General features: G+C 40.2%; 1 protein-coding gene across 5 annotated transcripts; it reads left to right on the forward strand.

Moving 5' to 3' along the window:
- The first annotated feature begins 1,684 nt into the window (after positions 1-1,684).
- Positions 1,685-89,187, forward strand: Uba1 (ubiquitin-like activating enzyme 1). Of its 5 annotated transcripts, none has more exons than XM_067147128.2 (4): positions 1,685-1,815; positions 2,226-2,404; positions 49,162-49,231; positions 85,554-89,187. In XM_067147128.2, the coding sequence occupies exon 4, from the start codon at positions 85,645-85,647 to the stop codon at positions 88,792-88,794; it is 3,150 nt and encodes a 1,049-aa protein (XP_067003229.2). In that variant the 5' UTR covers positions 1,685-1,815; positions 2,226-2,404; positions 49,162-49,231; positions 85,554-85,644; the 3' UTR covers positions 88,795-89,187. The 5 variants fall into 5 exon arrangements, with proteins under 5 accessions (XP_067003229.2, XP_067003227.2, XP_067003228.2 ...); XM_067147126.2 differs by lacking the exon at positions 1,685-1,815 and adding an exon at positions 1,933-2,002; XM_067147127.2 differs by lacking the exon at positions 1,685-1,815 and adding an exon at positions 1,933-2,002 and having other exon boundaries at positions 49,162-49,227.
- Positions 89,188-144,179: the final 54,992 nt, after the last annotated feature.

The following is a 144,179-nucleotide window of genomic DNA, read 5'->3' on the forward strand; positions in this document are numbered from 1 at the left end:
TTTTGTTTCAGATTTCATTTAAAGAACAAGGAATTAACTGAACAATGCGTTGTGAGGGCGAAAAGAGATAAATGGTATCCCACTCAATTCAGTTGCTTAGGCTCCGTACATTTCCAGCCCTATGTAATTTTCATTCACATTTACAAATAAAGGAAATGGAACGCCCACCACCAAGAAAACGTAACCACAAAAAATCACTTATTTCGTTCAAACGTACACCAAGTATGATAAATACAGCATTTAACTGCTATTTTTGAAATGTATACAGCCTTTATTGTAGATGTCTGTTGCCTTGGTTTTTAAAACTACGCCACACTTCATAATGGACAACTTTCAAGCTAGTAATCCCAGTATGATATGGTAATGGGAGAAACATGATATCCCTCCTATATTATAATAAATAATTACACTAAACGATTATTGTGGTAAAGTATTCATGGACCGCCTCTGTGGTGCACTGGTTAGCGTGAGCAGCTGCCACCCCTGGAAGCCCGGGTTCGATTCCCAGCTCCGCCACGAAATTTGAAAAGGGGCACGAGGGCTGTAACGGCATCTATCAGCCTGGGGAGGTCAACTGAGTAGAAGTGGGTTCGACTCCCACCTCAGCCATCCTCAAAGTGATTTTCCGTGGTTTCCCACTTCTCCTCCAGGCAAATGCCGGTATGGTACCTAACTTAAGGCCACGGGCGCTTCCTTCTCCCCCCCCCCCCACAAGGCCCTTGTTCAGCATAGCAGGTGCAGCCCTCCCTCACAGTTGTATCCCCCGACCCAATGTCTCACGCTTCAGAACACTGTCCTTGAGGTGGTAGAGGTGGGATCCGTCGCTGAGTCCGTGGGAAAAACCAACCCGGGAGGGTAAACAGATTAAGAAAGGAACACAGTACTCATGAGGATGCAATAATTTTATAAATATTAACAGAATGAGGTTCTAATTTACGCTTAACCACAACAGCCAAGCAAGGTAACGCTCTTGTTCCGATTTCGTCACTGTCACTGTGCGATGATTTCGAACTACCCTATAATCAACTGATCGTGATGTTGGCCTCGTGCTGCAATATGATGCTTCAAGCTTTCGGCAACGGACTTTAATTCTCCCCCAGCGATTCTAAAATGCGCATTTTCTACACTTTTCGTCATTTAAAGGCCATCCCCCCTTGCTTGTGTGACAACAGGAAACATGGCGGACGTTCGTTCTATTAGGTTCACCCAGGCAGCGCTTCCGCCTCTCTGTTATTCTAGCTCGTTGCGTGCAGCCGTTTACCAAGTTACCAACAAGAAAGTTCCTCTTTCCTTTCTAGCTCGTTGCCAGTACCTTCTTGCACTCTTTGCTTCGATTAGTGTTTCTCTTTGGTTTTTGCCTAATGATAATCTAATTTTCCTGGTAGGGAAAAAAAACTCCTTCGTCATGACTGTGATCAAAGAAAAAAATGATGATACTACAAACTTCTTAGAAAGTAACTGATCGTTTTATTTAGGGACTTAGTTTGAGGCGCGAAGTCGCTAAACGCAATATTCCTTGAAAACAAAACAAAAAAAACAAAACAAAAAAAAAGGAATTGAACATGAAAAGCAGAAAATTCAGTGGGCATGCATCTACCTTCTTGACTGCGAGTTCTGTATTCCATAAATCTGTATTTCGTTACGACTGTCAACAGAGCTATTACAGTAAAGTCGGTACATTGCTAACCTACTATCTAGGGATATTTTGTTCGTGAGCCCTTTGTTCGGCCTAGCCAATAGTCAATGGAAGTTCCTGTATATCGTTGTGTCTAATGATTAAATCGTTAGCTCATATACCTTCTACATACTTTCTAGGTATACTTTAATTAAATATATATCATATAATTGTACCATCATATAATATCTTTATTTACTAGCTGCTCTGTAATAATTATTGCGATTTCATGATATTGTTTTGCCTGTTGGCAATCATGTGAATTCAATGAAATAGCGTTCTCGGAGATTATTAGTTGCCTTTTATATTTGACATCGAAGCCTAAGAGTATGTGATAAGTTACATTAGTTTATAGTGAAGTAGTTTTATGTGACGTATAAGTGTAGTTGCTAAATATTGCGTCGTTTTATACTCATGTTTTGGGGAAGGAAGCTCGCATGAGCCCTTCTCGTGTTGCGTACGTCAAATCGCATTAGAGAGGTTAAGCCTTCGAGGTAATATACAAGCTAACGTCAGCCCTTAATTGAGACATCTATTTTTCTTTTTAAAGGCATCGAGATTGAAGATAACGGGAGTCTAACCAGTACACCTTTTACAAATGGGCAGAAGAATGATTCTTCAAGTATGCTGATCACTTTGAAGAGCCAATGTTGATCGAGTTGAGAAAAGGTGCATTTGATAAAGCCATTCCAAAAGCTTCTCCAGGAACTGTTCATAATAACCTCTCAGGTAACTTAAGTTATTCGCATGTGCATTTCCGTTCCTTGTTTGATATCTGCGTTTGTATTCTGATGTTTACAATGTAACATTCACGAAATAGTGCTGTGTTACGGATTTCTTACGATGATTATAAGAAGGTTGTTAACATCTGTATCATGATAATCCAAATTATATTGGTACGATGTTTTCGTTTCTCGTAAATTATTTAATTCCTGTTGCTAGAAATTATTTTTAATTTTTCCAGTGTCAAATTTGGTTTCCTTATCTACAAAATCATTGCGATTTTGTATTTGCTTCTACTCTCTATATGAAGCAGTGACCATATATGTATCGATAGTCTTGCTTCCAGACTCATTTTTAGGTTATATATCCAGTATTGTATGAACCGTGTACATATGGTTTCCATTTTGGAGTTTACAGATATGATTTACATCCCTGGGAGTAGGCCTACTCATATTCTGAGGAATGTTGTAGGAGTTGTGGACTTGTAGTTTTTCTGGTGAAAAAGACTGCAGTAAAGATATCTTATTGTAGGAATGAGTAAACTGAAGTGTAGATGTGTTGCTGCTTTTATTTAGGCCTACTAGTTATTTTGTATTGAATGTTCCATAATATATAAGTTTTTTTGATACCTTCTTTTAGATAGTCTTTCATAGACTTACTCCATATGACATTAATGTACAAAGTTCTGTACCTGTTGTTTAATTGATTGAGATGATTTGCAAGAAGGAGCAACTTTATTTAACAGCAGCAGTTTTACAATGTAAACAAGTATGAAAATTTTGGATTGGGACAACCACACACTGTATCATCAAATTGGCAACATTATTTTGTTGCCAGACCAGACCTCATAACTGACTGAGTTGGCTGTGTGCTTGGGGACGTGCAGCTGTAAGGTTGTGTTTGGGAGGTAATGGGTTTGAACCCCACTGACGGCAGCCCTGAAGATGTCTTTGCGTTGTTTCCCTTTTTCACACCAGTCAAATGCTAGGTCTGCACCTTCATTAAGGCCATGGCCACTTATTACCACTCTTAGCCCTTTCCTCTTCCATTATCGCTATAAGACCTATCTGTGTTGGTGCGACATAAAACCAATTTAAAAAAATTTACATCATGGTTTACCTTTCAGAATTGTAGTGAAGTGAATAAAGTTATAGTTCAGTTCTTATGAGTTTCGACTTGACTTTTGAGTGCTGTCTTTTGGCAGAGGCTACGTGAATTAATAAACAGCCAATCAAAGGCAGCTGATTGCTCCGATAGAGCGCGTTAGACTCTAGTTCCGGTTACCATTGTTGTCGATGTGTTGTGTATTATAACCACATGCTATCAGCTGTGTGTTGTATTCTTTTGCGCTCTTTGTCGGTTCACTCAGTCATTCTTGACAAAGCACAAACAATGACGGCTAGAAATAGTGTTGATTGAGTGGTTGAAGGAGCACGCGATGACATGTATCTGTGAAACAAAACAAGCCCTAGTACCCAGTTTATGTGGTGGATGAAATAAAGTTGTTCGCCTTCCACCATATCAGTGCCATTTTAACGTCATAGAACCTATTTGGGTCCAAGTGAAGGAATAAGATTCTTCACAGCTTTGGAAGATGAAAGACTTCTTTGGGAAGCCGTAGGCCGTATAAGTCCGGAAGACTGGAGCAAGGTTGTGAGACACTGTCGGAGATAAGTGAAGTTCGGGAGAGGGGAAAGCATCACAGACGATTATGTTGAAGACGTTATTTCGTTTGGATCAAGCGAGAGCGAAACCTCAATAGACAATGACAATGCCGATAGTGACTCAGAAATGAGTGATGTATTCCCTTTGTAGGATTTTTTCTTCCTTAGGATAAACTATCATCAATGAGAGCTCTTCTAGGTGGTCAGTAGAAATTTAATTTCCTTTTCTTGAGTTTTATCTGTTAGATCATTGATCTATTTTTATCTTACCATAGCCTTATCCTAAATATGTTGTGTTATTGTTAATCTTAAGTGAGTTATGCATGTTGCTACAAAGAATAATTGATTCTGGTCTTATACATACATTTCCATTTGTGAATCAGCTGTTTGTACCTGTAACAATTTGGCACCAATGTCTGATTTCTGGTTAACTGTCAAGTCAAAACTCATATTGTCACTATGAAATAGATCAACTTCATGGCTTATTGGTTGTCCGGCCCCGCAGTGTAGGGGGCAACGCGTCCGCCTGTCACCCGGCGGCCCTGGGTTCGATTCCCGGCTGGGTTAGGGTTTCTGATTGTAAATGATTAATATCCCTGGCCTGGGGACTGGTGTTTGTGTCGTCCTTAACACTCCTTTCCTTACATTCAACAGTTACACGCAGGTTCATATCACATGGTGCAAGTAGGGGCAAAAGATCTCAATAGGTCGACACCCCAAACAAATAGCATTAAAAGAAAAAAAAAAAAAATGGCTTATTGGTTAGTATGCTGGGGTTTGGCCTAGGTTTTAATTGCTGGCTGGGCCGGAGATTTTAACCATGATCGATTTTATCCTCTTGCTCAGGGTCTGGGTGTTTGTTGTCTTCAACATTAGAAATCTACCCTAGATTTAGTCCCCATCCTCACAGATGTGCAGGTCGCCCATGATTATCAACACAAAGGACCTACATTACACCCCTCTAGAGGAAAGACACCATTAGGTGGTAGAAATTCAATAACTGGACGAGTTGGCCATGCGGTTAGGTGCGCGCAGCTGTGAGCTTGCGTCCGGGAGATAGTGGGTTCGAACCCCACTGTCGGCAGCCCTGAAGATGGTTTTCCGTGGTTTCCCATTTTCACACCAGGCAAATGCTGGGGCTGTACCTTAAGGCCATGGCTGCTTCCTTCCCACTCCTAGCCCTTTCCTCTCCCATTGTCGCCATAAGACCTATCTGTGTCGGTGCGACATAAAGCAAGTAGCAAAAAAAAAAAAATAAATTGGAATACCCTGTAGATGCGAGATGTGTTCACTGCGACAGCCAGGGACCCACCCGCCAGCCCACAAAAATACATTTACCGGGCGAGTTGGCCGTGCGCGTAGAGGCGCGCGGCTGTGAGCTTGCATCCGGGAGATAGTAGGTTCGAATCCCACTATCGGCAGCCCTGAAGATGGTTTTCCGTGGTTTCCCATTTTCACACCAGGCAAATGCTGGGGCTGTACCTTAATTAAGGCCACGGCCGCTGCCTTCCAACTCCTAGGCCTTTCCTATCCCATCGTCGCCATAAGACCTATCTGTGTCGGTGCGACGTAAAGCTCCTAGCAAAAAAAAAAAAAAATACATTTACTTTTATAACCTAATATAATTTATCACACGTCATTATTCATTGCTCAAGCATGCTGTAGTATTTCCATTGAATGAGATACAATCAGATAAGATGTCATTCCCAGCAATAAAGTGAAATGCATTCTGTTACCAACCCGTGCCTAAATGCAATGAAACAATGGATGATACAGAACAGCAATAATTTTCTATTGAACTTACCTTAATGGAGGGTAGGATAGTGCACGCCTGCAGCCTTAAAAAATTTGTACACCCTCTTGTCAGCGGTAAAGTTGGTCTTGGAACAGGAATTCCACAAAATAGTTGGCAAAGTGACCTTTAAAAAAAAAAAAAAGCTATTTATTCGGGGTGTTGATCTAAGTTCTTTTGCCCCTATTTTGCACCATATGTTGTGAACCTGCATGTATTTTGAAATGGTGGAAGTGTAAAGTGTTGAATGTGAGGAAAGGAACATTAAGGACCAGACAAACACCCAGTCCCCAGACCAGGGATATTAATCATTTACAATTAAAAACTGCTGCAGTGTGTTGAATGGTGGAACATCCCTCAAACTCTATAATTGACACGAAGGTACACAAATCAGTCGTACGCCTTCCAGCAATCGGAAATAATGATTGTGCCTGGCAATACCCACTCTTTAATGACTGCGAGCAACGTCTCGTAGAGACCCTACTTACCCAGATCAAGTTATTTCTTTGTCATCAGGGGCATGTAACGAACGGCTATGTCACTGTCAGCTTTTCGCCACTATCCAACATAGAATGCACTGCTGTTGTTGTACGGAATTCGTTGAGTTTGCTTGATCCCAGAACTGTGGTTTTGTCAGTAACTTAACCAATCCAGACCAATGGCTTTGTCATTAGCCCAAATGATTAATTCAGCTTTTCTTTTACTGACCATCATAGAATGTGCTGCTAATCGTCACTAACCAGACCTAACCAATCCAGACCAATGGTTTTATCACTAGCCGGACCTAACCAATCCAGACCAATGGCTTTTCCACTAGCCGTACCTAACCAATCCAGACCAATGGCTTTGCCACTAGCCTGAATGATAACTTAATTCAGCTTTTCTTCACTGTCCAACATAGAATGCGTTGCTAATTTCCCTATGGAATTCTAGAGGCCTACAGCCATTTCACCGGGCGAGTTGGCTATGCAGTTTGGCGCGCGTAGCTGTGAGCTTGCATCCGTGAGATAGTGGGTTCGAACCCCACTGTCGCCAGCCCGTGGTTTCCCATTTTCACACTAGGCAAATGCTGGGGATGTACCTTAATTAAGGCCACGGCTGATTCCTTCCCACTACTAGTACTTTCCTATCCCGTCGTCGCCATAAAACCTATCTGTGTCAGTGCGACGTAAAGCAAGTAATATCCTTGCAAATTGTGATTTTTAATTTTTTTATTCCACCTTTTCAATACAATTGGTTTTATGTTGTTAGATCATAATAATACAACACTATTTTATAGGGACATGTTTTGCTTGAATTTCAAGCATCCTCAGCCTATATAATCATCTCAAGGTTGAGACCTGTCATATTTGCTTTGACAAATTTGTGCTTAATTATAATTCTAAAATTAATAAAATATATAAACATAGGAATTTATGAACAGATTAATAGTTTAACAATATGAATGACTATACTAGAATTGGAATAACGGTTAATTCTAAAGATATTGAGTCCAAAACACAGTATCTTCAAATGTTGAAAATTTGGCTAAAATTGTTTTCTCAAAGTTCTAGTTTATTAAAAACAACAGTAATTTGACTTCTGTGTTAAAATTTGAGTCGTAATTATAGTTAAAACTTATTGGTATCTGAAGATTAAAATCTTTGATACGTTGGAATTCAGCTTCAGGTTTTAATTTTGAGGCTTGCTACTGTAATTTAATAGTTTTGAACAGTAAAATGTTGAATTAGTTAGTTTCATCGAACTAGTCTTGTTTTTACGATCAGATTTTCTGTTGGTAGTAGTTTGTCTTTATGAAGTATTTAGTCAAAAGGGACGTCAATCCAAAATCTTGAGGAGTTTGTTTCTTTCATAATATTTGAATGAAATATTATTCAGTCCCTTTGACTGCTACTACAAAACCTTGTGGACTTTGTTACATTACGGTGACTGTTATCTGTTGTGGTTCTACTCCTTGTGTTATGCGTATGGGAAGAAAAGAAAAGAAAAAAAAAAGCGCTCATGCATGTAATATACCACTTGTTATTAAGTTCAAGATTTGACAGCCTTCTGCAATGCTCATTCATGTTGACCGCGAGAAATCTGCAAGAAAGAAACAAAGGACAGTGTAATTGCTCGTAGATATCTCCACTGAAAAAGTGGTGCAGTATGCCAGTGAAATTAAATCTAGGTGCAGCAAAGGTAATGCAGTAAATTCACAGTTGCAGTCAGTGGTATTCTGTAAGAAAGATGCCATTTCTTGGACAAAACATATTTGCATCAGTCTGTTTTCAGGTAGACTTTGCTGTATGGGAGTGAAAGCTGGGTGGGCTCGGGATATCTTATTCATAATTTGGAAGTAACAGACATGAAAGTAGCGAGAATGATCACTCCTACAAACATTTGGGAACATTTACAGGAGAGTACTCAAAATGAGGAGAATAAAGGCTAAGTTAGGAATAAACTCGATGGACGAAGCTGAACTTATAAACGGGCTTCGGTGGCGGGATTATGCGAGGCAAATTGAGGATATGTTACCTGAGAATAATAGACTCAGACATAAAGGGTAAGAAAGGTAGACGGAGACGTAAGTGATGATAGACTTATTGATTTAATGATGAGAGGTTTGGAACTAAATGTGGCCACAGAGCTAGTTGCAAGAAGGCATTGTGGGGGAGATTAGTTAACTCTCAGAGGTTTACAGACTGAATGCTGAAAAACATAACTGTCTATAATGGAGATATAGATGTATACATATGAACTCATGAAATAGACATATTTTAAGAAGAAAATGTGTAGCTGATATGGAAATATAAAATGAGAGTTGAAATTGATGACAGTGGTTCTTGGATGGATTGTGGGGTGATATGAGTACCAGTAACTTGGATTAATACAGTTGTAACCATTTAAATCAAGAGTAACCTGAAGTTTTAAAGAGAAGCTAGACTGTTTTATAACGGTAGGCTATGTTTAAGGTGTTCAGCAGTTTGTTACAGATATTCTATGGTCCGCACGGCCTTACTTCTAAATTGAAGTTTCGCAAAACAAATGACCATTGCCTTTCCTCTGTTGCCAGTGCGCTCCACCCGCGAGGACAGCTGATGCAATACGAGCACCGTAAACAACCCTTGTAAAATGTAATACCCTACTCAGAAAAACTAATGAATATGGATTGAAAACAAATTCACGAAAACTACACTTACAACATCTGACACTAATAAGAGAATATATTATTAAGAATAAAAGAGAATGAGGAAATAAAACATCACTCGCCACCAATGGCTGACACAGGAAGGAGGTTACGGCCTACATAGGGAACACTCCACCGATCTGAGTCACTAGAACCCTCCAGCAATATGAAAAACACACTGATTACTGAAGGAAAATACAAAAGATCGCAAAGCGTACCGAATACCATACACGCTGAGCGAGATAGGTTAACCACGTGGCGAATGTAAATATTAGAGTTGGCAACTGGGTTTCGAGATCGTGCTCTGCCGATATAAATCGATATGAATGGCAGATTGGGATTGGTTGGATGTCTATGCTTCAACACGTAACCACCAGACAGAGCCAAAATCTGACAAAACGTCAATTTAGAAGTATGAGCCGTGCGGAGTATAACTTTTCTTTAGAATGGTGTAGAGAAGATAAAATGGATTGTAAATAAATAATCTTTGGTTATAGATAAAAGTAATTAATTGCTCACAGATGAGGCAGTCAATTTTAAGAAATCATAGGTCCTTCAGAAAATAGTATCACATGAAGATATTGCATTGTCCTTCCTTGTTCACTTTAGATGTTCAGTAATTGAATACAGCCTAAGCATTCTGACATTGTCAAAGTAAAACGCTGCATGCTTGGTTGTATGTAGTTACCTGAAAAACCCGGCAGAGGTAGTCTGATTTTTGAAGGGTGGATAAAAGTCCATTCGACACTCCATGTCGTACGATGTCGGCATGTAAAAGATCTCTGGTGACACATTTGGTGTTTACCTGACAAAATTCATTAAATCTCAGCCATAGACGCCCAAGAGAGTTTCGGTTTACTCAGTCTGCCATCTAGTGGGGGCCTAGAGTAAAACGGAACGTCGAAATTGACGAGCAGACAGCCAGATGGCGTCAAATTGAAATGTATGCACACGGTAGCTGAGGCCATACTATTATTATTATTATTATTATTATTATTATTATTATTATTATTATTATTATTATTATTATTATTACCTTAAAAAAAATTTAATATTGAAAAGTTGGATCACTTTAGATTAGTTGTTGTTTCTGCAGCTATTTAGGCATGTTGGTAGTGATTATTTCCTACACCGAAGCTATTTGGAACCCATGGCATGGGCATGTTGCAACAGTCTAATTGTGAAAGGAAGTTACGAGAATATGTGAAATAATTTTTCCTTTAGTTTGTACATATTTCTATACTTCTGATATCCTTGCTTGTAATCCAGTCATTACAATAAAATATTAGGACAGACCCTGTGTTTCATTTAGTGATGGGTTGCGACTGTAATTGCGAAGAATCGATTTCATATGTCTGGGAAATTAGTACCCATTTTCAGGGAACTCTCTATGATGTGCATGCACTTTTCTGTATCTTGGTTCAGTTCTGCAAGACAATGGTGGCTTTAACAGTGGTGCGAGAGCAAGGGTAAATGCAGCCTGGATGTGTTAGTAGGAAGTTACTGCTGGTGTGCTCTACGATAGAAAAAATGTCAGTCAGTCTCAAATCACTACAAAATGGCCATACACCTTCTTGTGCTGTATGGCACAGTGTGTTGTGTGATAACAGTGAACACTGGAAAACTTTTCCATCCCACGCCCATGGTGCTCCATTGGCTCAACATCACCAATGGCAACTTCTTTTTTTGACGTGTTTTTCCCAATTTCTTGAGGCCAGCATGTGTGTGTGAATTTGGCTCAGTTTTACAGCCGGGTGTCCTTGATACCAACCTTATGTGAAGGGATTAATCACACTGTTGTGTGTTTCATTGGTGGTTAATACAGTGGTGTGTTGTGTGTAAATGATGTGTATTGAGATGAACACAAAACCCAGTCTGAGCCACAGGAATTAACAATACACAGTTTAAATCCCCAACCCAGCCAGGAATCAAACCTGAGGCCTTCTGAATTGAAGGTCATTATGTTGACCATTCAGCCAAGGAGATGTAGATGAATATCAGAAGAAATATCACATAAAACTTACAATATACTGTATTTTCTTTATGAAATAAGACTTCACAAGCTTTATTTAATGTTTTACACCAGTATGCGTTACAGGGACTTTGCTCCATTGTCAACATAAGCTCAGTGATAAAATTGAAAATAAATACTTCAAAAAAATATTAAAGCTTTAGCAGCAACTATATACAATCATCCCCCTGTGGGTGGGGAGCGGTACAATAACACCCACGGTATCCTCTGCTTGTCGAAAGATGCGACAAAAGGGGGCCCAGGGGCTCTGAAATTTGGAGCATGGGTTGGTGACCACGGTGCCTGAATATTGGCGGAAAGTAGCATGGGAGTTAGATCTCTCTTCTTTAGCATGTCATTCCTCTGGTTCATAAATTTTCTGATACTACTGGTACGTAACACACTGGTTCATCATAGCATTCCAGCTGTTCAATCCCTAATCTGAAGCACTGATTGGAATAAGCAGTGTGCACATTTAACGGAATAATGGCAGATGAGTGTTCGCGACTGTCTGCGGCCTGGTCATTCCAGCACTGGAACTTAGAACTGTTAGATAGGCACCGTAGTATTGTTTGTTAAAAGTAAGAAAATGTGCCGTTTTCCATTTGATCGGGTATTTTATATGATAACATTACTTTTAATTGCTACATTCCTACTGACATCATTATAATGACCTATGTTGACTTCAGTTGGAAAAACCACAAAGACAGTTTTTCCGAGAATTCCATAGCGAAGCACGGGTATATTAGCTAGTGTATTAAAATACCAATATAGTTAGTCCGTTATTGGACATACCTACCAAGACGCATGGCTATGGGACTCAACATCTTTATCATAGTGTATCATAAATTAATTGGCCCATTTGAGAAGTTTCAGCCAAATAATTGATAAACATTATTAATCGTGACAATAATACTGCCTTTTCCTGCCTTTGGTCAAGAATAATCACAAACAGCTGTATTAAGGTTTATTGCTGTGAATTCTCATGTCTCGGATTGTGGTGGACATTACGGTTTGTCTTACAACAATTAGTCTTGCTTCTAAATTAGGTCATAATGATTCTTTCACCTGAAAACTCGGCAAGGGCCATGGCATTAGCGGTGGATGAGCACAGTGTACGCTATATAGCAGACGTTATAGGCACATCTTGGTGAAACGTGTACGGTATTTAGTATTTATTGAACATAACAGGCGATTAGCCCCAATATATGTTCACAGTGCCTCTTTCCATGCACAAACAACTAACAACAAAAGAAAAGAAACACGAGTCTCCTTGGGCATGCCATGAGGTCCATCAGATACTCCAGAAACGTGACACTCCCAGGGGAGGGTCACCATGGCAGTCATCCTCAGTCTCTACATCCCACGTCCATCATCTCTATTTAATATTGTAATGGTTATAGCATCCGCCATGCCAAGTCGCTACGTGCCTGGGGCGTCATCGTATCGGCCCCACCCCCCTTACGCTCGAGCGCGCCAATCATGAGCAACACTGGTGCTAGGCCGGCCCTCTTGCCCCCGTCCGCGGTCTCACAGCAGAGGATGACGGAAATTACTCGACTATTAATCTGGAGTCTTCTATCTCGCAAGGTTCCTGGTTACATCTAGCATCCGGACTGTTCTGGAAGGCCCAGAGCAGGTATATAAGGAGAGGAGTAACTTAGAGTGAGAGTCAGTTAGTGAGTGAGTGAATGAGTGAGAGTGAGATTGAGTTCGCTGGAGTCAGTCAGTGATAGCCTGGGCTGAGATGTCAGCCTGACAGAGTATCTGCCTGTTGGAGCCGAGGACTCGTTCCTGTTTCCCTGATGTTGTGTGTGTGTGTCCCTTGAGGCGGGCTGCTGGAGGAGAACCTGGAGTGTTCTGGAGCAGTGCGAAGGGAACACTGGGTGCCGACGTGTGCGGGCTGCGAACAGGGTTCGATGGATTGAGTGAACAGAGGATACTATCCCGACCTGCGAGACTGATGCGTAGGCTGTGGACCGTGACAGCGCTAGCGAGTGTGACTGAGTGGCTGAGTGAGTGTAATGTACATAATCGACGACTCCTGTGTGTGTCATTGTAGATGGATAGATAGATAGATAGATAAGAAATGGGTGAGCCCTGTCTTCGCAGAGCTCCACACGTAGGTCTATGAAGACCCTTTGTGCCCCTTAAACAGGTTTGCCTAGTCCAGCCCTAGTACTCCTATAAAGGATACCAGTGTCCGGATATTGGCATTCCTGATGTCTTCCAGGCTCACAAAATGTGAGCCAAGGTATCGATGTCTAGTGCTAGCAAGAGCCTCGCACTGACATAACACATGCGCGGAGGTCTCTTCCTCCTTACCGCATCTTCTACACATCGGATCCTGAGTGATTTTCATGATGTGTAGGTGTCTCTGTAAGGTATTGTGGCCTGTTAGCAGTCCAACTACCATTCTCATTCTGGTCCTATTCAAATTCATTGGGACCTTTTTATAACTTTGGCTAGGCCCTTCGATAAGTTCACGTGCCTGCCTTGCTATAGTTAACCTCTTCCAAATATCTAAGTGAGACTGGTTTGTCCATTGGGATATTACCAGTCTCACACTTCGGAGTGACACTCCCAGGAAAGGCTCTGGTCCTATGAAAGAACCTTTTGAGCCTTGTTTCGCTAGTTTGTCAGCTTCTTCATTTACACTGATACCTGTGTGCCCAGGGACCCATAATAGGGTAACTGAGCTAAATTCACACAGCTGATCTAACATCCTTTGGCATTCCCATACTAGTTTTGATGTTGTTTTAACTGCACAAAGTGCTTTTAGTGCTGCCTGGCTATCACTACAAATAGTGATGTGTCTTCTGTGTCCAGGCATATTCCATATATATACAGCACAGGCTAGTATTGCGTATACTTCAGCCTGGAAAACAGTAGCATATTTACCCATAGGAAGGGAGAGCCTTGTCTTAGGCCCCCAGACCCCGGCGCCTGTGCCCGTCTCCGTCCGCGAGCCATCTGTGTACCACGTATAGCCCCCAGATTTAAGACGGGCCCCAGCATCCGCGGCCCACTCCTCCCTTGTGGTATCACCACTGTAAATTTATAATCCAAATTAAAGCTAGGCTTCATCAGATCCCCGATCATCATTGTCATAGGGCAAGTCTGGTGAAGCCTTGTAAGAATAGAGGCATGACCTCTATTCAGGTTTTTGAAGGACCATCCTCCGAGTGACCAGAGGCGATAGGCACTCATTCCCGTTATTGCCTTTACATATAAATGTAAGGGGGGAAAACCTAGGACGGCCTCCATTGCACATAATGGTGTAGTATCCAGTGCCCCTGTTATTCCTAGACACGCAAGTCTTTGGACACTGTTTAACTTGGTGGTCACAGTTTTACTCTCCGAACCTGGCCACCAGACTAAAGATGCATATGTGATCGTGGGCCGTACAGTAGAGATATAGAGCCACTTCCCGACGGCCCTGCGACAGGCCCACATAATCTTGCGAGCCTTATCCACCTTATAATCTATATGTTTCTTCCAGCTCAGTCTTGCCTCAAGGATTACCCCTATGTACTTAACTGAGGTTGTCTTAGCTAGTTTTTTCCCAAATAGGAAAGGCTCTGACAGTCCATCTAGCCTCCTCTTCTTGGTAAATACCACGAGCTCCGTCTTATCGGGGTTAACCGACAAGTCTGTCTCGTGGCACCATCTTTCCACCCTACGTAGAGAGCTCTGTACGAGCTCGGAAACCGTGCTGGGGAAATTTCCTACCGCCATCAGGCTTATGTCGTCTGCATAGCCTTGGGCGTATATTCCTCCAACATTTAACCTGGTAAGTAGTTCATCCACTACCAGACACCATAATGTTGGTGATAATACTCCTCCCTGTGGACACCCCCTGTCTATATTAGCTCTCAACATTACAGCATTGAGGGTAAACAGAACTTGACGGCCCTGCAGTGAGGCCAAAATCCATTTTATGAGCATACTGCTCACTCCTCTTCTCTCTAGACTACGTTCTATGGAGCCCAAAGATGTATAATTAAAGGCCCCTTCTATATCTAGGAATACAACCATAGCAAGTTGTTGCTGATCCAAGGCACTCTCCAGCCTAGAAACTAGCTGGTGTAGTGCCGTCTCAACCGACTTCCCTGGTTGATATGCATGTTGATGAGAATGCAGGGGAAAGTCTCTTAATACTTTCTCCCTGATGTCTATCCACCAGTCTTTCCAAGTTCTTAAGTAGAAAAGACGTTAGACTAATGGGTCTATAATCCTTAGGTCTAGTATATGAAGACCTTCCGGGTTTAGGTATATACACCACCTTCGCCTGATGCCACAAGGAGTACACGTACCCCATAGTGAGACAGGCTCTAAATATTCTGACCAGGTATGGTATGAGGACCTCCCCCCGCTTCTTGAAGAAGTGCCGGGAAGATCCCATCCACCCCTGGGCTTTTGTAAGGGGCAAAGGATTCTAATGCCCACTTGACCCTTCTTGGGGTAACAATCTCTGCGGCTTCCTTCCAGCCACTTTTATCGGGTCTGAAGGATCCGCTCGATTCTACCTCACTATTCGTGACTACTGAACCTGGAAAGTGGGCATCAAGCAGTAAGTTCAGGGTCTCCCTCTCTGTGGATGTATATCCACCCGAAGGAGACTCCAGTGAGCCCAGCCTTGCCCTTCTATCCAAGGTTAAAATTTTATGAAGCCTTGCCGCTTCATGTTGACTTTCAATGGAATCACAAAACTGTCTCCAAGATTTCCTAGAAGCCTTTTTGACTTCTGACTTGTACCTTCTTTGTAAGAATCTAGGCTTTCTTGATCCTGAAGTTCCCTGTATTTATTCCAGAGCCTTCGTGTATTTCTCCTCAGGTGTTCAAGATAACTATTCCGCTTGAAACTTCCTGTTACTCTTTTTGCCTTAACAATAGGGCAGTTTAATTCGTAAGAGATAACCAGTGTCCGTGTGAGAAAACTCACACTGAGCTCCAGCTCCTCTTTATTTTTAATTATATTTGAGGGTCCTCCCTCCAGTCCCCTCCTCACATCCTCCCTAAAAGACGTCCAATCGGTTCGTCTAGGTTTTTTATAAGACGGGACCTCGAGGGAGCCCTCTATATAAAACACAATGTGTCTATGATCTGACAAGGAAGGCTCCAAAGAAACCTTCCAGTCCTTAAATTCCTGTATGATTCCCATGGAACCCAGGGTAAGATCTATGATCCCCTCACTTCTATTATTAATGAAGGTAGGAGTATCACCAATATTCATGATCTCAAGATCAGTTGTACATAGAAATTCTATGAGGTGCTCTCCCCTTCGGTTTGTATATTTACTTCCCCAAATGCTGTGATGAGCATTGGCGTCGCATACTACTATGAGGTTTAATCCTTGTTTCCTACAGTATATCACCAGTCTCTTGAACTCCTCCGGCGGGGGTGGAGATTCAGAGTCTCCTGGGAAATATGCAGAGCAGACAACCAAGTCTTTTGGCTGTCCGTCCTCTTCATATCTCACTAGGACTGCTACCAGGTCTCTAGTAATGAAGCCTGGTATAGCCCAGGCGTTGTCATCTTTAACTAATATACATGCTCTAGGCTTCTCCTCTGCTATTCCACTGAATAAAGTGAAACCTGCACATTTTAGTACCATGATATGCCCCTGTCTGAGCCAGGGTTCTTGTATCAGGGCGACCGAAAACCTGCCCTTCTGGATACTTCTAATAAGTACCCTAGAGGCCGCTATACAATGTTGTATGTTTGCTTGTATGAAAGTAATCATTCTTAACTTCATGCAATACTTTACCTTATGCGGTCTCCGGAACGTGCTGCTCCGTTTCCCGCGATGTGTCTTGAGGCTTGGCTGGCCCAGGTTCCTGTCCAGGCTCCCGCTCTTCGCCCCTCTTAGTCTCGGTATTGTCTGTGGTGGGGTTGGTCCTCTGCTTGTCACGCTTGCCCTCCACCAAGGTGAAGGTAGCCACATGCACCCCGCAGAAGATCTTCTTCCCCACCACTTTCTCCACGTCTCTGGAGTCCATGCTGACCACAAGTCGGACACCTCTCTTCTCCTTGCGGTCGTAGACCCTCCAGCTGGTGGGATTTAAGCCATGGTTCTGGCGTGCCATTCTTCCCAAAAGGACATTGTTGTCCTTTGGTTGTCCTGGTATCCAGACCATGACTCTCTTGTAGGAAAGAAGTTTATCCATGCCCACAATTGTGAGCCTGGCTCCTTCCCACGGTTGTATACCTGTAACAAGACTGGAAAGCCATGCTACAGTCATTGTAGATGGAACATGAGAAACTGAGAGAGAGAGAGAGAGAGAGAGAGAGAGAACCGTGTGAGTGTACTTGCGTAAGATGTAATCTCGGCTGTCGTCTGTGTGTGTGTAAATCTGTAATTGGAGTGCTAAGTTAATAAATCTTAGAAATAGGACGCTACCAGGTTCTGTACTTATTTATTTAGGCCTACTTATTTACCCCGCCAACACCTTACAATATTAAGAAACAAAATAAATAAAATATAAAAAGATAATAATATTAATAATATGAGAAAGGATAAGCTAGCTACCTACTACTACTGTCCGGCCGTGCCATCACCCCTGGTGAGAAAAGGCCCCCCTCCCAGTGATGGCCCTACCGGCCCTACCTGTGGGTTCCAAAAAAGGACCCCAACTACTCCTACCAAATGACAGTGCAGTTTTCTCACCATTCCATTTGCGGCCGGCTACGTGGGGCTGAATCCGCTCTCGTCCTGTTCCCCGCCTCTCTCACTCCTCATGCCACATATATCTCCATTTTTTGGGGTAGGCCTGTCCTACCCCATCCTCTTACGAGTATGTCTTGCTCTCCCTTACACCATTAACTATACAAAAACAGTGAGAAAACAGCACATACCCAAATATGTACAACTAAGTGCCATCCTGCTAACGTACTACAATTAATAATAATAATAATAATAATACAAAAAATAATACTTGCAATTAACTATCATAAAAATAATAATTGAATACGCTACAATTCCAGTCCGAAATAAATCCAATCTAGCCCTTCTCTATCCTTAAATTCTACACATAGCAATTATATCAAGTCGTCGTTACAAAACCTGCAGACATCAGGTTTCATCAACTATTAGCACATGTCCTTGTCTGCTTAGCTACTGAGTTTGCATTTCTTGTCCACTGACCTACTCTGGCTGAATAACAGTACACTATTAGTCAACAGTTACACAATAACCTGCCGTATCATGATCGATAAGGCCTCCTCCAGTTACAAAATCAAATCGGCACTGTAACTTAGAACATTACACTCACCTTCCTTTTTTCAATGACTTAAACACACCTCCAACTTTTCAACCTTTACATATCCACTTATTCATCCTATGCCACTTCTTCTCTCAACTTTCTCTGACAAGCTTTTTTAATGGCACATAAGTACTTGTTTAACTCTCCCCCGTCTTCCCATTGCCTGATAATCCACCTTATAATATTCCGCTCATCCCTTTTTCCTACGAGGACGGTTTGAAAAGTTCTCGGAATCACCGCTAGATGTCAGTGCTAGAGCAACGAGGTTCCCGCGCAATAATCACACATCCTTTGTGAGTGAACACGTGGCGCGTTAGTACTCTGGCTGCAGTAGTGTAGTAGTGAAGACTCTTTGTTGTTTCTGCGTAGTGATTTGTGACAATGGAAAAAACTGAGATTCAAGCAGCGATTAAATACTTTGTAAAGAAAGGTATGAAAGCAAAGGAAATTCATGCCGACTTTCAGAACACATTGGGGGGACTCTGCTTCTTCATTTTCAACTGTTGCCAAGTGGACCAGTGAGTTTAAATTTGGTCGGGAGAGCTTGGATGATGATCCGCGTAGTGGAAGGCCAAAAAGTGTTACGACCCCAGAATTTATCGCAAAAGTGCATAAAATGGTCATGGAGGATCATCGACTGAAAGTGCGGTAGATTGCTCAAGCTGTAGGGATGTCTTCTGAACGAGTATATTATATTTTAACCGAAGAATTGGGCATGAAAATTTTTTCCGCAAGATGGGTGCCGCGGCTCTTGACATTGGACAATAAACGCACCAGATTGGAAATGTCCGAACAAAGTCTGGCCCGTTTTCAGTGCAACCAACAAGATTTTTTGCGCCGGTTTGTGACTACAGATGAAACTTGGGTCCACTACTATACCCCAGAGACAAAACAGCAGTCAGAGCAGTGGAAACATGCTGATTCACCACCACCAAAGAAAGCAAAGGCAGTGCGTTCGGCCGGAAAGGTCATGGCCTCAGTTTTCTGGGATGCAAAAGGCATTCTGCTGATACATTATCTTCCTACTGGCCAAACAATTATGGGGCAATACTATGTAAACCTCCTAGACCAACTACAGGAAAAGATACGCGAAACAAGGCCTGGTTTGGCTCCTCTGCACACAAGTGTTATTTCCATGGCAAAACTTCATAAACTAGGGTACGAATTGTTGCCACATCCACCTTATTCACCTTATTTGGCACCATCAGACTTTCATCTATTCCCCAAGCTGAAAATTTTCCTCGGTGGACAGAGATTTTCTACAAGGGAAGAACTGACAGCCGAATTGGAGAGGTATTTTGCAGGCCTGGAGGAATCTCATTTTCGAGATGGTATCAAGTCATTGGAACATCGCTGGACCAAATGCATTAGTCTACAGGGAGACTATGTTGAAAAATAAAAGCAGTTCCACCGAGCTAAGATACTTAATTCTAGTACATTCTGAGAACATTTCAAACCACCTACATAATAATTCACGATGTTTGGCACTCAATAGACTATTCCTTAACTTACTTGTTTCTTTACAATCAGCAATTAAGTGAAAATCTTTGCTTACTACCCCACATAATTCACATAAAGTAGAGTGAATTTTTCGCTGTTATGAATTCTCGCTATAACGGATTGTCGTTATATCTGATTTTTGTATAAAAGAAGGAAAACCCTTCATGCACATTAAAATCGGTATGAAACGGCAATCAGTTTGTTCAAAACTTGTGTTTCCACAGATGATATCCACACTACGGCTTACGTGTTTGTTATTTTTCGTAATCCGATACTAGGTGAAAGTGTATGTTTAATTTATTTCTGGAAAAATATAGTAGCGTATTTCTCCGAATCCAAGAAGAACCCCACGTTGAAAATTTTCCAGCAATACTTATTCCACGTGTCTCTACGATACAACGATCCATCAGGAAATTATTCTTGCTGTCTATAAAACTGTTACTTTTACGCAGCGTCAGATATAACCGGCTACCGCTACACGCATGTCTCGCTTGTCGGGCTCGGCCGAATTCAGCGGCTAGCGATGTATAGGTCTAATTGCGAACGTTGAAAGTCAACGAACGAGTTTATTGTGCCACGGTATGGTCATTCCGCCCTTGCGTTTTTCGTGCACATACCTCACAATTTCACCTTCGATTTCTTTAAAGCGTCCTTGTTGCGGACCACTGAATGCATTTTTTGTGCAGTACGCTTTTTTTTTAGGTCTTTGTCTTCATGCTAACGCCAAATATTGGCTTTAGTTAGGCCTATGCCGTATTTTCTTGCGGCTGCAGAATTATACTGCATTTCCGAGTGTTTAATAAACATTAACTTAAAATTGGCATCATTATATCGACTAGAACGGGTTGAAAATTTGCCGGCAATACCTTTTCCACATATCTTTACAATACGACTGTCCATCACGAAAATATTCCTGCTGTGTATAAACCTTAATTTTACTAAGCGTCAAGTACAATAGACGTGTTATGACTCTGCCACCGAGTAGCCATGGCTTTTCTAAGAATTCGAAGGGTCGCATGTTTTGATGCCAATCTGCAGATTTGATAAACACACAGGCACTGCACAACCGGTTGTCGCGGCTAGCGATGTGTTGTAAAGAGGCGGTCGTTTATTGTCAACGAGTTCTGTGTGCGTGTGAAAAGAAGCAGCGTGGTTACCGCGGTAGTTGCTAGTGGTATCTATTAACTTACTGTTAGGCCGCGAATGCAACAACCCTTAAGTTTTCGCATGAGTTTCTGAGAAAAGTCTTGGATTCGGAAAAATACGGTATCATTCCAGAGATTTATGTGGCAAACACCTCAACTTTCTGCTTCAAACAGCGTCACTTAACATAACCGTATATGCAGCCTATCATAAAAACATATTTGAAATGCTTGTAGAGAAATAACCTCCTCGCAAAAAATTTAAAATGTAAATAGCCGTAACTAGACACGAGAAGATATGAAATATCCTCCGAAATCAGTGATGTACTCTGCCATATCTTGAGGTGTATCACATTCTTACTTAATTTCCGTATATAACATTAAAATTAAGATATTGTTTACTTCAGTCTTTATTTTTAACGAGTTAACAACTGCTTTCGGCCACGTTATTTACGCATTTATTACGAAAACATGTTATCCTTTCATTTCTAGTTTTCTTTAGAGAACAGCAGTCGATGGGTATTACTAATCAACTCCAACATCGCCTTTGAATGACGAGAGCTCGCAAATGCACAAAGTGAAAAAATTATACCGTACCGAAGATGATCGATCACATTTTGTTGCAAACGTTTCAGTTTTCTTATTCAAACAGCGTCACGTATCCTAACTTAACCGTACTATACGTATGATGAAAATACACTTCAAGGGCCAGCGCTATAAATTTTCATAATAGCCTTTCCGTAATTTAACCAGACGCGACAAAATATAAACTAACCTCTGACATCAATTAAGCACTCTGTCATATCTCGAGGTGTATCCCATTCTTATTTAAGTGCAGTATTTAGCCTCAAAATTAAACGGTCGTTTAGTCAGCCTTAATTTTTAACGAGTTAACATCCGTTATCGGACACGTCATTTACGCATTTATTACGAAAATATGTTCTTTTTCATTTCGAATTTTCTTTATAGAACAGCTGTCGACGGGTATTACTAATCGACTCCGACATCGCCTTCAAATGTCGACGAGAGAAATCACTAGTGCACATAGCCAGGAAACGATGCCGAAGGTAATCGATTGCATGCAATATCATCGCTGGGGTGCATAAATATCGGTAACGGAAAACGTGCGCACGCTTAATTGCTCGTAATAACGGATGCGCTAGTGATATGGTTCTCGCTGTAACCGAAGGACGATACACAGTTTAGTATAGGAATTTTGATGGGACAGAAAAAAGTCGTTGCTATAAAGGAGTTCTCGTTATACAGTATGCCGTACTCGCTATAGCGGACTTCTACTGTACCATCTTATATCTACCCTTTAACCACCCCTTGTTCTTGTGGAGTCCTATCAACCACCATAAACCCCCCCCCGTTTAGCCTATCAACATACCTAATATTTATTCCAGTTACTTCTAATACTTTATTCCAAACACTAAGGGAACTTCTTAACCTAATTTCTTCTAATAATCTCTGTCTTTGCATATCTCTAATCCTGGAAAGTACCTTCCACCCTCTGGCTTTTGTCTTCGTCCAAACCGCAGCCCACATGTACGCTGAGCCTATATTCTCCAAATATCCTGTAATTTTTTCTAGCCAGCAACCCTTATACATGCTCTTCAGTTGTTGCTTGTACGCGGCTTGCAACACTATCCCGCCTTCTTCTCTTTTCAAAATCATCCAGTATTTAACAATTCTCTTCACACACTCAACTTCCGTATCTTCCCCACACATTAATTCAACCCTTGCATTCGCTGTGCACTGAGGGAGCCGCATCACCAACTTACCAAAATCACTAATAATTCGTTTTAATTCCACTGTTTTTTCATCCAACCCCCAAACTTCTGCCCCATACATTACCCTACCGAATACAACTGATCTTAAAACTAGCCTCATAAGACCTATCTGTGTCGGTGCGACGTAAAGCTCCTAGCCAAAAACTAGCCTCAAGGTTTTATAGCTAATACTCAGAAATTTAGCCAACAAGTTTTTGACTGAGGCTAGGGCAGCCATCCCTTTACTTCTCGCTCTCCTAATTTGATCATCCCAAGACCCTTTTCTGTTAATAATCACTCCTAAATATTCCAACTTGCTTACTTGTTCTAACCTATCTCCCTGCACCATCCAGTTCGCATCTTTCTTCCTTCCTTTGTAAGCCTGCGTGACTAGCACTTTGGATTTGTTCCCGTTAATTTTCAGCGCCCATTTCTTCGCGAACTCTGACACTGCATGTAAGCTTCTCTGCATCCCTCCTGCCGTTAGATTCATCAGTATCACATCATCTGCATTGATCAATCCTGGTACCTCCAACCCATTAATCACCGGCACGGCCCATTTGTTCCCCCCGTGACTATCCAAGATTTCATTAATAAATAAAATAAACAATAAAGGCGATAATTTACACCCTTGCTTTACCAAGCTAGATAGCTGCAGTCGCTTAAGTGCGGCCAGTATCCAGTATTCGGGGGATAGTGGGTTCGAACCCCACTGTCGGCAGCCCTGAAGATGGTTTTCCGTGGTTTCCCATTTTCACACCAGGCAAATGTTGGGGCTGTACCTTAATCAAGGCCATGGCCGCTTCCTTCCCACTCCTAGCCCTTCCCTGTCCCATCGTCGCCATAAGACCTATCTGTGTCGGTGCGACGTAAAGCAGCTAGCAAAAAAAAAAAAAAAAAAAAAAAAAAAAAAAAAAAAAAAAAACCAAACCCAAAACCACCCTTGCTTTAAACCCACCTTAGACTCTATGGGTCTACTCAATCTGTCGTCTCCCAATTTTACAAAGCACCTGACCACCTTACATATTGCCTCCACTGCCCGTATTTACTGAGACCCCCAATCTACCCAATTTCTCAAATAGAGCCCCTCTATTCACCTTATCAAATGCCTTTTCAAATTCAATTGCTGCTACATACACTTTACCTTTTGGCAAGCTCTTATATTTCTCTGTCTTCACTATCTTTATATTGTCCACTTCTTTTTCTTAAGACGTCATCTCCAAACGGAAGTAGACGATCCACACGGCCAGCTCCGATCTTGACGTTGCAGCCATGCCACGTGGATTTATTGGAATACTCTCAGGATCTTTAATGCAGTGGTTTCCCATTGCCTTCTGCATCCTAATGCCGTTGACCAAACTCGTTCCTCCGCCTTTGGGAACAATTTCTTGTCCCCAGGACAATAGAGTACCCGCTCATCCACTGTCAAAGAGATTGTTGGCACTTGGTATAGGGGATCTCCTTATACTTTGAGATAATCGGTCCCTTCATTCGTTAGCCGCCTGCATATAAAATATTATTTTTATATGCAGTCGTTGCCCCCTCTCTACCGCGGGGAGGTGAATGTCGAATGTCAGGATTTTAGTCATTGAAACAAGGACCACATTGCATTTCCTTGTTTCTCTGGTTCTTTAGAGAGGATATTGTCCACTGTTCTTTTCTTTTTTTCTAAATCCCCCTTGGAAATCTGACAATACTTCATTTCTTTCGGCCCATACACTTAACCTGTTCGCTAACACCCCTGTATAAATTTTACTTAAGGATTCTGAGATTTACCCCTATAATTATTCATACTGTTCTTGCTACACTTTTTTTCTTATCTATTGGAGATACAATCCCTGTTTCCCACTCCTTAGGGTACTTCCCCCTCATCAAAAATCTTATTGAATAATTTTACTATGCCCTCTATCATTGTCACATTTTTGCTAATTTCTTTCCAAAACTTATTATTGATGCCATTACAACCTCCCGCCGACCTGCCCCTGATTCCTCTTATCACTTCCAACGTTTCATCTCTTGTAATTTCTTTGTCTAGTTCGTATATTGCAACACTTCTATTCCTCCAAATTGCTTCTTCCTCCATCTCACTCACCCATTTCTCACCCTCACCCCCTGAGTAATTCGCTAAAAATAGCTCACCCACTGTACATCCTCATTGCTCGTTTTCTCTAGTCTCCTTCCACCCTTATTTATTCTGTTTATCCTTTCCCAAACTTTTCCATATTATTCAACCTACATTCTTTACTTACGCTTCCGTTTGTTCTTCTATCCAAGCCTTTTTTGTCTCACAAATTTTCTTTTTGTAATCTTTCCTTAACTCACAGAAAGCTTCTTTTTCTGCACTCCCACCTTTTTTTCCTATACTCTCCTAACGCTCGCAAAACCCTCCTTCACATTTATTAAACCATTTTTCTCCCTCTTTTTACTCCTACCTTTTTCAATCTGCGCTATCCTCTTGACTGGATGTAGCAGCAATTCCAAGGCTTTATGAATGTTATTTTCCTCTAATGCCGCCTCTCATCCCTATTTTAGTAAGTGTAATTCTTCTTTTACTACTATATCCCAATCTCGTTCCACTTTCTCTGTCCATTTGTACTTGGTATACCCTCTCCCTAGTTCATCCCTCATCTTAACCTCTTTATTTGTATGCTTCTCCTTCCCCCTTTTTAACAGCATCCACACTGGGAAATGGTGTGATTGAATCCAGTCTCCTACTTCCATCCTTACAATATCCTCCAACATTCCTTCCGAGCTTAGTATTATGTCAGTCACATTACCTCCCTGCTCTGATACGCAGGTCAATTTCCCTGTACTGTCACCCTCCTTCCATCCATTCAGAATATATAAATTCCCTGCTGTGCACATCTCTAAGAGCTTCTCACCATAGCTGTTTATGGTATTATCCTCACTTCTCCTACTTTTCACCATACGCCTTCCTTCCTCCCTACTATATACTGGGCTCTGTTCCCCTATTCTCGCATTCCAATCTCCAAATAGCAACATGTCTTCCTCTTCTGCAAACTTCTCTCTTATACTAATATCCACCAGTAAATCTTCAAAAAGATGCTTATTTGTATATACGGAACTCCTAGGATGGCAATATATGAAAGCTAGATTTATTTTCTTCATCCTTCCTTCTACCCAGCCCATATTAAATCTCATCCAGATAACTTCTTGCATGTCTGTCTCAATATCCTCTACTAGTGCACTGATTTCTTCCTTGATTAAAACTACCACTCCTCCTGGGGTGCGACCCTTATTCCTCTCTTTTCTTATGTATTTATATCTAACCACAGACCCGTTCCATGATATGTCTTTCCCTGTTTCCAACCACGTCTCCAAAAGTGCCACAACATCAAAACTTTCTACTACTTCCTTAAACTTATTACTTCCTAATTTGCTTAATAGCCCTTCAATATTCACACATCCTATTTTCCAATATAATTATAACTTATCCTCCCTCCCTTTCAAATTTCCTCCCCTCTTCTTACTTCTTGTAGCTCTAGCCCCCTCACTCTCTGTTTTAATTTCTCCTTTCTCTAGCCTCCTTTGCTGTTCACTATCCTCAGTGCCCTCTGTACCCTTGCACACTTTATCATACAAGTCTTTTAGGCTCTTGCTTCTTCCTCTGCTAATAATGGCTTTACCTTTCTATTGATCACTCTTCTCACTTCCTTTCTTGCTCTCTAAACCACTGCACTCTGCCCCTAACGGATCTTGCGGCTCTCCCTCACTCGCCACTTCACTGCTCAGATCTTTTGTATCCACACTGCATTGACCACTTCCACCTGGATTGCTTTCCACTCTTTCCTCCAATCCATCTCTAGTTGTTCCTGCTTCCTTCCTTCCATCTTGTACTGCCTTCACTCCCACCTCTGTACTGACGTGCTCGTCCATCTCTTTCATCTTCGACACTGAGTGCTCTCTAACCCATCTTCCATTCGTCACCACTAGTCTCTGACCTCTTATGCAAGCTTTCAGCCCTTGCTGTCTCGCTCTCCAAAGATGCCTGTTCAAAATTTTCATATTTTCACCACCTTCTTTTCCCATGTCTCTTTTCATCCATACTTTCTGATCCTGTAGATTGCTGCCTTACCTTAGCACGATTTCTGCCATTAGGGTAGAGAAAAGTTTTACCCTAATTGGTCTTCGTCCTTTAGTCTTGCCCACTCTCTCCACATCGTCTGTCTGCTTCACTGAAATATATCTTCATCCTATTCTGTATGACCTCTACCACCTTATAAACTAAGTCAACCTTGCATTCCTTCTCACTTTTTCCACACCATATATAAATATAGCTTTCTTCATTCTCTCCTGACTATCCCTCTGCTTCCTTCTTTATCTTCATCACCTCCTCTTCTAGATGCTTTACCTTTCCTCTTAATAACTCAATTTCTTTCTCGTTGTTGCACGTTCTGTTACTAATTTCTTCTGTCTTTGTTTCTAACCATTTCTTCATGTTCCCTATCTCCTTTCTCTGCTCCTCCATCATGCCCTTTATTTCTTGCACCATGTCCCATTGGCAATTTTTTTGAATAACTTCCCTCACTAACACCTTAAGTGCTGCCAAATCTTCCACGCTGAACTTGCCACTTGTATTTGGGCCTGGGTTTAATTCCACCTTCCCCAATGACCAGTAGCACAGCTAACACTCCTGCTACCAGCACTGCTTCACCCATTTTCACTACCTCTTCTCTTTTAACCAGTCCTTTCTTGAACTCCTTCCTCTGCTTCCACTGCCACCTCCCAATCGCGCCCCGGTACTGCTCAATACCAACCATGTTCACGGCACGTACCGCACAACGCGACCTTGCTTGCTCGAGCTAGACTGATGTAACGTGTACAGAACTGTAAAAAGGTACAGAGAGGACAATATCTGTACCAAGAGGCCCAGTTCTGGTCATACGAGGAGCACCGAGTGTGATGATCGCTTTCTTGTAATGCAAGTTTTTCGTAATTGACACGCAACAGCTGTGGAGGCCAGAAATAATTTGCAGTTAGTACAGGGCACAAACATCAGCAAAAGGACAGTAAGGAGGAGGGTGTATGAAGTAGAAGCAGATTTACAGTCCAAAAGGCTTGCCACAGGACCTCTGCTTACATGTGAGCAACATGCCTCTTGGATGCAATTCACCAACACCCCTTCGAAACAGGTCTGTGGAGCAGTGGAGCTCTGTGCTGTTTATGGGTGAATCCAGTTTCTGTTTGAAGGCACCAGAGTGGAGAGGGTATGGAGAAGATCTGAGGAACATTATTCACCGTGTACTTTCTCTGCCAGGACGCCATTCACTGAAAGCTCTGTGATGGTCTGGGCTGGGATTACCACTTATGTGCACACGGAACTTGTGTTTGTTGGTAATGGAAGTCTGACAGCCCACTGATACATAGAGAAAATTTTAATGGGTCACATGATGCCTTTTGCACCTGTCATCGTCAAGAACTTTATCCTGATGCATGACAATGTTTGCCCACACATTGTCGTTTGTGTACGTGAATACCTGGATGAAGTCGGAATTCGGAGCATGGTGTAGCCTGCTCATAGTTCCGACCTAAACCGTATAGTGCATGTCTGGGATATGCTTGGGAGGCGTGCTAGGAGTCGTTGCCCTGATAAACTGGCTCAACTTAGGGATGCGCTCCAGGCAGAATGGGAGTACATACCACAAGAGAACATTCGAGATTGCATCCTGAACATGCCTGATAGAACCACAGCTGTAGTTGCGGCTAGAGGTGGTAATACCTGTTACTGAGGTAATGGAAATGAGTTAAAATCTGGAGTTCTACATTTCCAAATTCATGTTGGTGGACTGTTGTGATTTGTCACGATAAATCATCTTTATCAGTTATTGCACTGAAACTTCTCAACTGGACAAATTAACTTATGATACATTGCCATATTGTTGTAATGTCATAATATTTGATTTTTACTGTGTTGCAAATAGACTAACATTAAATTTTGTGTGAAATACATAGTGTTTCACTTTTTTTTTTTTTTTTTTTTGCCAGTGAGTGAATTTCTGAGTGTACACAAAGCTATAGTTGACCCAACATAGATGTAGTAAATTGATAGTGCACATAGCTCCTACTCCTGAAAGCAATTGTGTATCAAGTTAAACGATTGTCACTGCTCCACCACCGGACGATTGAGCAGTGTTCCTGTAATGCATAGCGGAGTAAATCATTTAATACAACTTGTGACGGGTAACATTTTTATCATATCGTAAAGGAGTATATTTAGTCATCAAGAAAACCTACATTAAAAAAAAACTATGATTATTACAATATATAGCTGAGTCAACAGTCTTATTGAAGCTATAATTTAATTTACAAGTTAGTGAGGTAATTTTAAACATTTTAATATACTGAAAAATAATTATCATACACTGCATAATAACATGATCTATTCTTTTTATTTCAAAAACTTCCTGCAGTATTTACAGGCTGCCATGATTATAAAAAGTACCAAATATAAGAAAAAATAATCAGTTATGTGGAAGTATTCACGAATGTAAGTAAAAACTTTTTTCTTGGTTTAAAGCTAACAAAACGAAGATAACAGTTCAATTTGTATTCACTTTAAGAATTCTCAAAGAATGGGTATTACCTCGGTTTAAAATTTTACTGGAGAAAGAAAATCACACCGACGAGGAATATAACAAAGAAAATGCCATAAAACATCTTAGGTGGATAAATAAACATGCTAGTTTGAGGCCTATGACACTGACTTTGAAACATGTTGTAGGTTATCTAAATCTTCAACACTGTCAAATCTTATCCATGATCAAACATAACCTGATATGTATATAGTACATCATAATGTGTGATTTTTTTGATGTAGAGTTAAGGATCATAGCCTTATTTTTTTAAATGAAGTGAATAATGTGTAGGTTATAATCAATTTTTTTACTCTTAGTTTTCTGCCACCAAATTCAATAATTCCTTCTCTTGGAATGTTGTTTCTTTCTGTTCAATAACAGACATAATTTATGACAAACTGTTTTCAAACACCAAATTTACTTAAAACTTGTTTACTTTTTTATATACCGGTATTATATTTGTTTTACGTACATCAGTATGAAAAATTTAAGGTTCAAATTCAGATTGAAGCGAAAAGTTGGTTTTGGTAAATCAAGATAGTAAATGGTGATGTGAATATAAAAGTGAGCATAATCCGAGTTAATGGGTCTGAGGCTTGTAAGTCGAAGATAACAGAAAATGTAACTGACATTTGTGAATACAGCTGTAAGCCATAAAGGAACAGTTCTCTGAAAGTCCATGAATCATCATCATCATCATCATCATTTTACAGTGTCAGTTTCCCGGGTGCCATTGGCGAGCCTCTTCCATTCTGTCTTATTGGGATATGTTCTGTTAGTGACATCTTCCGGTGTCCTTCCCCGATCTGCAATGTCCATCTTTACGATGTCCATCCAGTGGGTTCTTGGTTTTCCCACCATCTGTTTTCCTGCCACATGTCTCTTCAAGTTAACATATGCTGTCCTTGTTGGCTCCATCCTCATTTCATGCCCAAACCACCTCAATCTGGACTGTAAATATTGTTCCTAAATGTACAAATAGTAACTCTGAGTGCAGTTGAAGCAACTGCTGTAATGAAATGGCCGTGCCTTATGCCGAAATCAGCAAAGAATTTAGGAATGATCCTTCTGACTCCTGTCATTAACATGTTGAGTTGATGTGACACCATATGGCAGCACAGCAGTTTTGGGCAATGTAGGTTTGATGTTCGCTTGTGCCATCTATACATATTATATTGGCACTGTGTGAAGAGCAAAGTACAGTAAAATTCAGATCAACCGAACTTTGCTAAACTGAAACCTGGCTTAACAGAAACGATGGTGAAAATAAATTGAGATTAAATCTTGATATGAAGTTTTAAGGTGTTGAAGGGAGTCAGTAACAAAAGGAAAGAAAAATTATTTATGAAAAGAGGAAAAAACCTTGTGAATATACAATTTTGAATTTGGTTATTTTTAAGGAGTTTCCTCCTCCCGGTCATCGTATTTTAAAATTTTACTCTAAGTCTTTCCTCACCTACAAGATATTTAAAGTACATACTGGAATAATATAGCAACTTCTCTAGCATTCTAAACAAAGAAGATCACTTTCTAGGATCTGTTACATATAGATTTTATTACAAACTTGAACATTGACTTGTTGAGTGTTTTTTACCTCAACATGAAGGAACATTTTATATCACCATCATCATTAAAATTGTTTTTATTTCATATATGCCAATTTCTGTACCTTTACACACGTTTTTTAGCTGAAGATGTTCCAAATAAGGAACGAAACATGTACTTTAAAACCATTTAACCTTTTTACTGATACTGTTAATGTTATGCATACCATACCCTTAGCCTCACAGCCCAATACAGGGTCGGGGATGAAGTAAGATTATGTTTCACAGCATATTTTTATGGCCGGATGCCCTTCCTGATGCCAGCCTTAATTGAGAAGATAATGAATATGAAATGAATGATGGTGAATGAAAAAGGGTAAGGAAGTGGAAGAAATTGGCTCTGGGTTATGAATGGGAGGATAGCCTCTTGTATCCGTGGAGTGTTCAACCGAATCTGGATAGTCACAGTGGTGAGGTAAAATAGTAATTCCTCTCTTCAAGCCTGACAAAGATCCTAAGTATGCAGGAAGTTACAGACCTATTTGCCTCACTAACAGCTTGTGTAAACTATTTGAGAGGATGGTGAATCGCTGACTTGTGTGGTGTTTAGAGAAAAGAGGACTTTTATCTGAGTACCAGTGTGGTTTTCGAGCCACCCGCTCTACTACTGACCATTTAGTACACCTGAAGATTTCCACCAGGAAGCATTTCTTTGAAAATAGCATGTGATGGCTGTTGTCTTTGACTTACACCACTTGGGGATATGGCATTCTTTCAGTCGTGCACCAGTGGAGATGCTGGTTTTTATTGCAAATTTTTTGTCCCTCCGTCTATTGTGTTCTAGTAGGGAGGCCATATTCACAATATCACGTTCAGAAAAATGGAGTCCTGCAGGGATCGCTTCTCAGTGTCGCTCTGCTCGCGATTGCTGATTGCCATAAACAGTATTGTTCTGCGTTATAGCTCACAAAGTACAGCAGTCGCAGAGCGACACAGCAAGCTGTTAGGAGAATGTAACAGTGGACCTTAGAGTATGGTTTTCAACTTCAAAGACCTCTGTTCACTTTTGCCGATAGTGGGTGTCTTTCTTTCCGTAGTTGACACAGATTTTTTTAGGACTCCTTTTTGATAGTAAATTATTGTGGGAGCTACGTGCGTCAGTTAAAAGCCAAATGCGCTAAGAAGCTGAATATTTTGAAGTTTCTTAGTGGCACTACTTGGGGGAGGGAAGGGTCAGATTGCGTGGTGCCCCAATTTTATAGGGCACCTATTTTATCCAAGTTACATTATGGCAGTGCAGCATACGGATCACCAAGGCAAAGGATCTTTGCAAAACTGAATATCATCCACCAGAGTGGAGTTAGGTTGGCAACAAGGGCATTTCGTACAAGCTCTATTGCTAACCTGCTCACTGAATCTGGTGTGCCACCTTTACACCTAAAGTGCCAGCAAATACTTTTGTTCTATGTTGCAAATTTGTGATATAGATACCACTTCACCCAAGCTATCCCTGCGTATTCCACAATGGAAACCGCTGGCTGTACACTGCTTATCCACGAGCAATGCAGCCGGTTGGTAAACACTTGGATAGCAGTCTCAGGTTGTTTGATGTACCTTCGGTTCCTTGTCTTGTTAGATGACCAAGTAAGGTACTTTTGTGGTTACGAGGACGACCTGAAATAATTCTGGATCTGCACAATGCCCCAAAAGAGAACACATCCCTCCATTTATGGGAGGTTGTTTATGTCCGTTGTTGGCTGTTATCCAGATTCAGTGGTTGTTTTATATGGATGGTTCGAGGGCGAAGGTAGGCTGTGTGTTTATCGATAATAACAGGTTACTTTTTCCTCTACCAAAAACCTGCTGGCCGGGTGTTGGAGTGCTAGCACCAGAATTGTGTTCTTGTGGCTCCAAAGTCACGGGGTGTAGCATGAAATGAGTTGGCTGATAAGGCTGCCAAGGAGGCGGTCATACTGTCCCCTTTGCCTTACAAGGTTCCGGCCAGTGACATTTGTTCTCAGCTGAGTCAATTTGGTTATGTCCCTTTGGGAGATCCAAATAAGCTGAGAACGATAAAAGGAACTATACAAAGTTATCAGAGACTTCTCTTTGGGTTCCTCAGAGAGAAGGGGTATATTGACGTCTTCGGATCGGCCATAGTATAGCAACACACTCCCACTTACTGAAGGAAGAAGTCTTCCGTACCGTCCCTCTCCCGGTGTGTACTTGCGGTGGTCATCTTACTGTGGTACACATCCTTGCATAGTGCATGGACCTGGCCAGTCTCCGCTGTAGTCTGAAACTTCAGAGTACCTTCTCCCTTATCCCAAGCAGTCAGCAGACCTTGTCATCCATTTTATGAGGGATAGTGGCCTGTTCTATTATGTATGAAAGCAAGTTTTCTATCTGCTTTTAATTTTTATTTTATTGTTAACTATGTTGTATTCTATTGACTCGGTTTTAGTTTTTTGTGTATTTGAATATATATGATAGCACTTCAAGGCAATGCCTTATGCTACCTTAATCTACTTTTCTATCATTTTATAAGAAAATAAGGCATTGTGAATTAGATCTACTGATTATTTTAAATTCATAATCATTTTTCATCATTTGTTTTAAATACTAGTTAGTGGCTACATTTTAAAATTTTAATTATCATTACATTTCGTTCCACCTCGTACCATTAGGGGCCAAAGACCTACATGTTAGGCCCCTTTAATCAGCAAGCATCACCATCAGATGTTGAAAGCAGCTTTTGACAGGAGTATAAATCTTCATGCTCATCTCACCTTAGTTTTCTTCCAGAGTACAATGTGGTATCTGTAATGTCACTTGAGAGTTCCAGAAATTCCTGGAAGGTACTTTTACTGTAATTTAGTATGTACAGGGTGCATCTGTGATGTCGCAAACTTTCAGGGATGATGGAGGACGGCAAATGGTTTAATTTGATATCAGGAACCATGTTCCGGAAACGATTGAGTCATAAGTTAAGCAAAATTCTACTCTTATGCTCGCTGGGATTGTCTTCCCTATTGTACTCTTAGCACATGTAGCGTACACTACAGTTGGAGGTATCATACAGATTTTTGCTTTAACCCACGAGTGGTTGCTATATGAGATTTTCTCTCACATTGTTTTGTATTATGAGTTTATATCTTGGCGATGCAAGGGAGGTGACTGTTCCCTCTTCTAGCTGAGTTTATAACTGTTGTGAGTAAGGCGATTCTCATTTGAAGGGTAAGCATGCCCTCCTCTAGTTGGAACAAAGTTTTGTACAAGTTTGTGCGCCCTGTGTGAGAGGTTCTCCCATCGCGCAACCAGTGGCGTTGGTGTTATGTTGAAGTCGAGAGGGAAACTTTCTCCTGTTGTAGGTTTGACTTAAGTGGTGCATGTAACGTTTTCCATTTACAATTACTGATAAACGAGTCTTCAAAAATTGAGTCGAGGAAGAATGCTGGGAAATAAACGTTGTTACAAACTCCAGCTAACTCAAATGTTAGAGAGAAGACCTATTGTACTTTATTTTTGCTTTTGTATTGCAACTGTCAGAAAGTTCTATATTAATAACAATGTTGTTGGTTTTACGTCCCAGTAACTACTTTTTACGGTTTTCGCAGATGCTGAGGTGCCGAAATTTTGTCCCATAAGAGTTCTTTTATATGCCAGTAAAGATACGGCTGACGTATCTGAGCACCTTCGAATACCACCGGACTAAGCCAGGATCGAACCTGCCAACTAAGCTCAGAGAGCCAGCGCCTTAGCCTTAACCGCCTGAGCCATTCAGACCCTCACTCTTATGAATAATACGTACTTACATGTGACTGAACTAATGACTAATTTCCATAAAGGAGTACTTTGTTTCTGTATTATGTGGATAATAATTTTTTTTATCTCAACTATATAACGCAGTCTTTAAGTCTCATTTCCGCAATTCGTTTCACTTGGCTGAATATTTCCCGAGGGTATGTGACGTACTTCTGGATGGACTCAACCACTAGTTGTCAAGGGGTGTTTGGTAACGTTATATCCTTGTTCCTCACTCTGCTTTGTCTCTCTCCATCCCCGACTCCTTTGTTAGTTCGAGGGTGCGGTTTTATGACCACGGACTTCCTTGTTCCCGTGAGAAAGTGACAACAGAAGTATGCAGTCGTCAGAGTCCTCGATTTATTAGAGGGCTGTTAGCAAGTGCAATTACTTTGCTGTCCCAGAACGTGCCCTAAGACTCATGTTGGAGCTCATTGTTCGGTCCCCAAAATTATATTGGACCTTGCATGCCGCCTGAGTGAAACCTCTGCGGTACTAGCTGTCTTATCCACCAAATGCTGGATAAAATGATTTTGTATTTATACATTAATTCGGGATATGGGTGCTATATACAGTTGAACGTGCTTTATACGTAACTCTGTTCTGCGTAATTCGCATTTGTACGTAATTTCCTTTAGGTCCCGGCAAAATGTAATTTAAAAGCATGTTAATTAAACCTTATTTATACGTAATCAGTTTATACGTAATTCGCTGTTATACGTATTAAGTGTTAGTGAAATATAACTGAGTTTTGTGTACTTGTAATGAGCACGTGTTTTTTTTTTTTTAAAGAAACTACTGTATTTGCAACGTTTCGACTTGGGCGGCTTAGGCGGAAGTACAGCGGTCGGGTTTCGTTGCTGAAACAGAACACAGAGTTTCGCCGAGTGACATTGTTGACCCTCACTTACTGGCGGCTTAACAAAGGCCAGCCGAGCGATTCCTCTTCGCTCTCAATCTCGCTCCTCCTCTACCTTCATCGTTTTTGACCTTCATACTGCCGCCAAAGATTAAGGTACATTACAAGCAAAGTGGGTGGTTTCGGTGCGGCAACAAAAGAAAATACAGTAAATTAGTTTGAACATGAGAATTTCTTTCGTAGGAACAAAAATGTGCATGATGCCGGTATCTGGTGTTTACTGTTGAACAGTCGTTTTGTCATTCAGTTGCTTTTGATTAGCCATGGAGAACAGGAAAAGTTATCCCTAGATGAAAAAGAAAAATATATACGAGAAGTGGACGCTAATCCACACGAAACAAAAACTGAAATTGCTTCAGACTTAGGAATTGCTTATACCACGGAAGGTACGTAGATTTGCAGAAAGTACTTTTCACATTGTTCCAGCATAAGTGGGCCATAGCTCTACCAATTAGTGGCGACATGCTGAAGGCAAAGGCGATAGATTTAGCTAAAATGATGAGTATCACTGCTGATTTCAAGGCTTCATTAGGTGGTTGCAAGGATTTAAAGATCATGAAATCACAGGGAGACCAATTTGCAGTGACTCAAAATCTGTGGATGACGTCATGGTGCAACACTGGAAAGAAGAGGTTCTGCCGGGTATCGTAAGCGATTACCAGCCTCCAAACAACTACAATTGTGATGAGACCGGCCTGTTCTACAATCTCCTTCCTAATAAAACATTAGCTGAAAAAGGTGACCCATGCCATAGAGGGAAGAAAAGTAAAATTCATGTAACAGTCCTTCTCTCCACCAATGCAGATGGTACTGACAAACTTCCTCCACTTGCGAGAGGAAAATCGAAGAATCAGAGGTGTTTTAAGGGTGCGAAAACAAAACCTACGGAATATGAATCCAACAGAAATTCTCAGATGACTATGCTTTTAATGGAACAGTGGTTCAAAAACTGGACATTAAAATAAAAAAGAAACAGAAGATCCTTATTATGGATCGATGTGCAGCACATCCACCTCAAATCGTTCTGGAGAATGTCCGAGTGGAATGTTTCCCTCTTAACTGTACCAGTGTTCTACAACCACTTGATTTGGGCATCATTGCAAATTTCAAAGAGCATTATAGGAAAATGGTGGTTCAACATTTAATAACACTGAGTGATGCAGGAAATGAACCTTTCTCCATTAATTTGCTACAAGCAATGGACCTTATTTCTGTTGCCTGGAAGCAGGTGTCATCCTCCACAATCAGTAACTGTTATCGCAAAGCTGCTGTCTTATTAGATGAGGCTGCCTCTAATGATGATTATGGGGACGAAGTTTTGTCTGGCAATGAGCTAACGCTACCAGTGTGTGTAGAATTTGATACTTTTGTGCATTTCGATGATAATTTGGCTCTATGTGGACAACAACCGGATTGCTGACGTATGCCAACAACGCAGTGGTGATGGACCAGCTACAAGCGATAGTGACGGTGATGGAGATTGAGATTGAATTCTTAAACTCATGAACTGAGTGAAGTGTTAAGTGCAGTCTATGTGTGTAGGTGTTACATCAGTGCGAAAAGTTGTAATGAAAATGCTTTGAATTCATTACTATGTTTGCAAAAGGAGGTTTATACTCTTAATGCAAGAAAAGTGGAGCAAGCCAAACTATCTGATTTCTTTAAGGCTGGGCCAAGTTCAAAATAATATTTTCTGTCTTAATGTATTTATTATTTGCAAGGATTTACACATGTAGGTCGATTCCATTGGTTTTTTAGTAAATATGTAATGTATTGTACAAATTGTACAGCAACAGCTGACAAAGCTATAATTACCGTATTAGGAACAAGAAATAATTATTGATTAATGGAACTGAAGAAACTGAATGAGAAACAAAGATCAAGATGGGTGGGGGAAGAGAATGATTAACCCTCTGAAACTCACGTAAATTGAAGTTGCTGTAGAACACGCGTGGTGGCAAAGTGGCCGCATGAAAAGCAATATTTTTCTTTCTGCTTATAATGCATTATTTTGTAACTATGCGGTTATATGAAGCTATAGGCTAACATCATTTGAAAAACAGGCCTATGTAGAATAAACATATATTTAACACAATAAATAATCCATCGCATTGCGATCTGAACTAAGAAAAAATACATATTGCCTTGGGACCATTTAGTGTACACATACAAAAATACCTGGCTCCTTATAAGAAAATGAAAAGAAGGCATAAATATATCCCATGAAATCTAATTAAAAATTAAAAAGTCACAAAATTAAAAATTACAAGTAAAAACATGAATTGAGGAACTTGAAAATAATACTGGGGTAACCTTAGAAAAGTTTCTCATCGAGTTCAAAGTTATTTTTTTTTTTTACAAATCACTAAAATGTAGACTTCGTTCCTTAGATTCAAGTCATCCCTTTGAATATACCGTTTCAGTTTAGATGCCTGCAGTTCCCCCATTTGAGTTTCGCTATGTACATCAACAAGGCACAAGGGCGATCACTTAGAGTTGTAGTACTTTATCTTCAGAAACAGTGCTTCTCTCATTGGTAAACTGTACGTGGTTCGTTCACGAGTTGGAAAGGCAAACACACTATACATCTTAGCTCCAAATGGAAGGACAATTGGATGGTGTTACGCATCACTTGACCAAGCGCCAAAAGTAGATTTTGAGATATTGACACAAATGCAAAATCCTTTGTATTAATTCATATGTCCTGTTAAATGTGAGGTATTATATACCAAAATGAAGATAAAAACATAAATTTTCCTCTTAATGTATTCAGTTTAGGGATATTTGAAGTACATCATTGTAATCTGAGATAATGGTGCTTGGTCACTTGCAGTTACATTAGTTTTTGTTTTGTATCACTTGTCCAACAAATTAAATTGTCATTTAGTGATCGATTTGACTTTTAAAAATTCAGTGCAGTGTAAAATATGGTACTTGTTAACTAATTTTATTGCTTATTTAAGTACAGGATTAAGTTATACATAACAGCATGCAGCATGACAGAAAAATCATAAATTTTAGAATATACAGTAGTATAGAAATTACACTGGTAGATCATAGTATTAAGGCATCATAAACACACAATTTCTCCAAGTGCAGGATTTTAAGAATTTGTGAGTTCAAAATCCATATTTCCACATTCAAACCCATCTATATCATCGTCTATTCCAGGATCACTAAACAAGCCCTATAGAAAGGCTTAGCATCATTGCGAATTAGCTCCATGAGAGAGCGCAGGTCATTTAGTTTTGCTTCTGAAACTGGTTTTCCATTGGGCCATAAGAGTGAGCAGACCATGATCCATTTTCATTCTGAAGCCGCGACCAACTGCAGATTTCTTAATGTTCACTTCAACAGTGCGTTCTGCATCAAAATGCATTTTGAAGAAAATGCCAAAAAGGTTTATCTATCTTCAACTCTATTTCCATACCTGCCAAGTATTCCAGTTATTCCGTAAAATGTACGGATTTTGAGTGTGTTCTACGGTCGTCCGGATGAACAATGTTATTGTACGGATTTTGAATATCTGCGCTTGGTTTCGCTTTCTGTGGTCAAATCCGATTTGTTTGACTTTCGATAGTAGCTGGTAATATGAGATGCAGTGTTTGAAATTTGAACGGTAAATGTATCGATAATCACATTATCGATTATCACTGTGCTTTTGTCACCTGTTTGACCTCAACTGCTACTTATTCACTGAGATGTTTCCAAACAAGTAGCAGGCTGTGATTTTGAAGAAAAGAAATCCGTGGAAAAGTAGCAGGCTGTGAATTTATATATAACAACTTGAGTAACTGCGTCGTGCTTCGTAGCAGCTGTGAAAGGCTTTGTTTGTGTGTGGGTGTGAGTAACATTGGCGGTTGTTCTGAAACTCGTTGAATTGTGTAACAAATTTGTTAGAGATTTAGTATCTTTAGTGGTGTTCGTAATGAGTTAAACTAAGAAAGGATATTATCAGTCTTTTAGGGAGGCGATTTCTGCTTAATTTCCTTGTTTAATACAATCACGGAAAGTGTTCCCAGTGTTAAGTGGAAACAGATGAGCACTCATCAAGATGTAATTTTGTGTTAGTAAATTTCAGGGGTGATCATAACATACATTTGACTTGTATTAGTATTGTTTATAATCTCCCCCCTTGCTGTCGTTTTTCATGATGTCTCAAGACTTGGCGATGCATGCGCGTGTTGTTAAAAGTTTTCCGCTTTACGATCTTCCGGATTTCTCGTTTTGAAAGTTGGCAGGTATGTATTTCTCTCACATGCAGCCAGTTAGCCTTCTCACTGTTTGTGCCTGTCTTCCTGTTTACAAAGTGCTTCTCCAGATGAACTGCACTATGAAAATCCGGTCCAGCCATTCTGTGCACAACAAGCAGGTTCTTTTGGCACATCTTCATTACATTTATGTAGTCTTCGGCGGTATAGAGGCGCTGCTGAAATTTGAAAGCACGTTCTATATCACCAATGTTGCTGTCGTTAGGGAGGAAGCTATGGCCTGGAAATTAAAATATTTGTGTAATAATTTCAATGGTAGGGTGTTGTTCCACAACTGTTTTCAGAAGTAGAACAACCTTTATATTAAGATTCTGGCCTCCGCAAGAATCTGACCATAATATGACTTCTTTGGTTTTGTGCACGTTTTCCGTGAAATGCTTGTACAAGCAGGATCCAACCTCCTGAGCACCTCATCCTGCTTCTCCTTCCAACCAGACATAACAATGACCTTTATTATCTTCCCCACTATGAATCCCTAAGTTATATAACCTCAACTGGCGCTTGTAAAAACCACATCTGTGGGAATACGGGGAAATGGCAGTGGTTTTTTTTATTTTTCAAGGTCAAGACAAAACTTTTTCCAATTTTTCATCCAACTTCGATTTTTCCATATCGGAGGATTTTAGATTCTGGGCATATGCTGCAGGGATTAAAACCTGTGCAGGAATCTGCTACGCAGGAACCTACATTTAGCATCACACGACCAAGTGACTGCACGCTGGTCGTATTGGTCATTTGATGGCGTAATTCAGACTCAGAAATGATGGCGAGTCACTTGATGCAAAACTTCAATTTAATGATTGAGAGGTTGGCGTTTGGTCAAAATTCATTTCGCGTGAAATCATTTTTATAATAAAAGTTCGAACAATAACCTATGTAAAGTTTACACCTTAATCTAAAAAAATCCATTTTGGCGCTTGGTCAATTGATGCATAACACCATCCAATTGATATAGTTTATTCGGAAGGGAAGACCAAGAAAACAGTGGATAGAGACTGTAAGATCAGATTTAAAGGAGAGAGGACACAAATGGGAGGATGTACTGGAACAGAAGATGTATAAAAACAGGAGATGGCGAGCGCTTGTATACCACACCTGGGAAACTGGAGTTTGGAAATGATGATGATCCGGAAGCTCTATTATATTGTTTTAATATTATTTGTACCGTCCACAAACGCGGTACATCTTAAGCATTGAAAGTAACAGTATTTTTAAAAGTAAAATAATGTAATTAATGCAATTTATGTAAACATGTGTGTTACTAAATATTTTTATTTTGCTTTTAAACAAATGGTTTAAAAACATCTAGCTGTTGAATTAATAAACACAGATGAGGCCACAGGTACACGCTAGTAATAAATAACATTCTAATTACTATATGTATTAATAATCTGGACACAATACAGTTATTTGGGGAGAAAACTGCAACTCTCTTTGATTAATTATTCTTAAATGAAGCAGTGCAGAAGCATAATGTTTTTTAATTGCAATAGTTCATTAAAGTTACACACTAACTTTTTATTTGTTAATGTGAGAGGTAGGCTTGCCTAACCAAGCACAGCTTCCTAACAATATGTCTAGTTGAATGTTTGTCAATCTTAGCTGTAAGTCGGAATCAATACTTAATTCATTCCTATATTTGTTTTTTATGTACACAGAGGAAGAAAACTCTCTCACATAGATAAGTTGTGCTAAACAAGGAGAAATATACAGTTTTCTCACAAATCAGATAATATTCCTTTTGCCTCGTTAACCAAAGCTCTGTTAAATCCATCCTCTTGAAAACCTTCTCAAGAATTCAGTCACAGGATAGTTGAATAAATTCATACTTTTCCTCTGTTGGAGATAGTGGCAGGGTGTCTTCAACAGAGAAGGGATCTCTGGTCCAGAATTCAGATTTTAGATTTTCTGGAAAATAAAATTTGAAGTCGGATATTAGGCTCTCGTAATGTTCAATATTATATCATGCACCAGTTCAGGATGTACTTGCACTATTTCGGTTTCAGTCGTGAAACTGCAAGAATGGAAACAACAATGCTGTTTCACTAGTGAAATAAATTTTCTTTCAGTGAAGGCCTTCGTTTTGTCATGGACTGAGAAAAATATGATATGGAGGCCTTTGAAGGCTCTTGTTTATCCGATTCGGAAAACGAAATATCTACCAAATATGTCAGGCGGCAAAACCACACTTCAAGGAAACTCTCCTGTAAGTGTGAATAACTTTCCGATAGAAACATTTGCATTTCTGAACAAAGTTCAAAGAGGTAACTTAAAACATTTCCCTGCGAAAGCTATCACATCTCAGTATGAAACAGTAATCTGTTATGCTTGCTACCCATCTCTTTACATCAAATAAAAAAGTCTTGATTAGTTGCTCTTGATTTGTGACATGTACGATGTTGCATTTGGGAGAAACATCGGATGTTGTGGACAGTGCAGTAATATTGCACGACAATGCAAAACCACATACAGCAGAGTGGGTGTGGCGGCAACTGCTACGCTAGGGATGGGAAGAATTGGAACACCCACCATACTCTCCGGACATTTTCTTTAAGGCTAGACCCTCATAACCCTGCTATAGGCACTTAACATCCAGTTTTTAATGACTGGGTAAGTAGTACAGGCTTATGGCCCCCCAGATCAGCCGACCTCCTTACTGTGATTATCTTTGGGGAACCCAAAAGGGGCAAATTTTACCAAAATAATCCCCGTACTATCAGAAAACTGAAGGCCCAAATATTACCAAAGTGGAATTGTGGGAAGTGGCAAATAATTTGATTTGAGGCATGTCTTGATGTAGGAGGAGGTCAGTATCCAACAGTATTTCAAATAAATGGCAAGTAATAAACCTGTATACGCATACAGTATTATGAATAATACATTTGTGGGGTTATTTTATTCAGTCGTTACTAAATTTCTTGATTTGCCGGTAGTAATTGAACAATCAGCTCGATTCTGTGGTAATGTACTTTCCTCATGTTATCACTTGTCAACCTGCCTCCCCATGCTGCAGTTGAGGGAGAAGTTAGCCAGCGGCAGAATGATTCGAAGTAGCCTATCCTCCTAAAATGAGAGCACTGTATTTATTATGGAAGACTGTAGTATGGGATGAGGTATGCAAAGTGTGGTGCTGAATCTTCTGTACAGTAGTTGGTAAGTGTACATTACACTACACTGTGTCCAACAGAAAAAACTGTCTTCAAATTTTCCAGCTTCTACAATTAAGTAATTTTGACTGCAAATGTATTTTCTAATTTAAATGACTGGTTTTGCTGTGTTGTTAGGATCACTGAAACTACTTTCCCTGAGCCTTATCCAAAATTTTTCCATGTTTGCTTTGAAACAGCTTGTGTTTGGCCATCATGTCTACTTGAAGTCAGTTTGAGGATGGTGCTTTGTAACATTGAGCCGTGGAAAAGAACATGATTTTAAAATGTTATATTGTCTGGGATATTTGTAGTATAATTTTAGAAGAATTAAGCAAACTGGCTACATAATATGGATTATATAGCTGTAACCTTGCATTCAAGAGATGATGGGCTCAACCACCACCATTGGTAGATCTGGTTTTTGGTGGTTTCCCATTTTTTCAGCTGGCTAATGCTAGGTCTGTACCTGAAGTAAGGCCATCCACTTCCTTCTTCCTTCCATGTCTTAGCTCTTTCCTGTTCAACTGTTGCTGACAAAGTATCTGTGTTAGGGCGATGTTCAGCCACTAGTTAAAAAAAAAAATTGGAATGAAGAATGTGGGTCTAAAATATGAGGGTTAGGGCAAGTCATTGCAACCATTTTCTTTCTTGTAAATTGCAGCCCAATTGGAAAATTTGACATATACTGGTGAAAGGATGAGGTGGGAACTACATGTGTGTACATTGAAAAATATGCGAACATTGTGCCTCACATATTTATTACGGTAGTGTACAGGACAGTACTGGTTTCATAGTGCAAAATAATTACAGCCAAACACACCTCCTACATTACAGCACAGCACACATACAGCTGACACAAAACTGGGTCTAAAGGCCCTCAGATAGTCCCCTGCAACATTCACCACACACTGCCAATGATGTGGGAGGCGCTGAATATCATCTGCGTCACCATTTGCTGCATCATATGAATTGGGTCACCTGTTGTCGCCCAGCATTGACAATGTCCTCTCATGTCACAAACCGCCTACCTTTCGTATGATATGAAAGTCGCAAGGTGAAAAGTCCAGAGAGTATGGCGGGTGTTCCAATTCTTCCCATCCCCAGCATCGCAGTTGCTGCCATACCCTCTCTGCTTTATGTGGTTTTGCATTGGCGTACAGTATGATTGCACTCTCCACGAGATCCAGACGTTTCTCCCAAATGCAACATAGTACGTGTCATACCAGAAAGTCCCTGTAGTACTCCATGCTCACTGTTCTGTCTTGTGGAATGAAGTGGCACACAGTGGCACCCCTGATGATCACCATCAATTTTACGGGGGATTCTGATGGAACTTCTGCCGCCTTGGTGATCTGGCATGTCGCCACTCCATGAACTGACGTTTGAATTCCAGTTCATATGCCCTGGCCTAAAATTCATCGATGAAGATTATTCATGACAGGAAGTGGTTGATATCCTGTTGCCAGCGTGCTAGGTTGTCGGGGCATGTTGCATATTGCTGCCACTGTTGAACTTTTGTCGGTGTATGCGATACCCACCGGATGTGATTTGGCTCAGTTGCAGTACTGTCCGCAATATTCTGTGTATGGTGCGTTTGTCGATGCCACTTGCCCTCTCTAACTCCAGTAGCGTCTGTCTTCTTTCAGGAGCTGCACGATGGCGGTACCTGCCACATCGGTCCGCACACTGTCAGGTCGTCCCGAACGTTGCTGATCAGCAGTTGCCACGTGTCCTTGTTGAAACTTTCCTACCCACCATCTTCCTGTACAACACGGGAAAGCATTATTCCCAAGGGCTTCCACCAATTCACTGTGATATTTTCTCGCATTTCTTCCCCCGGAGAACGGCTCTTTTGTTGTATGCTCGGTGCTCAACACTGGTTACTTACATCTCACACAACGCTTGCCACACAACTGATTTCACATTGCTCTCTGTGCTACTACCAGCAATCACAGAGCCATCTTTTGTTCTGAACACACACTATGCCTGCATAGCTTTGATGCAACACATAGCACTTGTATATCTACGAGAAAAAATAGTTGCAATGACTTTTGCCCCAACTCTTGTATAATTTCATGCAGTCAATAACAGTTGAATGAAAAATACATTACATTAAAATCTGGAGTGTTAGAAGACTAGGGAGTTTGTTCAATGATTGTTTCGATGTTAGGCCTCTTTAAACAACAAGCATAATCATCAAGCAACAGGCTTTTTTTTTCTTTTTTTCTTTTTTTTTTGGCAACATTTGTTTTCTCTGGGTTAATTTATTTTTGCAGTAGGGGTAATCTATTGTTTTCTTTTTGTTTTTCAGGAGTTTGCACAGTTAAACATGTATTATTTTTCTCCCTTTGTACACTTGCAAAGGTTATCACTACTGCACCTGTATAATGTTCTGTGTGTTTCTGAACTTGCAGGATGTGATTAGTAATTGCTTGGTTTTTAGTTCCACTTCTGCGTAGGTCTTTTAGGTTATTTTCCCTCGGTATCTTATAAGTTGGTTTCATGTTTCGCTATGGAAATATTTTGAAGTAATCCTGAGTCAGGATTCCATGATAATAGTTCCCTATTTCAAGTTCTTGGAAATCCATTCCTGTTCTATACCTAAATTAAGTTCTCTTCATTAGGACAGGAATAAATTTTGCACTTGCTAACCGAGAGAGCTGTTAGTTATATCTAGTCTCCAGCCAAATAGAATTTTTCCTCCTGACAATATATTTCCATTGCTAAATGTAAAGCACCTGCAATCTAAACATCAATCACATGCAAAATACTCTGTGGAAGACTTTTCTGTTTGCGACCTCGTAACGTTCCATTGTATGTTGACATGTTTTTCTGGATAATCGCACAACTCTCCTCGCTCTTGACCATACAGCTATTTGTAAAATTCCACAGGAATTCATCTGAAAATCTTATTTGCTATATCCCCACCATGAATTCTATAGTAGTACAGAGATATTCTTACACCTGGCATGCCATGATGCCATTTCCAGCCGCACCATCTGATGTTAAAAAATCTTATTTGTGTGTTTGACAGTTTGTCTTGTTAGGATGGAGTGCTTAAACCTCCATGCAGATTTATCAGAATGTGCAGTTGCCACTTATGTCAGTTTCCAGTATTGTTCATATTTTTTTCCTCTTTGATATGTATTGAATTTCAGATTAAAATTTCATTGTGTTAATTCCTGTGTTACGGGCTAGTAATCTTCTCATTTCCTTCTACTTAGTGGAGCTTGTAAACTCTTAGATTTAAGCTTAACTACTGTATGTGTTACAGTAAACATTCTTCGTGTATATAGCTTTGTCCCCTTTTATATACAAACATGGACAAAAGTATTCATAACCCAACCCATCCAAAACAAAATGCTTTATTGCTGGACCAATACGGAGTACAGGTCAAAATTACAAACCCAAACGTATACCTTGTACAGCATTATACATTAAAAAGCACAAAATAAACTGGAAGTGAATAACAGTACATACCAAAGCAACAAATTCGTACTCCGTGACACTAGTTGTCCGGACATAAGTATTCATACCGTATCCCAGAAGAGTTCACAACTCAATGAAGAAACAGATATTACCAACTTGATCAGTAGCGCGTTTGTTTGTTTTTCTTGTATATTATTTCTTTTAACCTGCTGGGCATTGAGAATACCAGTTTCCTTGTTAGTTCAGATGAAATGTTCCCCCACTCTTGTTGTAGTAACTGTTTCAAGTGTGCTTTACTGTGTTATGTGGTGTTTTTTTTAGTTTGGACTCCAATTCACTCCATAGATGTTTGATGGGGTTGGTATCCGGCGATTGTGGAGGTGTTTCTAATGTGTGCGGCGTGTTGTAGAGTAACACAATGTTAAAGAGAGAGAGGTTCCACCTGTTCAATACAATGATATACAGTTGCACAAACTTATGTTACAACATGTTTAATTCGGGACCGGTTTTGACACACATTTGGTGTCATCATTAGCCGATAGGAAAAACAGGGCAAGAAGTATAAAATTACCAACACACAAAAAAACACATTAAAGGATAACTGTAACACATATAACACTTTCATGAAGAAGTGAACAATTGAAGTTCATGTAGATTTTACACTCTTGCTATGAGTGTTAAAAGAACAATTTACAATACCAAAAACAAAATCATGTTATTCGTTACCTAGCAACAAGTGTATTCCTTGCCTAGCAACAATTGTAAATTATGCTGCATCCTTCAAGATCCTTTTTAACCTCAAGATCTAATATATCGACTTCAAAGCTTGCAGCAAGAGTGCTCAAGAACGTCACACAGCTTATGATCTCCACAAAAAATTATCTTCATGGAAAAGTGTTACATTTCACTTGTATCCTTCAGTTCCTTTAACACTCACGGCAAGAGTGTAAAAACTACATGAACTTCAATTGTTCACTTCTTCATGAAAGTGTTGTGTGTTACAGTTATCCTTTAATGTGTTTTTGTATGTGTTGATAATTGTATATTGTTGCCCTGTTTTTTCTATCGGCTGATGACACCAAATATGTGTCGAAACCGGTCCCGAATTAAACATGTTGTAACATAAGTTTGTGCAACTGTATATCATTGTATTAAATAGGTGGAACCTCTCTCTTTTTATCATTGTGATTCTCAGTTCAATACGGATCAATTATGAAGTTTTTTTACTTCAAATAGTGTTGTAGAGTACCCACAAACGAACAATTTCCGCCGTATGTTTGCGGTCATTGACATGTTGGAAGTAAAACTCGTTAGCAAGCCCATGCTTTTTGGCGCTTTTTCAGGATGTTCAAATATTGAAATCTGTCCATAGTCCCCTCGATAAATACCAACTCCCCGACACCTAAAGTGGCCATTAAGCCCCATACCATAACCCCACCCCCGCCGTGCTTCACAGTGGCCACAAGGTTCTGCTCATTGAGCTGTGTGTTAGGGCGTCTCCACACTAAAATGTGTCAATCACTTCGGAAAATATTAAATGTCTCTCATCTGTAAAGATCACTGTCGACAAAAACGCATCTTTCGCCACATATTCTTTTACAAATTGTAGCCTCTTCCGTCGATTCACTTTCGTTATGTGTGGTTTCTTTCTTGGGACCCTAGATCGATACCCAGCATGTTGAAGGACCCTCCTTTCTGTTTTGTGTGACACTGCATGATGGGAATATTCTGCCAGCTGCGATGCTATTGTGGAAGATGTATTGTTTGGTTATTTTTTAATTGTGGTTACTATGAATCTTTCTTCTCGTGCGGTCAGTTTCTTCGGACGTCCACTTCTTTTCTTGCTTATAAGAACATCCTGTCCTTTTAACCTTTGTATGATGCTTTGCACAGTTGGTTTACTTCCTCCAATGATGTTTCCGATCTTGGAATACGATTTTCCTTGGTGGTGAAGGCGTACAATATATTGTCTCTTCAGCAGACGTTTCCCTAGTTTTCCTCGGCATTAGACTAGTACTGTCTCTGACCAGCTGATCAGTCCGTCTCTGTCTGCATCTACTACACAACTAATGCCACGGAACAATACAGGTTTCTGTTTACTTGTTCAAACCCCATTTTTACACATAAGGTATGAATACTTACGTCCAGACAAGTAGTGTCATGGAGTATGCTTTTGTTGCTTTGTTATGTACTGTTATTTACTTCCAGTTTATTTTGTGCTTATTAATGTACACTGCTGTACAATGTATATGTTCAGGTTTGTAATTTTGACCTGTACTCCATATTGGTCCAGTAATAAAGCATTTTGTATTGGATGGGTAGGGGTATGAATACTTTTGTCCATGTCTGTATATAACTGCATGCTGATGTTTTCCTTATCATTGGAAATCCATTTATATATGCCCAGCTTTTGTTTTCTACTAATATTTGAAACTAATTCATTCTGAATATACTTTGTGTGTGTTTTTGTTTTTACTATTGATAGTGAATAATGAGTTCAGAAAGGAGTTTGAAAAATTGAATATGTGCACATTCTTTAGGTAGCAGTATGATTTAGTCTTTACTCATGAATTCCAGACTTCATAAGAACTTTGTTCATCTTGGTCATTGCATATCACTGTGTCTTCACCATTCATTCCTTATTTCTCTATTCTGTCCTCAGTCTTATCTTTCACTGGAATCAGTTTTAACATTCCCATTGTACGGTACCATTTTATTTGTATTGGAATGTTTCAGATTTTATGCAAGTTTCCAGAACATTTTCATTTGCCTGATCTTCCAGGACAAGGATTGTCACGGAACGTAGGTAAATCTGAGCTTTATGTCATGGAATGGATTGTTTGGTTAGGGAGGAATTGGACTGTTTAATTGCACTTAGTAGGTAGTTGTAGTATGGAAATCTTAGGCAAGGAATATTTGTTATATGTTAAAGAATAAAGATGGGACTAATTGTAGTTTTGGTAATGGCAGCTTTGTCTGAAATGGAAACTAACCTGATATTGTCAGAAAAATAAATGTATACAAATGAATGCTGTAGGATGTGGATGGATTGAGGAGAGGAAATTTGACCTCATCTTCAGTCGAAAATTTCTAGTACGTTCTGTGTGCTTGGTAGATTTGAAATAGATCTGGATCTATATTTTTTCATTTCATGGCTGTCGATGTGTAGGACCTGTTTAGATTTCTTTTTGCCTATTGTAGCTGTGTGGAGTGCATTATTATCTAATTTTTGTAGTTATGAGGCAGATGTATCTGTAACCTATCTGGAATTTCATCATTAGGATGTGGAAATATTTAAAATATGGAATTTTCTTTACAGATTAATGCTCTAGTAGAAATCTTTGGACGACTTGTTTGAAAATGTGCACAAATATAAATGTCATATAATAAAAAATTTGTGGTCGATTATCCTTGGTGAAGAGTGATCCACCAAGTAGACTTGTACCTTGTAACAGGTTGGATGGAGGAGAAAAAGTCAAGGAAAGTAGTGTGATGGTCTAAACTAGCAACCAACTGTAAACTGATGTCCATTTTCTGAATTCAAGGCAAACAAGAAAGATGATGATACGAAATGGTGCTGGGCTGAGTGGGTCAGACTGTTGACGAACTGGCCTTCTGATCCTAACTTAGCAAGTTCAGTGCTGTCTCAGTCTGGTGGCATTTGAAGGTGCTCGAATAGTAGAAGAGCCAGCTGGGAAATGTACAAGGGTGGGGGTCATTGTACTGTGTTCAATCAATCACTACTGATCTGCATTTAGGGCAGTCGCCCAGGTGGCAGATTTCCTATCTGTTGTTTTCCTAGCCTCTTCTTAAATGATCTCCACTGACAGCTCGGAACATACCACTTAATCGAGCAGCTAGTTTCCTTTCTCCCAAGTCTCCCCAGCCCAAACTTTTCAACATTTTTGTAACGCTACTCTTTTGTCGGAAATCACCCAGAACAAATCGAGCTGCTTTTCTTTGGATTTTTTCCAGTTCTTGAATCAAGTAATCCTGGTGAGGGTCCCATACACTGGGACCATACTCTAGTTGGGGTCTTACCAGAGACTTATATGCCCTCTCCTTTACATCCTTACTACACACCCTCATAACCATGTGCAGAGATCTGTATCCTTTACTAACAATCATATTTATGCGATTACCCCAATGAAGGTCTTTTCTTATATTAACACTAGGTACTTACAATGATCCCCAAAAGGAACTTTCACCCCATCAATGCAGTAATTAAATTTGAGAGGACTTTTCCTATTTGTGAAACTCACAACCTGACTTTTAACTCCGTTCATCATCATACCATTGCCCACCGTCCATCTCACAACACTATCGAGGTCACCCTGCAGCCGCTCACCATCTTGTAACTTATTTATTACTCTGTACAGAATAACATCATCTGCAAACAGCCTTATCTCTGATTCCACTTCTTTACACATATCATTGATATATATAAGAAAACATAAAGGCCCAATAATACTGCCTTGAGGAATTCCCCTCGTAATTATTACAGGGTCAGATAAAGCTTTGCCTACTCTAATTCTCTGAGTTCTGTTTTCCAGAAATATAGCCATCCATTCACTCTTTTTTCTAATCCAGTTGCACTTATTTCTGCCAGTAGTCTTCCATGATCTACCCTATCAAATGCCTTAGATAGGTCAATCGCAATACAGTCCATTGGGCCTCCTGAATCCAGGATATCTGCTATATCTTGCTGAAATCCTACAAGCTGAGCTTCAGTCGAATAACCTTTCCTAAACCCAAACTGCCTTCTGTCAAACCAGTTATTAATTTTGCAAACATGTCTTAATATATTCAGAAAGAATGCTTTCCCAAATCTTACATAAAATGCATGTCAAACTGATTAGCATGTAATTTTCAGCTTTATGTCTATCACCCTCTCCTTTATACACAGGGGCTACTATAGCAACTCTCCATTCATTTGGTATAGCTCCTTCAACAATAATCAAATAAGTATTTCAGATATGGTTCTCTATCCCAACCCATTGCCTTTAGTATATCCCCAGAAATCTTATCAATTCCAGCTGCTTTTCTAGTTTTCAACTTTTGTATCTTACTGCAAATGTCATTGTTATCATAGGTAAATTTTAATACTTCTTTAGCCTTTGTCTCCTCCTCTATCTGGACATTATCCTTGTAACCAACAATCTTTACATACTGCTGACTGAATACTTCTGCCTTTTGAAGATCCTCGCATACACACTCCCCATGTTCATTAATGATTCCTGGAATGTCCTTCTTTGAACCTGTTTCTGCCTTAAAGTACCTATACATACCCTTCCACTTTTCACTAAAATTTGTATGACGACCAATAATTATGTTTGCCATCATGTTATCCTTAGCTGACTTCTTTGCTAAATTCAATTTCCTAGTAAGTTCTTTCAATTTCTCCTTACTTCCATAACCATTTTTAACTCTATTTCTTTCCACTCTGCACCTCCTTCTTAGTCTCTTTACTTCTCTGTTATAATATAGTGGATCCTTACAATTCCTCACCACCTTTTAAAGGAACAACCCTATTTTCACATTCTTCAACAATTGCTTTAAACCCATCCCAGAGTATGTTTACATTTTTATTTCCCATTTTCCAGCTATCATAGTTACTTTTTAAAAACTCCCTCATGCCTGTTTTATCAGCCATATGGTACTGCCTAATAGTCTTAATTTTAATACCTTCCTTTCTTTCACATTTATTTTTAACTACGACAATAACAGCTTCGTGATCACTAATACCATTTATTACTTCGGTTTCTCTATAGAGATCATCTGGTTTTATCAGCACCACATCCAAAATATTCTTCCCTCTAGTTGGTTCCATTACTTTCTGAATCAGCTGCCCTTCCCATATTAACTTATTTGCCATTTGTTGGTCATGCTTCCTGTCGTTCGGATTACCTTCCCAATTGACATTTGGTAAATTGAGATCATTGCAAGTAATCAACTTCATTTTCCGTATCAAAATTTAATCACTAAGTTTTACAGTATTTAAAATTAAAAAATTTAAATTTAAAAGTATCAAAACGGTGAAAGAATTTTAAATATTGTAAAACTTAGAAATTGAGATCACCTGCTACTATCACATTCCTTTCCATGTCATTTCCAACATAGCTGATTATCTTATCATATAATTCTGAATCTGTGTCAGCGCTACCCTTTCCCTGTCTGTACACTCCAAAGACATCAAGTTGCCTATTATCTTTAGAGAAGAGCCTTACACCCAGAATTTCATGTTTTTCATCCTTAACTTTTTCGTAGCTTACAAATTCTTATTTCACCAAAATGAATACTCCCCCTCCTACCATTCCTATCATATCTCTACGATACACACTCCAGTTCCATGAGAATATTTCTGCATCCGTTGAATCATTTCTCAGCCATGATTCAACTCCTATTGCATTATCTGGTAAGTATATATCTATTAAATTACTTAATTCGATTCCTTTGTTTACAATGCTTGTACAGTGTTGCAATGCACACGGAAGCGAGACTTCATGGGCAAGTTTGGTATAGCAAGAAGTTTCAAGGGCGTCGTTCACTTTCCGTGCAAGTACAAGCATCTAAAGAAATAATGGAAACAGTACAGTAATCCAAAAATAAAGAATTTGTACACGGGAGTCAGCATAATTTGTCCTTGTTTTTGAAAACTGTCCTTTTCTGTCTTTGCGTGAGGTTTTGTTTGCCAGTGATTCATCCAAGTGCATTATTTGAATAATGTAAATACACCTTGTTGGATACATTTCGGAAGTAGTTTTTTCCATGGCATTTGAAAGGTTTAAACTCTCCTTTAAACTACTAGCATAAATGGGTCTTAAAATACTTTGTGATGTGGCACGGGTTGGCATTTCTGAATTACAAAAGAAGTGCCATGTTGGGAAATTGTACAAGGATAGTCACTGTACTGTGTTGTGATGCAGACAGAAACAGGCGCTACACCAGACTCAGTTGAGGCTACTGTAACATTATCATCGTAGTGTACGTGCGTGATACCAGTGTTGCATTCTGTTAACTGGCGCTAACTACCACGTTTCTCTCTGTCTTATTTTTTTAGATGAATCTTGGGAAGAAGAGCGTTTTTCACTCTATTCTGACACATGTTGTATGTACATACCGTCATGGCTTTTCTCACGTAGCTTTTCCAACAACCTAAAGGATGTAAAATAATTATCAAAGAACAAGCTGAGTTGAGTACCTTCTGGTAGTGCCAAAATCTGTTCCATAACAACTGAGCCACCTATTCCTGATTCTGGTATTGTTTCCAGTAGCCACTCTTCAGTAAGGTTCTCCTTGAACTAGTTACCCAAGGCAAGTCGATAGGGAGAGCCCAGAGTTTATACCCAAAACTTATAGGTTTGCCATAATATGTTCCTCCAAAATGGGGGACCTTTGTTCATATGCGACACCCAGATAATACCATAGCCTACGTCCATTTAGCATAGTCCAACGGAACAAATTTTTCTGAAACTGTCATTGCATTCTAGTTTCATGTTGTCACAAAATTTAAGTACAATATCTGAGAATTTCTTCAAACCGATTGTGCAACATTGCTGTGCTTACTCCAGCGTGTTGTACATCTTCAGCGGTTTCCCATCAAAATTTTATCCTGTCCATCACATTGTAATCAGAAAGAGAAAATATTGCGAAGAATACCCGAAGTTCAGTTTTGTCCAATGATAATGAAATATTACCTTTTTCAACGGCGTACTGAACTGTGCTCTGAATGATATCAAGTACCTCATCGTCCAAGAACTGTTCAAACAAATTGGCTGGAGATTACTCATTGTTCAGAAAAATCAGTGGCGTAAAATCTGTGGGTGGCTTGTTTACAATGTTACATTTCTCCCACTCGTGCTGTTTTGGATTTTGCTTTCAGGTGATTAAATGTATTTAGCCCTGCCTGATTTTTACTTTGTTTCTTACATTTGGGTTGCACATCATTGGAATAACTTTTAAATCATACACGGTACTGGACTGGCTGCGCCTTCACTGGTATGACTATCATACTTTTCACTCATTACACCATCGCGCACACAGATTGTGCCCTTTTCAGTTAGTTTTGCACCATCAGCCTGAAGCAGATTGCCAAAGAGACTGTTTATATCCTCACACGGCTCATCTCCATCGCTATCCCCCTGTGTATATATAAGCACTAGCTGATGTACCCGTGCTTCGCTACGGAATTCTACATTGTATGCCTAATTGTAGGTTAGGTAGAGTACATGTTGTGAGCAAAACTGTATTAAATTGCATAGCTCTTAATGTTACCCTGGAAATGCGACGGAGAAATCACCAAACATCTTTTTTCATATGAAGATTGTGTTAGGGAATTTTCATTGTAATGTAGGCCCGCTTGCCTACCATCAGTCACAATCGGGTTGGGGAATTGCATTATAATGGCAGACACTCATTCTCCACCTGCCTTTTTACATCCTCAGAAAGACTGTCTTAGTGGTTTTACCTACTGAAATCAACATAGGTATTACAATGACGTCAGTAGGAATGGCGCGAGTAAAAGCAATGATTTCACATGAAATAACATGAATTATAACATAGTAGAGGTTTCCGCCTATTCAATACTAAGATGTATTTACAATATATAAATTACATGGGACTAGTTTCAACCCTCCTCGGGGTCATCATCAGCCATATTAAAGCATACACAATTTATGGCAAAATCGTAAAACATGTTATTTAACGGAAATTTACAATGTGAAGTGTGGTTGAAATGTTGTAAATGAAAATGAGAGATATTACGTGTGATACAGGTGACTAATAGTTAATACAAGTAAATAATACATACTAAGAAGTCTGTAACAAAAGTACAAATAAGGTGCTCTATGTTGTAAAAATTATACACTCATGGAATTCAGTAGGTCCTCGTAATAAAGAACGCAATGTAAAATGACACACATAAAAATATATACAAGTATGTACAAAGTCTGGAGAGTAAAATGTGATACTCTTTAGATGCAGAGTAGACTTTTACACTGATCGGATTAAGGAGAGAAATTTGGCAGTTGGTGTATTAAGTGACCAAGCCGTGTTGATGGGCAGCATTGTTGATTGTTGGAGTTGTGCAGAATGTGAAGTTATTTTTGAATTCTTGTTAAGAAGAAAGTAGACACTGCGCATGGAGATATTAATTGGTGGAATTCTCAGTTCATAGCGGAAACCAAATTGGACCTATTAAAATTGAGAAAAGCCAGTAAAAAGCAAAGTACACGGAAAGAGGAAAAGATTACCATAAAGTGAAAGGATGCTTACCTCACGCTGCGGTGTGTGTAGTTTAGCTGATGGTGTGCGACTGGTGGCGGGACCAACGGACCAACAACATGAAATTCATAACCCTTGATTCACATGAAATCCTCGATCAAATGAAAAACCACACATTTTCTCACTTTTAACGAACATTACTATGCTACATTACACGTTATAATTCTCATGTTAGGTCCGTATTGAAATGTACGTAAATACAAGTGTGAATAGGTGGATATTAAAAAAAATAACACTTGTAACATACTTTGTATTTACAGTACTATGCTGCTGATCTAACAGCCTAAAGTTCCAGAGCTGGAATGACCAGGCCGCAGACAGCCATAATCCGTGAATACTCTTAGTTTTTTTCGGAGGGGTGGGGGTCGAATAGTGGACAGTCCCAGGGCAAAAACTATGCCCTCTTACTAATGTTTCCTAGGAGTACCCGATGAGTCGGAAAATCTCAATTCACTACACTGGCTGCGGAAAAATCTATCTGACTTAGAGGCAATTTTTTCCTCCAAGCCTTCATTGCTAATTTTGAATAAAATGAATGTAGAATTTAATAAAAGTGAAGAGGAAGAAGCTCTTTTTAAGAAACGGCTCTTTTCAGGATTGAATTTTGAGTTATTTAGTTAATTGGGGTGCTATAATTTGGAATGTGCCTAAATTGTAATTCTAGATCAGGTCATACTACTGCTGCTGCTGCTGCTGCTGCTGCTGCTGCTGCTGCTGCTACTACTGCTAAGTAAGCCTCTGCCTTAAGAGTGCACACTGCTCATTCAAAACAGTGCGTCCAAGTAGGATCGAATAGCTGCAATACTATGATGAACCAGTGAGTTACGTACCAGCAGTATGGGATCAGAAAATGTATGAACCAGAGGAATGACATCAAAAGAAGGAAGTTTTCTAACTCCCCAGCTCTCTGCCGCCAATATTCAGTCAGGCTGTTATTCTCGGTACGCGGCAGTAATCCCATCTATCGGAGTTGAGCGGCAGCATAAGAGACAAAGAACATCACCACAAACAATGATCAATGTAATGTTATTGTTGATCAATGTTATGCGGTTTCAGTATTGTAGACCTTCACATTTAGTTTTCTTCTGACTCTGAAATACCACTCTTATCATAGTCTGTACGGTAAAATTGAATAAAACATAAATTGTAAAGGTAAAACATAAATGGTCGGAAATTGTATTCTCTATAACTTTTGTCGAGTACTTTTTGATAGGACCAATAACATAGGTATTTAAAAATTAAATTTTAGGCGCCTTCCCCTAAACTACATTTTTGTACAGGGCAAATAAAATTATTTATAGACTGTAGTTTCTTATTCCCTGACTTTATGTATTGACTTTCATTAAATTCTGTTAACCCATTTTCTCATGGCTCGGCGTTGATATGGACTTGGCAACAAAAATACAAATTCATGAATATCTATGTCATCAAAGCCGGTACGGTAACAATGTATGACATAAATGATCGGAAATTTCATTCTATATAACTTTAATGTAGTATTTAGCGATAAGACCACTAATAATATAAATATTTGTCTGGCGTAGGGATGTGGCGACCCCATCGCCCAGTGGGAAACCACTGCAGTCAGCCTTCCGAGTATTGGCGGGAAAACCATAGCTATTCAGGGGGGTATGGAGGAAATGCCTACTCCCTGCCCTGACCAACTAGGGTGAACATTATCCTGGCAGAAGGTATAAAATGTCCTCTGGGGCTCATTACCTCAGTTGTAACAACGTTACCGATATTGCGGTAGCCCAGCTTAATACTTCGTCTTGTGAAGTAACCATGGAGCACATGATAATCACTACTTTACCCCAGGGGGTTAATCCCCCGTCAACCTCAGTCGACGCAAGCAGGTTGTCGGATTCCGGGGAACCTGTATCGTGTGCGGAGGGAGAGTTGGAGCTCCTCAATACCTCAACATCCTCAATACGCTGGTCACAAAAGATCAGACCCAAGAGAATTTTTAAACTAGGAACCATCAACATACAGACCATGATCAGAGTGGGGAAACTGAAACAAGTCCTAGATGCAATGAGAGAACATGGAATCGGCATACTGGCTCTACAGGAAACGAGATTCAGAGATGAAGATACGGTGGAATCAGAAGGATATGTAATTTTGAAGGGAAAACCAGGTATCAAGATGAAACAACAGCCATTTATGTTTGGTACGGCGTTTATAGTAGACCGAAGCTTCTTGAGTAGTGTCATTGACTGGAAGGGTGTGAATGAGAGATTGTCATACTTGATGATGAAAATTGGCAATAAAACTTATACACTTGTCAATGCACATGCCCCCACAAATGATAAGAACAAAACAGACAAGGCAGGGACAGAGAACTTCTGGAACACACTGGATAAGGTAGTAACGAAAGCAAACAAGAGAGGTGTCATGATCTTGCTGGGGGATTTCAATGCGCAGCTAGGCACTGAAAGGAGATTCAAAGGCCCTGTAGGGGATTACCCTGCACACAAGAGAACAAATAAGAATGGAGAAAGGCTTGCGAACTTGTGCAAAAGACACAAGATGAGAATCATGACCACACACTACAAAGCCAAGGCGAGTAAAAAGACAACCTGGGTAAGTCAGGGCAATAGAATTGGTGAAAGGCAGATAGACCACGTAGCGATCCGAGACAAAAATCCTGCAGAGATCATGAACACCAAAGTCGGGAAAAACAGCAGAATGGAGTCTGACCACTATCTTACTGAAATCAAATGTAGATGGATACCAAACAGAACTAGGAGAAACACGAACACAAACTCACACCAGATCGACAGAGAACTGCTGAACAAAAACCAAGATCAGTACATGAAGAACCTGACAGTGGAGAGTAAATGGGAAAACTTAAAGGATAAGGTTAGAGAAGAATCCGAACGATTGGCCACTAATAACAAGAGAAGGAAGCATGAGTGGTGGACATAAGAATGTGAAGAGGCGGTGGAGTACAGGAGGAAGATGTGGGTAAGGAAGGGGAACTGTCAACTTTTGAGACAGCGAGAAAGATGGCTGCCAAGACGATCAGGAATGCCAGAAGGAAAAGGTGGAATGAGAGCTGGAAGAAGCTGATCATGCGTTTAAGAAAAACAAATCACGATCCTTCTGTAAGGAGATGAAGAGCAGGATAAAGGGTTATGAGGCGAGAGAACCTTTTGTGAAAGGACAAGATGGCGAGTTGAAAATAGGAGAAAAAGATGTATGCGAGGAAATGGCAAGATATTTCAAAGATCTACTGAACACAGAAGCACCCACAGGGAGTATTACTCTACAGTATAGCAGAGACATCAACCAAGGACGAGCACCCACCAGAACAGAAGTTGTGAAGGCAATCAAGGATCTCAAGAACAACAAAGCGGCAGGTAATGATGGTGTATGCGCCGAGGAGATCAAATGGGGTGGTCCTGCAATGGAAGAAAGCATGTACAGAATAATAATGGATATCTGGATAAATAAGAAGATACCTAGCGACTGGTAAGAAGCCATAATTATACCAGTACATAAGAAAGGAGACAAAAGAATACTGGATAACTACAGAGGTATCTCACTGCTAAATATTGGGTACAAGATACTCTCGAGATTATTGCTGAACAGAGTGGAAGCACAGCTTGAATCGACCATAGGAGAATACCAGGGTGGTTTCCGGAAAGGGAGAAGCTGCGTAGAACAGATCTTTGGACTCAAGAGAATCATAGAACACAGACACAGGAAAGGAAAAGACACAATAGTTACATTTGTAGACTTCCCAAAAGCCTACGATTCAATAGACAGGAACACACTACTGAACATCCTACGCGACAGAGGATTGGATTCTACGACACATGGATTGGTGGGGGAAACATTGAAGGATACAACTGCTAGAGTAAGATACCGGAGAATGTTGTCAAACAGCTTTGAAATTAAGACAGGAGTCTGACAAGGGGATGGTCTGTCGCCAATATTATTTAACCTAGTTTTGGATGAAGTGGTGAAGTAGTGGAGACAGTTGAATAGAACCATAGGAATTGAAGGTGTACAGATTGGATATAAGATCAAAAACAATGTCATAGTGGATTGCCTTGCCTTCGCAGATGATATGGTGTTGTTACATGAGAATGAAGAAGACGCAAAGTTGGCACTAGCAAATCTAGCAGAGACTGCAGCAAAGGTTGGTCTGAATAAGGCCTACAACAAGACTAAGGTACTGAATACGAAGACCGATTGGAATGTAAAAGGCCAAGTGGTAGAGAGAGTCGACAGCTTCCGGTACCTAGGTGAGAACATCACGGGTAAAGTACAAAGCAACAAAAGTACCACAGACAGAGCTCAACTGCTGCTGCTGAAACTACGATATGCAGCCATGACTACATATGGAAAGAAGAACCTCTCGAGGAATGCCAAACTGCGACACTACATGATAACCATCAGGAATGCTGCATTATATGCAACCGAAACGCTGACATTGGGCAAGAGAGCTTGCATACAATTGGAGAAGGAGGAAAGAAGAATCTTGAGACATATATGGGGCACCAAAAAGCAAAGTGAAATCTGGGTACACAGATCAAGGCAGGAACTATATGCGAGTATAGAACCAATCTCGAGTGTGATAAGAAAGAGAAGGTTAGGATTTGTTGGACATCTCATGAGAATGGGTGACAGTAGGCTGACGAAGAAGATATGGAATGCAACCTGCTTAACTGGAAATAAGTGGATGCAAGAAGTCAGAGAAGATTGGGAGACTATTGGCATAAAGGAAAAATATCCACTGATGACAGTACAGGATAGGTCCAAATACAAAAAGCTCGTGGAAGGTCACAGATGGACAGACACCAGGATCCAGATTCAGATCACGGAAGCCGAGAGAAAGAGGAGGAGTGAGAGAATGAAGAGGTATTGGGAAGAAAGAAGACGTACCGAACAAGTCACTCGTGATCCTCAGGGGTCGTAACGAACCTAATAAATAAATAATATAAATATTTGAGAATTCAATTTTAGGCCTTCCCCTAAACTACTATTTCACTCGGCGTGAGTAAAATTATTTGTAGCCTAGATTGTAGTGGCTCATCCTCCGACTTCACATACCGATTTTCACTAAATTCTCTTCAGCCGTTTACTTGTGATGCGTGTACATACAGACAGACGGGCAGAAATTATGGAAAAGTAAAAAGTGCACTTCCTTGTTACTGTGGACATGACCGATACAGAAATGCCATTCTTTTCAAATTCTGAGCAATGTACAGACAAAACTCTTTTATTTTCTATATATAGATTTAGGATGTCTTCTGATTCCTCCAGGATACTAACGATCTGAGGAGAATAAATGAAAGATCTGTGTCAGCACTGAGGTAGTCCTGTTCTCACCCACTGTTTACATGTTACCTTGGAAATTTCGTGTTCTGCTAGTGAAAATGAGCTGTATACCACAAATAAATTTAAAAGCTGTTAAATGCAAGTTTTGTTATTAACACAACATTCTGATATTGCTAATCTTGTAAAGTTGTAGGGGTCCGCTATCTGTAATGTCATTTATTTTGCCATATTTTTATATATTTATCCGTTTTGGGTCAACTCAAGTTCCTGATATAATGTTGATTCCCATAGGGAATCTGAAATATTTGTCCCGAATGAGTAAATCAACATCTATATCATCTGATGGCCAAGCAGGCATCAATTTTTGGTTTTGAGACAGTCTCAAGTACATTGGCACTGCCTTACACAATGGCCTCAATGGTATGCACTAGCCATGCGTCTTGGTAGGTGTGCTAGGTACCAACTGACGAGCCCAATCTAACACATGGGGGCGAAACGCTGGCACCAGGAATGAGTTAGCTGGAAAATTTATAATGTCCAATAACGGACCATTTAGTAGTTTTAAGCTTTCATGTTTGTTTGTTTATTCCAGCATCACAGATAAACGGATGAATAGATCTCAACAAAACTTCATATTTAGACTCTACTTATCCTGAAGCCGGTGTTTGATATGCATATCATTTAAAAATCACTGAATAATCTGGGGTGTTCAGGAAGACCAAGAGAGGTTTTTTTTTCAATTTTTCTCGTACATTATTGATTTTATTTATGTAAAATCTATAGGCTATATGAGAAACATACCTTCATTTTAAATAATTTCGCTTATTCTTCAAATGACTAAGAAAATTACTATTTTCTAATGTCTTCATGCCCTGCAGCCAGTGACGGACTCTCTCGCAGACCTACAGTTATTTGAAGGATCCATAACAGGAGAAAATCAGAGTATGCATAATTTTTTTTCAGCTTAAATTTTTAACTCCACCTAATGTGACTGAACATTGAGGAAGCATGAGGTAGAACATTTCCCCTTGGTGTGTGTCTGTTTGTATAATACTAAAAGTAGAAAACTGCTGGATAATTTCAACCAAACTATGTATTTGGAATCTACTTGCTTAGGATTGTGTTATCAGATGCATATGTCATGATAATCATGTGAAGTTTGTATTTAAAGGAAGATTATTCTAAATATTTTCGTTAACATTGTAGGTCTATCAGAAGACTGTATTTAAAGTAATAAACTTCATGGTTGGGTTCCGTATTGAGTTAAGACTTAACTTAAATGAATACAAGATTTATTGCTCCACCTTCTCAATACTTAAAATCATTTAACGTTTATCAAAACATTACAATATGATAGTGTCAGGTACTAGTTTCGGTCCGGTTTTTGGACAATCATCAGCCTAGCCAAAATTACAAGCAAAAGACATAATCTAAAATGATATGGATGAACAAGAGGATGGATGATGATGGAATGACATACAAGTAAAACCTTATACATAAATTACACTAAATATAACCAAAATATCTTAAAATTAACAGATAAATAAAATCATTGTGATGTCGCTTAAAATTTCTTGATGCCAAAGACTTAGGTTGGCGGTTGAACTCGTGTTGCACACTTGAATTCAAGTGAAATCTTAAGTTTCTGGAAAGTTCTGAGAGCGAGTTCCACTATGGCGCAGAGGGAATTGTCCAATATGACCAATATAGACTTGACAAATTGAAAAAGCTGGACTTGTTCTATGTAGTATGAACAATTGCTGTGTTTAAAGGAAATCTCAATTCAGTTGGAACCCAAAGAACCTGAAGAACAAAATTAGAATTAACTCGAAAAATCTAATAGAGAAAGTAGAAGGGAGGGTGGGGGTTGAAATAACGAGTACTCACCTTGCGCTTTTTTTTTGGAACAAGCTGCTGGAAGGAGTGCAACAGGCTGAGTGAGCATCACGCAGCATAGATCAGCAAGAGAGGAGAGAGGGATGCGGAGGGGAAGGGTGACGTAAGTGTGGGAGAGATGGGAGGGAAGGAAGGGGAAATGGTTCAGGGCGGGTGAGGAGAGAGGGAAGTTAATGGTATTTGTGGGGGAAGAGGACCCTTTATTGATTTAAAGAAAGGGTTATGAACAGCTGAATTGTTTTTCTTATAATAGGAAATAAAAAGGTCGAATAAAATGTTGGATTTCTCGGTAATTTCATTAAGATTGTAGTTGGCATTAAAATATTGATCCAAATGTATGTAAAAGCTCTCAATTATGTTGAATAGAGGTCCCTTTTTAACTATTTCGAGTATGTCCATGTCTGTTTTCATGTTTGTGAAACTATGGTTATAATTAGGGCCCGGGTTTTTAGGTTTTAAACTATTTTATTCCTTGCTAGCTAACTGCAGTATTTTAACTTATCCATTTCATTACCATTGGAGTAAATTACTCGAATCTTATAAAACCTAAAAATAACTAAATAAGACGTTAAAACCTAAAAAAACTAAATGGGCTATTCAAGACAGTATTACGTTATTTTGAAATAGAAGTACCAAATATTAATGAAATTGAATGATTTTTAAAAAAAAATAAACATTATGCACGACTTTTTGAAATGACTTCATGGTTTGGAACTGGAAGTGGTTTGTAAGTATAACTAGTGAGAGCGAAACAACGTGATGGGATACTATTCCATTAGGGTACAGCACAAAACAAGAGACAACGCCCTGGCGTTCACTGACCTGTATCTAGCAGGTACAAGCCCGCCTAACTTGCCAGCTTCAGTGCATCTCTCATTGTGTACGGTCGACTACCGCCAGCTACGGCTGTTTAGCTCTATACACACTATTATGTGACAGACTAAAATTAATTTTCCCTATAAATCAAGTTATTATTGAAGGCAGTTTAAGAAGCTTACGCATCTCAGAAGTAGCGATGCCTAAAGGCAAGTCATCATTTGCTTTACGTCGCACCGACACAGATATGTGTTATGGCTACGTTGGGATAGGAAAGGCCTAGGAACGGGAAGGATGCGGCCGTGGCCTTAATTAAGGTACAGCCCCAGCATTTGCCTGGTGTAAAAATGGGAAACCACGGAAAACTATCTTCAGGGCTGCCGACAGTGGGGTTCGAACCCACTATCTCCCGATTACTGGATACGGGCCGCACTTAAGCGACTGCAAAAAAAAAGTTTGAATGAATAGTATAACTTTAGTAATGATTGAAATTATCATTAAAACTATTTCAGGAGGATAAAAAACTTAAAAAAACTATTTTGAGCTATTAAAAAACCAAAACGTGGTTTTTAAGAACCTAAAAATCCGGACCCTAGTTATAATAGACCATATGTTGGCCGATGGCTGAAAATTTGTTGTATTTAGCTGCGTTAAAATGCTCAGAGTATCTAATATTAAAACTCCTACCGGTCTGCCCTATGTAAGAAATATTTGAACGTGTGTTACTTCTAATTCTGTAGACACCTGATTTTGAGTATCTATTTATTTTATTAATATGTGAAGTGTTATGTAAGATTTGCATGTTGTTGTTGCTGGTTTTGAAGGCTATTTTCATGCCTTTTTTCTTTAGAACATTAGTAATTATGTGAATTCCATTGACATAGGTAAAAGTGGAGAAAGAGTCATGTTTAGATGGTTCTTTTTTAAGCATGGTCTTAGGTCGGAATTTGTGTTTACTAATGATATTTTCTATGAATTGATTATTATAGCCGTTGAATCTAGCGATGTGATGGATAGTATTCAGTTCAGTGTGAAAATCTTTTTTGTTTATGGGTACGTTAAATGCTCTATGTATAAGACTATTATAAGTTGCTTTTTTGTAGGGGAAAGGATGAAATGAATCTTGTTGGATTGTGACGGCCGATTGGGTGGATTTTCTATATTTTGTAGGTTAAGGATTCCTGTTGTCTAGTAATGGTGAGATCCAAAAAATTAATTTTTTGATCTACTTCTGACTCCAAAGTGAAGTTAATGTGAGGATCGATGTTATTTAATGTTTGAAGTGTGGTGTTAGCATCTTGAAGGTTCTCGTTAATAACTGCAAGGACATCATCGACGTATCTGGCCCAAAAGAGGATGTTATCAAATTTATTGTTGATTTTTGTGTTCTTGAGAAAGTCTAGATAGATTTCTGCGAGAATCCCGGAAGCCGGTGAACCCATTGCTAGACCGTTTTGTTGGTAAATAGTACCATTAAACGTAAAAAAGTTGTTGTTGACTACCAATTTGAGCAATATAATAAAATCTTGGATTTCCAGTTTACTCAGGTGACTGTTTTTTTGTAGATTATTTTTGATGATGGGAATTAGTTTAGAAATAGGTATACTGGGGTACATATTAACAATGTCAAAAGAATGAAGTGAATAGTCAGGTCGCATGTTGAAATTATTAAGTTTGTCTATTAATTCGAAGGAGTTTCTAACAGACTTCTTAGATGAAAAAAGGTAATTTTTTACTTAGAAACTTTTGAATAAATTGCGTAGTTTTATACGTGGGACTCGGTCTAAAGTTGATGACTGGGCGAATGGGAACACCGGCTTTATGAATTTTGGGGAGGGCTCTGGCCGTAGGAAGTCCGGGGTTCATACTAATCAACTGTAGACCGAGTCCCCTGTATAAAACTACGCAATTTATTCAAAAATTTCTAAGTAAAAATTACCTTTTTTCATTTAAGAAGTCGGTTAGAAACTCCTTCGAATTAATAGACAAACTTAATACTTTCAACATGCGACCTGACTATTCACTTCATTCTTTTGACATTGTTAATATGTACCCCAGTATACCTATTTCTAAACTAATTCCTATCATCAAAAATAATCTACAAAAAAAAAAAAAAAACGGTCACCTGAGTAAACTGGAAATCCAAGATTTTATTACATTGCTCAAATTGGTAGTAAACTTTTTTACATGTAATAGTACTATTTACCAACAAAAAAATGATGTGATGTATGTGGTCACACATGTTATCAAGAAGTTCAGGTCTTGAGTTGTAAAATTATAACTACATAATAAACATCACAAGATAATACCAAGCATTAACATTCGAAACATTCATTGTAGTAGAGTAAAGGAGTTTCTGGATCAAGGCAGGAGATTTGAATTTTGCTGAGCCAGAATTTTTGATTGGTGCTTGCACCACCAAGGTCAATGATTTCTGACATAACATAATCTATCCTAATTACCATACCCTAGCCTAACAATGCCGTCGTCATGACGTTGTAACCTAACAGTCCTAACCTATAACCTAACCTAAGCTACAGGCTGCATGGAGGAGCCCATTGGTCAGGTTATGACAGGGTTTTGGGGGCTAACCTCCCTTTCCCTAGACACTGCGCTGGTCCACCAAACTGTTGCCAACAGCTGACCAAGTGAGCATTCACCAGTTTCACCCCTCAGCAGTCTTCCAGTTCCCCTTAGGCTCGAACCCCCAAAGCGGTGGACCGCTGGAGAGACCAGTACTCGACCATCAGTCCAAGGACAGACTGGCAAGGTGTGGTGTTGTGATCAATACGAGCTGCATCATCTCCGACATGCTGTTAATTCTAAGTAGTGAAAGAGAGATCAGGGAGGATTGGGAATGAACGATACTTGGGCGATACTGGCCCGTTCCCATGCTTGGCATGTTACCAGGTAGATAGGGTGATGAGATATTATAATGGTGTAATCAGGTAGTAAGGACCAGGGGAAAAAACTCATAGGCAGAAATAGAAAGTTGCCTACATGTAAAACCTGGCATTTTGTGTATGGCAAGGATGTTGGGTGGATATTCCAGGTTATGTCAGTGAGGAGTATGTATCATGCACGTATCATGTCAATTTTCCTGCAATGTTCGTTTGTGTAGGGGGAGCAGCAAGTCTTGACACTGAAGGATTCCATGCACGGGCTCAGTTGTGTCCGGACCGTGGGGCTACAGGATAAGTCCCATGGTTCAGCAGCCAGTGCTCCCTGATGCCAATTCTTTGTTGCTGGAGAAGGGAGTATTCTAGCTAAGCCTACTAAATACAGGGGCTATCTTCTTCTTCCCTTCATTGTCCTGGCATTGCAGTGGTATTCACTCTTGTCACTGTAGTCTAATTATGCTATAAAATGGAGAAATGTAGAGTAGCATGCAGAGAAGTAATTATATATACAACACTTGTAGAATGCAGGCACCGAGCTTGATAGCTGCAATCGCTTTAGTGCTGCCAGTATCCAGTATTCAGGAGATAGTGGGTTCAAACCCCACTGTCGGCAGCCCTGAAGATGGTTTTCCGTGGTTTCCCATTTTCACCGTACCAACTATGATAAGAGTGGTATTTCAGAGTCGGAAGAAAACTAAATGTGAAGGCCTAAAATATTGAAAACACATGACATTGATCAACAATAACATTACATTGACCATTGTTTGTGTGATGTTCTTTGTCTTTTATGCTGCCGCTCAACTCGGATAGACGGGATTACTGCTGCGTACCGAGTATAACAGCCTGACTGAATACTGGCGGGAAATAGCTGGGTAGTTAGAGAACTTTCTTCTGTAGCATGTCATTCCTCTGGTTTATACATTTTCTGATACCGTTCTGCTAGTATGTAACTCACTGGTTCATCATAGTATTCCAGCTATTCGATCCCTACTCTGACGTGCTGGTTTGAATGAGCAGTGTGCACTGTTAAGGCAAAGGTTCACTTAGTAGTAGTAGTAGTAGTAGTAGTATGACCTGGTCTAGAATTACAATTTAGACATATTCCAAATTATAGCACCACAATTCACTAAGTAACTCAAAATTCAACCCTGAAAAGAGCCTTTTCTTAAAAAGAACTTTTTTCTCTTCACTTTTATTAAATTCTACATTCATTTTATTCAAAATTAGCAGTGAAGAGGCGGTTTCTCCTCTAGCTGTGAGGAAAAAATTGCCTCCAAGTCAGATAGATTTTTCCGCCGCCAGTGTAGTGAATTGAGATTTTCCGACTCATCTGGTACTAGTAAAAGGGCATAGGGCATAGTTTTTGCCCTGGGAATCTTCACTATTCCCCCCCCCCGTAAAATGACTAAGTGTTCACGTATCACGGCTATCTGCAGCCTGGTCATTCCAGCTCTGGAACTTTGGACTGTTAGATCGGCAGCGTAGTATTGTTCGTTAAAAGTGCGAAAACGTGTGGTTTTTCATTTGATCGAGTATTTAATGTGAAATCATTGCTTTTACTTGCGCCATTCCTACTGACGTCATTGTAATGACCTATGTTCATTTCAGTTGGGAAAACCACTAAGACAGTCTTTCTGAGGATGTAAAAAGGCAGATGGAGAGTGAGTGTCTGCCATTATAATGAAAACTTCCCAACCTGATTGTTAATGATGGAAGGCATGCGAGCCTACCATTACAGTGAAAATTCCCTAACGCAGTCTTCATATGAGAAAAGATGTTTGGTGATTTATCCGTCGCGTTTGTAGGGTAACAGTAAGAGCTATACAATTTAATACAGTCTTGCTGACAACGTGTACTCTACCTAACCTACAATTCTGTATACAATGTAGAATTCCATAGCGAAGCACGGGTACATCAGCTAAAGTGCGTTTAGAAAATGCTACAGACGTCTGGAGGAATGAAGTTGGGAGACATTGTTGCAAATCGAAGGAATAACATCTCGATGAATCATCATGTTTAGCAAGAAGCTTATCTTCTGATTTTCATGTATAAGCATTATGTGCTTCTGCATGGTGGAGGTCGATTTCCTGCTGAATTTCGTTGCATTCAGAATCTTTTTTTTTTTTTTTTTTTCCGTCTTTTCTTGGTATGAAGCACATCACACTTATGACATGTCTACTTTCGGCTGTTTGAATTATGTTCAGCTTACGAAATTCTCGTTCGTATACTGATCTAGATGCAGGATTACCCTCACTTTCTTTGTAAATGTTGTAAGTCATTTGCAGATTAAGGTAGGAAGGCAAGTAAGTTGTATCACTTTTACGGCGGGTATAATATGACTTGTACAAGGGAAATGCGTGAATATGTTTTCTTATCTGTTCTAACCGTGCATCACTTGTTTTATTCGCAGGTGGTTTTCTTCCTCTCTGATCATCTTCTGTCACTCCTGACAGAGTTTTACCTCAATCTTTTAAAGCTTGTGTTATGAACATATTAGTTTCACAGAGTGTGTCCATGAAACACTGCCTGCAAACTTGTACTCGTTCACCATTAATCTTGACATGAAACAAATGTGTTACAGATCTGTTATGCTGTTGCTCTGGATCAACGGCTTTTTTCCTACTTGTTTTTGGTGGATAAGAATCAACCAAGCTATTTACATATGCCTTTCTCTTGTTTCTGTCACCTAAAGCCCAGTACTCCTCAAAGATAACATTTTTAACTGGAATATTTCCAACCATTGTCTGTTCCAACTTAGTACAGCACCCCATTTGACACTTTTTAAGAGGTCTTGGTACCCTAGCCGAAATCAATTTGCCCTTGCTGGTTATATACTTCTTTCTCTGTTAGGACTGATTTTTCGTTGCAGTTTCTTTTGTACAGTGAAAATACCTTTACCTTTGAGGCATTTTCCAGTCTCTCCTGAATTACTTTTCCTCATTGGCTCACTTGGTAAAATGGTCAATATGATGATATAAGTAGTGCGTGTGGCATTTTAACTTTATTTCAACCTGGCTGCATAACATACCTATTAACGGAGGGTATCGGCATGACTACAAGTTTTAATGCAATCTCATTTTATTCTTAATACCACTCCACGAACTTTACAAGATTGCATTGCAACATCAAGGATACTGTGAACTCGCATCACAACAAGACGCTGTGCTCAACAATTTAATTCAGACATTATCATATTGTGTTTTATTGTACATGACAAGTTGGAATTTAATTCCATGTCTTCATCCTTCAATTTTTTAAATGTTACATTGTAATGGCCACAGTTCTAGAATTTTTACTAGGTCTTATTGTATACTGGTATTTTAATTCAACTAGCTGAAGAAGAGAATGTATATATATTCTCGAAACATGTACTAGACGTAATGTTGAGGTGAAAGGTAATATAAAAATCAATATATAGTATTGACTAGGCGGATCATTCACCTATATATTTGTTGTGATTAAGTCAATACGGATCCAATACCGGCCACTATGGTCAAACTTATTAATACTGATCTGTTTGGTAACGCTATTTCACAACATGCTTCTCGAAGACCTTCATGAAATTGTCTTGCTGTGCAGCCACATGCAGATAGAATTTTCAGCCACATCGCTGTTCCTGTTTGTAAACACTGTGAATGCACAGCACACAACTGTTTAGAGCAGCGACACGTATAAGACTGGCTTCCTGTCACCACAGCATTGTTGCATTTCTACGGGTGGGTAATTCCATTTTGCAGTGAGGTAGGTTAGGACATCTGTGACATATGATTGAAGTGACAATTCAGTTTAGTTTCACGTCCACAGTAGTGATGCCACTATATAGTTCCAAGCCACGTTTATACTGCTGATTCAGTCAGGAGAGATTGTCGTCCGTATCTTGGAGTTTGGGCTGTGATTACTTCACAGGCGTCTCTGTAACAAACGAGAAACAAAGATCCTTTTTATTTTTTTATTTTTAGTGTTGAGTGTAGTGGTGTTATTCTAATCCATGGAGGGGTAGATGCATGAGAGAGGGGTGAGCTGATTGCCTTCATATTCTGTGGCTGAATAGTGTGTGTTTTTGTGGAATACTTCTTGTATAGATCGTCATAATGCCATATGCACTTGGATGATTGATCTTGTTACCTCACAACTTAGTGTTCATTCACAGTGTTTATTTTCAAAGATGTTGCCTTATAGATAGTTTTTAATTAATAAAGGTTCCTTGCTGCCGTTGCATACGGAAGCTTCGCCACTACTCATAGGCATTTACTCTGTATCTTTTCAAGACTGTCAAAGCAGTTGACCTCCATGCTGGTGATGTCTACATAATAATTGGCCTTATTAGGGTTTTATACATGTTAACTGCTACCTTACTGGTTATTGTATCTTCGATTTGTGTCGTAGGTATTTTGTTGACTGATCTGTGTGTACATCTGTTTTTCCATGTAAACATCACTACTTGACACTTGGCTACATTGTCATTGATGTGCTATTTAGTGAGACACGGTTTGACCGTGTTTAATGCTACTTGTAGTCTTCTCCGTGCCCTCATGAGCTGAGGGTTCAGGAGTGATATGTGGCTATCATCTGTGTTGAAGTATGTGGTAGTGAGTTCCATAATCGGCATGTTGTATGCATAAAGAACAAACAGTATCAGGCCGATAAGTGAGCCGTGGACTATGCCCACTCTGATTTTGTATGTGCTTGATATAATGTATTGTTTATATCTACTTGGAACTTCTGGTCTTCCAGATAAAACTTGTTTGGTCTTACATATTTGTGATGGTGATATTAGGAGTATCTTTTTTGCTATGATCATTATCAGCTAAAAATTACCATTTTTAACATTTTAAATATCTGATTTTGTTTATTGGGGTGTTCTTCTTCCATTTATCCTTGTTGTATTCATTCACTGTCTAATTCTGTATATATATTGGACTGTTGATGCTGCGAGCACTTTCTGTTGGTGCACTTTAGTACTCCTTGCTCACTGCTTAAAGTGCAGACTTTTCTTTGTTGTTGGCAAAGAATCACCATGTGGTAAGTGTTCATGTTGTTGAACGGGCTCTAGTGAGCAAGTTGTTATCTCTATTTCACTTATGAATGGAAACCTTAGAAATCATGCGGCATGCCATGCCCGACAACAAAATTATCTCTCAGACCCTATGTTGGGAATGTCTGATGCGATTTTCTTCTCTGTACAACTCCTTTGTTGGGTTATACACGCATGAATCATAGATACAGTAAGTTACTGCCTTCTGTTGATGACAATTTGAAGCCCTATATTGCTGTAAACTCTTTGAACTCTGTCTTTGTGGAGGGTTCTTTGAAAACCATGCGAGTTTGCAAACAGACGTTGCTTAGCAACATGGCATCGTTCAAAGAGCATGAGAAGTAATTAGCAATTCTTTTAGACGTAAGTGATGTTGATTTCAGTGATAGTGGGAGCAACTTTTAATGAAGTTATTGTTGAATTACGAAGGTTACGTCCCTAAATGGTCTAAATGGTCATTCACACTTCATTATTGCCATCCACAGAGGAGAAGTAAGGCAGTGACCAAACAGTGAAGGGACGACGACGTGAAACAGTGGTTTTCTATAATGCATGTAGGAGAAAGCCTGTATTACATCCTGATGAGTATTTTGAGAGGTTCCATACAAAGCACAATTACCAATGAAAATCTGAGATAATTTTAGGGTTAAAAAATGCTGAACATTGCACCCAAATATCGTATTGTACTTGTATTATAATTATTTTGTATTTGTATTGTTTGATTTTTTTTGGAGCCTTCTGTGGCTCAGGTGGCAGCGCGCCATCTCTCACCGCTGGATACGGTGGTTCAAATCCCGGTCACTCCATGTGAGTGGGAGTTGTGGAGTGCACTCGCGCTATGCAGAGACTCGGCTCCTGGACCAGACAAAATCCACAATCAACTGCTGAAACATTTGAGTGACAGATGTCTCGAGGATATCCTCACCCTATTCAACAGAATATGGAGTGAGGGTGCGTTTCCATCTCAGTGGCATGAGGGAATTGTGATGCCAATTCCCAAGCCAGGTAAAGATCCAAAACTTCTGGATAGTTATAGGCCAATATGCCTTACAAATTACCTGTGTAAGCTATTTGAAAGGATGGTTAGCCAGCGTCTTGTGTGGGTCATGGAAAAGGAGGGTCTCTTATTTAACTACCAGTGTGGTTTTCGCTCTCATCGGTCTGCCACTGACAATCTGGGCAGACTGGAGAGCGCCATTCAGTAGGCCTTTCTCTGGAACACCTAGACGCCGTGTTTTTTGATCTGGAGAAAGCTTATGATACTACCTGGTGATATGGGATTCTCTCCACACTACACCAGTGGGGATTTCGGGGAAATTTGCCAACGTTTATTGAGAACTTCATGTCCCTCCGGCTCTTTCGAGTCCGAGGAGGGAATGCATTTCCTCAATATTACGTTCAGGAAAATGGAGTACCTCAGGGATCGGTACCGAGTGTCATGCTGTTCGCAATTGCCATCAACGGCATAGTTGCCGCTGCTGGGCCCGCAGTCGTTCCATCGCTGTATGTAGATGACTTGGTTCTACATTACAGCTCTGGAAGGGTGGCATTTGCTGAGAGACAGCTACAGCAAGCTATTGACAGAGCTGACAGATGGGCCCTGTAACATGGTTTTCGATTTTCAGTGGCAAAAACCTCAGTTGTACACTTCTGTCAACGTCGGCTTGTGCATCCCGAACCAGAGCTCCACTAGCAAAACAGTGTCTTAACAGTGTTTGATCCCTGCAGATTCCTGAGTCCATTTTGATAAGAGACTAATGTGGCAGCCCCACATCCGCCAGTTGAAGGTTTCCTGCATGAAGAGACTTAAGATGCTTAAGTTTCTCAGCGGCACTTCGTGGGGGGCTGACCTTGTGGTGCTACTACGATTTTACATACTAGCCCCATTCCCAGAGTCTCTAACATGGAAATTTAAAGAAGGAATATGCAAGACATGAACTTTTAAACCCATCAAGTGTTTTACATATGGTTTTTAGTGTTTTTAATGTGTATGTACAATTAGTTTTTAAGCTTAGGTTAAGTTTTTACAATCATATTTAAGCCTCAAAAATAATTTTACTTTCACGAACTTATAAATAAAATGACAACATACATCCAACTCATACGCACATTAGACATCCGGATGTGCTGATGGATGACATCTTTTCAGACAAGTAATACAAACCAATGCCTAATACACTCTGGACCCCACCTGCATGTTTTAAGGAAAAACATATTTTGAGAGAGTATTGAGGAAAGAATTGAATGTTTTATTTCAGAATAGCAATATACAGGATTTCTACAATATATGTAACATGCTTCAGTACTTTGTGTGACCACTTTTAGCCTTTTTGAAAGCTTGTACTCTTTGTGGCATTGACTAAAAAAGTTTTTCGCAAGTAGCAGGCTCAATTTCATGATACCACACTTCAAGAATTTTTTCAATAAATTCTTTTCTGGTAGTGTAACAATGTTTCCTGAGTTTTGCAGACATAATAGCCCATAAATTCTCAATGGGGTTCATATCGGGTGAATTTGGGGCCCACCATAATCGCTGAATGCCCAGATCTGACATACATTGCTGGACAACCCTGGATCGGTGACAACTGGCATTGTCGTCTTGGAAAATGAACGGTCCTATGTTTGCACCACCAAAATGGCCCCTATCAGTATTCAAAACCTTCTTCTTAATGATGTCACAGTATGCCGTTCCATTGATTGAACCCATGCAAACTTTAATTCTTCCCACCCGTTTGGAAGTTACTGCTCCCCGCAGCATAACACTTTCACTAAATTTCGTAGTTTCCACAACAAATTCCTTCTTTAACTTCTCCCCGGGCTCCATCCACCGTTTTACACCACCATCATTACCGAACACATTAATTTTTTTAGTCTGAAAAAAATCACCCTACACCAATCCTCAGTTGTCCAATTTTTATACATCTCAACAATTTTTTTCTGTCTTGGATATGCTTTTTTGTCAGGAGCGGCTTCTTTGCAGGCTTTTTCTTTTTAATGTTCATATCTGAGAGACCTCTTAATACTGTTTGGTGTGAAATGGAATGACCTAGATCATGTTGCAACTTGCACGAAGGCTGCCTGGAGCTCAATATTCGTCCTTGTTTCACCATTGCTTTCAGCGCCCTGCACAATCTTGGGCTAGCATTCTTCTTGCGACCACATTTATGCCTCAAACTTGTCATCCCTGTCTCCTTTTGTTTCTTTAAAACATTACCCACTGTTTTATGGTCAATGAATAACCTCCTAGCAATTTTCCTGTTGGATATTCCTTGGGAACTGAATGCAAGAATCTTGCCATGATTCCTTGGAGATAGGTCTTTCTTACTCCCCATAACCTAAAAAAAACAAATATCAATCTTGAATTCTCTCAAAATCCAATGAGCTATGGGAACACAATTCTATCTATTGAGAAACAGAGCAATAGCTCTCTAAAAACTTACCAGATTGGTTTCTCCTTTTACAATTCAGCTTACTGAAGAACAACTGATAAGAAGTCAGATGGAAGTACAACTAGAGGTATAGGGCCTATGGCGGGAATTTTGTGAACTTCAGGCATGTGCGTGCCATCTTATGACCAAATATTGTAATGTCTCCTAGGCGCCGTATTTGAATGTGCCTCGGAAGCTGGTACCGTGAATACAGCCAATATCAAGATAAAACGTATCATGTTGTTCTATCATTCACATTACTCCAATTAACCTATCAAAACTGAGCTTTTCATGTCTTAACTTCATAGGAAAAACTGATAGCACGAAAACGCTGGTACCAATGCAAGTCCGTTAGTAAATGTGGTTGAAATTGAAATATTGGGCCAGTATATGTAGTGGGGATTTTTTTTTGGACCAGAGTGTAGATGTAAAACCATGACATATTAGCTGGTGATGACCGAATAGGGTCGAAACCGGTACTGATGTAAGTCATTGACAATAATCAGTATTGATAAGGTGGAATTTCTTTCCTTATCCATATACGTGTAATCAGTCAATGCGGACGTGAAACTCATAAATAACGATACTGCTGATCTCATCATCCGCTTTATGTGCAATAGTGAATTAATCAAGTGTATATAAATTACAAGTGTACTGTTATTCAGGCAACACATGTTCCCTTTTGATTTGTTAGTAATTTTTTGGCCTAATTCAATAAATTGTTTTATTTTGTACTGTGTTTGCAAATTCCGTTGTTGAATAAATAATTTTGTTTTTATTTTACTTTTCTTTTCCACTAATTTGTTCAGAGAGGATGATTACCTTTTTGTACTTCCTCTTAAAACAAGAATCACCACCACCTTGCAGATCAATAGCTCAAACGGTACTGAGGTACCATTTGTCGAGCCAGGCTGAAACACCCATATTCGTACGTGGTGTATCCTCCATGGACGGCAATGCAGGCGCTGATCCTGGCATCCATTCGATCATAAATATGGGAGTACTGGCTTGGGATACATTATTCCGTGCCTGTTCGACCTGTTCATGTAGTTCTGCAAGAGTTGTGGGTTGACACATTGCACGTGTCAGTTGTCGTCTCATTCTATCCCACACGTGCTCGATGGAAGAAAAGTCTGGAGGAAGTTGCTGGAAGTCTTGCAGAGCACATTGAGTTTCATGCGCAGTGTGTCGGCGAGCATTATCCTGTTGGAACAACACATCACCTTCCTATTGCAAGAATGGCAGAAGAACAGGTCTTACAACATTCTACACGTACCAAGAGCTGGTCAGCGTTCCCTCCACAAACACCAAAGGTGAAGTGAACGAGAATTGTAACTTATCGCACCCCAGACCATAAGCCTGGGGTGGGGCCAGTGTGTCTTGTATGAATGCACTCTACGAGACAGCGCTTGCCATGTCTATGTCGTACGCGCAAACGATCATGTCTTCCATCGCTGAAGATCACAGCCTGCTATTCCATCTTCCAAGTGATCCTCTGACGCCACCAGTTGATGCTGTGGTTTGAGTGGAAGACAGCCTAGAGGTGTGCGTGCCTGTAGTCCCACTGCTAGTAACCGGTTGGCAGCAGTTCGTTTTGACACTTCTGGGCTCATAAACCGTCTTATCTGTGCTGTGGTAGCTGTATGATCTGCCACTGCTGCGCTTACACACAACGATCTTGGCGGACGTCTGCTGCGTGGACGTCCAGAACCTCTTCTACGATTGTGAGAATGTTCAAGTGACCATTGCAACTAGCATCGTTGCACAACTGACAGCACGTCCAACTTATGTAGCAATTCTCCTAAAGGACCGTCCCTCCACTCGGAAGGCCACAATTTGATCCCCTGTCCAACTCGCTCAGTTGGATGTAGGAAGCACAAATGCGTCTCCGTGGCATGGCACCTGTTTGCTTCACACGTTTGCATTACACTGAGCCTTATGGCATTCTCCATTAAAGGGTACATGCAGATGGCACTCTGGCAGCTATGTCACTATGCTATCTGTTGGCAGACTGTGCTGAAACCATTATCAGTACATCTGCTACCCCCCGCCTGGTGGCATCTGTCATCGGATTAAAATTGATGTCGTCATTCCAGGTGTACTATTTTTTTTCTTTCCCAGCAGTGTATTTATCCAGAATTCCAGTGAATATATAATTTTTATGATGTGTTGATTCATTACTCTGGAACTGCCCACCATGTACATTATTTTATCCTCATTTTTGTAATTCAAAAGGGATACAGTTAAGTAATGCTAGTATGCAGTATGTTAATTTTCTGCATAAATATGCATGTGATGTTTTTTAATTATTTGTTTCTTTTAGCCTGTCGGTTGTTTTGCATTGAAAATGATCATATAGTGCATACTCATGCCGTTACGACTTTTAAGTTAATTACCCTCTCGGATCTTGATTATCTTTCTTGTTCCATGTTTATTTTTTACGTTTCTCTAAGAGTTATTAATATTTTCTGCTGTAATCCTTTTCATTATGTAAAAAAAATTCTCCCATTTTCTTATACTTTGCTATATGTTTTGGTGCATTAAACTCACCCTAATGTAACATACTTCCCTAATTTGTTTTCCATTTGTTATTACATCTTACGCAGAAGATTATTAATATATTCATGATTATTTAATTAATTTCTTCCTCAGAATCTTCTCAATTTTTTGGGTTTATCTCAAAGCCTTTGGAGTTGTATTCTAATAATCAAGTACCTAAAAACATATTATTATTATTATTATTATTATTATTATTATTATTATTATTATTATTATTATTATTATTATTATTATTATTCTTTTATGACCACATAGGATCACTTTAGTCAGTCCGTCGTTCAGGTCTCTTTGAAGGGATTGTTCGGGCTTTGCGGTCCTCCCAGTACTTCTTCAGACGCTCCGATCTTCGTGCCCTTTCCTCAGTTGAAAATGTGCGTGTTGTTGGTTTGTTTTGTGTAAGGGTAAAGCGGAGGTTTGTATTCTTGAGTTTTGTATTCAATTTTATCTTATTTTTGGTGTCTTCTGTTGTAAGGCCTATTTCCTTCAGATCCTCTCTTACTTCTCTGATCCATTTACATCCTGTTGTGGTATTTTTTGAGACGAGATTGTGTTGTACTAGTTGTTTCAGAAGTCTCGAGTCCTGCATCCTCATGATATGTCCAAAGAATCCCAGTCTCCTCTTACGCATAGTATCTGTAATGGGTTCTAGCTCTTTGTACACGACTTTGTTAGGTATTAACCGCCACTGTCCATCTTTCTGATATTTTTTGTTGATACAGGTTCTTCCAATCCTCCTTTCAATTTTCTGAAGTCTGTCAGTCTTTGATTGTTTATTCAGGTAAAAGAGTGTTTCTGCTGCATATGTAGCTTCCGGTTTTATAACTGTGTTGTAGTGTTTTATTTTTGTATTTATTGATAGTCATTTCTTTTTGTAGATATCCCATGTTAATTTTTGTGCTTTAGCTAATCTATTTGTTCTTACTTGGATTGAGATTTTTTCATTTAAGTTATGTGTTATTACTTCTCCAAGATATTTAAACTGAGTTACTATTTTGATTTTATTACCATTTATGGTGACTTCTTTTAGCTGTGTTGGTTTTTGGGGCATAATTTCTGTTTTTTCAAATGATATTTTGAGGCCAATTTTATTTGCAATGTTTTGAAGTTCTGATATCTGGGTTTTTGCTTCTTTTATGTCCACTGCTAGTAATGCTAAATCGTCAGCAAAACCCAGGCAATTTGTTTTGATTTTTCGGCCAATCTTTATTTTGGGGGGACATTTTCTAAACCATTCCCTCATTACCATTTCTAGAGCACAGTTAAATAATAGTGGTGAGAGCCCATCTCCCTGCCGTAGTCCAGTTTTAATTTCAAATGTCTCTGATGTTTCACCCCTAAACTTCACTTTTGACTTGGTATTGGTGAGAGTCAATTTTATCATGTTTATTAATTTGGGGTGTAGTCCAAGGTGTCTTAAAATTTTAAACAGAGATTCTCTATGGATGCAATCATAAGCTTTCTTGAAATCTACAAATGTTATCACCATATCTCTGTTTCTTCTCCTGTTATAGTCCATTATCAACTTAAGACTCATGATCTGATCAGGACAGCTCCTCCAGGGTCTGAAACCTCCTTGATATTCTCCTAGTTCTTTCTCAAGTTGTAAACTTATCCTATTAAGGATGATTATTGAAAATATTTTGTATGTTATGTCTAGGAGAGAGATTCCCCTGTAGTTATTAGGGTCGGTTTTGTCCCCTTTTTCGTGCAGAGGATGAATGAGGGCTGTTGTCCAGTGTTCTGGTAGTTCTTCTTTAATCCAGATAGAGACAAGTTGTTGATGGAGGGCAACTTTTGCTGAGGTTCCTGCATATTTCCAGATTTCCGCAAAGGTCTGATCTTCTCCTGGCGCTTTGTAGTTTTTTAATTTATTCAGAGCTTGGTAGACTTCCTTTATTGTGGGGGGATTGATGTTTTCTGGTGATGTTTTTATCGGGGTGTTGGTGTCCAAATGAAGGAGTTCTGTAGGTTCCTCACAATTTAAAAGCTTGTTGAAATGTTTAGCCAGAATTTCTGCATTGTCTTTATTGTTATGGGCCAGCTTACCATCTTCATCCTTCATCAGTAGGGTCGGGGGTTCATATTTTTGGAGCTGCTTTCTGAAGGTTTTGTAGTAGTCCCTTGATTTAGTTTTACTGAACTGTTCTTCAGTTAACTGCAGGGTGTCCTTATGATGTTGTCTTTTTATTCTTCTTAAGACTTGGGTAGTTTCTTTTCTCTGTTTTACTAGCTTTTGATAGGATATTTCTGTCTTTTGGGACTGATGTAATAGCCATGCCTGATGTCTTTTCTCCACTGTTTCATCACATTAACTGTTCCACCATTGGTGTTTTTTACGTGGTTTAATTGGAGCTAGGTCTTCTGCAATTTGTTTAAGGTTGTGTACTAAGTCTTCAAATTTGTCTGTGATTTTTATTTTTTCAGTTGCTTTCTGGTAATTTTTGTTGTTGATTAGCTGGGTAGGATCTATTTTTCTTTTAGTTTTAAGGGCTTGCTTTTGTTGTCTCCTCTGGGGAGTGAGTTTAATTTTAATTTTAACTACGTAGTGATCTGAACCTGTGTCTATTCCTCGGAGGACTTTGACGTTATAGATCTCTTTGTGGTGGTATTTGTCCATGCAGACGTGGTCCAGTTGCCATTCTCCTTTAGTGTAGTCTGGGTGTTTCCATGTTTTGAGTTTTTGAGGTTTCCTCTTAAAACATGTAGATTTTGAGATTAAATTACTATTATTATTATTATTATTATTATAATAAACCTTTTATGTTATTTGACCTTGTATGAATTTTCACAATTAAATGTCGTAACCCTTTAAGGGAGAGTATTTATTGAAATATTCCATTGGGCACACATTAATTGATTTTATCTAGTGTAACTGAAGTATACATTTTTAAATACTATAAGCGTGAAAAATCACAAATCCAGGACATAAATTTCTTAATGGGGTGGGATTGTGCACGTGTTCAAGATTTTTTTTCTTTTTTTTTTTTTTGTTTACCGAGCTCAATAGCTGCAGTCGTTAAGTGCGGCCAATATTCAGTATTCGGGAGATAATAGGTTCGAACCCCACAGTCGGCAGCCCTGAAGATGGTTTTCCATGGTTTCCCATTTTCACACAAGGCAAATGCTGGGGCTGTACCTTCCTTCCCACTCCTAGACCTTTCCTGTCCCAATGTCGCCATAAGACCTATCAGTGTCGGTGCGACTTAAAGCAAAAAAAAAAAGAATTCTTTTTGCATGTTAAGTACAACTGCAAGGTAAGTAACTATTTCCTGTCTTGGTGAATTTTATTGGTTCCTTGTTTCACTTATTTTCTGTGCCCATTTAATTCTTTACCTGGTGGCTTCCCCTATTTCTTTTGACTTTGGCCCTTTCCTATATTTGTTCTTAAGTCATTTTATTTTATTTTTGCTAACCCTCCTTTGGCTAGTTTGAGTTAGAAGTTTCTATCGTTTGGGTTTCATGCTCGTGCATTATGTTGTAATGATTGTGAATTACTTTCTTGTTTATATACTTGTTTAGGGTTCAGGATCCAGGGTGGAATTCGTAGTCTGTCAGTTTTGCTAGCAGACCCCTGTGCTATTCTTTATCAAAGGCCTTTTAGATATCTAGAAAGACCATGCCGATGTGCCTTTACTTGTTATAGCTGATGGTTGTGTGTTTGAGGAATAGAGAATGTCAGTTTTGAAATCCAGATTGTTCAATTTGGAGTATTCCCTTTTCCTTAATATGTGCTGTCTAGAGAGCTGATTGGACGATAATTGTTGGGGTGTGATTTCTCTTTCACTGGATTCCTGAATACCAGTATTCTCACACTTTTTGTTGTTCAGGGTGATATTGCAACCTCAGCATGGCATTGTATGTTAATGATTATTGTAAGGTCTTTCCGGTTTTATCTCTTAAGTACGATATTCTGGAGTTTGTCAGGGTCGGGGGCCTTTATGGGTCTAAGATGATCGATTATCCATTTCACTTATTGGATATTAGTCTTCTTAACCTCTGGTCTAGGTGCATTGCCAAGAAATTCCTCAACCTTTGTCTCTACATGCCTGGTGAATTCAGGCTCAGACATCTCATCACTCAGGGTATAAAGGCTGCCTGAAGTGTCAGCTATGACTTCAGCCTTCTCAGGTTTCCCGAATGTTGGATCATTTAGCTCCTTAATGGTTGGAATTGTGTGGTTTCCGCATGAAGTGTCTCGCTAATGTCTACAATAGCCTAGTGTTCATGCGGAATGTTTTTAGCATTTTATTCCATTTGCTTGACTGGTGCTCTTGGAGTGCTGTCTGTATTTCATTTTTGTTAGCTGTCAAGAGATAGCAACACTCGTGCTACTACAGTATCTCCAATGCTTCCTGACAGGTGAGGAATGTTGCATTTCAGTTTGAGCTGTTGAACGAAAGCAATTCCTAACATTTTGCTTCTGTAGATGGTGTAGAATATATGTGCAAGAATTTTTTCCCTATTTGAAAGACTTTATACTTTCTGTATTAATCAGTACTTGTAGTTAGCTGCCTATATCTTACTAAATTTCATTTCAGTGAGCTTTGTGTAAGTCCTTAGGTTCAAAGTTTTTAAGTTCAAAGTATGTTCAAATGCCTCCTTCTTTTGAGATTCATCATGGACCACCAAAATTCCATACCACCAGCTGCCACTGCTGTAAAGACACAACTGGTGAAGGCCCTCTAACTCACTTTCACAACAATCAGTGAATGGCTTATGACTCTCCTCATACCACTAGGGATATTTTCATGACTCTCATCTCCTCATAAGCTCCCACTTAGATGCTGATGTAATTGTAAAGAAAAAGTTATATCACCAGCTGAGCACATTCATGAGCAGAGTATCACCTAGGGAGAAAATGTTGGTGTTTAGCGATCAGTCGGCTGTGAAAGAATGTGATGGGTGGTATTGGAAAACGCAACACCAGTGGATTATTGCTTCTCGGCCTGTTTGCTGAGCATGAACTGTTCATTACCAGTGCTCAGTTTCAGCTACCTAACAGTTTTAAGATTAAATGGATGCACCCATGCTCTAAGCACTGGCATGTCCTTGTCTACATCACCCAGCAATGTGATGATAAAGACGATCTGATCACCAAGACTGCAAGAAATACTGACTGTTGCCACGAACCTGCTACGCAGGCGTAGCAGGGGGAGAGGTGATACTCCCACGTGGCGCGTCCCAGGTGGCGGATAGGGGGGTCCTAACCGGCTTGCCGGCGGACTTGAGGGAAATAAAATACCTCTCATGGACCAAAAACACACCCCCTGTGGGTGGGGGAGGCTGACGAATAATACACCCACGGTATCCCCTGCCTGTCGTGAGAGGCGACTAAAAGGGGCGACCAAGGGGTGATTGAATTAGAACCATGGAACTACTTTTGATTCGTACCATCACGCGGGGAACACCATGGGTTGCCTGTACTTGCGAGTTGTACCACTATGTTTGGTACGAAATGGGTTTGTGTTTAGTAGTAGTCATGAGCGTGGCCTGGGGGTTTCCAGTACCCGTGCGTCGTACCCATGTGAGCACCACCGCGGGTCTGGGCGTAGCCTGTGAGTTGTACCACTATATGAGCGACACCGTGGGTCTGTGTTGCCTTTGATTAGTATCCACTCTGTGAGGAACACCACGGGGTTCGTGGGACCGGCATCCGTGCCTAGTACACCTAGGTGAGGAAACTCATTGGTTTGCGTTGGCTATGAGTGGCGCCATTGTGTGAGAAACACCAGAGGTCTGCGTTACCTGTACGAAGTACAATACTTGTGAGTAGTACAGTCTTGTGTGGAACACTGTGAGTTTCGCTACTTTTGATTAGTACACAAACATGCCAATACCATGGTTCTACTTTACTTGCGACATGTACCATTCTGTGGGGCCTTAGATATGGATTTTGCACCCCTTTCGACATCAAGCATCATCGTGCTTTATGAGTGGTCCCTTGGTCAGTAATCAATTATGTAATCTTTGAGTTTGATCCACTGTATTTTGGTTGTTTGTTTCTTTTTTTTTTTTTTGTTGGGTTCATGTCCATCCATTCATTCTTCATGACATTATTATTTTTTTTGGTCAGTGGATGAATTTGACATTTTTGTTCTTTCATTTCGTACCATTAGGAGCCGATGACCTCGATGTTAGGCCCCTTTAAACAACAAGAATCATCATCATCATCAATACTGACTGTTGGAGAGATCACGAACTTATGATTTGCTGACTCAGTATCTCCTTCCACCATATATTGCCTTTGCATTGTTTAAGTGTGTCCGGAAGGAAGTTTGACATCCATAAACTTTCAGATCAATCCATTGCTGCACAATTCCAGAATATGATCTACAAGTGGTGTGCAGCTATTTGGTATCCAGTATCAGATTTTGTGTGTAGCGATAATTTGAGTATAGATTAGGTTGTGCCTTATTTGCAGATAATGTAATATGTTCATAGCAGATTTCTGTAATATGCAAAATTTTATGATACCCTGCATTTTGTATTGCATACTCCTTGAACTTCCTGCAGTCAGTTGATATGTTCATGCTACAACCTGTAGCGCAGCATATTTATGACCTGGCCAGGTCAAGAAGTGCAGGCCCTGAAATGTTAGTGTGGTTCTGAAATCACATGAGGAGCAGTAAATGTACTTGATGATGACTTTTAAACCTTTCAGACCTGAAAAAAACTGGAGGTGTGAATTTTTGTTTGTACGTCAAAAACAGACTAAAATGCCCTTAAATACATATATTTTAAAATTATTTTACAAAATAAAAATTAACATCTGAAAAAAAGCACCTACACAATCGTGTGTATCAGGACTTAATGCACTACTTGCAAAAAATCAAATCAGTACATGTGAATATACATATGTACATGATAAAATGTTCTTTTTACAGTGTGGAATGATTTAAAACAATTAAAATCTTTGTTGAAACACAAGTATACATGAAATTTTTTACACTGAATGCGAGTTTTGCTTTCAGTCCTTTTGGCGGTAGCACCTTGCCGTCAGACCTGAAAGACAACAGGAGGTGTGAATTTTTGTTTGTACGCCAAAAACTTACTAAAATGCTCTTAAATACATATGTTCATAGTTTATTTTTACAAAATAAGAACTATCATTTTGAAAACAGCGCCCACACAATTGTGCATGTCGGGACTTAATTCACTACTTACAAAAAATAAAAAAAATAAAAATTCAGCTCAGTACATGTGAATGTACACATGTACATGATCAAATGTTCTATTTTACAGTGTGGAATAATTAAAATCTTATACATTACATTTCTCACATAGAGTACGAGTTTTGCTTTTACAGTCTTTTTGGTGGCAGCACCCAGCACTCCCATATGCATTGCCTGTAGGGAAACCTAGTCCCCACAATTGTGCATATCAACATTCAAGACCTCATGGTATTACGTATGATGTTGTATGTTCACAATTTACATTCACTAAACAATTTACACACTTCATTGATTACATTCTGATATTCGGTAAAGCTTCTAGATTAATCTGAATGCAATAAATAAATACTTACTTTTGGCATTACTGCTTCCCACCATTTTGCCAATGAACTGTATTTTTAAACTCTTCTTCCTGCACTGTGGTGGTCAAGAGCTAAATAAAACCAAATGAAGTACATGCTACGTGTCCCGCACAAGCACTGCAGTGCGGTCTAGCGCCGAGGAAACGTCAAATATGCTCATACATAAATAAAATACAAACCCGTACAATTGTGCGTACCTTGTCTGAAAGGGTTAAGAAGATGGTGATTTCTGCATAGGAGGCAGTTGTGCAGAGCATGACCATCTACCTCATTTACTTATGAAGAATATATAACCATAATATATTGCTCTAAATTTATGATGTAGTGTAATGTAATGATAATAGTGTAAAGTGCTTTCTAGGAGGCTTATCTTTTTATACTTGTTCTAGGGCCTGGTTGCTGCAGAAATCCACAACTTGAGAGAAGAATTGCCCTGCATTGCAGCAAGCAAATTGGCTGATCACAAGGCCCTTTTGACCGATGTCTAGTGCTGAAGTGGTGGACAATTCGGTTGATCCTCCCGCGAAGAAGCGGAAGCTGGGTACATCTGGAGCGAAAACCGTTTCCAAGGGTATTCTAGAAATGGCTCAGAATGGTGCATCTGTTGCTGCGGACCACGAGATTGATGAAGGACTGTACTCTAGGCAGCTTTATGTTTTGGGTCATGATGCTATGCGCCGAATGGCTTCCTCTGATGTACTTATCTCTGGCCTTGGTGGTTTAGGTGTAGAAATTGCCAAAAATGTGATCTTAGGTGGCGTGAAATCTGTGACATTGCATGATGAAACTCCTTGCAAGATGTCAGATTTGGCTTCACAGTTTTACTTAACTGAAGCAGATATTGGAAAAAACAGAGCTGAAGCCTGTCTGCAGCAGTTAAGTGAATTAAATAACTATGTTCCCACCAAAGCATATTCTGGACATCTCACCGAGGACTTCATCAAGTCATTTAGTGTAGTTGTGCTAACCAACAGTACTATGCGAGAACAACTGCGGATATCTGACATCACTCATGCCAATGATATTGCTCTTATCATAGCTGATACCAGAGGTTTGTTTGGTCAGATATTTTGTGATTTTGGGCAGGAATTTACTATTGTTGATCCTAATGGTGAGGCTCCAGTATCTGCTATGGTGGCTAGTGTGTCTCGAGATACAGATGGAGTTGTGACATGTCTTGATGATACTCGTCATGGGCTTGAGGATGGAGATTATGTCACATTTTCAGAAGTTAAAGGAATGACAGAACTTAACAATTGTGAACCAAAGAAGATTCGTGTGCTTGGTCCGTACACTTTCAGCATTGGAGATACCAGTGAATATTCTGAATACCTCTGTGGAGGAATTGTCACTCAGGTTAAAATGCCCAAGGTTATCTCTTTCAAATCTTTGAAAGAATCTCTTAAAGAACCAGAATATCTTATGACTGACTTCAGTAAATTTGATCGCCCTCCTCAGCTTCACCTGGCTTTTCAGGCATTGCATAAGTTCATTGAAGAGAATGGAGCAGTACCAAAACCTTGGAATCAGGCTGATGCAGATGATTTTGTATCCTTGGCAAAGAATTTGCTGTTAGATGGTGGTAATGATGCAGAGATTAATACTGGATTAATTGAAACATTTGCAAAGATTTCAGCTGGCAATTTATCTCCAATGAATGCTGTAATTGGTGGAGTTGTTGCACAAGAAGTAATGAAGGCTTGTAGTGGAAAATTCACTCCAATTTTCCAGTGGCTTTATTTTGATGCTCTAGAATGTCTTCCTTCCGACCTTAGCAAGATTACAGAGGAGGACTGCAAGGCAAAAGGTAGTCGTTATGATGGCCAAACAGCTGTGTTTGGAAATAATTTTCAGCAACGTTTGGGTTCTCTGAAATATTTTGTAGTAGGTGCTGGTGCTATAGGATGTGAATTACTGAAGAACTTTTCTATGATGGGGATTGGAGCTGGTGAAGGAGGTCAAATTATTGTCACAGACATGGATTTGATTGAGAAATCAAATTTAAATAGACAGTTTTTATTCCGCCCTTCTGATGTTCAACGTCCGAAGTCTGCAACAGCAGCTAGAGCTGTTAGGCGCATGAATCCAAACATTAACATATTAGCACATGAAAATAGAGTTGGACCAGAAACGGAGAAAGTTTATGATGATGCATTTTTTGAAGCACTGGATGGCGTTGCAAATGCCTTGGATAATGTTGATGCTCGCATTTACATGGATCGTCGATGTGTGTATTACCGCAAACCATTATTAGAGTCAGGTACCCTTGGGACCAAAGGAAATACACAAGTCGTTGTTCCATTTCTTACAGAATCTTATAGTTCATCTCAGGATCCACCAGAGAAGAGCATTCCTATATGCACATTGAAAAACTTCCCAAATGCCATAGAACACACTCTTCAATGGGCTCGAGATTGCTTTGAAGGACTGTTTCGGCAGTCAGCAGAGAATGCTGCTCAGTATTTGTCTGATCCAGCATTTGTTGAACGTACATTAAAGTTGCCTGGTGTTCAACCCCTTGAAATCTTCGAATCTGTAAAACAAGCCCTTATAGATCAACGTCCACACTCTTTTGAAGATTGTGTGGCATGGGCTCGTTGTTACTGGCAAGAGCAGTACAACGATCAAATTCGTCAATTGCTTTTCAATTTTCCTCCCGATCAGCTCACTTCAAGTGGACAGCCATTTTGGTCTGGGCCTAAACGGTGTCCTGAACCATTGATATTTAATCCTAATGATCCTTTGCACCTGGACTTCATTCTTGCTGCAGCTAATCTAAAAGCTGAGGTGTATGGAATTCCTCAGAACAGAGATCGCTCTATCATTGCTGATTTGGTCAGTCAGGTTGAGGTACCAGAGTTTATTCCTAAGTCAGGAGTTAAGATTGCTGTTACTGATTCCCAAGTCCAGGTGAATGGTTCAGGAAGTATTGACCATGATCGGTTGGCACAGCTGCAGAAAGAATTGCCTCCAAGAGAAGAGCTCCTTGAACTTCATGTAACTCCAATAGAGTTTGAGAAAGATGATGATAACAATCTTCACATGGATTTCATAGTTGCCGCTTCAAATCTGCGGGCTGCCAATTATAGGATACCCGCTGCGGATCGTCATAAGAGCAAGTTGATTGCTGGGAAAATCATTCCTGCTATTGCTACAACAACTTCTGTTGTAGGTGGTCTTGTATGCCTGGAATTATATAAACTTGCATGGGGACACAACACTTTGGAACCATTTAAAAATGGCTTTACAAATTTGGCTATTCCTTTCTTTGGATTTTCGGAACCTATTGCTGCCCCAAAAATGAAGTATTATGAAGAAGATTGGACGCTATGGGATCGTTTTGAAGTTACTGGAGAAATGACTTTAAGACAGTTTATTGATTATTTCAAGGAAAAGTACAACCTTGAGATTACAATGCTCTCTCAGGGTGTTTGCATGCTTTATTCATTCTTTATGGCAAAATCCAAGTGTCAAGAGAGAATGTCTCTGCTCATGTCAGATGTAGTGAAAAAAGTGTCTAAGAAGAAATTGGAACCCCATGTTAAGGCTTTAGTGTTTGAGCTTTGCTGCAACGATGATGAAGGAAATGATGTTGAAGTTCCATATGTTCGCTACACACTTCCCAAGTAATTACTACTGTACTTCGTTTTAATAATTACACGTTTTCTTTATTAACACATATAATTACCTAATACTCCTAATTATTCAGAGTGTCATTTGCACTAAGCACTGGCTGTGAATATGTAATTTACATCTGAGAAATAAAGCCAACTTAATGATGTTTTGTAACAGTGAAATAGTTTTCTTAAATTTGTTGCAGTTATTTCCTTATCATATTGCTGCCATTGACCTATACAGAACAAAAATGTACAGTATATTAGAAATGTGAATTCTTCCAGGTGAAGTATCCTCGAATCTGGAAAGAAATGTTTTTAGAATTTATAGCTTCCGTATTTATATGACATGAATTTCCTTGTAGAAATATTTGGCTTTTGGAAATAGAACTGTGGAATTGTCAGGTAACCTTGTCTTACAGTTCATTTCTTTCCCTACCTAAAACCCCTTCACATAAGGTAGGTACGAAAGGACATCGTATTTTATTGTAACACACCTGGATATGATATGCAAGCTTTTAAATTTAGTTATGCTAATTAATTATTTATGTAGAGTCTGATATTCTAAGAACAAATAAGTAACTGTTGTATGTTTGACTAAAAGAGCCTTGTAATACTACTTAACATGATTCAGCTATGGTAATACTGCTGTGTGGCTGGCAGAAACAGGAAAATTCCCTGAGGTCCTGGAGCTCTCGCTGTATGATGTACTACTGGTGGCTTCCTTCCAAGTAAAATATTCTAGTAGTTGAAATATAATCCTCCGTTAGGATTTCTGATTGAGGACTGTATGAGTGGAGGCAATCATCAGGAAGGTTAACACTGGCAGCCTGTAAGTTTGAGCATTGAATGTTAGAAATAAAGTTAGATATAGTTTGTGATAGTGATATATGTAGGGAGCGGATTTTTATGTAATTCCATATTTTTTTTTTTTTGCATAAGTTTTAACGCAAGTTACAAAGTTCGTTGTTCCTATTGTGCATCCTCAAGTGTAAAAACTTAATCTTATTTCACATTAAAACACATATTTTCACAAAAGGCTAAGGGAGAAAACCCTGAAAGAAAATCTCCGTCTGTGTTAGGCTCAGCAGGTCAACAGAGGGATTACTGAAGAAGTTGCTTTCAAGAATAATACAAGCCTCGGATGGAGGAATTCACGACGACGACATCAGTTTGGTGCGAATGACGGTTTGCAGCCCGATGTTACACCAGCTACCAAAACCAAACGAAGACAAAGTATCAAAGTGGGAACATTAAATATTCTGACATTGACAAACAAAACTGAAGAGCTGGTGGACCTCATGGAAAGGAGGAAACTTCTGATCATGGGCCTGAGTGAAACAAAGTGGAAGAAAACTGGGAAAATGAATATCAGATTGGACTATAGTCTCTACTGGTCTGAAAATGAAGTAGAGTCTAAGAATGGAGTAGGATTTTTAATACGTAAAGACATAGATGCTTGTAGTGAAATTGAGTTTGTTAGTTAAAAGATAATTAAGTTATCTGTGAACTTAGAAAGTTGAGTTTGTTAGTTAAAGGATAATTAAGTTATCTGTGAACTTAGGAGGGAAAAAGTACAATGTGATCCAAGTCTGTGCTCCACAGGTAGGATGCTCAAAAGAGGAAAAGGCCAACTTCCTTAATAACTTGGAAGAATACACTGAGTATGACAATCTAATTGTAATGGGTGATTTTAATTCACAAGTCGGCTCACAACGAACAGGATATGAATCCATACTGGGCCCTCATGGAATGGGAAACAGAAATGAAGAGGGAGAATATATGCTAGATCTCTGCATGAGAAACAACCTGATAGTGAGTAACACTTGGTTCAAGAAAAGAGAAAAAGAAAAGTCACCTCCATACAGGCCTTGAAGGCCCTTGGAGGAGTGGAAGGTAAAGGCTTCCACCATTGTTAACCTCGGCACGTCATGGGGGTAGGAGTGGTTAGCTCTACGCCCGGCCGCCTTTGCCTACAGGAATTAACCTGGTACTCATTTTTGGTGTAGGCTGAGTGAACCTCAGGGCCATATGCACCTCCGGAAGTGGAAATCTCGTTTCTTAAATTTTACGACTTCCTGGCGGGGAAAAGAGACTCTCATAAAAATCACAAGATATAGCTGGGATGATAAAATAGATACAGTAATAGATTATATTCTGATAGATCAAAATGTCGACGATGTTAAGGTCATTCCAAGTGAAGACCTTGGTGGAGACCATAGACTGTTGGTTGCAGTTATTGCAGAGAAAAGACCTCCCAAAGTCTGTAACAAAAGAGTCCCAAAAATAAAAACTTGGCGACTAACTGAGCCAAGTGTAAAGGAAGAATTCAGGGAAGGTGTCCGCAGGTTGTTGCCAAGAGAAGAACTGAAATTTGTAGATGAAGAATGGGATACTCTAAAGAAGGTTGTGGTTGGTACAACAGAAAAAGTATGTGGACGACAGTCAAATAAGGAAACCTAAAGAAACTGCCTGATGGAATGATATTAAAAAGGCTATCAATGACAGAAACCGTGCAAGAAGATACTTATATTAAGCAAGAACGCAGGGAGATCAACATGAAATAGAGGAGAAGCTGTCACTTTACAGAAAGAAAAAATTACACGTCAAACAGTTGGTTATAGCTGAAAAGCAGAAATGCAAGGAAGATCTGGCTACCAAAATAACGCAGGATGGAAATAAACTGTTATACAGTGTTGTTAAGAATAGAAGAACTCAAAATGAATCTATCCAATCTGTAGAACTGCCTAATGGCGAGGTAACTAGGGATAAGACCAAAATATTACAGGAGTTCCAAAGGCACTTTGAAATTTTGCTGAACTGTTATGAAAATGTCACCCCATTAGACGACTAACCTTATGATTTTGGCAGCACAAATACCACTAATCTGACATGGTTGGAAGTAGAGACAGCAATATCTAAGCTGAAAAACAACACGTCAACTGGATCAGATGAATTAAGTGTTGAGATGATCAAAGCACTAGGTGAGGTAGGACAACAGTGGATGTACAGGGTACTAAATAGAATCTGGAAAGAGAATGTAATACCCAATGACTGGAAGCAAGGAGTCATCAACCCATTGTTGAAAAAAGGTGATAGAAAGAAATGTACCAACTACAGAGGTACAACTCTGCTGTCACATGGCCTCAAAATCTACGAATCCATCCTTGAGAGCAGGATTAGTAAATATATTGAACCTACACTTGAGGAGGAACAACATGGATTTAGACCTCATTTTTGCCACCAGAATGCTCCATAAGAAGTATTGGGAGAAAGGTAAAACACTTATAACTGTTTTTCTGGACATCGAGAAAGCATATGACCATGTACCATGCAGGCATATATGGGAATGTTAGAGACATAAGAAAGTGCCCGATGACATAATAGCACGAGTACAACGATTATATGATGAAACGAAGTGTTGTGTCCAGGTCGAGGATGGAAGGTCAGGCTGGTTTGAAATGAAGAGTGGAGTCCAGCAAGGAAGTTGTCATTCACCACTTCTCTTCATAATTATAATGGATGAAGTTTTAAAAGTGGTTAAGAGAAAGGATCCAACAACTAATGCCCTGGTTTTTGTTGATGATGTAATGGTATGGGGTGAGACAGAAGCGGAAGTACAAACTAGACTAGATCTCTGGTATGAAGTTTTTACAACCTTTGGTCTCAAAATCAGCAAAACAGAGACAGTTGGCTTGGTGATGAGTAGAAACTCTCCAACTATTCATCTAAGCATTGGAGATGAGATGGATATTGTAGACAACTTCCAGTATTTAGGTAGTGTTCTCTCATCAGACAATACCATACATCAAGAGATTAGTAACAGAATACAGAAAGCTTCCAAATTCTATCACGCTGTACGTCAAATACTTTGGTATGAAACATTACCGTTAGTTTCCAAGATCAGCTTGTACAAAATATATCTAGTACCTATACTGACGTATGGCCTGGAAGCAGCAACACTTACTGGACCAACAAAGAGTCGTCCTCAGGCAACAGAAATGAAGTTTCTCCGTTCTTGTCTACAAAAAACAAAAATGGTTAAAATAAGGAATGTGGATATCCGACAACAGCTTGGATTGGAAAGAAGCTTGCTGGAGACTCTAGAAGTGAAGAGATTGCAATGGTATGGTCACATGAAAAGAATGAACCCTCACAGGACTCCTCGAACATACTTTGACCACAATGTTCCTGGGAAGAGGCCAAGAGGAAGACCTCGTGATGTTTGGGAAAAACAGATAATGAAGGACCTTGAAATTAGAGATGCGAACTGGTGTAGCATATATGAGCAGCATCTGTGGATGGATAGAACAAACTGGAGGAGGCTCGTACACAACCGCATCCGGTTTGCTGGAGCGAAGAAATGATGATGATGATGAAACACATATTTTAAGAAAATCTATAATAAGCACATAAATCAGCAATATTTGTTAATGAATAAAATTTAAAATGGTTCTGTGTTATAAAATAATGCTCATTTTCATTTTATGATTATGGTATTGTTTTTAACAGTGTATTTAACATCATGTATCTGAATGTTTCGGCTATTTATAGACTTTCCTCCAGAAGTTCTAAAACTTGCTGGTCACTGGCTACGTCGTTACATTTAGACAGCGCTTTGATTTGCTGCACTAGATGTTTCCTTGCATGATATCATTCCAACTCACTTTTATGAGTCAGCCTGTTCGGGTTTTGTTTATAGAATATCAGTGAAAGGCAATCCCGGAGGGATAAGGTGATGTAATACTCTTGCGACATGGGAGACTGGGAAGAATATTGCCCACCATTAGGTAGTGGGATTTCATAGCTCCTGAGGGTACGGTTAGCTGTTCGGGTTCATATATCATTCCCGTGGTTGTGTGATTTTGTATGGATTTCAAAGAAATGTTTTCTTCATTGTCGGCTACTATTCTTTTTATTGAAACAGTGATTCACCGCAAATGCAAGTGTCGTAACCTGTAAAATAATGCCAAAAGAGAAGTAGAGTACAAGGTCGCGTCTTCAACAATATGTAGTGGAATTTAAAAGCATTTTCACTACCGATGGAAAAGTATTATTTTGCCAACAGTGTGGTAAAACAGTAATCAACGTTCTCAAGTAACCCAGCATTTGTCTGGAAATAAGCATACTGCGGCCACTTCGCATGTGCGTTCGCTACAGTTGCTAATAGCTGAACCAGCTACTTCAAATGCAGGCCTGTCTAAATATTCCCAGTATTAGCATTTGTTTGCGCCGACATTCCTCTTGGCAAAATAAATAATGCGGGACTCAGAAATTTCGTAACAAAGTACATTAATTTTGAGCCTCTAGACGAATCCACATAAAGGAAAAACTCTCAAAATGTTATGAAGAAACTTTACAGAGAATTTGGGCAGTATGTGATAGCGAAAAACTGTGGGTAAGCATTGATGAAACCACTGATTCAAGTGGCAGAAAAGTAGAAAATGTTGTAGTTGGTGTGTTGGAGAATGACAAAACTGCTTGTGAACATTCTTATTTGCTAGCGTGTAAAGAAATGCTTGATGCAAACCATGTCACTGTAGCTAGATTATTCAATAAAGCCATGCACTTACTTTGGCCAAAAGGTATAAAATACAACCAAGTATTGCTTTTGCTTACTGATAGTGCAACTTAAATGAAAAAGGCAGCCGAAGGCATTTCTTTGAGCTTTTCGAAAATGATACATGTAACATGCGTTGTTCATGCTCTATGCAGGTTATGTGAAACTCTGCGGGTTCAGTATCCTCAAGTGGATAAATTAGTGTCAAATGGCAACAAAATATCTTAGTGAAAGCACCCTCAAGAATCGATCTCAAAGAGAAAAACCCAGATCTTGCGCTTCCTCCTCTGCCTATTGTTACGCGGTGGGGTACCTGGCTTAGTGCTGTGGAATACTACGCACACGATTTCGAAAGTTTTGCATCCATTGTGAATGCACTAGATAAAATGACGCGTTGTCAATTGAGATTTTTCAAGAGATACTGAAAGACAGCTCTTTGAAAAATGATTTGGCATTTATATCTACCAATCTAAGCTTCTTGTGTAAAACTACAGACATACTTGAAAAATCCACCAACCTGTTGTCCGAAACAGTGAAGGAAGTGCGCGCTGTTGACAAAAAATTAGTCACTCCCGGCTTCGCAGGTACAGGGACTGTTAAGGGTCAAATATCAAAATTTGTTCAGGAAAAACAGACGATTTCTAACAATGTGCCAAATTTCTAATGTATTGGAGGGTGCTCAAGTTGGCGAAATTGATGGCGGTAGTGTTGGTGACATTCCTCTCTTCAACTATGCACGTCTGACTTCCTGTGATGTGGAGCGATCGTTTTCGCAGTATAAGGCATTCTTTAGAGATAATCGGCATGCATTTGTGATGGACAATTTGGAGATGACCTTCGTTGTTCACTGCAATTGTGAAACTACTTCTAGCAACTAATATTCCAGCGTGTGATGGGTGAGTACGAACTGGTACCATTTTTTTCAAAGATGATGGGTTGCTTTTGCCATATTTAAACAAACATTACCTTTAAAAAAAATAACCATTCATAATATCTACTCTGACATATAAAAAATTAATATACCATACTGCACGTTTCCATGTACAGACACCAATTTGCCTTAAGGAGCACGCTTGGTAGCACCATATTCTAATACAAAACGTTATGCAGTAGAACCCCGCTTAACCGAAATGCTCTGGCAAAATTTTATTGTAATATTTTATTTTTACCTTCTCGTTCTTAGCTGTCGATAATAATTCTCTTGCTATATGTACTGAGAGCTACTACGCAAACCCTATTTTTAGTTCATGACTTATACCAGAATGCACGTGTAGCATAAAACAAAACGGTTTCTTACCATCTAGTTCGTTCCATGATACAATGTTTCTTGAATAAGCAGAAATTATTACTGCATTATTATTGTTCGTCGTGAAGATTATGTAGACTGTGGTTAAAGTTGCGGGAGTTTCATCTTGTTTACTGCTCGGACAATACTGCAGTTTCTGTTAGGAAACCAGGGAAGTCCTGCGACCCTTCTCCATTTATATTTTTCTTTCACCCAAGGTCATTCCACTGGCCTTGCAGTTTTATACTGTAGTTCCAATGCTTTTCTTGACCCATTACAATTCAGATTGCTTTGCGCTTTGTTGAACAAACCAATGAATCTACACCAGCTGAAGTATTGTTGATTAAACGGTGGCATGACATAGCTACACAACAGCGCTGCATCAAGAAAATTCAGAATAAAATCACTGATTTGATACAATGAGTGACATTATGTAAACATTTCAATGTTAATATACAGTATGCACCTTTGCTTAACAGAGTATATGCATTTTTATTTCGACATTTAACTTCCGAAAATATTTACCATATGTCATCCGAAAAAACGCGTCAACCAAAGTGGCTTATTTCGGATAAATGGGGTTCTACTGTACTTATTTACTTCTTGAGATTTACTTCTTGCGTGAGTAATGTGATATTTAAAGGAAAATAATTTTAATTTTTTATCATATATTTTAAAGTTTTTCAGCACATAAAAAATATTTTTCACATTTTTAGCACATAAAAATCTGCTCCCTATTGATATGCACTGGCAAGAAGAGCAGGATTTCTATCTAGGACTGACAGGGGACATGAAATTGGTTTAATAAGAAAATAAGAGTAAGTGAAACAGATTTATCATCAAGATAGACATGCAGCTAATGCTTACTACAATAGTGCAGGTCTACAAACCAGATTAATAAACTGGAAGAATTATTAAATAAAAACTTTGTCCTTGTACCAAAGAAGGCAGGTGAAACAAATGTGAAACTAGCACAGGGAATCTTAAATACAGCATGTAAAAGGGGATGAAGACCTAATGTGGTGAGAGAATGACACAAAGTAGAAAATCTATGGGGAGAGAAGGGGATTTGTTAAAATAGAATTCTGGATGATAGAATTTTTCACAGATCATAAATAGTCTAACAATTGGTTTAAAAACCACTGTATAACTTCATAATGTTTAAGCAGAGATTCAGGAACTAGGTGTGGAATTACAAAAAAAATTCCCACAAGCAGATGTGACTCGTCATAACTTGGCTGTTATGAAATGTGTACCTACTGAATTTGAAGAAAGAGGAAAGATAATGTAGAATCGTAGAAGATAAAGTTTCAAGAAATATGTTACAAAAGGAGGGAAAGAAACATACTAGATGAAGAGCAGATAGTCCTGAGAAACGAGTTCAGTAGGGCTGCTGAGAAGATAGGAAGAGAGGCGAGATCTAGTAGGAATCAACGGATAACTCACAGGATATGAAACTTAATTATTGAACTGTAGAAGACAATAATGGTTGAAATTAAAATGGCCAAAAAAGAAGTACAGATGACTAAAGAATGCAGTAGACAGTCAGTCGGTCCTTGGCAGCTGTAGGGAAATGGCTCAAAGAGGAGAGTATTAGATTGAAGATTGTGTGGTAGCATGAAAAGGGGAAGCAGCATGCAGAAAAATTGAAACAAATTTTGGAGTAAAGAAAAGTAGTTTCATAAATATCTCATACTTAAATGAAAACCACTTCTGAGAAAAGACTAGATGGAATTATCACAGGGATATATTGATCAACTTTTTTCAGGGGAGGGAAGAAGAAAAATATGGAATGGTATTAGAAACTTTAAAGACCTAATTTTGATACCAGAATTTAACAGGGCGTTGAGCAATCTATGAGAATGATGCATGTGGAATTTATTATAATTATATCCTCTGAATTACTGGCTGAGATCCAGGTGCAATAAAGTTATTTCATTTCATACACAAGATTTATGAGACAGTTGGCATCTGATTTTTATAAAAAGATTTTCCTTATATCTAGGAAGGCAGTTGCAACATCGCTTAGCTATTTTGATACTGCTACACAACTGAAAGCAACAGGAAACTATAGCTGTAACTAACTCCAAGCACATGTAGCTCTATCTGTATGAATGAATGCTGTACTAATGACGGCTTCCTGATGAGTAAATCATGTGAACCATGTTACCTTGCTGCGGACGAGAGGCTTATACGTCCCAGTGAAGCAGGTAGCCAAGCCGTAGGTGTAACCATACTGGATGTGTATCCGTCGCGAGACCAGACTAATGAATGGTTCTTTGAAAGAAGGTGAAGGGGTGGCTTTTTGGAAGTTGCAAGGGCAACAGTTTCGATAGTTGACAGATATGGCCTTGTAATAATATTTAATATGGCTTAGCTATGTTGATATCTGCTACTTGGCTGCAAGGAACTGGAAACTACAGCCGTAACTAATTCCCGAGAACATGCAGGTCTCTCTGAAAGAATGAATGAATGATGCACTGATTATGGCTTGCTCCTGGTTAAAATATTCTGGATGTAAACAGTCCCCAATTCAGCTCTCCGGGAGGGCGTAATCATCAGGATGATGAATGTTGACATTCTGTGTCAGAGCATGGAATGTTAGAAGTTTGAATTATTGTTGTAGGTTAGGGAATCTGAAAAGGGATATGGATAAGACTAACATTGAATATAGTTGGTATAACTGAAGTAAGTTGGTAGGAATAGCAGGATTGTTGTCAGGTGACTACAGAATTATCAAAACAAAATCAAACAGGGATGGGGGCGGTAGGGTGGGGTAATGCAGGATTTGGTTCAATAACGAGTAGGAAAATAGGTCAGGGGGTAAGCTACTATGACAAGCATAGTGGACGGATTGTTGTGGTCGAGATAGATGCCCAGCCAATGCTGACCACAACAGTAAGGGTTCTATATGCCTACTACACCGGCGGCGAAAAAACAAATCCAAACACCAAGAAGGGGTTGTGCTGGATTAACAAACGTTGGTAGGCATGTTTATATATTTAAAGGATGACATTGATTCAAATTTCCTGCAAATCACATTAGTGTGGCGGTAGTAGTGGCCTCGTGATGTTGAACATCAAGTTTGCTTTAAATACAGGCTGTACTGTGCGGGAGCGTTAGTTACCTGTGAGAATGAACGGAGTGACTGTGAGTAGGTCAAGAATGCCTTTACGACTATGAAGAGGCCAGTATCAGCACCTCACTGCGGTTGAACGAGGCCGTATAATAGGGCTGTGTGAAGGTGGAATTTCCTTTCGTGCAATTGCAGAATGACTTGGCAGGAATGTCTCCACTGCGCATGCATGCTGGCTGCAGTGGTCACGAGAAGGTACGCTCACAAGAAGACTGGGCTCTGGACGTCCCCCTAACTGTTCAAAATCGGTTACTTGAAGGATAGCTCCAAGCCAGACTCCCTGTGATGTTTATTCCACTTACCCTAAACCACCACTGTCTGTGACTTCAGTGGTGTCAGGCGAGAACTCATTGGAGGATGGAATGGAGGTCCGTTCGACCCTGACCGAATATGTGTACGTCCGTCTGGTGATCCGACATGTTGTGCTGCCATTCATGAACAGCATTCCCGGGGGGTTTTTTCCAACAGGATAATGCATGCCCCATTGTAACCCAGCATACTCTAGAGTGTCGACATGTTGCTTTGTCCTGCTCGATCCCCCGATCTGTCCCCAATCAAGCACGCATGGGACATCTTTGACAACTCCAGCGTCATCCACAACCGGCATTAACCATCCCTGTATTGACCGACCAAGTGCAACAAGCATGGAACTCCATCCCGCAAGCTGACACCCAGCACCTGTAGGACACAATGCATGCATGTTTCCTTGCCTGCATTCAACAGTCGGGGGATTACACTGGTTTTTAATGGACCAGCATGGCACATCTGCGATGGCTTTTCTCGTGCGGATATTAACCTGTAGTCTTGTACCCTTAATCAATTACATATGTTACCTCGACAAATATATTGCCAACATTTCTGTATTCTACATTCTTTATTTCATGGTGTTTGGATATTTTTTCAACCAGTGTACTTCAGCTGATGAAGAAATCGAAATAATAAATGAAGAGATGGAAAATGTAATACAGTATGTGAAAGGTGACTAGAATCTAATTGTGATCAGAGACTGGAATGCAGTGTTAGGCCAAGGAAGAGAAAGGGATGTAGTAGGAGAATTCGGACTGGGAAAGAGAAAGTCTACTGGTAAAATTATGCGCTGATCATAATTTAGTACTTGGTTCAAATGCCACAAATGACGGCTGTATACGTAGACAGGGTCTGGCGACACTAGAAAGTATCAAATATATTTCATATGATTAAATTCAGAAACCAGGTGTTGGATTGCAAGACCTTCCCAGGAACAGAAGTGGACTTTAACCACAACTTGGTGGTTATGAAATGCTGTCAGAAATTGGAGAAAGGAAGGTATGGAAAGAGATGGAATCCAGGAAAGATAAAGGAAAAGGGAGTGAGGGTTTGTTTCAAGGAACTTTTCATTCAAGGACTAAATGAAAAGGTTGAAGGAAACTCAATAGATGAAGAGTGGACAGTCCTGAAGAATGAGATCATACGGCTGCTGAACAAATGTTCAGAAGAAAAGTAAGATCAAGTAAGATTCCATGGATAACTCGGGAGACATAGACCTGTTTGATGAACAGCAAAAGTGTGAGCATGCAATGTTTGATGAACAGCAAAAGTGTGAGCATGCAAAAAGTGAAGAGGGCAGGAAGGAATACAGGCAATTAAAGAATGAAGTAGATGGAAAGTGTAAGACAGCCAAGGAAGTATGGCTGAAAGAGAAGTGCAAATGGACAAATGCTGGGCTGTACTTTAATTTAGGCCACAGTCAATACCTTCTCTTTCCTAGCTTTTTCCCATCCTTGGAATGCCGAAAACATTCAATGAGTCTGTGTGATGTTAAACCACTAGCAAAACAATAAATTATGTTGAAGACTTTATGGTTGTAGGAAATATAGATGCTGCATATAAGAAAATCGAGGAAACCTTTGGAGGAAGAAAAACTAGGTGTATGAATATTAAGAGCTTGGATGGAAAACCACTTCTAGGGAAAGAAGACAAGACAGAAAGATAGCAGGAACATATTCAACAATTGTATCAAGGGAAAGAACTAGATAAAGTTCTGAAACAAGGGGCTGTTGGATGATGAAATGGGAGACCCAATTTTGAGGCCAGAATTTAACAGTACTTTGGAAGACCAAAATAGGAATAAGGCACCTAGAATTGATGATATAGCCTCAGAATTACTGACAGCCTTAGGGGAAACTGGCATGGTGAGGGTATTTCATTTAGTGTGTTAGATGTACGATACAGGAGAAGTACCATTTGATTTTCGAAAATGTACCCCACGTAGTCCCACTTCTATAAGCAGGTGCTGAAAAGTGTGAACTACTGCACCATTGGTTTAGTATCTCACATTTACAAAATTGTAATATGTATTATTTACAGAAGAATGGAAAGACAATTTGAAGTGGAGCTGGGAGAATATCAGTTTGGCTTCAGAAGAAATGTAGTAGAAACACGTAAAGCAATTCTGACTCCATGTTTGATCTTAGAGGATTGAATTAAGGAGGACAAGTCCACATTTGTAGATCTAGAAAAGGCATTTAATAATATTGGGTAGACCAAGCGATTTAAGATTCTGAAGGTGACCAGGATCAGATAAAGAGGAAGGATATATCTTCTAACTTTCCATGGGACCTCCTTTAAAAGTTCCTTGTTTAGTGTCGACCTCTGAGATCTTTTGCTACCGTGTGTTTTCCTCTATACCCACCTAATAATATCTGCTTCCTTCAATAAAGTTGCAGATTGTTTTTATTGGTTTTTTTTTTTTCTTCTCTCTCTCTTCAACAGGAAGACCCAGCGTAGAGATTTTGATTCTTCCCTGCACCTCACATTCAAAGAGTATGTGCCCTGCTGATTCCTCCTCTTGATTGCATTTCCTACATAAATTGCCCCTTACTACTCCAATTTTGTGTTGGTGATTTTTAAGATGGCAGTGGCCAGTGAGCAGCCCTACAACCCATCTTATATTCTCTCTGCTAAGTGCAAGCAGTTCTTTTTTTATGCTTCTTGTCTTTTTTCTTCTTTCTTTATGTTGCACCAACACAGATAGGTCTTATGGCGACGATGGGATAGGAAAGGCCCAGGAATGGGAAGGAAGCAGCCATGGTCTTAATTAAGGTACAGTCCCAGCATTTGTCTGGTACAAAAATGGAGAAACCACGGAAAACCATCTTCAGGGCTGCCAACAGTGGGGTTCGAACCCACTAACTCCTGGATGCAAGCTCACAACTGCACGCCCCTAACCACACGGCCAACTCGCCCGGTGCTGCTTTTTATCTGGACTTTGTACTAGTTCCTTTGCAAGTTTGTGTCCTGGATCAGTTTTTCAGTTTCTTCTTTTGTACCCATTTGCCTGTGTAATTGCAGGCATGCTCATGAGATCTCGAGTACTGGTTCTGGGTCCACAAAGGGTATCTGGTCATTTTCTAGCCAGTTTGTCCACCTTCTCGTCCTGCATGCCCCAGAACCCACATCATTTTGTGAGCTTCAGGAGAAGTGATTGGCAATACCAAACAATTTTGGATGAGATTCAGAAAGCCTTGAATGCTTTAATGACTCCTTGGCTATCTGTGAAGATGAGATGTTCTTATGTCTGTATTCTATTTTCAATTTTTCCACAAGGCACATTGTAATGGCCAGCTCTTCAGCTTGAAAAATTGTAGCGTGTCTGCTCAGGCTCATTTGATTGACCTCTCAGGCATTCCTCCATTGATCCCTCCTCCTATTCCTGTCCTTTAAGCCTTTCGTCCACTGCACCACGTCTTCCTCATTAGTTCTCCACTTATTGATATCCCAGTCTTCTCGTAGGATTATCTGGGTCTCAAATGGTTTATTTCCTGTCTGACTTTCTACCAGCAGTCTAATTATCATTCTGTAAATCAGTATTACCATTACTGGCTGTAGACCCCACATAGTCCCGACCGCTCTCCTACATGCATACATTAGGTTTTCGGCCTACGTTATATTTCTTTATATACGTGGATGCCAGGTTAACATTTTTTCTAACACAAAACGGAAAACCATCTTCAGGGCTGCCGACAGTGGGATTCGAACCCATTATCTCCTGGATGCAAGCTCATAACTGCACGCCCCTAACCACACGGCCAACTCGCCCGGTGCTGCTTTTTATCTGGACTTTGTACTAGTTCCTTTGCAAGTTTGTGTCTGTTCTTCCATATAAATTTCTCACCCAAAGAGCTTCACTGTTTTCTCTCCATCTAATTTCTTTCTCTTTCTGGAAGAGACTAGTAACCTTGCTTGGGATAACTGAAAGTTGTTCTTCCCAACACCAGTTTTCCACAAGGTGGACTGATCTTTGCATGGGGTCCTGGATGATGTTCATCAGTTCCTCTAACTAAAATTACCAGATCATCTGTGTATCCTTGTGTATGACATCCCTGCTCATTGAACACGTCTATGATCTTGTAAACCACAATATTGTACAGGAGGGGAGAAAGGACTCCACAGCCTTGACTAGCTCTGACCATTAGTCTCTCTCCAAATAGAGTTGCCTTTGTTGTTCTGCCAAGCATGGACCTAATCCATTTCACGATGGTTTTACTCACCTAACTCTCCTCTATAGCTTTGATCGTTGAGTGGTAGGGTGTGTTGCTGATGACCCCTTCCATGTCTAGAAATGCCACCAAAGCAATTTTTTATACTCTAGGCTTTCCTCTAATTTGCAAACCAGTTGGTGCAGCCTCAGTGGATCTGCCAGGTCTCAAAAAATTGATTTTCATTGAGTTTCACCCTTTTCTGGATATATTTACTCAGTATGCTCTCCCTGGCCTTCGGCATAAAGGAGTTCAAACACAATGGTCTTTAAGCTTTGGCTTGAGCGTAGTTCGCTCTTCCTGGCTTTGATGTGAATACCGTCTTTGCCTCGGACTATGATTTCAGCACAGGCCCCAGAGTCAGGCTTCCTCTGTAAAGATCAGTCTGTGCCCTGATGAGTATCTCCCATCCTTCCTGTAGGAGTATCGGAAGTACAGGTAAACCTCGTTATATGCGATAGTTCCGTTCCGTGGAATAGCCGCGCATACCGAATTTGCGTAAGTCGAGATTCATTTTATATGTGAAATACAGTGTTAGGTTTCCGTTTACTCACATATTAAGTTTAAAATAGCAGATATTCTTAGTATTTTTACAAAAAATAACCATTATAATGTTTCTGAAACGTATTTTTATGCAAAATTTATACACTTAAAAATTTAACACTGAAACACACAATAATAAACTAAACTCTACATACAAGCTCGTGGCTTAAATATTAACTCCAGAGAGAGACATGCGTTGTTGGTTGAGATGCTCAATCCAATGGCTTAGCATTTTTTCCATTCTTTCCATCACTTCCGAGCAAGATTTTGTCACTAGTCACACTTAAGTTAGTAGAAGATTGAGCAGTTATTTGAATTGATTCCGCATTGTCACAAATAGTTCTCAAAGTGGATTCACCAAGTTCCAAAGCACGCTGAATGTCAACAATACGCTCTTTCTCACAGCGATCCAAAACTTCTAACTTTGTTTCTTACGAATACTACTTTCGTACACGCATTTCACGAAACCTGTCAACTGCAACTTCACAGCTCTACTGACCGGAATTGATGATTCACGTTTTAACAAATACGACAGAAGATGCGTATAGAGGTGTCCTTGCCCCATTTAACCTTGGCGAGCGACGTAGTGTACGTTAGAGTTTGGCACGCACGTCTGTACCCGCCTTAACGCATTACAGCGTCCACGTACTGTCAAGAGATGGCAGCACTAGATTTCTAAAAAAACCGCGTATATACGAAATCGCGGATAACGAATTCATTTAAATCTAAGAATTCGCGTATAACGGGGTTTACCTGTATCTTATTCTGCCCTGGCATCTTTATTGGCTGAAACGTGCTGATGGCCTACCTCACTCCAGTCCGCTCTTCGAGCCCTGGTCTCTGTTTCGACCGTTTCTTCCCCATCCATCTCCTCAGCCTCTGGAGAGTGGCATGCTAGTAGTAACTTCAGCGTCTCCTTTCCTGTGTATGTTCCATCAGCTTTTTCCAGTGTTTCCACTTGATTGGTGTGTGTTGCCTTCTGGAGCCTAGCTTCTTCAGAGTGTGATTCCACCTTTTCACAGAACTGTATCTGAGAGTTTCTTATGGCTTTTTTATCTGAAGGTTATACTCAGTTTCTGATGACATACTTCCCACATACCATCTCTAGATGATATTTTGTACAAATCCTAACCTCTTTCTTCATCTTGGCTAGGTCCTTATTCCACCATCTAACATTTTTGATGTTTTTCTTTTTTTCACTCAGAGGACAGTTGTCATGGTATGAGGTTATGATGGCCTCTTCTAGTTGTTCCACTGCCTCAGCCTGCCCTAGAACTTCTCTGTATCAGTTCCAGTTCGTTCTTTTTGGATCTCTGTATATTTCTGTATCACATTGTCTCGCATCTATACTGCAAATTGGGATATGCTGGTGGTCCGTCAAAGATGGCTCCTCCAGCACCTTCCACCTCCTAATAGTCCACCTCCGTAGCATAACGGTTACTGTCATTAGCTGCCGTCCTCAGCCCGGGTGCGATTCCCGGTACTGCCAGAAATTTAAGAATGGCAGGAGGGCTGGTATGTGGTTGGAATGGTACATGCAGCTCACCTCCATTGGGGGTGTGCCTGAAAAGAGCTGCACCACATCGGGATAAGGACACAAGCTTACCTTTTTACCGTTAATACTTACTTCTGTTACTTCTCTTCATGCTTTATTAATAAATGTAGGTTTGTTACCTAGGTTTAATGCTGTCACTTCTGTTCTAGTAAGGATTCACCTCTGGCATTGTAGTTTGTGCTACCCCATGCTGTTTGATGTGAATTTTCACCTGCTGTGAAGAGGTTCATATGGTAGGTATGCTGAGCCTATAATGACTTCTCTAGGTCCTTCCCAATTTCCAAGTTTTATCTTGGCTGTCACTACATTCTATGAACAGTGTTTCTGCAACAGTAAACAATTTAATTTCCTGCTTACACAAAGACATGTTCTGGGCATTTCCTTTGTTACATCGTACTTTAGCTTGCCTCAAGATTCTGCCAGTTCTGCTACTCTGCCCTTAACCATCTATGGCTATTGAATAAGAGCTACGGCGATGGGTTCAGACTTGTACTTCCTGACGGAATTGGCCACAGCTACTTTTTTATGTTGTAGGTTGGCTTGAAGAATTTTCTGCAACATGAGATTAGGTTTTGGTTTTCTCTTAATGACCTGAAACCCTGATTTGCCGAAGTCCAAGCTTGGTCTTAAGGCCTCTTGTTTTGATCACTTCAAAGTCTCTTTCATTAAGTGCAAAGACAACGGTTCTGCCTGAGATATCAGTTGTCGCATTCAGCACTCTCCACTCTTTTGTCAGAAATTTGGTTTCATGTTGATCTATTCTGACAAGTACATCCTCTACTTTCATCTTTGCAAATGGAGGTGGAAACTTGGTGATGACCTTTGTTGTGTTCAACACTTCCTTTGCTTCCTCATCCTCCCAAGATTTCCCCTGTTACAATTGGCCACTCTCAGTTCCAGCCAATTTCTAGTTGCACATAGCAGCACCATTGCACCATTGGAGACTGGAGGAAACCTGGAAGACACCCATCTGAGAGCGGAGAGATGATAGTTCTGTCATGTCTTCCTCCATTCATCTTCTATTATTCTTAAGTATTATAGCTAACTTTGTCAAAGTTAGTCTTTCCGAATAGGACTTGACTGGTTCTTCTTTTTTGCTTCTTATTAGGTGGTTTGACAGCTGAAGTGGATGGTGTGCTATTGTCCGACCTTGGCCTTTTGGGCCTAGTATGGGGAATAGCCTCTCGCTGATCCGTCTTCTTTGCCTTTGTCTCCGTCCAAGTCCCAGCTGTTGTCTTTGCCTTTTTTCTCGCTCTCTTCCTCTTCTTTAGTAAATACTGTTGCGTTGTGTGCATCATGTTCATTTTTGATGCAGATATTTTCAGATATTTCTCTAAGGGATTTCCTGTTTTGCTTGATCCAGCGGCTTGCTCTTCTGGTGCTTCTGTGGCTCTTTCCCCTCTGGTATTGGAGACAGCCTGTCCTGCTGGGATTTCTATCTCTATTTACTCATCTTGTTTTTCTCGCATCTGCTCTGCTGGACCTAAAGTAGCTTCCCTTGATGTTGAATATGTTTCTTCTGTGGTTTCCATATTTCATTTGGTGTAGGGTTTTTGACCCTTTTAGGGTCCCGAGTGGCGTTCTCACTATCCGTGATGAGGCATCAGCCAGAAGTTTGTCCTCAAGAAACTCAGGCTCTCTGTAGCAAGAACCATGCCCCTGAGTCATCCATCCAGCAGTCCGCCCCTGACTTGAATCTAACCAAGTTTGTTCCATGTTCAGTAGGCTTACTCACGTGGTTCATACCTGACATTCTCATGGCCGAGTGGGATCGCCCTATTCCTAACCCGCAGCTCGTCCAGGTTACATAGGTCAAAGTGCTGTGTTGGTTCTGACATCCCGCAGAGGGCCTTCACCTCAATCTACCAGCACCCACTTCACCTGAACCACTGTTTCACCCGTATTGAGGAAACTTGGCTGTCTCTCTGGCATGTGTGTGCAAGGCTTCCATTTCCAAGCCTTGGCTTGGGCTAGTAAAAAAATGTTGCCTTTGGAAAAAGGAGCAGCAATTTATAAAGGAGAGAGGCTGGCTGCAGTTCCTCACCTCTACTTTTCAGTGTTTATATAGAACAGGTAGTAAAGGAAATAGAAAAAGAGTTTGGAAAGGGAATAACAATCCAGGGAGAGGAAATCAAAGCTCTGAGATTTGCCGATAATATTGTTATTTTATCTGAGGCCACAGAAGATCTAGAGAAATTGCTTGTTAGTATAGACAGTTGTGGAGAAGGAGTACGAGATAAAAATAAATCTAAAGCGCAAGTAATGGAATGCAGTTGAACAAAGCCGGGTGATTCAGAAAATATTAGATTAGAAAATTAAGTCTCGAAGGAAATAGAAAAATATTTCTTAGATAACAGAATAACTAATGATGGCAGAAGTAAGGAGGGCATAAAATGTAGATTAGCACAAGCAAGGATGGTCTTTCAGTGTTCAGTATGCAAGCCTCTGTGAATTAACCATGCACCTTCACAATCCTCTGTTTTCAATTAGTTCTGTGACCTCGTTTAGTTCCAAGTCTCTTATCATGAAAAAGTGAGTCTAACCATCATCACTTCAGTCTCCATCTACTCCTTACCCTCCATTGCACCCTGATCACAACTGCAACTCACTGCTTTTAACTTTGCTGCATCACAATTCAGTTTCGCTTATACTACCATGTTACAGAAAAATGCTGAAGGTGAGATGGACAGATAGAATCGCAAATGTAGAGATACAGAATTGATGAGAGGAGAATGATTTGGCTAAATTTGACCAGAAGAGAGAATGACAGGGCACATCGTAAGACACCCAGGACTTGTTCAGTTAGTTTTTGAGAAAAGTCTAGGCGGCAAGAATGGTAGGGGTAGCCGAAGGCATGAATATGACAAACTTGAGTATGTATCGGATGCAGTAGTTATGTAGAAATAAAATAGCTAGCACCAGATAGAGTGGCCCTCCATAGCCATTATTTTCCTCATAACATCTCCATGACCCCTCAGCTGAAGCCGGTTTATACATCTCTTTGGAATTCATTCCTAATTTAGCCTTTATCTTATTCCAACTATCTTCTGCTGTTCTTCTGACCTGTTTCTTCCTTCAGTCATTCTCACTACTTTCACGTCTTTTACTTGCAACTTATTAATAAGATATTGTAGTCTGAGTCCACCCAGCTTTCACTACTGTACAGTAAAGTGGATCGGAAAACAGGCTAACGTAAATGTATTTTTGTCTCAGAGCTGACTTTTTTCATACAAAATACTGTTGATCATAACTGTGAGCTCACGCTTTAACTATGCTGCAACGCAATTCAATTTCGCTTAGTATACTACCATCTTGAGAAAATAAACATCCTTAATACAGTTCCAGTTCAGTATTTCCTATGTGGCATTCAATCCTTCTAGGTTTCTTCTGTACTGAAATCACATTAGCCTTGGAAATGCCCATTTTCATTATTGCTGCAAGCTCCAAGATGATATTTGCAGACTTTCCACACAGTCTGTCATAAAAACAGTCATCGGAATAGGCCAAACTGCTTACTACATTTCCACCAAACTGAATCTCTTCCTGAAATTTTAACCTTTTGATAGATGATCCAAGTATAATACGAACAACGTGAAAGATTACAGCCATGTCCTAACCCCTTACTTTGAACCAAGAACTTGTTCTACAATTAAATTCTCCATTGCAGCCCAACTGTCAAGATAAATGCTTTTTGTATATGATCTGGGTATATTATGAACAACGTGAAAGATTACAGCTATGTCTAATCCCTTACTTTGAACCAAGAACTCTTACTACAATCAAATTCTTATTGCAGCTTTTAGTAAATGATCCAGGTATAATATGAACAACATGAAAGATTACAGCCATGTCTAATCCCTGTTATTACTTAGAACCAAGAACTCTTTCCACGATCAAATTCTTGTTGCAGCCCAATTGTCAACATAAATGCTTTTTATTTCCTGCAGTAACTTTTAATCCCATAGTTCCCTGGTATTGCTAATATCTTTTCCTTTGATATGCTGTCATATACCTTCTCTGGATCTGTGAAACAGAAAAATAACAGTCTATTTCTCTTATAGCATTTCTCCATTACTTGGCACATTCTGAAAATCTCGTCCTAACAGACCACCTATGGTCTGAAACCACATTGGCTTTCATTCAATTTACTCTCCACGTTGATTGCACCATCCTTTCCAAGTTCCCTATGAATGCCTTGCCTGTTATGATGATCAATGAAATGAAATGTCGTATGGCTTTTAGTGCCGGGATATCGCAGGACGGGTTCGGCTCGCCAGGTGCAGGTCTTTCTACTGGATTCCCGTAGGCGACCTGCGCGTCGTGATGAGGATGAAATGGTGATGAAGACAACACATACACCCAGCCCCCGTGCCGTAGGAATTAACCAATTAAGGTTAAAATCCCCGGCCCGACCAGGAATCGAACCCGGGACCCTCTGAACCGAAGGCCAGTACGCTGACCGTTCAGCCAACGAGTCGGACTGATGATCAATGAAATACTTTGATAGTTGTTACTATCCATCTTCTTCCCATGCTTATAGTAGATGGGTGCAAGGTCTACCAAGGGAGATCTTCAATAAATTTCCAATTTCTTTGCAATAATTTAAGAAAAGGCTAGGAAAAGAACAGATAGGGAATCTGCCACCTTGGCGACTGTCCTAAATGCAGATCAGTAAAGAAAAAATAAATTCAATTACTGCTTTCGGCCAATCAGAAGGTACCTTATCACATTCCACTCTAATGGTGTTGATCTATGAAGTCATCCCTGCTTTCCCACTACATTTCACCATTTCAAGTCTAATTTCATCTGTTCATCCTGCTTTATGATGATAGATGACAAAGCAAGATTTTACTGTCCTCTCCAGAAACAAAACAAAACTTTTAAGTAATGTGACCCTGTGAGATGAAATTGAGTGATCAGATGTCTTGATGATGTCATAAGACGTAGAATGTGTATTAGCCTAAACAAAGGGATTTTTAAAAGATTAAAGAAACCAGAATGTAGATTAGCCCATATACACCGATGACCCATTACTTTATGACCACCTACCTAGGTAATATGGTATAGTCTTATTCTGGATTATCTCATACCATGAGAACAATAGCAGATCGTCCAGATGACGTGCCCTATGGGGCAGTAGTGATGTAGCATGAACCTACTCCTCCAGATTGAACCACAAATATATAATTGGGTTCATATCTGGTTTGTTTGGGGGCCATGGTTTTGAAACAAATTTACTGTCATGTTCCTTGAATCAGTAGGCTACTTCACCATTCTGGCAGGTTGGCATGCATATTGTCCTGCAGGGAACAATGTTGACATGAATAGATGAACTTCATTCTCAATAATGCTCAGATACCGGTCAACTGTCAAGGATTGCTGTACTGAAATAATGGGCCTCTCTGTGTCCCATGGAAATATCACTCAGACTGCCACACCTGCACTGATCTGCCTCTGCTCAACAGTGCAACCAGATGTCATAGCCTATATTCAGCATACACTAGCTCAGCCGTCAATGGGATGAACAAGGAATCTGAATTCATTTGATGAGGTGATCTTTTTCCAATTGTTCACAGTCCAGTGCCAATTTTGTGCCCACCTCGTGCTGCTGTTGATTATGATTAGGAGAGGACAACTGAGTTTTCAACTCCACAGTCCAATGTGTGGCAGTGTTTACTGAACATGTGTTGTGAATCATTGCCCCTAGTCATCACTGTTGTACCTCTAACCATTTCCTTGAACTGTGACCTTGTGGTTGCTCCGATCCATGTGTGACGGCCTCCGCTGGTATCTGGGATCAAAGAGCCGCTGTCGACAATAGGCTGCATGAAGTCATTGTTTGCCCATCATTGCACTGCTTTTGATACATGCTCACAACAGCCATGCTGGTACCAAGGAACCGTGCCATCCCAATTCGATTATGAGCTACAAATTTCATTTTTGTTCTGTATTGAAGTGCAATTATAAGAAAAAAATTGACAACAGGGTCTACCTTTTCAATACAATATATCAAGTAAATAATATTACATTAGTCTTGGGACTAGTTTCAGCCACTTGATCCATCCAAAATAAAAATTAAACAGATCATGTGATTACTAAAACATATGTATGTAAGATAAAGACAATGTTGCATGAATAATTATTAAATTAAAATATATAATACAAAAAAATTATAGTTGTGATCTTTTTGTCATAATATGCTGTCTTTGAGTTAGAACCTCAAGCAATGAAGTAAATCTTGAAATGATAGCCAGAATTGGGAATGAATAACAAACAGAAAAGAGATTATTATTATTATTCATTTTTTTTACAATTTGTTTTACGTTGCACCGACACAGATAGGTCTTATAGTGATGATGGGATAGGAAAGGCCTAGGAGTGGGAAGAAAGCGGCCGTGGCCTTAATTAAGGTACAGCCTCGGCATTTGCCTGGTGTGAAAATGGGAAACCGTGGAAAACCATCTTCATGGCTGCCGACAGAGGGGCTCGAACCCACAATCTCCCGGACGCAAGCTCACAGCTGCACGCCCCTAACCACACTGCCAACTCGCCTGGTAAAGAAATTAAAAAGGAGAAAAATTATGAGACTCAGCTCCAGAGTGAAATGTACAGTACATCTAATGTCTGATGTAGAACAAAACACTGACATGCTAGACGAAGCAGGCAGACCATGGAAACAAAGGAGGGATACGAAACAAAACACTGATGTACTGTAGGAAGCAGGGAATGGAAACAAAGGAGTAATAGGGAGAGGAGGAGAGGGGGATAAAGACGAGAGGAGAAGGGGTAAAAGAGGTAAGGGGTGTTTAATGTGGTGCTGAAGGATGCAGAAAGAAAGACTGCTGCTGAGAGGGGAATTTGAAGAGATTATAAAAGAAAGAATTCTTTTTATCCGAGATATGATTACTGAAAATAGGACTTAAAAGGTCAAATAAAATGTTTGATTTCTCTGAAATTTAATTTAGATTGAAGTTAGGATTGAAAAATTGTTCCAGATGGATAAAACAATTTTCCATAATATTGAGCAGGAGGCCTTTTTCTATAACTGAGAATTTTCGTGTCTTGGTCAATATTAGTGAACTTGTGGTTAGTATCACACATGTGCTGTCCCATGGCCAAAAATCTGTTATATTTCAGGGTGTTAACATGCTCTAAGTATCTTGTATGGAAGCTTCTACCTGTCTGAATGACATAAGATGCATCACAATTATTGCAATTGAGTCTATAAACACCTGACTTGAACTTGTTGCTGTGATTAATAGAATTGGTATTGTGTAAAATATGTGTTTCTGTTATAAGTTTCGAAAGCTATTTTGACGTCATGCTTTTTAAATATGTTTGTGATTTGGGAGACTTGTTTATTACTAAATGTGAAAGTCGATAAAAAATTGTTGTGAGTTTTCTTTTGTTAAGGTGGTTGACGATTGATGTTTATGTTAATTAAATGATTTTCTCTATAAAGGAGCTGTTGTAGCCATTAAATTTAGCTATACTGCAGATGGTGTTTAATCTGTTTTTAAGTTCTTTAGACAGCGGGATACTAAAAGCATGATGTACCATACTGTGGTATGATGCACATTTATGGGCATATGGATGTATGGAATCTTGATAGATTGTGTTAGCGGTTTGCATTGGTTTTCTAAAAATCTTGTAGCTCAATGAACCAGGTTGTCTGCTAATCATTAGATAGAAATTATTGAGGTTTTTATTGTTCTCTGATTCTAGTGTAAACTTGATATGTGGGTCGATGCAATTAAGGTTGGATAGAGTAGTGATTGCGTCAGTTGCACTTTTGTTCATGATCACAAGAGTGTCATCAACATACCTTGTCCAAAAAATAATATAACTAAAGATTGTCTTTATCTTACATACATATGTTTTAGTTATCACATGATCTGTCTAATTTTTATTTTGGTTGGAGATGGCCACTAAGAGGCTGAAACTAGTCCCTAGACTATTATTATTTACCTGATGTATTGTATTGAAAATTTATTGTCAATTTTTCTTATAATCCCAGTTCAATCTATTAACTTCAGAGTTATTCGCTGATTTTTCCTTTCTAATGGCAGAGAGATATCTACGAGCCTGAAGACCTACCCGATATATTATATCATGCTGTAAGGAGGTTTTTAGCGATGTCAAACTGCCATCCTCTATCTTAAAACAAAATGGCAGAGGTTACAAAATGTGATTGTATTCATTTCGTCAGAGATTTTGTTTGCTCTTCACATAAATATGGCTCAACCAATTTAGACCAAACTTCTTGTTATGTAGGCTGTAATAAAAAGGTTTTTGATACAAAATGGTGGACATTATGAAACCGGATTTTATATGTTTGGACAGGGACTTAATTCACTTCACAGCAAAATGAAGCAGTCCAGTTTGAGGCTATCTTAAACCGTCCTCCACCAAATTCAGGATAGTGGCAAAAAAAAAAAAAAAAAAAAAAAAAAAAAAAAAAAAAAAACCGTCACCGGGCAAGTTGGCCATGCAGTTAGGGGCGCACAGCTGTGAACTTGCATCCGGGAGATAATGTGTTCAAATCCCACGGCTGGCACCCCTGAAAGTGGTTTTCCGTGGTTTCCTATTTTCACACCAGGCAAATGCTGGGGCTGTACGTTAATTAAGGCCACGGCTGCTTCCTTCCCACTCCTAGGCCTTTCCTATCCCATCGTAGCCATAAGACTTATCTGTGTCGGTGCAACGTAAAGCAAAAAAAAAAAAAACCTCGGATTTCTTATTTTTTACTGATTCAGTGAAAATGTGTATCACTGAGTACTTTTGGATGCAGAGTTCAAATTTGCTATTAATTTTTTGGTATCTTTAAAAATTAAAAAGCTGAAAATTTCAAATCCAAGATGGTGCATAAAAATCAGTTCCTTAATTATGGGTCAAGTTTGTCGCATTTGCTTGTGGGTGCTGAACTCAAATTTAATTTAATGATTTTTAAAGAATTTTTAAGGTTTACTTCTTTAAAATTCAATATGGGGCCCAAAAACTAACCTTTAGCAAACTTCCTTTAGAGAAATTACTTCAGCGAAGATGTTAAATTAGCACCTATTTCGGAAATGTCTATTATTTAGGCCTAAAACCAAACCAAACCCTATGGCACTACAGCCCTTGAAGGGCCTTGGCCTACCAGTGACCGCTGCTCAGCCCGAAGACCTGCAGATTACGAGGTGTTGTGTGGTCAGCACGATGAATCCTCTCGATCGTTATTCTTGGTTTTCTAGATTGGGGCCGCTATCTCACCGTCAGACAGCTCTTCAATTCTAATCCCATAGGCTGAGTGGACCTTGAACCAGCCCTCAGGTCCAGGTAAAAATCCCTGACCTCGTCGGGAATCAAACTCAGGGCCTCCGGGTAAGAGGCAGGCACGCTACCCCTACACCACAGGGCTGGCTGTTTAGGTCTAAACAGACCTATAATATACCATCAATAAGACCTTTATAATTTTTCTCTTAAACTGAAACAGTCATGATTTGTGGTGGAGTAACCAGTTAAGTTGATGAGCCGAACAATAGTTGACGGTCTATCAGTGCAGGTGCTGTCTGGATAGCAGCTCCCCACTCTTCCAGCCAACTGAGCCGAACAGAGCCAAGCCAAAGGACATATGAGAAGAGGAGGGGAAATGCGGAACAGGGCCTTCTTCTCCAAGTCATCTCTCTCACAAAGGCACATCACTCCTGTACCTCAGCTCTGTTCATAGTTCCGTCACGTCTGTTAGCGTGTTCCACTCTCTCTTGCTGGACATTATAATCCTGCCTGTCACGTAAGATTTATTAAGATTTTGTTTCATTTTCTTCGAATTGGTTCCATCTTGTCCATTAGCATGTTCCTTTCTCTCTTGCTGTACAGTATGATCTTGCCTGTCACTTGAGATGCATTAACATTTTATTGTTTCATTTTCAGATTGGATAGTAGGCTAATAGTTTTGTCAATGACGTGGCTTTTGGGAGGATGTTATGGAATCAACAATCTAAGTAGGCTGTGATTTATGGAGCATCTTTACCTCATATGTGAATCAGTATTTTTTGTACTTGAAGCAGATTGTTTACTTAACAAGGTATTGTGAAAAATAGTGTGTTCTAATGAAGTGTGTGTATTTCACCTCTCTCTACTGTAATTTGAGGATATCATCAGCATCCTTCAATAAATATAAATATATTTTTAGGTAATCCTTATATTATTTATTGGCTCTATCTATAAGATTATTGTACTGCTATCCAATTGGTGTCTTTGTAGATCTTGCCCACTCTTGATAACAAAGATTTTGTTTACTTAATAACAGCATGCCCTGTAAAAAGAGTAGTCAATTTTTTTATTTGGGAAACCAAAACAGCGAAATGTCAAATTACACAGTTTCACAGTAAAAAAGATGTTTACAATAGAGTAGCACAATACAAACTTTAAAAAAAAGTTAATGAAGGAACAACAAAGAAAAAACAGCTTGTAACAAAAGTAGCTGAAGAAAATTAAAAACTAACATGATTAATGTAGAGAAACAATTCCAAATAAAAATAATGACAAATGAAAAGAACAAGGAAAATTTAAGATTGAAAGTAAAACGAAGAGAACAACTTATAACTAGGCACAGTATGATAAATTTGTGTTGGGCAATGCTCTCATGAGCATCTTGAGATCGATTCTGTGCAACGTCTTAGTAGCTACGAGTGTAAGCTTGATGGTATAACATAAGCAGTTATTGAGTGAAATAATGTTCTCATATGGAAACGTGTGCGCCAATAAATTTTGTCAAAAGCCTGGAAAAGTATTCCATGTTCAACTATGAATCCCCTTATACAATTATTTAGACTGAAAACAGAATGTCAGTATCTTACACTGTTCATGACTTACTTGAAGTGGACATCTTAGGTGAATAACCCTGCATAATTTGTAGGATGTACACGTACCAGAATACTAGAGGCATGCATTATTCGAACATGAGACGGGGCAAGATTGCCTTGCTGCATATGCAATCACCATTACGCAGGAGTGGGACATGTAATTTAAAATGCCTGAGTTTTCTTCTGTTCTTTCGACAGGGTAGTGACGGGCAATGCTCTCGAGACTGATTCTCCAGTGCTGCGATCTTTGTGACGTCTTAGTAACTATGAGCATAATCTTCATAGTATACCATCAGTGTTCTTATATGAAAACATGTGTGCCGATAAAGGTACTGTGAATATGGCAGTAGATGAAACTAGTGATGACGAAGATGATGATGAGAACATTTTGTGGAAATTTGTCCCAATGAACCCGACAACATTCCTCAATCTCCTTCATGGTACTTTCTGGACCTAAAAATGCCCCTCCATCTGATTTTATGCCTATCTCACACTGCAATTTATTTTTCACTTTCTCTCTCCTAAACCTGATAGTCCTCTATCATCACGTAAATGCCAGTCCCCACGGGCCAAGCGTGGGGTGCCTGCATCTCACCTGGAGATCATGGGTTTGATTCCTGGCCAGGTCAATTGTTTTTACCTGAACCTGAGGGTTGGTTCAAGGTCCACTCAACCTAAGTGTCCCTAAGTGATTGCAATTGAGGAGATATCTGAGGGTGAGAAGGCAACCCCAGTCTAGAAAACCAAGAATAATGACCGAGAGGATTCGTCTCACTGACCATGTCTCACCTCGTAAACTGCAGGTCTTCGAACTGAGCAGCGGTCGCTTGGTAGACCAAAACCCATCAGGGGTTTAGTACCATAGGTTTTTAATAATGTATATTCTATTGTATTGTAAAATGTTCTTTTTTCAAATAGACACAAGTAGACACAAATAGACAACGACAAAAGTTTTTTCCTGAAAACAAAAACTATACGGTAATATCAACTTTAAAAAAAACTTTTTATAATTCAGAATTATTTTTATACTGTGTTGTAGTCCACAAGTAGAAAATTTCTTGTCAGTATTTGCCATACATAGATACAAATACACTTCCAGCTTGCAAAAAATGTATAAAATTGAATAACAATGAAACTAAATTCTATCAGGAAAACAAAGGATTTGTTTATGTAGCTTATGGTACAAGTTAAGCCGCACACAAATTGACTGACATTATGAAAGCAACAAATAATTTACAAAAACAGAATAAATATAAAATGTCAAGATAAAACATAAAGTAGAAATCGAGAGAGACATGTACAGTACAGAAAAATAGAAAGGAAAAAATACAAAAACCCAGAAATGATATAAAAATAAGTAAATACATAAATTAACAAATGAAATATGAAAACTTAAACTAGAATGTCCAGTTGTTGCAGCCACTGAATAGCGGTTTCAAAAGGTCGTCGATAATTCCGCAGAAGGCTCTGTGTGGGCATCTGAAGGTGATTTGTTGCATAGTCTGGAATACTTCACCACAGTCACACTTGGAGAAGGTCGAACACCCCAAGAATGGCATCACAGAGCCATTTCTTCCATGTCCAGTTTCGTGGGACCCAAACTCTCCACGGGAGATGAAATCCAGGCGGGGGATGAGTAGGTCAAAGATCGATCTCCATTCGTCGGAGGCCTTAGCAGTCCATTCTTCATTCCAAGTTTGCAGTCCACAGTGGTTTTCTTTCATCAGTTTTTGAGCCAGCAGCAGGGGAGGGTTTCTGGATTTCAGTTGGGTTGAAGCAATTCTTTGGATGTCTTGGTGATTTATTGCCCTGTATTTTATTTGCTACTCGGACGAGATTGTTTATGTGGCACAGATCTGGAGGAAGGATGTGGCTAAGGACTGGAAACCAGCACAGTTGTGTTGTTTTGATGACACTGCTGATAATCCACATTGATTTTCTTGGTGTGGGTGCTATTCAGCCAGACAGAAGAGCAGTATTCAGTATACACCAGGAATAAGCTGGTTTCTAAATATGGAGTATAATTCTTAGGGTTTGTCTAACTCTACAAAGGACTGCCAGAAATGTTGCTGTCCATCCCAACCATCCAAAAATCCATCTTCATTTGTTTGGAAATAAGAGAAAGGTTGCCAAGAGTACTGTGGCCGCTGTCTTCAGGGGGCTTTCACCAAGCTATCCAGGAGATTAAGGCTGGTTGTTTTTGTTGGAGCAGGCCGATGTCAGTTCAGAGTGGAAAAGTGGACAGTGAATGTTGTAACTTCAGTGCTAACTGGTAAGTAGAGTATTTCGTTATAGAGAAAGTGACTAGAGCAGTGTGTATGATCTGTAATGAACTTATTGCTGTTCTTAAGGAGTACAATATTCATTGACAATACAAAACAAAGCGTGGTGGAAAAGTTCAATAAATCTAAGGACAAGTTGCTTAAAAAGATTTTTAAGGAATGTGTTTGTTGTCAGGCTGAGTGGCTCAGACGATTGAGGCGCTGGCTTTCTGACCTCAACTTGGCAGGCACGATCCTGGATCAGTCCGGTGGTATTTGAAGGTGCTTAAATATGTCAGCCTTGTGTCGGTAGATTTACTGGCACGTAAAAGATCTCCTGCAGGACTAAATTCCAGCACCTTGGTGTCTCCGAAAACTGTAAAAGTAGTTAGTGGGATGAAAAGCAATTATTATTATTATTATTATTATTATTATTATTATTATTATTATTATTATTATTATTATTATTATTATTAAGAATGTATAACTCTCACAAGAGTAGGTTTATGAATTGGGAGAAACTGCCAAAAGAGACAAGACACTCATCAATGCTGTTAACTTAAAAAGGTGCATTTTATTTGTAGCTGAAGAACTGTTTGCTCACAAAATCAAACTTTGTAATCTGTTATCTGAAAATAAATGTCGTATGGCTTTTAGTGCTGGGATATCCCGGAACGGGTTCGGCTCGCCAGGTGCAGGTCTTTCTATTTGACTCCCGTAGGCGACCTGCGCGTCATGATGAGGATGAAATGATGATGTAGACAACACATACACCCAGCCCCCGTGCCATTGGAATTAACGAATTAAGGTTAAAATCCCTGTCCCGGCCGGGAATCGAACCCGGGACCCTCTGAACCGAAGGCCAGTACGCTGACCGTTCAACCAACGATTTGGACATCTGTTATCTGTGAACTATCATCAAACACAATGGCACATCAATTTGCACTGTAATCTTTCTACTCGATTAACAGATTTTGTCTTATGTCGACGATGGGATAGGAAAGGGCCAGGAGTGGGAAGGAAGCAACTGTGGCTTTAATTAAGGTACTGCCTGGAGTACACTGGAGTGAAAATGAGAAACCACAGAAAACAATTTTCAGGGCTGCTGACAGTGGGGTTCAAAACCACTATTTCCCAAATGCAAGCTGATAGCTATGTTACCCAAACTATGCTAAGTCGATTAACAGAAGCTTTGAAATTTATATGGTCCTCAACAACCTCTCAGTAGCTCAATGTTGGCTGTAATAATTCTACTTGGTTAACAGAAAACAGCTTTGAAATTGATATGGTTCTCAGTGGCTCAACGTTGCTTATATGGCTCAAGTTTTGTCGATTTTTAAAGGTGTTAGCAGAGAAAGTTACTGAAAAAGCTAGCAGATAAGATTAGCTTGCATGGTACAAAGGTGAGAATGTCTTCAGTGGGGTGTTGAAAACTTTATCTGAAACATACAATTTTCCTCTTCCAAGGCTGAAATGTGTTACAACAGATGATGTGAAAAATATGTACTACAAGAATGGAGGTTTCTTTGGAAGACTAAATGCAAAATACCAAGCTAGTGGTGGGCATGTGAAGGTGATGTGTTGCATAGTCTGGAATTCTTCACCACAGTCACAATTGGAGAAGGTCCATTGTCCATTAGGAAGCCCTCTCTGGGAATCGGCAGTCATGTCCTGTGTGACTAGGGTTGCCAACTGCTAGATACTCGTTATCACCAGATATGGATTTGAAAAACACCAGAAATCATCAGATCTGGATTTGAAAACTCTATAAATTCTCAAGATTTAGTTAGATAAGGCATTAAAATTACACTTACCTTCTTTCAGTTATGCTGTTCTGCCTCTGAAGTTTAGTAACTCTAATGGTGTCCTCTTGTGGAGATAAGTCTAGCCTATATTATAGCCGTGTGATCAATTGAGTCACACCAAAACACTAGCACTGTTATAATACTAAACAGTTCAATGCATTTTATCAATTATCATAATCCTAACATAAGTCTATTTAATTGCGAACTATAAACACAAATTACTTATGGTTTATCTGTAAAAGTTGAGGGTACTTGACCTGGATAGTTGTATAACCCTAATGTGCCTGTTTTCTGCAGTACTTCTTTTGGTGGATCATATACATAACTGAATTTCCCACCCCTATTCAATCCAAATTTTACACACATGACCAAATGGAGAGTTTAAATTGACATTCTATTTCTCAGTTTATTTTTAGTTATATTGACTTGGCTGAACAATCATTCTACATCCGCATTAAAAGAAGGAAGTATGAGAGTCGATATTGCTAAATTTGCAAGTTCGCAGAAAGGGTTTTCTCCAGTTGAATCCCTATACAAATCAACTTCTGTCCAAAATTTCAGTGTCCTTAACTTGAGTCCACTGGATATGATGCAGATTTGTCCACTGATTTTCTACTGCCGCAATAACATTATTGTCAGCATAAAGGAGTTGTGCTATATCAATAATTTGCAAGTTAAAATGCCTTAAATAATTTTCAGGTGAAAAGGGGGACATATTTTTCAAGGATCCCTATATTTTCAGGTAATCTTTGCCTCATTTGTTGGATAAGTTCATTCAACAATGAATTGCACGCATCTATCAATCAATCACTACTGATCTGCATTTAGGGCAGTCGCCCAGGTGCCAGATTCCCTGTCTGTTGTTTTCCTGGCCTTTTCTTAAATGATTGCAAAGAAATTGGAAATTTATTGAACATCTCCCTTGGTAAGTTATTCCAATCCCTAACTCCCCTTCCTATAAATGAATATTTGCCCCAATTTGTCCTCTTGAATTCCAACTTTATCTTCATATTGTGATCTTTCCTACTTTTAAAGACACATCCAAACTTATTCGTCTACTGATGTCCTCCCACGCCATCTCTCCACTGACAGCTCGGAACATACCACTTAGTCGAGCAGCTCGTCTCCTTTCTCCCAAGTCTTCCCAGCCCAAACTTTGCAACATTTTTGTAACGTTAATCTTTTGTCGGAAATCGCCCAGAACAAATCGAGCTGCTTTTCTTTGGATTTTTTCCAGTTCTTGAATCAAGTAATCCTGGTAAGGGTCCCATACACTGGAACCATACTCTAGTTGGGGTCTCACCAGAGACAAATATGCTCTCTCCTTTACATCCTTACTACAACCCTTAAATACTCTCATAACTAGAGACGAGAATTATAGGCACTAAAAACAGTTAAAATAGGCAGGCATATAGGCTCTTAAATTAGCCAAAATAGGCATTTAAATAGGCACTAATGTGTAAAGTAGGCAACAAAATAGGCATGAAAAAATTACTTATAATTTAATAACACACTCAATTACTATAAAAGGAATTTACAAGCAACGTTTCAATGATTTCCAGTAACAAACATGTTCTCCTCTCATGCATTATGTTTTTGTACTGAGAGAAAGCTCTCTCAGTATCACAAGAAGTGATTGGACAAAACCAGTGAAGTCACTTAATCTGGTTTTATTTCGTTGACAGCGGCTTCCTTCCCAGAGGTTCGGACAAAACTTCCCCTGACTTCTTCCATAATCCTAAATGACTACCAGGGGCAGGCCATTCTTCTCCAACTTGGTGATTGCTCCCGGCAGCTTGTTGAAATTTGAAGATGCTCCGGTTTAGGCAGGGGCATATTAGTTCCCAACATTGCAGTGCATAGGTCTGAAGAAAATGGTTGTTGGTCGTTGCCCAAAGTGGACTGGTAGAAAGGCTGCATTGATACAGATTTCTGAACTCGTATCAGATGCATCGCAGTATTTCTAAGTTAATCTATGTGGTATTTTTCTCACATTTGATCTGAAAAATAAAATTGACATCAATTACATTGCCCCTATATCTTAAATTTCTACAGTTGGGCTAATTGGCAATAATGCTTAATATATATCATGCAAATGTTTCATAAAAAAGATATGATGTTTCTAGAAGTACAAAACTTTAAAGTAGGAACAAGGGAATTAGTAATTTACATGGAAATATGTCCTTAAGGATTTTCGGTTATAATTTGGCTGTATCGTGTCGAGTTCACTGAGTGAAAAATATAATAAAAAAGATGTGAAACGACACCGGAGTAGCATAGAGGAGAGATCCGTCCTTTATGCTTCCCAAGGACCCACCAAGCTGGCCCTGGCAGTATTTTTACTTATATAGAAGAATGAAAGCAAAACTTAGACACTACAGCACAGTGGTATAGCCAGAAGGTCTCTACACTTCAGAGAGCCTGACAATGAATAAAAAAGTTGAGCTTCAAGATCTCGGAAAAAAAAAAAAAAAAAAGGAGAGGAGAATCTTAAGGAAAATTTTAGGACCACAGAAAAATGCTGATGGGGAGTGGAGGAATAGAAAAATTATGATCTCTACAAATACACTGATATAGTCACTGTCACCATGCGAAAGCGAAGGCTAAAATTCTATGGGCATCCAGGAAGAATGGATGAGGAACGGCTAACTAAGAAAATATTCAAGTACATCACTGGACTAAAAGCTTCGACGAAATGGGTAGAAGAGGTAAAAAAGATGCAATAGAAAGTGGACTTACAATGGATATGATTCACAACAGAAAAGAATTTAGAAGCCGAATGTACAGCATCAAAACATTCCAGGAGAAACCCCCAAAATATAGACCCAAATTGGTCATATCTGAGAAAGAAAGGTTAGAAGTGAAAGGATGAAGAGGTTCTGGGAGGAGGAGGAGAAGAAGAAGAAGAAGAAGAAGATAAAGCTTTTGGTTCATTGCGGTCCATAGGCGGCCAAATTCGGAAACAAGAAGAAAGTGAATGAAAACGGAGGCACTATAAATCTCAGATTTGTAAACATTTTACTTGTTTCTATTCGCCAGCTTTGGTCAGCCAGGTTAGCTGTCATGAAGACTATTTTCTGTCGCCTGCAATAGATCCTACATCATGTGTGCCCACAAGGTCGCCACCCTCGTTAAAAATTAAAAACCGCGTAATGAAACTGTCGTGACATGCGCCCGTAACCTTATTTTTGTCACAATTTAGCAAGACTCTAGAGGGTATGCTAGAGGCTTGTTAACCTGGGAGCTTACGCCCCTCAGACTCTCTTTGCCCCCCCCCCAAAGCACAACGGTTACTAACCGGACCTCACCAATCCAGACCAACGGTCTTTTCGCTGGCCTTGTCTTGTAAAGATAGCCTTGGTAACCTTGTAAAACACGCTGTAGCATCGTCCTAGCCGGGCTACATTGAATCTGCAGGTTTCGCGAAGGCTTAGCAGAAGTGTAATAGAATTCACGATTTTTTTTGGAAGTTGCTTTACGTCGCACCGACGCAGATAGGTTTTATGGTGACGATGGGATTGGAAAGGGTTAGGAGTGGTTAGGAAGTGGCCATGGTCTTAATTAAGGTACAGCCCCAGCATTTGCCTGGTGTGAACATGGGAAACCACGGAAACCATCTTCAGGGCTGCCGACAGTGGAGTTCGAACCCACTATCTCCCGAATACTGGATACTGGCTGCACTTAAGCGACTGCAGCTATCGAGCTCGGTTCACAGTTTTAAAGGGAGTTTTAAAAATTGCATTTCAGTTGCAAATCTCTATTTTCACAGGAAATGAATCACAGTTCAAGGTACCGATTTAATTTTCATCCATTCTGTGACAAGAGACCACCGGCGTTCTAACTCCTCGTTCAGTAATTTAATGATTATTTATATTTTAGCAATGAATGTTCACGACTATTACAGCATTGCAACAAAACAACTTGCCACAACACATAAATTAATAGGCCTATATATGCTACAATGAAATGCGATCATAGTTCTCAATCACAACAAAAGATAAAAGGAACAAACAAACTTACCTCCTTACTGCAGGCTTGACAGACTACCCTTCCATCCGTAGTGAAATTGGGATACCCTGTGATCCACTGCTTCAGCCAGTAGGACTTCGACGATTTTTCTTTGGGTATTGCCGCAAACACACTTCTTTTTTCTTCTTCCACTTCACAATAAATCATAACACGTTCTGAACAAAAAGTGTACGCGTACAACAGTTCGCATCGAAAGGGAGGTACAGGGCATATGGGTTGTGCAACATAGTTCGACGTTGTCTGGTTCTCGCATATGTCTTAGGAGGCTGGAGGGATTGAAGGCTTCGAGGTCAAATTGTTCCTTGTTTCTCCTGATGGAAATTTCCCTAGAACTATTTCTGATGACTTCTGAGAATTCCCATTTTTGTTCGTGGGGAAAACAGATATTGGAAAAAGAGAAGATAATTCTGTCTAACACACTAGCTACAATATAATGCACTGGAAGAAAATCGGATTTTAAAAAATACAGTCAAAAGGCATCAAATAGGCATTTATACTCCAAATAGGCACAAAACCCTGAAATAGGCATTTATAGGCACAATAAAACCAACGAAATATAGCTAAAAATACCCTAAAACGGATTTATATCTCAAAAGCCTACGTTTCTGAACACAGGAATAAAATAGGCAAATAGGCAAATTCCCGTCTCTACTCATAACCATGTGCAGAGATCTGTACCCTGTATTTAAAATCATATTTATGTGATTGCCCCAATAAAGATCTTTCCTTATATTAATACCTAGGTATTTACAATGATCCCCAAAGGGAACTTTCACCCCATCAATGCAGTAATTAAAACTGAGAGGATTTTTCCTATTTGTGAAACTCACAACCTGACTTTTATCCCCGTTTATCATCATACCATTGCTTACTGTCCATCTCACAACATTATCGAGGTCATTTTGCAGTTGTTCACAATCTTGTAACTTATTTATTACTCTGTACAGAATAACATCATCTGCAAAAGTCCTTATCTCTGATTCCACTTCTTTACACATATCATTGATATATATCAGAAAACATAAAGGTTGAATAATACTGCCTTGAAGAATACCCCTCTTAATTTTTACAGGGACAGATAAAGCTTCACCTACTCTAATTCTCTGAGTTCTATTTTCTAGAAACAGAGCCCCCCATTCAGTCACTCTTTTTTCTAGTCCAATTGCACTCATTTTTGCCAGTAGTCTTTCATGATCTATCCTATCAAATGCCTTAGATAAGTCAATCGCAATATCGCGTAGTTGTTTCTGTTGGTCTTCAGAAAGGAGAACGATGATAGTTTAGTTTTGAAATCATAATCTAGGTAGGACTTTGGGTCCAATCCCTGCGAATTGCTTACGTAAACATGTTAATATATTTTATATATGTAATATAGTAGTACTTTAGTAAGTTACACATCTTATGACTGTAATTCTTTTTTAAAATTGACATTTTATTATAAAATCACAAAATATGTCACCAGATTTTACAGGAACACACCATATTTTCAACATGTCGCAAAATTCAAATTTTGTCACCATGCGACTTCCCGAAAACACCACATTGGCAACCCTTTGTGTGATGAATTCCAAATGTCACTGCAGTACTGTAACATCTGAATGAAGACTGGGCAGTAGAATATAGAATTTGTGTCCATTGTTGCCTGAATAATGTGTTAATACCCCTTCCACCCTCATATGCTATCTTTAATTGTTACTGTTGCACACATAAGAAACCTATATGGGCATCAGGCTACAGAGACAGTGAAGCTTGTTGACTATTTGAGTAGAAAACATGTTCTTCCTACACAGTTTGAGAAAATGAAAGTCAAACGAGTTAAGGAAATATTTTCTCCACAACAGGGGCTACTGCAACATATATGGAAAATATATACAAATGGTTCACTCTTCATGATGTAAGTAGCACTAACCATCATGTTAGGGCATGGAATGAAGATCTTATGCTGTTTTCCTCCATTAGTGATGAGAGGCTTCGATGGTTAAAAAACCAATTTCTCAAATACCACAACAATATCAAGATACAAAGTGAAGATCAGGAAAGGATTTCATAAGTAACGAAACATATGAAGCGGTCATGGTTATGACAGCATCAGCAGCAAGGTGCCATGGGTGCCCATATGAGAGTTTCTAGAGGAGGGTCCAGACCTGGGGGTACGCAGTAATTTTAATATTTTGGAAGATAAATGGCGATTTCTATTCTGTGGTAGAATAACCCACGGTATCCCCTGCCTGTTGGTGGGGGACGGAACTACCGCTTTTACGTAATACTGACTTTTAAGTCATTTTCTTGAAAGGAAAACACGTGACTACACTAGATTTTTGCCTTTCCCTGAGAGCTAGAGGGGGGCCGTGGCCCCACCTTGCCCCCGGGTATGGGCGCCCTTGCAAGGTGCATAAGGTACCTAATCAAGAATGGGTTTCACTATGTTTTAACAAGGGGATTTAATTCTGATCCTGTTGAACTGTTCTTCAGTGGACTGAGACAAATGTCAGGAGCAGACGACATGCTGGACTACAGAACTGCTGCTTTTAATATGAATAAAATAATAAAAACAGATATTTTTTCTCTGCCCTCAACGACAAACATTGAAATCGCAGAGAAAACAGTACCAATATGGACCCAACAAACAATAGAAGGTAGTGCTTGCGACATTCCTGAAACATGTTTACCAAATTCCACTCTACGTATCTTGGATGGCCTGCATGATATTTAGGGTATGTAGTAAGATAAATAATGTCCAACTCATTGGCTGAATGGTCAGTGTTGAGGCCTTCGGTTCAGAGGGTTCTGGGTTCGATTCCCGGCCTGGTCGGGGATTTTAATCATCACGTCTGATTAATTCTTCTGACCCGGGGACTGGGTGTTTGTATTCGTCCCAACACTTTCCTATTCATATTCAGACAACATAATAAACTCCCAACCACTACAGAAACACACAATAGTGATTACATCCTTCCATATAGGGTTGGCAGCATGAAGGGCATCCGGCCGTAAAACAGGGCAAAATCCGCATGTGCAACACAGTTTGCACCCACGACCACACAGATGTGGGAAAAGCTGTAGAAAAAGAAGAGTAAAATAAATATTATTTATAATTTCATTAAATTTATTTTTGTTTGATTCAAAAGTGTATTTTTTTTACAAGTGTCTTTACGTCACACCGACACAGTTAGGTCTTATGGCGATGATGGGATAGGAAAGGGCTAGGAGTGGGAAGGAAGTGGCTGTGACCTTAATTAAGGTACAACCCCAGCATTTGCCTGGTGTGAAAATGGGAAACCACGGAAAACCTTCTTCAGAGCTGCCAACAGTGGGGTTTGAACTCACTACCTCCTGAATACTGGATACTTGCCTCACTTAAGCGACTGCAGCTATTTAGCTCGGTCAAAAATAAAGGGGGGGCCGATGATCTTAGATGTTAGGCCCCTTTAAACAACAAGCTTCAAAAAAAAGTGTACCGGAAGCATTTTACTTGTTTCAGTTCCTATGCATGCTACCATACAGTTTTCTTCTCTGGCATACATAGGATGTTTCTTGGTGAAAAATATCGTGGCTGAGTTATGCTCTGCTACTTGCATAGGCAAGCTGATCACTACAAACTGCCATTCTGACTTCATGAATCTAATTTGTAAGTGAGAGAAGAACTCCACTTTCCAATACCCAACATTTAGGTTTATAGCACTTTTGTGTGTAATACAGAAGTTCACAGAAAGTGCTGTCTCTCTGTTACAAAAGGCATATGAGAGAAATAACTTGGAGAAATATTTACTACTTGCTTAAAAAGTTAGTAACTTCCTCGTGTGAACTGAAAGTGAAATGCATTCCACTTCACTTAATGAATTGGCCAGCAGTAACTGAAGTGTTCGAGAAACTGAAATACTTATATAGCAAACCCATAATCTGCAAAGTTCTGCGTGTGTGAAGTTGCTACTTTGAGTCAAGACATGCTGAAGCCAGCATTCGATGGCCATCTACCAGTGCAAAACGGAGAAATTTGCAACTACAACCTGTAACAAGTGAGCAGGCATATTGCCGAGGTTTAAAGGACATCGTAGCGGGCTATGCCTATAATCTTGACAGTGAACAGGAATTCGGAAGGGCCGAAGCTTCGAGTGGAAGGCTTACTCTGCTGCCTGTGGCAGAAGAGGTGGTTCTGAGCACTGTATACCTGCCCTTGATAGCCATTCTTGTCAGTTCTATTGAAATTCCAGGAAGTCTCACCGGCCATATTTCGTAACATTACATGACATGTCCGTACTGTATGTTGGCACTAAGTGAATAGGCACCAATACAAGCAGATTTGTTTGCAAGTACTTCTTGGCACAATGCGAGAGTGGCACATTAAGGGGGTTACTGCATTGGGGGTTAATTAATTCCTTATGTTATTTACTTCTGAAAAATGTCTTGATCTGGCCACGAATGAGGCTCAAAGCTTGATATGCAGCCCTCAGCATCCAATAATTTGGGGATGGCACAGAATGTCTTTCCAACAGGAACATCATCTTCAGAAACGTTACAAACAATGTGTGGCATGTGATGGTACATATTTTGAACACATTCTGTACCAACACAATTAAATAACATTTGAGTGTTGTTTGTTTTGCGCATATGGTACAAATATTCATAGCAAAAGTTATAGAAAATACAATTTCCCATCACTTATCTCTCATACATTTTTATTGTAGGGCTTTAATAACAGAGCATTTTACAAATTTATCGAGCGAGTTGGCCGTGCTATTTGGGGCATGTAGCTATCAGTTTGCATTCGGGAGATAGAGGGTTCATACCCCATTGTCAGCAGCTCTCAAGATGGTTTTCCATGTTTTCCCATTTACACACCAGGCAAATGCTTGGACTGTATCTTAATTAAGGCCACAGCCACTTCATTTATTTATTTATTTATTTATTTATTTATTTATTTAATTATTTATTCACGAAGCACAAGATACAGCTACACTGAGCAAATTTCACTTGCACTGTCAACAGACTATTTAACAAACTTAAACTTTCATAATAAAATATAACAAACATAACAAAACATAACAAACATAACAAAATATAACAACTCCTAGCTCTTTCCAATGCCATTATTGCCATAAGACCTATCTGTGTTGGTGTGACGTAGAGCAAAAAAAAAAGAAAAGAGTTTTTCCGGCACAGTTCCTATCCTCGCCACTAGATGGGGCTTCATTCCATTCCTAAGAATATAGAACATAGAAAAATGATGAACTCTTCTCAGAAGAACTCTTAAGGTTTCACTTTACTTTGTCCTGCCTGCTGGCTCCTCAGAAAAGTGTGCGCGTGTGTTTTACATTCAGGAATCATTCAAGAAGAACTCTTTCGCACTGCAAGATGTGTGGTTAAGGTTATTTTTAATTTGTATAACTTTTGTTTTCTCAACGATTCATTTGTTTCCTATATTCGTCCCTGTTTTTATCTCCTTGTAAGATGTGTATTGTTTAATGTAACGCCTTGTGTAACATAAATGCCTACATGCTTGCCTGTTTCCCATTTTGGCTGATGATGACGCAAACACAGCGTCGAAACTAGTTCCAAGTACAAATACATGTTATAAATAAAATATAACTTTTTGTATTGAAAAGGTGGACCGTTTTAAGTTTTTCCTATCATCCTTCTCAGTTCAATACGGACAAAAAATGAAATTCTTAGGTTTAAAAAAAAAAAAAAAAATTCCTGACCCTGTCGAATAACTGGGAAGAGGCTGTGGATTTCATTTAAAATCAAAATATACAGTTCTTCATATTTGCTTATCACTCTGAATTGTATCTTTCAGCTGGCAATATCCTTACTGTTAGATTATAAAATCATCTTCATTTTCTTCAGCTTCATCTGCTCGATGTATGCTTCAGACTTTGCAGGTGAAGACAGTGTGTTCCTGACATGTACACAGAGCAGAGCATACAAAGTCGTCTTTCTGTTTTTAGACTGGTTACAATAATAATGTTAATAATAATAATAATAATAATAATAATAATAATAATAATAATAATAATAATAATAATAATAATAATAATAATAATGGTTTTAAGTGCCACTAACTACTTTTATGCTTTTCGGAGATGCCAAGGTGTCATAGTTTCTTCTTGCAGCAGATCTTTAACGTGCCAGTAAATCTACTGATATGAGGCTGAAGTATTTGAGCACCTTCAAATACCACCGGACTGAGCCAGGATCAAAACCACCAACTCGAGCTCAGAAGGCAAGCACTCTATCACCTGAGCTGCTCAGCCCAGACTGGTCACATCTGCCAGGTTTTAGGCTGTTATGTTCGGGCCTTTCATATTCTCTCTCTTTCTCAAAAATGACTTGTAATCTCTGTTTGATTCATCAGGGAATATTTTCTAGAGAGAGGCAATATTTCAAGTAGTCATGGCATAGCTCAATTGCTCGAGTCTTCAAAAAATGATGATTCATGACAACTTCGTTTTATAGAATAATACAGCTGTTGATGTTGCTAGTATTGAGAAGACTATGAAACAGTCCATTGTCATCTTTTACGTGACTGAATATGATCTTCAGCTTATCAACTATATCCAATCCCCCTTTAGTTTTTCTTTATCGTTCCAACCATAGTTGTCCTTTCGGTAGCCAAAAGACTGTTGGCTCGCGGTAAAGATGAATCCCAATAGTCCAAGGTGACATTTTGACTAGTACCAGAAATCACGTGTACTAACCTCTCCACTACATCTTTACTGGTGTTACTCACTTTATAGGGACCACCAGGCTGCATTCCTGTACATACCTCCATATTGCCATCTCCCATGGAAGGCATCAAGCATTTTCTCTACTGTAGCATATTCACCCAGAGTGTAATAAGACTTGCAGTGTTCGACAAATTCCTAAACATTCTAAAAGCTATGACTTTATCAACTTTCTGCTGATCTTCCAATCTTTCTGATCATTGAAACATAAAGCATCAATAAAAATTAAAATCTTCTCAGACTCATTGTAGTGTGGAAAAGCCCAACACCTGTAAAGTCGGGAGACCATAAATTTTTTGATTTGTGTGATACATCTTCTGACATCCTGCAAGGTACAATAACTCTATTACTAACTTTACCCTAATACATTTAGTGTCAGCAGCATCTTGAGGTCTTTGCTACTTTTCTCTTTTAATTTCAATCCACAAATTTGCATAACATACAATTTTGTCCAAAATATCATATGGTTTAAAAAAAAAAAAAAAAAGTTTCAATTGGAGAAGTTATAATGCACCAAATTCAATGGACCAGGCAAGTATGATACTATATTTTGTCTCCTAGGTCAATTTGTAGACCTAGTGCAATACATACACTATGTTTTCATTTCCTTTATAGTGTATGGAGGTAACGGAAAAAGTTCTGGTTCAGCCCTGTCCTCTATTACCCCAAACCCCATGGTGTAACAGCCTTCAAGGGCCATGGCCTACCCAGGTGGCTGCTGCTCAGCTTGAAGGCCTGCAGAGTATAAAGTGTTCTGTGGTCAGCATGATGAATCCTCTCAGCAATTTTTCATGGCTTTCTAACTGGGGCCACCATTCCACCATCAGATAGCTCCTCTATTGTAATCACGTAGGCTGAGTGAACCTTGAACCAGTCCTCAGATCCAGGTAAACATCTCAAACCTGGCTGGGAATCGAACCTGAAACCTCCGGGTAAGAAGCAGGCACGCTACCCCTACACTGCAGGGCCGGCACCTTTACATTCATATTTAGTATCTGCAGAATCCTTGGTGCCTGTTTGGTGGTCAGTCTTTTCAACAAAATTATCAGTCCCAAAATCATTATCTTCTATAAATTCCTCTATATCACTTACATCATCAAAAAGTTTCCTCATAGTGATAAGTCGTAGCCTTCATAATTGTTCATTCCTTTTCTCTTCCTTTTCAATGCTTGTCAATATATTTGCTTGCCATCTCACTTTCTTGAGGATACATTTCATTCACGACACAATAAAGTATCAAACAGTTTGTTGTATACATTAATTGTCCCACACTGTGAAATATTTTGTAATGTCATGAACACCACTAGTCACCTACGGTCAAAAACACTGCACAGTCACACATACATCCATAGGAACAGCAGACTGGCAACTGAGGCACACTGAATAGCATCAAACCAGCAGTAGATATGGTGGACAAGAGAAATTGTCCTACAGTAATGTTAGATACAGCAATAACATTACAGTGCACGTAGTCGAAAAGACTGTGGTGTGACTTCCTGAGGATTCCAATTATAAAGAGTTATATTTATCTTCCTGTCACTCAAACCAAATATGGAATTTCTGTGGCTTGGTTCTCAAAGGGCCAATGTCAAAAAACCTGTTTTTGAGCTATGAGCATTTGAAGTTTTGCTTATAGTTTCCCAATTATTTTTTTCAACAACTAACTTTAAATTATACTTTTTTGTGGAAGTCACCTTAATAAACGCTATTTTTTTCTATTTTATTCTTTAAAAATTGCCAGATCTCTAATCTTTATTGGTAATCTAACATTATTGGCAAGGGCTTATTTAATTAAACATTAACTGTTTATTTAGTACTTAACAGAGACATTGGCCCTTTTATCATGTTGCAAGCCAGAATAAAACTTGTTTGTATCAGTTAATATCTCAATTTCGATAAAAAATGACATTGGCCCTTTTAGAACCAAGCCACAGATTTAAGAAACTGCAGTTCATCAGTTAGGCATTTTTAAATTCAGAAAGGAAAAAAAGATTAGATAATGTTTTCTTGAGTTACTAGAACAACAAATAGTTGACAAGAATGAGGTAACTTGTGTGAAGAGCTAATTGTGAGTAGCAACACTGTAAAACAAATTAAAAACTGGTACCTAGGAAACAACCATGATAGTTTCAATCTGCACAAGTCAGTGAGGAGATAACAATCACTATCCAGAAATGAATCACTTTGAAACTAGTTGAGAGTGACAATGAACTACATACTTGTGGACAAGGAAGAGTATAAGAATATGAAATATCTATATTGTAGATCTCTTCAGAGATGACTGCTCAGGATCTGTTGATGTACAAAACAAACTAGAGGTTCTAGAGATTCTCAAGGATGAGCTGGGATAACCTTGGTCCAAGCAAAATCTGGCTAATCTGTCACACCAATCCATATAAATACACCTTCATCGGCCTCCCAAGGAAATCAAATTGTAAATGGCGATTTGAGCGGAGGTGACAGGAATCTTGAAACTTCAAGACAGGATAGAAACAACAAAGCTAAAATGGTATGGGCATATGAGAATGGGAGAAGAGAGAGTGCAAAAGAAAGCTTTTCTCAGAGAAGTTAACAGGAAAGAGACCACGACGAAGACCCCAAAAGAGGTGGACAGATTCAGTGTGGGAGTGCATAGAGAAGAGGGGAGGAAAACCAGAAGATGTACTTAGAAAAGAAGAAGAGTGGTGCAGACACAGGCAGTGATGGAGGTCCTTGATTTGCAACCTGACCAGGGAAGCTGGAAACGGGAAATGAAGATGATGATGATGTAATGAGTAACACTCTGAAAGTGTTTTTGGAAATTCTATACTCATGATTATAGAGAAAAATAGTAGAAAATATGAGTGAAATTCAATTTGGGTTTAGAAACAGACTGATACATTATGTCATTCAATTGAATCACCTTATGTCACTGTTGCTCGCTTAGCACCACCCAGGGGACACGTGCAGAGCAATCAATAGGTACAATCCTGCGGACGTGAGCAACGGTCATCCCCAGAAACAGATTTAATGTCAGGAACACACTGGTGTCTATCCAAGTTTTAGTTCAAAAATATTTTGATCAACTGCAAACCACATACAGGAGACAATTTTGCTCACATTGATGGATAATAATAATAATAATAATAATAATAATAATAATAATAATAATAATAATAATAATAATAATAATAATAATAATAATAATAATAATAATAATAGTTTTATATTATGCCCATTTAAGCCTTTGCTGAGTGTTTACAGTGCACTATGTCTTCTGGTATAGGCTAGAGCAATTTTATTACTTTCATTGACCTGTGTCAGTCTTATCCTTTGTTGTATACAAGGAACTTGATATACAAGACACAACATAAAAGTTTATTACTTGGAAATTTTCATACAGTATGTACACAAAAGGAACGAAACTTCTCTTGATGTTTAATGTGCTGCACACGTTCAGTGATAACATAAATTAGTAGACTGAGGGTCTGAAAACTATTTACATTTATACACATTAATATTTATATGTACATTGAGTTCTATCTGGATAAGATAGGCTGCTCGGATGAATGAATGTCCGTGATAGTTGACGACTATCTGTAGTTGGTAGAATGACAAGTGTAACTTGTAAAAAGTCCGTAGTAGCAGAATGCTAGTTAGGAGTTGTAGAACTTGCGGTAAAGTTCATGAATAGCAGAATGCTTGGATTGAAGTCGGAGAACTTGCAGGGAACTTGTGTTAAAGTTCATGAGTAGCAGAATGCTAGGACAGGATGCACGACGGCGATACGGGAGGCAGAATACATGAGGCAATGTCCTGAGGTGAAACCTCCCGGCCAGAGTTAGTCCAAATATTCAGAACACTTATTTAAGAGGGTACCTCCGTGTCTGACATATGGTGTTGTCTGGTCGTTGGACACTGTGGGAGTGACTGGAGAGGCGGAAACGTCGCTCAATTTATAGCGCTGGCTGACGTCACAGACGATTATGTCAGCGCACTGCAGTCCACCTTGTGGTCTCTCAAAACGTCTATGATGGGCGGGCTGCGGAGCTTGCAGGCAGCGGAGGACACACACAACATCCTTAGCTTTGACAATATGAAAGTGACTGAGGTATGAGCAATGCTAGTAATGCCATTCCTTCTGCAGCCAGTCCCTGTGAATGGTGTGAAAATGTTGCTTGTAGGGTCGGATGATACATGCATTTCAGTGGGCTTAGCAGACTGATATGTTATAGCAACTTCTGGCTCGGTGAGGAAAGCAACGGGAAACTACCCCACTCCTCATTTCCCTAGTACGCCTATCCAGTGATGCCTAGGCCATCGAAGTCGTGCGGCTGAATGGTCAGCGTACTGGCCTTCGGTTCAGAGGGTCCCGGGTTCGATTCCCGGCCAGTTCGGGGATTTTAACCTTCATTGGTTACTACGAGGGGACTGGGTGTATGTGCTGTCCGCAAGATCCCTGCAACTCGCACACCACACATAACACTATCCTCCATCACAATAACATGCAGTTACCGTACCTACATATGGCAAATGCCGCCCACCCTCATTGGAGGGTCTGCTTTACAAGGGCTGCACTCAGCTAGAAATAGCCACACGAAATTAAAAAAAATTACAATCGAACCTCGATATCTCGAACCTCCTTTACTCGAATTTTCAGTATCTCGAAGTAACTTAAATTTCCTGGCCGTTTGTCCTATTCTTCTACATTACCGGTACTCGAAATTCAGTTAAGTTACACGAATTTCTCGAAGCAAACGTTTCCTCCATTGAAGCAAAAAATACTCTGTAACTCTAATTTTGTACGTCATTAATTGTGCAATACGACATTTGTGGTTTGTGAGAACGGTTAACAAGTACCCAAAGAAAAGTTACAGTGACGCTGGGAGCTAATAGAACGGGAACCGGAAAAACAAAAACTTGTAATGATCGGAAAATCGGCGAAGCCTCGCTGTTTCTCGAGAGTGAATTAATTACTGGTCACGTACAAAAGCAATTTCCGAAGTCGCGGATGACAACCTCCGTTTACGAATCTCGGCTGCGTGATATTAACGAGAAGTTTCAACCTGAAGGGAAGAAAGGTTAACAGAAACAAACAGAAGAGACTAACGGAGTTTTTTCAAAAGGTTTTAACGGAGGTATGTTTCTTGTTTTACTACTGTATGCACTGTATCCTGTCTTCTAAAAAGTTACCTACTATAATAAGGGTTATAATTAAAGTGATGCCGTAAAATAGAGTTTGTATATTTTTAAACACTGTTAAAAATAATGTATTCAGTATAAGCCCGTAGATAGGTTACATATGATTCAATTTCGTGCTATACGTGCTCAAAATCTATATTCTCTATATCTCGAAATTTCGATAACTCGAAGTAAAATTTTAGCCGGCCCCGTGGTGTAGTGGTAGCGTGCCTGCCTCTTACCCGGAGGCTCCGGGTTCGATTCCCGGCCAGGTCAGGGATTTTTACCTGGACCTTAGGGCTGGTTCGAGGTCCACTCAGCCTACGTGATTAGAATTGAGGCGCTATTTGGCGGTGAGATGGCGGCCCCGTTCTAGAGAGTCAAGAATAACGGCCGAGAGGATTCGTCGTGCTGACCACACGACACCTCGTAAACTGCAGGCCTTCGGGCTGAGCAGCGGTCGCTTTGTAGTCCAAGGCCCTTCAAGGGCTGTAGTGTCATGGGGTTTGGTTTGGTTTGGTTTGGTTTGGAATAAAATTTAGCTCCCGAGGTGATTCGAGGTATTGAGGTTCCATATTATTATTATTATTATTATTATTATTATTATTATTATTATTATTATTATTGTTGTTGTTGTTGTTGTTGTTGTTGTTGTAAACAAGATAAGGTTTACAAGAACACAACTTATTTATTTGCTTCACACAGAATTCTACAGTATGTGCAGGAATAAAACATAAAATTGTCTTGAAGCAAAGTAGATGATTAATCTTGAGAGAGTTTCTGTTTCTATACACTATGTACACTCTGAATGTATTTACACTCACTGCTATCTTGAAAAGATAGTTCTTGGGAAAGATATAGTTCGTGATAGTTGAAAACTATCATTTGCACTAGCATAGATTAGCTAAGAGAGTTCCTTCTAACTTGAAGTGTCTGAGTTCATAAGCTTGTACTAAATGAAAGCTATGTTCACAATTAGAGAATCTAATGTGTGTGTCGGAGCTTGAGTGAGCTTGGGGATGTGTGGCATACAACATCGGGGCTCAACATGGAGGAAGGAACGGGAAAGTGGAGTAGTGACCTGAGGTGAAACCTCATACTATCAGAATTCCGTCCACCTGGTCGAGACACGTTTTTAAGAGGAGTAGCCTCCGTGTTCGACGTTCAGTGTAGGACACTGGGGAGAATCCTGATGAGTGATTTTTTTTTTTTTTTTTTTTTTTTTTTACTTCGGGGGGGCCCCCGAAGCCCGCTCCCCCCGCGTGACCAACGACTCAATCTACATGGCCTCCGACATGCTATTATTTCTAAGAAGAAAGAGATAGCAGGGAAGAGTGGGAAGTGATACAAGGAGTATCTGCCGGTTTCCGAGTCAGACTCGCTACCACGGCAAAGTTTGTATTGGTTGGATAGTGTTAAGGTATGGTATTGAAGGGTCAGGGAAAAACCACATAGGCAGAAAGAAGAAAGAGCCTACATGTAAAACCTGACATCTTGTGATAGCACATGCAAGGATGTGGGCTGGAAAAAGACCAGAGGTTATGTTAGTTAGGAATAGGTAACATGCACAAAAACATAAACCAATTCCTCGCCATTCCATCGCCTGGGGATCAGTCCGTCTGGGCACTGCTGGGACTAGCGCGGTCCTTGCCGGCTGCGGAGCCATGCGTCAAGTACCACTAGGGCCTGTCGCACGACTCCACCTCCTTGGGGTACCTCGTACCCAGTCTCCGATCCCGGAGAAGGAGGCCAAGCCCGCCGAGGCGGGGGCCTCCTGGAATGGGGTGGGTCATGGCGCCGGGCCTCCCTCCTCTCTGCCCGCGCCATGGCCCTGTAGACTGGACAACTGCGGTGGGAGGCCGGGTGGCCCCCCGCGCAATTGGCGCACACCGGCGCCTCCTTAAGTGTTGCGCAGGCCGTGTAGTGGTGATCACCACCACAGCGGTTGCACTTCACTTGGAGTCCACAGCTAACTTGCCGGTGGCCCCACCTCAGACAGCGGAAACACTGCAAGAGCTGCTGAGGGGGACGTTTGACTCTCACCTGACTGCCGCTACCCGCTGAGGTCCTCTCCTGATTGGCTCCTCGGTTGACTGCTGTCCTGGGAGCAGTCCTGGGTTGCGGCTTGGCGGTCCTCTCCTGGTGAGCCAGCGACGCCTTCTGCTTCCTGGTGCGGCGTCGTCTTCTTCTTCTTCTTCCCGGGGGTTGCTTCTCGGCGGGGGAAGAGGCCTCGTCCTGGTGGCCCTCCTCCCGGCCTGGTGACCCCAGGGTAGCTGGTGGTTCCGCTGCGTCGCCGTCTTCTTCCTTCTCCTGGCTGGCGGCGGCGGCGTCGGTCGCTGCTAACGCTTGACTGCGTTCCCTGTCCTGTGGGGCGCACATCGAGGTCTGCAGCTCGACAGACGTGCTGTCAGGCTGGGCCTGGACAGCAACCTCAGAACGCCAGGGGGCGTCCTCGTCCACAGAAGTCGCACAGTCGCGACGCCAGGGGGCGTCATGCCCCACCTCCGTGGTGGCGTCGCTGGTCGCCGGCTGGGTGGCCAGGACTAGGTCGGTATTAACCGCCCTATTCCTTAGCCTCCTCGGCGTCTCCCTGGTCTCCGTCGCGGCCCTGACTGCGCCGGTGTTCATCCCTGGCACTCCGTCCCTCCCTGGTAGACGGATGACCTGGAACAGAGAAGAAAGCTCCCTCTCTGCGTCGCGCATCCGCTCCTGGTCGTGATGCCTGATGATGAGGCCTCCTGGTAGGAAGCTCTCGACGGCCATGGTTGTCGAGATGATCCTGCCTCCTCGGCGAGGGCGCCGCATTCTGTCCAGGACGAGGCCCCGTTCAGAAGTTACAGGGCGCCCCGGCCTGTAGTACACGAGCAGCGCTTCGTGCGCCGGGTCGGTGTAGCCTTCGGAGAAGAAGAAGCCGTTAGGGGGGTCACACCCGTCCCTGTAAGGCTCCGTCTCCACCTCGATCTCCGGGCCGTCCTGTGGCAGCTCCGGCTCGGGTGCCGGGGTCTCCGGCACAGGTTCCATCGTCTGCGGCTCCGTGTTGCTCTCCGGTGTCGGTGTCATGCCGGTGAAGAGATCTCGGAGCAAGTGCCCGATCGCCACCGCCCGTTCCTGGGTCGTCATCGTATCCGCCTGGTTGTCCATCCTGGTCCTCCTGTAACAAACTCTGAAAGAGAACGAGCGAGCACTGAGAAGTGCTCAGCTCAGACAATGCTCTTTCGAAGATGTACTAACAAGTACAGCTGCCTGACTAGTACTGCTGATGAGTGACAGACAGGGAGCTCCTTATATACTGCACACGACGTAACAGACACGCGCACTGAAGACTGCGCGTCGAGTCTTGAATGATCCACGCTTGCGTGCGTGCGGCTGGCTGGCGCGGAGCGAAGAGAGCGGAGGGCATACAACACCCTCCCCTCCTAAATACGCCGATACGGCGTGAAGCGGCGGCGGCGCTGGCGGTGGCTACGATGCTGGGCAGGAGCTCCTGACGTCTCTGTTGTATTGTCTGGAGCTGTGACTGGGCGGAGTGGCGCTGCATCGTCCTGAAAGGAACCCATGGTTATTAAATGGTCTAAAGCTCGTTCAGCAATAGATTTATCTGGCTTAACATGAGAATCAATAGCCGGATATGGACGGTAGCGCAGGCGTATCTGGTCCTGGTGGCGGCAAATGCATTTCTCAGCAGTCTGAATCTCGTAGAGACGATGGCCCAAAGATCTGCAGATGACACCAGGTAACCAGAGCGGGTTTGACTTGAATGTCCTTACCCTGTCGTTGACGGTGAACTTTGTTGGCGAGGTCTTAGGCTGGGCCGGAAGAGGCTGCAACAGAGAAAGTAAAGTTCTGTGAGGTCGTCCATGGAGCTTTTGTGCGGGAGTGACATTATCAGCGCCGGGCAGAGTTCTGTAGTTGCTTAAGAGTTGTAACAATGCTTGGTCTTTAGTTAAGCCTGAAGAGACAGCTTTTTTCATACTTTTCTTAAAAGTTTGTACAAAGCGTTCAGTTTCACCATTAGATTGAGGGTGAAAAGGCGGTGCTAGGATATGGCGAATGCCATTTTATGTGCAGAAGTTCTTAAAAGCAGTAGCTGTAAATTGCGGTCCATTGTCAGAAATTAGGACTTGAGGTAAGCCTTCAGTTGTAAATATTTTCTGAAGAGCACGAATGGTAGCTTCTGTAGTAGTAGTCGAATGCATATCCACTACATAGGGAAAGTTCGATAGAGAATGTATGATGATAAGCCACATGGAATTGAGGAAATGACCTGCGAAATCGATATGAACTCGTTCCCATGGAGAAGTAGCAGGAGGCCATGAAGCTAGATCAGAAGACGGGGCGTTCTGATTAATTTGACATTGTTCACAATGGTGGATGAGTTTTTCGATGGCGGCATCAATACCAGGCCAGTAGCAGTGTTGACGTGCCAGTTGCTTAGTGCGGGATATACCCCAATTACTTTGGTGTAACAAGTCGAGAACTTGTGTCTGTAGACTAGGTGGGATAACCACTCGGAAGGTGGTGCCGGTTTCGAGGAGTATAACTCCGGCACGAGTCGTAAGACGATGCTGAATACGATGATAAGGCGCAAGGTGGGCAGGAAGTTTGTTCTGAAGGGGCCAACCATTGCGGATGTAAGTACGTACCGTAGCAAGTGTACTGTCCTTATCCGTAGCTTTAGCAATGCAGGTAACGTCAATAGGAAAGGTGGATACGGTGTCTTCGAGTTCTATGTCTAACTGAAGACATTCGGATTCTTGAGAATGGAAGGCGGTATCAGGACCGACTGGTAAGCGAAAGAGGGCATCAGCATTACAATGCTGGGATGTGGCACGATAGGCGATCTGATAGGAATAATCAGAAAGGAACATGGGCCATCTTTGAAGCTTTCTGAGGGAATGCTCAGGGATCTTATTACCAGGATGGAATAAGTGTACTAGAGGCTTGTGATCAATAATGATCAGGAAACGGTTGCCATAGAGATATTCATTGAAACGGCGAATACCAAAGATGATTGCTAAAGCTTCTTTTTCTATCTGGGAGTACCGACGATGGTGCTCATTAAGTGTTTTCGAAGCAAAGGCGATGGGGTGTTCTTGTCCGTGACGATCCTTCTGGGAGAGAACGGCGCCGACGCCGTAATCTGATGCGTCAGTAGCTAGCGTGATGAGCTTGCCAGGCTGAAAATGAGTGAGTTTAACAGTTTGAACAAGGGCTTTGTTGATCGTTTGCCAGGCCTGTTGGCATTGCGGAGACCACTGAAATTGAACACCTTTTTTGCGTAAGGCGTTTAATGGAGCTGCAACTGAAGCGAAGCGGGGAATGAACTTGTTATAGTAGTTCGCTTTGCCTAGGAAGGATTGGACCTGCTTGATGTTCTGTGGTACAGGCATGTTTACAATCGCCGAGACATTCCGTTCACTAGGTTGAATGCCGTTTTTATCGAGGATGTGTCCCAGGTAGTGAACTTGCGGCTGAAAGAAAGTGCATTTAGCGAGATTCGCTCGTAGGCCATTGTCTTTCAACTTCATGAGAAGGAGGCGCAGATTATGGAGATGTTCTTGATGATCTGCGCCGGTCACAATGATATCATCAAGGTAGTTAGCACAGCCGAGAATGGAGGCGGTAAGTTGAGCTAAATAGCGCTGAAAAATAGCATCTGAGGAAGAGACGCCGAGCGGGAGACGCTGGAGCTGGAGCAGTCCGATAGGAGTGTTGAGTGTGACAATTGCTTGGATTCTTCGTCTAAAAGTAGCTGTAGATAGGCTTCTTTAAGATCCACTCTAGAGAAGAATTGTCCACCAGCTAGACGACGGAATAAGTCCTCTGGACGGGGAATTGGAAATATATCTGTGTCGATTTGTGCGTTGATCGTAGATCGGAAATCACCACAAAGTCGTACATTGCCATCAGGTTTCTTGATTACAACTAGTGGAGTGGCCCGTTGACTGGAAGTGACTGGTACCACTATTCCAGCTTCTACCCATCTTTCTAACTCCTTAGTGCCCTGGTCTTGAAGTGCCAGGGGTACTGGACGTGCTTTGAAAAAGCGCGGCTTAGCTCGTGATTTCAGCTGTATGTGAGCTGTATAGTTTTTGGCCGTTCCGAGCGTAGAGTCGAAGACTTCAGGAAACTGCTCGAGGAGAGCCGTAATATCAGAAGTAGGTTGCAACGTAGATACTACGTTGATGTTGTCATGAATCTGGAAGCCGAATAAATTAAAGAGATCCATGCCCTTAATGTTCGATGCGGTGTAGTTTTTGACTACGAGTAGTGGAATGACCTTCCGAACTCCTTTATAACTGGCTGGAAGCGTGATTTGGCCTTTAATGTCAATCTTCCGTTTGTTAAATGTAACAAGCTGGATGTCAGCTGGAGAGCATGAAGGTGAACCTAAGTCGTGATATGTAGCCAGGTTAATGATAGAGACAGGTGATCCAGTGTCTAACTGAAAATCGACAGAGCGATCAGAGAATGATAGAGGAACGATGATCTTGTGAGAATTCTTGGTGGGAAGAATAAGATTTATCTGATCAACTTCCATGTCCTGTCGGGGCTGTATATGCTTTGGGCGCGCTGCAGGAGTCTTAGCAGGGCGGAGCGAACTCTGACATACAGTCTTGATGTGTCCTACTTTATTACATCGTTCACAAGTGGCTTTGAAAAAACGACAGGCACGACGTTCATGATGTTTGAAACATCCTCTGCAGGAAGGCAGAAGTTGCGACTTGCTCTTAGAAGTGGGCTTTCTTGGAGAAGAACGAGAGGGAACCGGGCGAGAATGCTTGGCAGAGAGCGACTTGGCTGCGCGGTTCAAGGTAGCAGAGGACTGGCGGGCTGGAGTAGAGACTTGAGCGACTTCGTGTTCAGAAGCTATTTCTGCCGCAGTCTTGGTAGTAAGTTCGTATACCGTAGCAATACGCTGGACGTCTTCTAAAGAAGGGTTACTCTTCTTGACAGCGTCAAAACGAACTTTGTCCTCAGGAGTATGCAGAATGACCATATCCCGAATGAGGGAATCGGTATAGGGCGTACCACAACCGTCCTTGGAACATATAAACTGGCAGGGTTTAGCTAGACCTCGCAATTCCGCTATCCATTCAGCATGAGTCTGATGCAGTTGCTTCCTGCTCTGAAAAAATTTGTAGCGAGCGGCCACTATGTGCGGGGCTTTAGCATAGTGTTCAGTGATACGCGCCAAGAGCTGTGCGAATGGCACTTCAGAGAGTTGCTCCTCTGGACTTAATTTTTGTAGTAATTCGCACGTAGCATTGCCAACCGAACTGAGAAATAGTGCACGTTGGCGCTTGTCATCCGTGACGGAATGGCATATGAAATGTTGCTGTTGGCGGGCGAAATAGACTGACCATTCTTCCTTAGCCGGATCAAAAGCAGAGAACGGAGGAATTGCTGAGGGCTGTGTAGAAACAGAAAGAGTTTGCATAGCTGTGAGCAATGCCGCTTGTTGTTGCTGCATGAATTGCTGTTGTTGCTGCTGTAGAGCTTGCAATACGGCAGCTAGCTGCTCGGCTGTAGCCATGTTGAGATGCGTGAGAGAAAAGAACTTGTCTAGCAGCGTGTACTGAGCTGGCTGTAGGCGAGACCTTCACCGGAACAGCTGGGAGTGTGAGAGAGCAAGCAAGCTGAAGCGTGCCGAACAGGTGCTGCGAGCGAGAGAGAGCCTTGGAATGTCGGCTGACTGTCCGCAGTTCGACGGAGGCTAATAGTTGCACTGTAGAAAAGGCTAACTGCTGGTAGAGGCCGTACAGGTTGCAATGTGGAGTGGTGATAGTTACGGAGTATAGTGTCACTGTGCCAATGAGTGGACGATATCCTGTAAGAGTTCGTTGCCCTGTCGCGAATGAGTTGACGGCAGAATGTAACCAGTTTTGTACCTCGTTTCGAATGAGTGGGCGACACACTGATCACTGTTTGACTTCGTCGCCAATGTGTTGGTGGCAGATGGCACGTAGTTTTTTTACCT

The sequence above is a fragment of the Anabrus simplex genome, chromosome 5 (genome assembly GCF_040414725.1).
Source record: "Anabrus simplex isolate iqAnaSimp1 chromosome 5, ASM4041472v1, whole genome shotgun sequence".
Taxonomy (NCBI): domain Eukaryota; kingdom Metazoa; phylum Arthropoda; class Insecta; order Orthoptera; family Tettigoniidae; genus Anabrus; species Anabrus simplex.

What these genes read in the sequence shown, in the direction of transcription:
- Uba1 (XM_067147128.2), top strand. Translation starts at nt 85,645, where the DNA reads ATGTCTAGTGCTGAAGTGGTGGACAATTCGGTTGATCCTCCCGCGAAG.